The 128957-nt window shown below is 41.2% G+C and overlaps 7 protein-coding genes across 18 annotated transcripts; 4 read left to right on the top strand and 3 right to left on the bottom strand.

Annotated features, from left to right (window-relative positions):
- Positions 1 to 6662: 6662 nt before the first annotated feature.
- LOC113011806 (SLIT and NTRK-like protein 3) lies at positions 6663 to 26085 on the bottom strand. 3 transcript variants are annotated; one of them, XM_026151575.1, is made up of 7 exons: positions 25935 to 26085; positions 17814 to 18094; positions 17373 to 17624; positions 17020 to 17135; positions 15836 to 16759; positions 14425 to 14644; positions 6663 to 8998 (listed from the first exon to the last, which is right to left on the bottom strand). In XM_026151575.1, the coding sequence occupies exons 2-7, from the start codon at positions 18027 to 18029 to the stop codon at positions 7874 to 7876; spliced, it is 2853 nt and encodes a 950-aa protein (XP_026007360.1). In that variant the 5' UTR covers positions 18030 to 18094; positions 25935 to 26085; the 3' UTR covers positions 6663 to 7873. The 3 variants fall into 3 exon arrangements, with proteins under 3 accessions (XP_026007360.1, XP_026007359.1, XP_026007358.1); XM_026151574.1 differs by lacking the exon at positions 25935 to 26085 and adding an exon at positions 20893 to 21023; XM_026151573.1 differs by lacking the exon at positions 25935 to 26085 and adding an exon at positions 20763 to 21023.
- Positions 26086 to 26182: 97 nt separating this feature from the next.
- LOC113011805 (nardilysin-like) lies at positions 26183 to 58115 on the top strand. 4 transcript variants are annotated; one of them, XM_026151572.1, is made up of 32 exons: positions 26183 to 26239; positions 26836 to 27073; positions 27613 to 27841; positions 29961 to 30042; positions 31242 to 31395; positions 32403 to 32476; positions 32614 to 32709; positions 32902 to 33024; positions 34841 to 34898; positions 35578 to 35651; positions 36695 to 36764; positions 37002 to 37079; positions 38153 to 38273; positions 46230 to 46288; positions 46730 to 46784; positions 46909 to 47013; positions 47459 to 47582; positions 47866 to 47952; positions 50329 to 50448; positions 50576 to 50627; positions 50941 to 51091; positions 52498 to 52625; positions 52775 to 52937; positions 53151 to 53182; positions 53385 to 53523; positions 53643 to 53690; positions 53790 to 53842; positions 54475 to 54558; positions 54789 to 54879; positions 55111 to 55227; positions 57139 to 57228; positions 57336 to 58115. In XM_026151572.1, the coding sequence occupies exons 2-32, from the start codon at positions 26871 to 26873 to the stop codon at positions 57555 to 57557; spliced, it is 3282 nt and encodes a 1093-aa protein (XP_026007357.1). In that variant the 5' UTR covers positions 26183 to 26239; positions 26836 to 26870; the 3' UTR covers positions 57558 to 58115. The 4 variants fall into 4 exon arrangements, with proteins under 4 accessions (XP_026007357.1, XP_026007355.1, XP_026007353.1 ...); XM_026151570.1 differs by having other exon boundaries at positions 26184 to 26239; positions 26750 to 27073; XM_026151568.1 differs by having other exon boundaries at positions 26186 to 26239; positions 26727 to 27073.
- Positions 58116 to 66178: 8063 nt separating this feature from the next.
- Positions 66179 to 80192, top strand: LOC113012691 (protein FAM163A-like). Of its 6 annotated transcripts, XM_026152986.1 has the most exons (5): positions 66179 to 66633; positions 67335 to 67388; positions 77466 to 77487; positions 77596 to 77710; positions 79221 to 80192. In XM_026152986.1, the coding sequence occupies exons 4-5, from the start codon at positions 77618 to 77620 to the stop codon at positions 79590 to 79592; spliced, it is 465 nt and encodes a 154-aa protein (XP_026008771.1). In that variant the 5' UTR covers positions 66179 to 66633; positions 67335 to 67388; positions 77466 to 77487; positions 77596 to 77617; the 3' UTR covers positions 79593 to 80192. The 6 variants fall into 6 exon arrangements, with proteins under 6 accessions (XP_026008771.1, XP_026008774.1, XP_026008772.1 ...); XM_026152989.1 differs by lacking the exon at positions 77466 to 77487 and having other exon boundaries at positions 66179 to 66907; XM_026152987.1 differs by lacking the exon at positions 77466 to 77487.
- A 5017-nt stretch (positions 80193 to 85209) lies between these two features.
- Positions 85210 to 91363, top strand: LOC113012628 (rab GTPase-activating protein 1-like). Its single transcript, XM_026152924.1, has 8 exons — positions 85210 to 86793; positions 87633 to 87713; positions 87867 to 87977; positions 88236 to 88340; positions 88439 to 88522; positions 88604 to 88675; positions 88903 to 89169; positions 90768 to 91363. The coding sequence occupies exons 1-8, from the start codon at positions 86683 to 86685 to the stop codon at positions 90996 to 90998; spliced, it is 1062 nt and encodes a 353-aa protein (XP_026008709.1). The 5' UTR covers positions 85210 to 86682; the 3' UTR covers positions 90999 to 91363.
- Positions 91364 to 91378: 15 nt separating this feature from the next.
- ebi3 (Epstein-Barr virus induced 3) lies at positions 91379 to 94240 on the top strand. The gene is made up of 6 exons (XM_026152926.1): positions 91379 to 91827; positions 92020 to 92134; positions 92277 to 92346; positions 92907 to 93024; positions 93147 to 93310; positions 93923 to 94240. The coding sequence occupies exons 1-6, from the start codon at positions 91722 to 91724 to the stop codon at positions 94076 to 94078; spliced, it is 729 nt and encodes a 242-aa protein (XP_026008711.1). The 5' UTR covers positions 91379 to 91721; the 3' UTR covers positions 94079 to 94240.
- Positions 94241 to 94338: 98 nt separating this feature from the next.
- odf3l2a (outer dense fiber of sperm tails 3-like 2a) lies at positions 94339 to 96437 on the bottom strand. The gene is made up of 5 exons (XM_026152925.1): positions 96389 to 96437; positions 95907 to 96017; positions 95632 to 95754; positions 95335 to 95476; positions 94339 to 94704 (listed from the first exon to the last, which is right to left on the bottom strand). Exons 1-5 carry the CDS (start codon positions 96435 to 96437, stop codon positions 94359 to 94361), a joined length of 771 nt encoding a protein of 256 aa, XP_026008710.1. The 3' UTR covers positions 94339 to 94358.
- Positions 96438 to 100076: 3639 nt separating this feature from the next.
- On the bottom strand, positions 100077 to 121441 carry crlf1a (cytokine receptor-like factor 1a). 2 transcript variants are annotated; one of them, XM_026152865.1, is made up of 9 exons: positions 121042 to 121441; positions 115225 to 115503; positions 112852 to 112981; positions 110967 to 111136; positions 104683 to 104840; positions 103489 to 103563; positions 103314 to 103407; positions 100997 to 101181; positions 100077 to 100883 (listed from the first exon to the last, which is right to left on the bottom strand). In XM_026152865.1, the coding sequence occupies exons 1-9, from the start codon at positions 121112 to 121114 to the stop codon at positions 100860 to 100862; spliced, it is 1188 nt and encodes a 395-aa protein (XP_026008650.1). In that variant the 5' UTR covers positions 121115 to 121441; the 3' UTR covers positions 100077 to 100859. The 2 variants fall into 2 exon arrangements, with proteins under 2 accessions (XP_026008650.1, XP_026008651.1); XM_026152866.1 differs by having other exon boundaries at positions 100993 to 101181.
- Positions 121442 to 128957: the final 7516 nt, after the last annotated feature.

A 128957-nucleotide genomic window follows, 5' to 3' on the forward strand; every position in this document is an offset into this window, starting at 1 on the left:
GAGCCTTAAAAATTGTCTGCCTCGGTTACATTTTGAAGACTAACTGTTCAAAGTATGAAGGATGTGCGCATGCTGTAATGCTATCCAGCACAAGAGCAACACCAACACTTGAATTGCAAAAGGAATTAACTGCAAGTTTGAGTTATGCACAGGTTTAACATTTAAGCGTAACTCTTAAACATTAAATGCTTGCATTAATTATTAAAGTGTTAAAATTTCAATGACAGCATATATAATGCATAAGAATGACCGTGTTCATCTCACACACATACGCATACAAATAAAAGAGAAAATTTGTTATGAATATTTTCTTTTTTTTCCTCGTCTTTTTTCCCGACAATCTTTTTAACCTTGCATTTTTTAGTCAAATTCTGTTTACTACATCAAATCAAGGCTAACTCATGAGTTTTTAATGATCTATTAAAATTCTCTATCACTTTCTTGCTTTGATCATTTCATAGTGAGTTTAATCAACAAGGTATTATCACCTGCAGAGCCGGGTGATAATTCTGTAAGTTCTTCACAACTACCAGCTCCTTTCACATTACTCGGGAGTCATTTGATCCATTGTTAATATAAAAATATTGACTTGCGTGGCTTCAAAGATTTGTTTTTCTCCGTGATGGTTTGCTAACTAATGCTTGGTGAGAGCGTCATAACTCTCACAGATGTCAATATTGGCCACTGATTCACTTGTTACTACATTATGATGGATAGGTGGATGAAACAGCAGCAGTCTAAACAATGTCCTTATTGCATCATCAGTCTACCTGGTGTGTGTGTGTCTGTCTGTGTTTGCATATCAAAGATTGAGACAAAAGCAGTGTTTGATATTAAAGTATTGCATTTGGGACTTCACAACATCCCTCTCTAACTGTATTTCCTGTCAGTCTCTCTGTTGTAATCCCATTTTAAAAAAAACTGGACTTGAGCTTAAATGAATTAAGGTAAGTTTGGTTTCCAGTGAAATTTAAAGCACCAAAAATGTTATAACCTTTACTAAAAGTAATATTATGGCATTTTCCACCATTCATCGGCATAAATTGCAACACTATTGATTTCTTTATGCATTTATGTGCACAGTAATAGTAATTGTTTATTCTCAAGTTTATTCTCGAGAGCTTAAGTTGTTTTCTCACCCACACTGCAGTCCTGAACTTTTGCAGACATGTACTGGCAGAGCTGAACGTAAGAACTAAATGTCCAAACCGAGTGTCATAATGGTGAAGAAAGGTGATTTATGTGACTTTGAATGCGGCATGGTTCTTAGTACCAGATGAGATGGTCTGAATATTTCAAAAGCCGTTAATCTACTGGGATTTTCCCACACGGCCATCTCTAGGGTTTACACAGAATGGTCCAAAAAAGAGAAAATATCCAGGGGAGCGGCAGTTCTCTTGGTAAAAATACAGTGCTGATGCCAGAGGTCAGAAGAGAATTGCCATAGAGCTTCAAGCTGATAGGAAAGCAACAGTGACTCAAATAACCCACTCCTTACAACAAAGTATACAGAAGATCAGGAAACTAAAGCTACAATTCGCAGCAACACTTGAGAATAGAAGATTAGAAAAATATCGCACGCCTGGTCTGTTGAGTCTTGATTTCTTGCAACATTTAGTAGGGTCAGAATGTGCCATAAAAACATGAAAGCTTGGGATCTATCAGGCTGGATGGATCATCCAGCCTGATAGAAACCATTTAGGATGGTTGTAATGGCGTAATATGGTTCTTAGCACCAGAGTGACTTAGTATCAACTGAACATCATTTACTTTTTTAGTATATTGTGGCATGTCACGAATGCAGATCAAACTGGTTTCTTGAACATGACAAGTACCCAAATAGTCCCCAGATCTCAATGCAGGAACACATCTGAAAAGGGAGATTTGTATCATGGATGTGCAGCCAACAAATCCACAGCAACTACATGATGCTGACATGTGAAAATAGACCAAAATCTCTGAGGAATGATTCCAGCAAGCTGTTAAATCTATGTAAGAAGAGGGTGTGCCCCAATACTAGCAAGATGCACCTAATGAATTGGTCAGTGAGCGCAGCATGTGACCATGGAAGCCACACCTACATGCTGTTCAAAACTTCTGTTTGCGAAGGGCAGCCAGTGAGAGAAAACCAAACTGAAATTAAAGGTGGCCTTAAAAGGAGTAGAGCTAAACCAGCTTGTTTCAAACAGAGGATGAACCGATGTGCACCAACAGCTCAGTATAAGATAAATAAGGATTATTCTGAACAGCGAATCAAACAAATCTATTTTAGTAGAGTCCAGTATTGAAATTATAGAGGTACAATTAAAGGGTAGATCCCCTTTAACAGTCTATAACTTCATTTTCTAGAATGAAGTTGGATAATGTCCAATTAAGCCCATGTGGGAATAGCACAGCTAACTATCTTGAGAGCAGGCAGGTGAGTGGGTATCATGTGTCCTGCCTGCTAAAAGCTCTGCCCAAGTAAAGTCATTGTTGAAACCATCAGAGAGTGCAGGCTTGACTCAAAAATCTTCGGTGTGCTACATGTGATAAACGGCGACTCCGGACAATATCCCCAGTCTGATTCTCCCAACACTGTTGGGGGTTCATGTGTGAAAACAGCTTTGAAGGCATCATTCCCCGAGGATTTTTCTGTAACCGATCGGGAGATCAAAGTGTGCGAACTTTATGTTGTGGCTGGTTGGATTTAGTTGTTTGATGCCATAACTGCAGTGATGAAAAAGTAAAGCCACGGTCCAGAACTCCCCTCTGTGCACAGGACCCATAAATCACTGTTACGGCCCTGCACACAGACACATAAACACAATCGCACTCCCAGTTTCAGAGCCTCACTTGGAGGGAGAGAAGACATTCTGGGTTATCTCTATGAACGGGTGCCTTCCCCTGGCTCCCACTCCACTCGCCTTCCCCGCCAGATAAACATGTTGTTCCAAACACTGGTTCAACACACGGCGACGAGCAGAGATTAAGACCGACTTAAGTTTATCATAAATGAAGTGCAAAGTCGACAGTTGTGTGGCCCACTGCCTCTCAAAACTAAAAACCACCAGCTGGGGTATTTAGGAAGCGTTGGGAGCTGTGCAGTAGCAGCCACCAGGCATTCCAGTGTTGAGGTAGGCTCTAATCCTCTGCTCCTGGCTCACTTCTGACTACGAAGGAAACAGCAGGGAGACACGTTCACAAATCAGAATTTATGGTGGCGTCAACACTGTTTCAGAGAGAGACAGTGATCCTCAGGCTTTGTAGTTTTTCTCCAAGTCTCAATCCAGCGAATAATTGGTATGTAGTCAATTTTTAAAAATGGAAAATTGGATTTAAAAAATCAATAATGCCAATCTCCAAGTGAAAATCAGACTTCAAAAATGCCATTTCGAGCATAATTACGTTTCTGTTCGCTTTCTATTAGTGGCAGCGTTCTCAGGGAGTTGCTAGGAACCCGAGGCAAGCGGTGTCTTCTTCCAGCAGGAAACTCAAAACCTTGTGGTTGCATGGGGACTTAAAATCCGGGTGCAAATCTGTTCAATGATACCAACTTCCCTTAAAATAGCTTTTCTGTGAAGATCACCCATATTCTCCTTCTTCTGTCTGTTCTTCATCTCTCGCACACAAAAACCTTAAAACTGACAAGACGCAGACCCTGCACGCACACACAAACTCTTCAAGACAAGGCCCTGTAAAGCCTGCGTGATGTTTTCAACGTCAACCGGGCCGGTCCCTGCCATCTTAGTGTCTCCATACCAGCTTAGCGCAACAGCAGAATGACACAGTAACAGACACATATCAGCTTACTATAATAACACCTAGCCACCACGCCGAGTAATCCGCCATTTTCCTTCACAGGCCTGTAAATAAGTATTGTCATTTTACACTAGAAGACTCAAAAATCTTCATCTTTTAACTGTTTGGCAGACTTGTAATTGAGCTCCAGGTCTTTGCAGAGATCACGTGGGTGGCGTCGCGTGCCAAGGAGCAGACACAAAGCAGAGGCAGCCAGAAATGTGTGCCCCCGTAATGGACAGATACATTATCTGAGTCTGTTTCGCACATCTACTCTAAGTTCCTCTTTCTTCTCACTGCCCTGCTGCCTACAGTAACTCTCCTCTTGCAAGCAAATGACAAGTCCTCCAGCAGCCTTAAGCCTGGAAACACCCGCTTGCTGATCTTTCTCGCCTTCTTTTCATCTTCCCCCATCTGCCCTTAAATCTCTCTGTCTTCTTTAGTCCATCTTTCCCTCCCTACCTTCTCATCATCCCCTTTCTTCCAGCATCCTCCTTACTCTCCCTTCACTGTCCCCCCCTTCTCTCTCTCTCTCTCTCTCCCCCTTGCACCCTCTCTCTATGTCTCTCGCACTCTTTGTAGGTATTTCCCTTGCTGATGTTGTCCATTGAGAGCCGGTGATTGTCTGTGGGTGAGAGCAGAGGAGAAGAGCGGAGCCGATTACTGCAATGCAGAGCAACCAAACAACATCACAGCGCTGCAGCAGACGCTGTGTTTGTATATGTGCTTGTATGTACAGTTTATGTGCATATATAAATGGACTTTGTTTACTCGTGCTTACTTGTATTTGTATGTAGAAAGTGTGCACACATTTGCAGCGCTGATATATTGATGTAAATGTTTATGAGTGTGTGTGTGGCGCGCGTGTGTTTGCGAGCGATGACCAGCTCAACCACAACTATTTGTCATGGCCAAACACCAAAGCTTGTGCAGCTATGCACCATGACTTTTAAATAGATCTCTTTTCAAACCATGCCTAACTGTGCATTTTTAATACTCCGCATGTTTATGCAGAGAAGAATATGTTTTCATGCTTTCGCACATACACACACTCTCACTCAGAAGGATCCGCCTATCGCAGCTCAGGCTAAATCTATTATGCAAAATGACAGTGTTTTAATCAGGCTAATTGTCCAGCTCCGCGCCACGTCTCTGCCATCTCTACTTAACCGATGCCACAGCCGCACTGGTTTTTTTTGTGTATTTTTTAAGGAATAAATGACACGGTGGTGGTGGAAGAGCGAGAGGCAATCTAAGCCACAGAGGCCCACAGGCGTTTGAAGTCTAAAGACTCTTTCATCCTCGACTCTGGGAAATGAATGATTTTTTTCACACAGTGACAGGACAGCTCTGACAGGACCCAAACACATGAACCATGGCAAAGCTGTCAGATAGTCAAACACACATACACAGACACATACACATACACGAGCATACAGGGAAACGCAAGAGCCAAACACACACACGTCGACACGCTCACACCCACACAAACACACACTCTCTGAAACGGGTCCAGAGCAGAGAGGGCTGCAAAAATTAGACATGCTCATGGTCGAGGAAGTGAGAAGGAAGCATTAAAAGTGAGGGAAAGCGAGCGAACAGGACGGAGAGAATGATGCTATAATTAGTCGTTTGTTGCTCTAACTGGCATTTAGTTTTAACTGGGCTTCTTTGTCTGTAGACACAATGGGGCTGATGTGGCATGAGTGAACTACACAGCTTAGAGGATTAAGGCTGGACTGAGGCTGTGCCGCTGCACTCACCCTCCCCGTCATGCACATGCCAACAGACGAGCCGCACAAACGCCCGGCTTCACACACTTTCTTAAACACACACACACCTACAAACAAAGGCACACCCCTCTGAATGCACAAAGTCGCGACTGTGCGCACACGCACACACAAACGCACCCACAGGGGGATTATCTGTGCAACAGAGTTCTGAACACTGAGAGTGAGGAGGCGTCTGAAGAACTGCACTCATCACCGAAGGATGGAAAGAGCACAGCAGAAAGAAACAAAACACACACACACACACACTTGAATGTGAGCTACCTGTGTGTTGAGCAGCATATTGAACAGCACCTCTCCGTGTCCGTCCTGCGAGGCTGAGCTGACAGCCAGAGCAATGAGAAGGAAGGGGAAATAGAGGAGAGAAGAAAGAACAAAAGGAAAAGGTGAGGAGGAGAGCAGAGGAATAAAGAGCAGAGGAAAAGGGGAGAAAGGAGCAAATCAGATGGAAAGATGAAAGCAGAAGAGAGAGGGAAGATCATTATGAAAGAAACACTAGCAATTCACGACCTTGGCCACAGGGCCCCCAGTTATGTCCTTATTTCACCCAATGGACTTGTATTTATTTTATACCGTTAATGTGGTAGATTTCACACTATTAGCTTCTATCTCCACCCTTTAGTGTGTGAGGAACCCTGCAGGCAGCCAGCTTTGCTCAACTCTCATCTGATCTCCGCAACACGCTGCATGGACAAGCTTAGAGGCTTAGCATACCTCAAGCCGTCTCTTTCATACACTATTAAAGCAACAGGGAGAGTGAGTGTGCATTTATGGGGGTCAGGGCAAGTGTATGTATGTGTGAAGCGGTTACACAGTAGTTTTTTTTTATGTAGCACCCTTTATTGTATTTCGTGGGTCGGCGGTAAGAAGGCTGAACCAGATGCAGAACCATCCTATACATTAATATAACATGATCCCTTACAGGAGAGCTTCAACACGCGAAAACTAAGAATAAATATATTCACAACTGCCTCTACTATTGGTAAGAGATGAAAGCATAAAAAGGTACCTCTGTAAAAGATAATAATCGATAGTTGATAGAAGTGTCTGTCTCTTTTGTTTTTTTTAGACAAAAAATGCCTTTTTTACATCCTGTTTTTTTTTTTTTTTTTTTGTCCATTGATCTTTTTTTGCCATTCAATTTTCCTCTGAGAAATACTTAAAAATCAATACAATAACCTCTGTGCCTGTGTCCGATGAAAATGAAAATGTGCAGCAGAGGTCCTCCTGGCCCCATTAAGTCTGGCTGATTAAGAAATCCAAGATGCATCCATTGCCTTAATGTCCTTCTGTAATTTCCTTTGTTTTTGTCTTTCAGTCAAACAAACCAAAGAAAAAAAAAATCTGTATCTTTTTTTTTTTTCTCCATAAAACCAGAACCTTTTTATAATTTCACACAGCAAACGACTATTCCTGGATATGTCCATCATCGTAGCCCTGTAAAAAAAATTCAACCGGTTAAGCAAATTAAGTTAACTGGATGAGATGATGAAAATGAACAGAACTGCATACAAACAACTCCAATATTGACTGGGTATATTATTATTTTTGGCTCATCCAGGGGAATGCAATTACTCGGCGGGTTTTTGATTAGTCTCAGTCGTCCATCAGCGTCCCATCCATTGGTAGTCAAACCTCTTTGTTTAGATAAATAGATCTGTATTCATAGAAAAATAAGCATTGACCACACTGCTGGCTGTTCATTGCTAAGGCACTTGGCTGTTTTCAGTTACTTCTCTTCTTCTTGCTTTTCTCTGTCTGGTCTCCATCCTAACGTGTCCACCCAGCTCGCTCTAAACTTCGAGGCTGTCACAGTTCACGACTCTGTGTTTGATGATGCTTTGAAGAGCTGGTGTGTTTCACCTCCACGCAGGTCTTTTGAGAGCAATATTATGAGCATCAACGCCCACTACCACCACCATCATGCCGTCTCCCGCTAATTGTGGCGCCGAGTAGAAAAGCCGAGCCTCAGTACTTTAAAAAGAAAAAGAAAAGGATACTGTAGTAGCTGCAGCTGAAGTTTTGCCTCCAGGCAGAGATCTGTGATCAGCTACTCCTTGCCAAAAAACCAACCTATATGCCAGTAGTGGGGAAAATACAAAAAGTGACCTCAGCTCGTTATCCAGGAATAAACATAGCGTGTAGTGTAGTCCCGCTCCCCCACAGGCTCCTCTCAAAGCCAACCTCTGTACAGAAGTCATTGTTACTGAATGATTCACCACCAGAGAGAGAGATGATGAAGAGACAAGAGAAGATGGGTAGCAGGAAGAGGAGGATGAGGAGGGGGAGAAAGAGGAGGCCCGTTAAAACTGGTAAGAGCGGTCTAACACCTCCATGTAGTCTGGTGTGGTCCTCAGTCTGGCTCTCTGCTCTCCAGCTCCCTGTTCGCTCTGACTGCTACCACCTGGAGTGGAGCTCGTGGTGGTGGTGACCACGAGCGTTTGGTCGGGTCTCGTGTCCTGTTTGGAGTCTTGGGGGTGAGGGTAGCGGGGCGGGGGCCTCACATACCTATCTGGCAAATCTCTGAACTCAGGAGTTGGGAGTCTGAAGAGACAGTCCACCAGCTCCACTTTAGGAGTGGGGCCCTGGCTGTCGATTACTGTGGGGCACAGGATGCCGTTCCCGTGGAGGCCAGCGAGTGGTCCCATGGCTCCTGTAACAGTGTTGATGGGTGACGAGGACACCTCCAGAGCCCACTCCCTCTCCTTCTCTGCTGCAGAGCAGTAACCCTCCTCGCACTCTTTCGAAGCTGCAAACGTCTGTTGCTGCTGCGGCCGCTGTTTCACCGCTGCGTCCTGCTCATCTTTGTAGATGGGGTTGCTACACATGTGCGATGCCGCCGCAGGGTTAGGGCCTTTGGCGGCGGCCTCTGGGGGCAGAATGGTGTCGTAGACGTGGTTGTGCTCAGGCGGAGGTAGAGGCGGCGTCTCCGGGAGGCCGTGGTGATGATGATGGTGGTGCGTCTGCTCGGTGAAGATCCCGCACTCCATCTGGATGCCGGCCAAATCCACCTCTCCCTGGCGGCGGAACGGCAGCTTGTCTCTCCTCCTCAGGGCGTAGGCGATTAGTGCTGCAGCCGCAAAGAAAGCAGAGACAAACAACACAAGCAGGCTGAGCACTAAGACCGACAGAGGGATTGAATTCTTCTCCGGAAGGGGATCGACGCCTGAGCCGGGGTAGTCAACCGACACGCCTCTGTCTGCAGCCGTGGAGGTGGCCGTCTGCTCCTCCTGGTCCTGGTCCTCTTGAGGCTCCAGCTCAGGGCATAGCAGCTCCATGGAGAGGGATCGCAGGTCTACACCTTTGGTCTTATCCGGGGAATGGCACACTACCTCTCCCATCACAACCACAGCGCTGAGCCCCTCCAGCCAACGCTTCAGTGGAGCAGCTTCACAGTTGCACTCCCATGGGTTCTGCTGCAGGTCCACCTGGAGAAATACATTAAAAATACAGTGTGTTGTCATTGTGTAGTTATAGTGTAATTACTGGTCTGCCGTGCAGTAGATAATTTCCCTGACTTTGTGCTGAAGAATGGGCCGATGGCTCCGACTCCTATTTAGATGACAACCAGAAAAATGATATCTCTAACCCTTTCCAAGTAATAAGGTTTGGAAAATGAGTTTTTCAGAATTGATATAATGGCTCTCCACACTGACCAGTAGCTCCAAATTATTTTTAAAATATGCATGTGATGAATGCACAGATTATGTAAATACTCTCATTATAGGGTCATCAAAACACTAAAGTGCTTGCATTTACCAGATGATGGTGCCCAGGCTGGATATATCCTCAATATTCAACTCTTCCCAGCAGCGAGGGCTCTCATAGAAAAAAGTTTTGAATAGACACCGCTCAGAGTTTCTATATTAGTGCTTGTTCATAAAACTCACCGGCAGCTTTTCTGTGACGAGCGTGCAAGAGTATCACAGCACTTTGTTTTTAACAGGATGTGATGCAACTCTCCCCTGTGCTATAATCCAATAGGTATGCGTGCAAATCCATTTTCTCATTGCCAGCTATTGATTGTGCGCCTTAAAACAAACTCAAATATTCACTTTGCCGCGCTCTGAAAAGCTTAAAGCAGATTATGCACGAAGGGAATCACTTACATCACGTTGTATTGTCTACAGAACTCATCTGTTCCATATCTTTAGCAATGACATTGGCAATGAAAGCTGATATTCTCTCTGTCACACTTCCAAGCAGCTCGCACAAATGTTGTCATGCTAATTCGGTTAGGCTATCTCCCTGGCTTGCAGGAATAGATGGATGCGTTCCGAGATGATTCAGCATTGCTGTTGTGGGAGCCATGATACAGCTACCTCCTCATGCCTCACACTGAACAACCGGATGCTCCTTCACTTTATTGAAGTTAGCCCACTGTGGGCTTTTTGTGTGGCTTTCATAATAGCGTAATTGCAACTGGAAGGTGAAGAGAAACTATGCTGCAGTTTTCACTCACTCATATTAAAAGTCCACTGAAAAGCATCCACCGCATTACTGTGACGCATCTAGCCTCTAACGCAGCGCGAATGAGCAAAGTGACATTTTAAAGAAACACTGCATGACCAAAGTGTCAGTTTGTTTTTGCTGTTTCATAACTTTCATAATGACAGTCTTACATCTGGTGGAAATTCTTGAAGCATTTTATTGTTTTCTTTCACGCAAATCCCAAAGGCTTTATCCCCTTCTCTTTTCAAAGCATCTGTCCAACACATCCAACACTGTTTACAATTTATACGCCTGGTCACCTAGTGTGCGATTTGCTGTCAACTTGTCAATCACAGCTTGTGTTGTGACAGGAAATTATAGACCCTCAGTTAGCCCGGCAGGTGCGGGGAAAATATGAGCGCATGATACCATTATGCACGTTCTGTGAACACAAAGGCTTGGAGTAAGTCACGTACACTAAATTGACAATAAAAAGTGGCACACTAACCAAACCAGCATTCATTGCTTTAATCCAGCCTGCGATGATATATTGGAAACCCTCTTTTGTCAGAAAATATATTCAGCCTGACTTAAATAAAAGACTGAAATGGCCCTGCTTTAACCGCAGAAGAGCATATTTGCTCTTGTGGGTTTTTATCATTATGACAGAGAGCAAAGATCAGGCAATAATCATCCAAACTTTATTTGAGAGCTACAAAAGAATTCACATCAGGGGAGAAATTCAGAACGTTCTTAGTGAGCTGTGTGCCTTCTAATTGATCACTTTGCCCAAACATCCTGTCAGTCATTAGAATTGCTCCAGTTAGTTCACAGAAATAGAGTCAATACAAGCAGGTTTTGGAAGTTCTGGCGCAGGGATTCTGCTGTAGTCTCTGGTGACGAGACGCCCCTGAGCTTCAGCTTGCCAAGCCTTCTCCATACTGATGAATGGGTTTCATTGTCTTTTGAATAACACACACACAGAGCGGACACGAAAAGACTGAAGAAGAACCTGCAGCATATGCAAAATTGTGTTTATTTTGAAAAACGTGTACATTTAAAATCTGTCTTTACAGCTACAGTGGTAGAGTGTGAGATGCTATGCACAGAAAGCCAAAGAATTATGTCAAAGCACTAACGTATCGATGCTCTCCACTTACACTTCTATATTTCATCAGATTGTGGTATTGAGTGCACTCACACAGATTTTGATTTTATTCTATTTTTTGAAGTGTTGTAATTTATTTTTCATGGTGTGCTCGTGCTCCCTTCATAGACTTCTACCTCAGATAGCGATTTCCTATATTTTCCCGAGCGACTTCAACAACCCCTCGAGAAGGGGCATGAACTTTCTCTATCCAGCTGTTTGTGTTTTATGTAGCTGGAGAGAGAGCGGTAGTAATAGCACAGAGCAAAGAGCAAGAGTTTCTGGTCCACTGAGGCTGGTGTCGGTGAAGAAATTGGCATCTCTGCCTCCGTGTGATTGCTGAACATCAGCGCAACATGGCGAGCCTGGAAAGAAGCCCTTGATCTTTTATTCGGAGGGAAAATAAACACTGTCTTTTAATGCAGCTGTATGAGATATCTTGATTTTGAAATGTGCCGCAAACTGTTATTATGGGGACATGAGGGTCTGAGGAAAAAATAAAATAAAATGAGAAAGAGCACCCAGCGATGGAAGCGGTTCTATCAGCTCTTCCAAACAGACTGTAGACCCTAGAAGAAGAATTTGCTTGTCACAGCTGCTAAAGATAGTTATGGCCATTTATTATATCTCCGTATGTGAACACATTATGGACAAAAATCCCAGTTTCAAGTGCACAGTCACAGCTTCTGTGTTTAAAAAGAATTATAATGGAATTCAGTTTGTTTCTTTTGAAAACTCTTTGACAAAGAACTTAACTTTTTACTACATTAAATCATTTTAATAGCTCTTTGGTAACACTGCCTATGTGTTTAGCTACCTACACATAATTTAATTTGAGTGGCTATTAACACGACATTACTCTTATCAATCCCACCTTTGTTCTATAAGAAATTTCACCTCACAGCGCACCTGCATGAGTTGGCATTTAATGCTAAATCAGAGTACTTAGCCAGTCAATGAGACCAAAGACGTCTTTTGTGCTGAAACAGAAAACACATCTTTTCAGAGCACCGTTTAAAATGATTACAGATGCTTTCACTTTTATTTAAAAAAAGAAAAAAAAATGCCTTTCATGTGCAATTTCAGTTGAAATGCTGGCTTGTATTGCAAGAAAATATAACTTGTTTTCACTTTCATAAACATTCTGACTGCTTGTTATTGTGTTGAGAAGATTCCATATTTACATCTGCAGAAGAAAAAACCCTCTAAATATGAAGCTACAGCTAGAAGAGGCCTGGAAGCAGCTAGCATAGCTCTGTCCAGATAAGCAAATCCACCTACCACCACCTCTAAATCTCTCTAACACTTCACATCTTGTTTCTGTAATCCACACAGAACCAAAGTGTAAAAGCAACAAATGGCCATTTTACAGCTGTTATCGCCGGACAGAGACAGACTTGCTGTTTGTGTTTATATAAGTGAAACATGGCCATGGGCAAGTTTCTTCATTACGGCTGGCAATGACAGGGAAGCGCTGCTCTGCTGCACAATACGTCCTTTGCATTTACTGAGAAAGACATATGTGTTTCTGAACTGTACATATATTATTTCTGGCATCCTCTCAGATACTGAGTCACCTAACTCGAGTTTCTTTTAAGGTTCATCTGCTGTTGAGCTGCTATTCGTTTTCTAGTTAAGAAATCATAAACACCAGAGTGATTTGAATTTTTCTCCCTGGTGTCACGCTAATATTGTTTTTTTGTTTTTTTTAATTACACTGACATCAGCAGGGTATTTTCATATCAGTGTATATAAGTGGGTGTAACTGTATAATCCTGCTCTTGATGGTGACAATGACTCTAAGCTATACATGCTGCTGTTTTATGATTAACAAAATGGACTGCTTTTTACTGCAGCTGCGAGCTAAACCCCGTTTCCATCTGCGTTACCCTTTGATTTTTTTTTTTTCTGTGCAAACTCTGGCTCCAAAAGCACACGCCAGCGCCCAGAAATCCCTCATCCCGAGCTTCAAACAGGCCAGCAGTAAGTCAACAGGTGATATCATTGTCACATTATTTTACGTGGTCTATGGGCAGCCTTAATGTGGCTTTGTCAGAGTAATAACAACCCTGGTAAATGAATGGATTCAATTACTGTGGCACAGATTTGAGGGACTACAATGGTCGTACCACTGAGCTTTATGAATACAGCCCACTGTGTGCTTCCATTTGGTCAATGCTTTAATGCTCTTGGACATCAGAGGTGTATAACAGTGCAAAAGAAAAACCCATAATACACTTTTACATGGCTCCTCCAGCTCCGTGAACTACTGTCGTCCCTTCCTCGAGCAAAGATTTAGAAACAGCCTCTGAACTGCCAGTCTCACCCACACTACCTAGGATCAGGAATTTTGCATGGAGCAAAGAAAAATGGAAATTCACAATGACATTCGGGCTAATCTACACCCACCTTACCTCATTCTACTCGGGCTGTCTAAGAAAAGCCTGGTACACTAAATTTGCTGAAGTGAGAGGAAGCAGGATAATTTAAAAAAAAATGTAACACCTCGCTTTCTGTCCTTATTGGTGCGCTGTGTATAGCAACCAGTCACATAAAGCTGCAGTCAAATGTGCGAGGTAAGCTCTCACAAAAAGCTGGATTTACCACATAACAGCAGTTTATACAGTCTATTTACTGAAAGGTACTTTAATTACAAGCATTCACAAAAACTTGAGAGGTTCAGCTTTCTCCAGTTTAGCTCCTGATTTATTAAGACCACTTATGCAAATCAAGTCAATTGCAATTTTCCAATTAGAATACCTGAGGCGCAACCATAGTCCCACAAGCCACAGCAGAGCCTGCAAAACAACAGACGCTACAGATGACAGAGAAAACTGCAGCTGTGCCAGAGGCCAGGAGACCAGGGGCTGCCAGAAGTTTTTAAACGTGGCCATGGCTTGATCCAAGATTTCAGGTTGTTTTGTTTATTTCATCAAGCTGTGATAATATAATGTGTCTTGGCAATCTATTAGTTCTTTTAATCTCATCGGCTGACATTTGAAATAAATACGCTCTGTATAATTATGCACATTTTTGTGTAGCAAATCAACAGGGGTGATCCAATTCAATAATCTCTATTTTTCCACCCGGCAACTGTCAGTCAGCAAAATACATGTTATTTGGCCTAAATTAGCTGAAAGCCTCATGCCAGGTATCTGACTCATTTGCACACACAGAGGTTAGCAGACCAGAATTGTGTTCTCAAGCATCCACCTGCATCCACACCGCCACAGCCATTCAGTAAATACGGTTAGTAATGTAGTAATTTACACTAACCTGTACCAGTCCGGTGAGGTGTTCAAGCACGCCCTCCATCGGAAGCTGTAGCAGGTGATTGTTTCGAAGGTTTAGGCGGGCTAGATTGACTCTGGAGAATACACCAAGAGGGAGACTCCGCAGCAGGTTGGCATTAAGGAACAATAACTGGAGGGATGGCATGGAGTCGAAAGTGCCGGGATCGACTTCACGGATCTCATTGTACTCAAAATAAAGGTACCTATAGACAGGAGAGAAGATGGCAGTGTCACAGACTTTACAAGCAAAGAGACTATCGGTATGTTGTATCTAAGCTGTATCTCGTCATTTCGTGATGCACTAAGGTCATTTTCCTTTCTGCATAAATTAGTCATTCCTTTTGATGCCTTTTCATACATTTAACTTCCAAGTATGTCCCGCTTCCGTGCATGGCAAACACATCAATGAATATTCATGTCACAAAGTCACACCAGAAATTGGATTTCATCTTCTCATCCCCTGTTCGCAGCCATAAACTGATCACTATCAAATAAAATTGTGTAATTTTGCACTGATGACTACTAACACTGGCCTTTGCGTATCAGATTATCTTGTTAGATCAAATTAAAAGGACTCTTTTTTTTTTAAATAACAGAAATATGTGCAGAGTACAGCTGGAGAATTCTCTGTGCATGCTAGTCATCCAGTAGTGCAATTGCTAGAATAAGTGATGGATCTGGTTTAAATGACTTGTACAGCTCCCTCACCATTAAGTCGCTAACAAAGGCTAACAAGAGGTTAAGAGGTAGACATTTTGAAAAGTCCAGAGAGGATTTTTATTATTGATTAATAGTCAAATAAATGGCTATGGAGATTTTTTTTTCCTGAACCCTGTCTTTAAATATAAAATAGTGGAGCTGAAAGCCAAAAGGCTAAAAGAGGTCTTTGCAGTCTGCTCTGCTGTCTTCCTCACTGTTTAATGACTGACTTTGGATATAGGTTATTAACCAAGGAACTGTCTTATTCTGATGATGACATAAATATGCATCACTCTGACAGTGTGCTTTTATTTTAAGCTTTTCTTATTCTTCAAAAAAGAATCCTGGCAAAAAATCCAAATGTCTCACCGCCTTATCGACACCTCTGTATGCAAATACAACAAAAACCCATTAATTTTCACGTTGTCACTCACACCCAAACTGAAGCATGGCATCAGGCAGCGTGACTAACAAATGACACTTCTGGAAGAGACTGGGCACCTTCCATTTCAATCAAACTCCGGCATAATGGTAATCAAAATGTTCTGCTCTGTGCCGTTCCAGTATTACAGTGAAATTAATTTCCACATACTTATAAACAAATCTCTAAATACCTAAGCTGATGAGGTTTTAATTAATATGTATGTCTGAAGTGAATAGAAGTAAATGGTGTGACTGATCCAAAAGGTTCTTACCTTAGATTCTGCAATCCTAGAAACATGTGGGGGCTCAGCCTCTCCAGATTGTTTCCGTTCAGGTAGAGGCTCCTCAGGCTCGTCAGGCTGGAAAAAGCGCCCTCCTGAAGGTACGAGATGCGGTTGTTCCCCAGGTGAAGCATGTCGAGGCTGGAGAAGTTCCAGAAGTCTGTGCGGTAGATCCTCTGTATTAAATTTCCACTCAGGTAGAGCTTGCGGCCGTTGAGAGGCCGAGGTGTGAGCTGGGACACATTGAGGAAGCCATTCTCTTTGCAGTTGACGGTGAGACCCAGGTCAGTTATGTGCAGGTTGCAAGTACAGCCCAGGGGACAGATGATGGGAATAGGGGGCCGTGTTTGGTAACCAGCCACCGGGGGATTCTGGTTGGGCATCAGACTGCGTGGCGTGGGGGATGTTCTGGAGGGTCGAGGCCTTTTAGTCGGCCTTGGGTGCCTCTCCCTGTCTTTACGCTCTGCAGAGGAAGAGGATGACGAAGTGGAGGAAGTATGTGTGTTCTGGCGGGAGCCGTGCACCATAGAGGAGGGCTTAGTTGGTCTGACTCGCCCAGGTTGGTGTTTAGAGTTAGGGGGCAAATGCTGGGGTTGTGATCCTGCTGATGGACCACTCCCCACTGCTTGCAGCTCTTTATCTGGCAGGTCGGCACACAGTTCTTTGCGGGGGATTTCCCTCAGGTCTTTACCGTGAAGGTGGAAGGGATACTCGCATGTAACATCCCCAACTACCGCCGTGTAGGGAATCTGACCCAGCCACTGCTGTAACTGCACTGCCTCGCAGCCGCAGTTCCAGGGATTCTCCTCCAGCTGTATCTCCATCAGGGAGCGGCCAACGTACTCCAGGGTCCCAGCATATGCCAGGCTCTTCAGACGGTTTCCCCGCAGGTCCAGATGAGTCAGAGACACGGATCTGGTACAGGAGGAGGAGGGATATAGTTTGCTAGTTCACATGAAAGGACACTGTTATAGTAAAATAAAATTCACACATTCCATCACAGAGGAGCCAGCATTTTATCTGATGATTAATCCATCTCTGATGATATGAAATAGTATGCCACAGGAACATTAATTCAGCAGTACAGCGTGACTAATTGTGTCAGACACTGATATTTCTACAGATCAGTCCTGGCATAATTTAAAAGCTCTGCAGTAAAATAATCAGAATCCAACCTGAACAGATGAGGAGGCAAGTTAGGGATGAGGTTGTCATTCAGGATGAGAACACGAAGCTTGTAGAGGAACCTCAGAGCACCGCTATCAATTCGTTTGATCACGTTGTAGTCGGCCTGCAGGTAAGAAAGAAAAGATGTGACGAATGAGTAATTGCTCGAATTGGAAAGTAAACTCAACTGAGAGCTCTCCGTTTGCAAAAATGCACAGAGATTTTGAGGAGATCCTTTCACACAGGCCACCTGCTAGCCATTGATTATTTCTGTCACAGCTATCTATAGTAATCCTGGACAAATTTGTCAATAATTAAGTCAATCGTGGATAATCAACACGGATTAACTCTTCGGGACTACCTGGAGGTATTCCAGAGCCTCTAAGCCGGCGAAGGTGTCATTTCTGAAAACCTCCAGCTTGTTCTCGTGGAGGTACAGACGTCTCAGTTTGGCGAGCCCGTGGAATGCTCCCACTCGGATGTCCTGGAGAGCATTGTTGCCAAGGTTTATCGACACTGCGTTGCCAAGGTGCTGAAACCCGTTGCTATAGAGACGCCTTAGAGAGTTCCTCTGGAGGTTGAGTTTGAAAGGGCGGACCCATGACTGTGACACCTGAATGATTAATTAGAGGTCTGATTAGTTATCTTATTAATTACATAAATTTAGCAGTTAGAAACAGCCCTAAGCCACATTAGAGGCAGGATATTAGACTGGGAGATATATTAGATAATAAGATAAGTGACAGCGCAGTAAAGTGCAGCTCCACATGCGTGGCCAGACAAATGATGAAGAAAGCCATACCTGGCTGGCATTTGTGAAGCCCCGCCCATCGCAGTGCACGTGTAGCACACCTTCTTTGACCTCGCACGTGCACGGCTCGAAGCACGGCTCGTCCACTTCTTCCTCGGAGTTGTCCACGAGAGGGGTGTGTGTGGAGGTGGGGGTAGGGGTGGGGGTGTGCGACGCCTGGGAGAGACGCGCACACCCCAGGGCCACCGCCAGAGTGACCCACTGCATCCTCCTGCTTCTCCCTCTCAGCTCAACAGCCTGCGGCTACAGCCCGGCATCACGCCTTCACCGCACTGCACGGTGAGGCAAACGCACACACAATCGCACAAACGCATTGTTAACAGAGGGCAAACAGCCAGGGAGGCAGCAGCAAAAGTCAGTTCAGGATGAATCAGATGGATGATACATCAGAGGCATACTAAAGCAGTCAGAAAATAAATGTTAAATCACACAGAGTGTAGTGTCATGGGGACGGAACAGCATTATAGTGGAATGAAGCTGTACAGGAAGGCCACAGTATGATATGATAGCCGTCAACCATGTATGCATGTGCTTGTATTCATAACAGGAAAACAAGGCTTAGAGGGTTTACAAAACCAGGACAAACTGATTTCAACACAAAACAACAGGCTGAAGAATCTCTCAGCTGCTACAATGTCTCTTTTGAATTAAAAATTCAAATGTTGACATTGAAAATGCAAAACAAAGGCACGCACGTGGGCTAGTTCACCTGTGAATCACGTTTTATCCTTTTTCCGAGTGGCTTTCTGAGTGCTGGGGTAGGGGGTGGGCAAAGCTTGTGATGAATGTATTCATCTGTGTTTTCAAATGCCGGGTGAAGCCGAAATGTCACGCATGTGTTATTTTAATGTATGCAATATGAATATGGGTGAATGCAAATCAGACTCATAACGCTTCTGTCTAATGAACTGCTCCATTTAATAAGATGAATGGCAATCAAGAGAACAGAAGGATGAGGCACAAAATACCCCATATTATCAATCAGAAAAATACGTTGGGTTATCAACAGCCATCGAGTCCTGTCATAATCATTATTGTGATAATGACAGTGGAGTGAAAAGCTTTGCTGCAAAATCAAAACTCTTCAAAAAAAATTTCAAAAGGTGGGGGTGGTGTGAATCAGTGCGACGACAGGCAGGGACGTGAACTGACGGCGATAGCGATGATGGTCGTGACGATGATGAGAGCGGCGCGGTAATAACAAGAGAATGAGTTGCAGAACTCCTGGCACAACAACAAAGACAAGAAAAGCGAAAAACAGCTGAGATTGTGAGTGCTGCACGGGGATATTTCCTCTCGAGTCTTAATGAGATCTAAATTGGATAAAGCATCTCGATCTGCTCATACAGTGTTGAACACTGCCATGCGAAATGCAATAATGATCATGATGGTATGGTAGCTGTAATCATACAGCAATAATCTAGCATCAGCGAGTTAGACAAGGAGGCAGGAGTGAAAACATCACCGCCCGGGAGAGGAAGAGCAATCACGAAGATGATTATGACGGGGAAAAGATGAAGGGAGAGGTAGAAATGAGAAGAGGAGGAGGAGGAGGAGGAGGAAAAATGGGAACAAGGGGAAGGGAAGGAGTAAAGGAGAGGCAGACATATAAAGGAGGGGTAATGTGCAGAGAGTAGGTACAAAAGAAGAGGAAATGGGTGAGGTGGGAGAGAAGAGTGGGATTGCATAAGCAGCAAGAAGTCAGTCAAGGCTGCCACTCAGGATGAGAGCTCACAGTGAAACAGCTGAAATCTGATATTGATTACATCAAAGCCCTCCTCTTGCCCTGTACACAATGTACGCCCGCCTCACAGAGAAACTGTGCTGGAGCCAAGTTTCATGCGTGTGTGTTGCACACAATGTGAGAAAGGTCAAACCATATCCAAAAAGTAGGCTTTTATAGCCTGCCAAGTACAGAAACAGGTAGCTAGACACGTGTAGATGAGTGTGAGCTTTCATAACAAACCAGTGTAATGCTGCAATACTTGTTGGAAAACCTCACGATTTTAAAGGAAGAAAGCATAAGGAGAAGTGAAAAACAGTCATCAGTGTATGAAAGTGTTCAGAGCATCTGTGCTTCACAGGAGAAAACAGGCTTACATGCTCAACAGTTTTGGACAAATTGGAAAACAATACAAAATACTGCCCATTCAGAGTCCCACTGGGTCTTCAGTCTAGATATGTATTGTTTATTATTGGACCGTGGCCCCCCTGTATAGAGGAGATCAATACAGAGTCCAGATAGACCACTGGGATCCATCCTGTTAGGAGTCTGCTTTAGTGGATGGGCATCTCTACCTAATGAGAAGAAACACAGTCAAGCCTCTTTCTCCAATCAGCCGAGTGGACTAGTCAGCAGTCGGCATAGCTCTGCATCATTATGGTAACAAGAAACGAAAGGACTTAAGCACTGACTGGTGGCAGCCCAGAACTCTGCCTGTGCTTCTGCGTGCGTCTGTCTCTGTCCTTCTGTCTTCATGTCCATCTGAAAACCGTCCTGACACAGGTGTGGCTTCCCTCCCTGTCTTTCTTTAGTCTCTCTGAGTTTTTTTTTTTCTTCTCACTCTCCCCTCTCCTCCAGACCTGCACACTGACGCAAGCGAACCAGAGATGACAGTCACTGCTTATTCTTCACCATATTATTCATGTCACATAATTCCAGTCTCTATCTCTCTGTCCTCTCTGTCCGTCAGAATACACACTCACCAAGCTTCACACCGGCTTTTACATGGGCCCCTGCTCTCAGCACAGATCTGCACTATCAGGCAAGCAGCAGCATCACTGATCAAATGTATGGGGATATGAGCCTGGATAGCTCACAGCCTTTCAAGAAAATCAATTAGCCCCTAACATTACGCACACAAATTGTAATAGTTAGAATAATTAAGGCATGACCAATTAAACAGCCTAGTCATTAACAGAACCTATTAAGACATTTACCAGGCTATGTATGAAAATCCTTGGCAGAGCAACGCAATCCAATTGCATTCCTCATTGTCTGTCTCTCCTCACCAGCCTCTCTGATCCACACAGCGACGCTTAGCAGAGCAGGGATGCGGGTAATACTCACTCAGTCCGCCGCCAAAGAATTAGAGAACGACCGAGAAAACACTTTAGAGGCTGACTGTCGACATGTCGTTCACATTCAGCCGCACTCTTCTCCCTCTCTCTCTCGCTCCCTCTCTCCTCTCCTGTAGCGGCTGAGGCGGATGGGGAGGGAGGGGGGACCAGAGCGGGTGGGGGGGGAGAGACGTGATAAGACTGCAATGAGGTGGAGGATAAAAACCGGGAGAGAGAGAGAGCTAGAGAGAGAGAGGAAAAGAGGGGAAAAAAACGATTGGCTTTAGGATGCAGGTCCGCTTCTCCACAGTGCAGCCCGTGGGAGCTGCGGCACTGGTCTGCTGAACAGACGTGCAATGCGCGGAGTTGTAACCTGGGCGTAATAATGGAGAATCCTCTCCTCATCTCAAAGACAACTAGGTAATTCATAGAAGGGAGGGGAAAAGAGGGGGGCAGGCGCCGGAATTAATCATGCAATAAGGCGGCTGCCCTGCTAGTTTTTATATGAGGCCAAAGCGCGCAGGGTGGGTTCCTCCTCACCAGAGGAGCCAGTTCAGTTCCTCATCATAAACAGATTACAGGAGACACAACAGAGTCACAGACAATGGGCCCCATAAACTTTCTCCTCACGTTGCCCGGTTACGCATCCCGGTAAAAAAAAAAAAAAAAAAAAAAAATACCCCGACTGTTCAGCTATACCGACAATAATTTATAATCTCATTAGTTTATTCATCTCTCCTCTCTTGCCCTTAAGCACCGACGGATTTCGTGAAACCGGTGTGTGTTACCATGGCGACTCGTGCCAGCTGGCTTTCGTCGTGCGCGCGCGCGCGCTCGAGGACGCACACACGCGCACACAAACACGGTACCGGTCGGGAAAACTGTGGTGACTTCTATGAGGGGGGCCGCAGCGGAGATTACAGCGAGACCCAGAAGTTTGTGCGCGGCCTACATCAAAACACCTGTCCTGCCAAACGGGGGTGGTGGGCGCAACAGATGCCGCCCAGATCGAGAGCAATGAAGCCCCCCTACCAACGCTGAATTGAGCTCCCCACATCAGCTAATCACAGCCTGCTAGGTGGCTGATGCTCCATCGATACTTTCTCTAAGTGGCGGCTATGGAGCCCCCGTGAAGCCCGGCGTCTCCAGCGGACCAAGGGGAGGGTCTCAATAAAACACCCCATGGTGCCATGGTTTTGAAAACACGCATTCAAAAGCGTTCAACTATCAGTCAGCCGGTTTCATGGCTATAGGAAAAGATTTAATAACAACATGTCTTCCACATTACTGAGCTGAAAGTTCAATTTTCAGTTCAATTTCACATTGATTTCAGCGTGCATTAAGGTGAATAACCTTGAGGAAATGGAGAGGTGCATTTCTCCCTTAGTGCTCTCTTTCCTCTCTCTCTCTCTTTCTCTCTCTCCTTACAGGAGTAAAGATTGGGGGGGGGGGGGGGGGTCCTCTGGAGATTCCTATCAGAAACAGTAAGACGGTTCCAGTAATATCAGGGAGATGTAGATGATGGTTATAGATTTCAGGGCTCTCAGGTGCATTAGTCTGTATTACAGCTTCCCCACAAGGCTACTTAACGCTCACTCGCAATGGAAACAGGCTGGCTGATGCGGGGCATGTATGCACAGCCACATGAACACATGCATTCGTGGGGATTGCTTACTGAGGCATGCACACATTTAATTCGCCTACACCATGCAGGGATGCTTGTGTTTATAAATAAGCTTCAATCACGCATGGGGTTTTTGTCCTGAGATATTACTGTAATCTCTGTGACAGGGGTAATGTGATGCCAGACCTGGGGTTATTACTGTCCACCTCAGGGCAGAATGCTGCCCGTGATGGAGAATTTGGGAGAAAAACACTCTTTTCTCACAGAGGTGTTGTTGTTGAACCGTGGAGGCTCCCTAAATTAAGAAAACAAACGGAGAGGAACTGAGTGAAGATGGTTATCAGGCACCATCAGATACCTGTGTGTCTGTTCTCTGGGGGCAGGAGCCGCTCTGAGCACATAAAGTACTTTTTTAGAGTGTTGACGGGGCCTCTAAAGTAGGGGATCTATTTATACTGGCCTAGTGCTGTCTATGGAGCTGTCCAGTGTTGAAATGGATGGGGAGTCATGCTGTTTCATTTGAGCCACTTCTCCTTTCTTCCTCCTCCGCTTGCTCCTTCTCCAAAGGCTTTCCCTTCCTCTCATGTGAATTATTTTCTGTCAGAGCATACTTTTCCTTATTCCTTATTTAATACACATCTTTTCTTCCTTCCTTTCCTTCTCTCTCCCCTTCTTTCCTCGTTACTCTCTTACTTTGATTCTCCTGTGGGCTCTTGTCAATTCAGTCTGGTTTACTTGCTTTGATTTCTTCCTCCTTTGTTTTCCTCTCCCTGCTCACTCCATCTTTCTTTCCACCGAGGACACATCACACAAAGTGGTCATCCCAGTTTTTGCAGCTCTTTCCAATTATGCCTTTGCTCATGCGATCTCCGGCAGGACTGGCTTCCGTGCGTGAGGGCACACAAACTCAAGACTTAAGAACGAGCACCAACAAGAATAAGGACGCAGATTATTCCTTGGTCGAAAGAGCTCCTTAAAGCTACATCTTGCTCACATAGCGTTGAGTCGTCCCCAAACACGTGTTTGAGTTTCACTGGGGCCTGCACTGCCCCCTAGTCTCTGCTTACTCAATGCGATGAGGCAATCAGAGATGCAGGCAGAAGTATCATGCACTCTGTGGCAGGATGTGGAAAGCAAGTGAAAGAGAAGAGGGACAGAAGGAGCGAAAAAGGGAATAAAACAAGCTGAGTGTGGGAGGGAGACAGTGAGCATTTTGGGTAAGGTTGTGAGGGTTGGCTGAACATGTAAAGGGGGGAGTGCAAGAGGGAGCCAACAGATAGACGGAATAGGTATTTGGAAGGAGGGGGAGGATGGCCAGGAGGGCAGGTGGTTCTGTCATTAGCTCCAGATTAAAGCAGAGGGCAACTCCAAAGGCCTCACCTCTGATTCACACAGTAGTACTGCAGGCAAGGACAAGCCTCCCGGGAGACATAGCACACACACACACACACACACACACACGCATGCTGGAGACACGGCAGTGATTCAAAGGATTACTCACAGGCTCACGAACACACACATAAACACACACATAAACACACACGTATAGGCATATATAAAACCACCACCCCTCCCCATCCTCATTTACACACGAGATACACCGTGACTCACGAGAACATGCAGACTCCCACACACATGCAAACAGTCATGCCACACACACATTCTCACACACACACACACACACACACACACACACACACACACACACACACACACACACACACACACACACACACACACATCATTGAACTAATTAATCAAATCTCCTGTTTTAATTAGGATTCAAATCAGTTGCTATGGGAACCTTGCCCTCTCAGAGTCTTAAGGTAAAGGCTGCTGCTGCTGCTTCCCGTGACTCAAGGAAGGTGTCCGAGGGGGACACATTCATATTACCTATGTTGATTCAGCTGGCTGCATTCTACATTCCATTTTCACGCAGTCACATTTTGCGGGGGAGGCCTGAGGTGCCCGATGTGAACTTCAATTTGGGCTCAGTCATACAGAGGGACCAAAAAAAGGCGGAAAATTATGATGGCTCACGTTGCAGCCAAACGAATACAATATATTTTACCAGGAAAAGGCCATGTGTGTTAGCGTTAAAGGTGAGGTTCACAGTCTGTGGACGCCCGTCCAATCGATCACCAGCTCAAGCCTGCCATTTTTGCTCTGAAAGTTTTCGCATGGAGACACACATAAAGGCACTTTCACAGAGTTTCTAATACGGTGCTTATCCTTGCTATTACCACGGCCTTGCAATTTTGGGTGAGCAATCGCTTTGTGCTCACATGCCTTGTCCCAGTGACAGTGTTTTCACAGAGGCTCCATTAGTGATCAGTAGGATTTGTTTGTGAAAATCGCTGTCAGAAGAATCAATATTCCTGCATTTGCGTTAATACTATCCAGACAGAGGAAATATTTATTCAGTGACTAATTCCTGAGGTCTAATTAAAGCAGTGTGCATGCTTTAGTGTTAACACTGTTTCATCTCACAAGCTGATAGACTCTTATCTTAAAAGACTGGATGAGAGAGCTCAAAGTGTAGCGGAATCATGGCGCCTTCATCTGTCCAGAGAGCCTTAATATCAACTCAGGTGAAGGCCGGACCTGATGAATTAAAAGAGGAGAGGATGCCAAGTGAAGCCATTAGGATCCAGGAACTCAGGCGTGTGTCTGGCTCGCCGGTTGTCATGGTTGCGGTGTTTATCACCTCTTTCTGCCGACAGAAGCCCAGGGGCAAATCAGATTGGCTTCAGACAGGGAGGAAAAGAGAGAGTTGGTGAGTGAGGGGGAGGACATATTGGCACAGCGGAGGGGGGGGAAATGCCAACACGCTGCTGAGTGAAGGCCGAGGAGGAGCGCTGGACAAATGTCAACGTGGCTTATTCATAGGATGATGCTTTTAACTCTTTGACTGTGACATAACGTTTGAAGTAAAGGTATATTAGACCAATTCAGTAAACCCTCGCTTTAGGTCTTTTTGTTAACATACCCAAATGCTGTAATGTGGGGAAATAAAACTTTCTTTTTTCCCCCTCTTGTTATCTTCTCATCTGTTGTGGTAAGTATCTCCCTGCAAATGTGCTGAATGCATTAATGCACATCTTAAAAGCTCTTGGCATTTGATGAAAACAACACTAAAGGATAGTCCTCTAATGGAAGTCTTAAAGCTAGATAAACCTCAAGGATCTGGAGTAAATCCCCCCCCCCCCCCTGCCCCCCTATCCCCCGTGGCCTGTGCCTGCCACCTAGTGGTCCCTAACCCAATGATCCATATGTGAAGACTTCACAAGTGCAACCTGTGTGGTGAGGCAGTTTTTCTGAAGTACAGATACTATTATTATTATGTCACTAGCTGACAAGACAGCATTCACTTCAAAGAGCTCTGAGAGTTCATGTTGCATGAGGAGATGAGAAACTAAGACATTTACCTGTTATGACAAGCGGCCGGTAAGATATATTATCAATCTATTGGTCATAATCATAAACAGATGTCTGTTTGCATCCAGGTGGCTGCCTGTCGTTGCCCGTCCAGGGCCTGAAGCTTGTTACAACGTAACCGCTCCTGACTGCTCAGCGCACACGTGTTGACACCCAAACCACGCCTCCTTGTCTCTAGAGCCAATCATCGGCCGTCATAGTTCAGCGCGTCTTCCTCTCAACAAATCACAGCACTCGTTGTTGCTGTGGGGGACATTCGCAGGCACCGAGGCCCTTCTGCTGTCGGCAGAGAGAGGTATGGCTTCATTGTTTTTGACCGGCTTCGTGAAGTATTTCTAAAAAGAAAAAAAAAGAAGAAGTAGAAGTAGATTAAAAAATAAACACTCCGGCTCTATTTCGTTTGTGTCAAATACCATCTAACAGAACCAGACACGGCTTGTTAACATTAAATCCTTCCTCTCTCACTCGTGTTTCCTCTCAAATGTCCACTTGCTCTTGGTGGTCTGTGAGATGATAGGTTCAGGTTTCGCTGCGGGCTGGTGAGACAGGGTCGGATTTTAGCTGACATCCAGCTGAATAGAGCGAAACCACCAGACAGTTGTATGAATAGCTGTATTGTGGGCGCTGGCTAGCCGGTGTTGTGTGTGTCCATATGTGTGTGACAGGTCAGTTTCACATCTATAGGCCCACGCCACAGCGAGAGTCTTGGTTAATCTGTGTTGTTTTAGACGCAGAGCGCTGAACTTTAGCTTTGTTTTTTCTCCCCCACACTCGTATGTCAGGTCTTCATCATTGCTCTGTCCAGGCTTACACGGTGTGCTTCCGCGCTAAGGAGTAAATTGCCGTTGACAGCGACTTGTCCTGTTGTTTGTGGTCGCCCCTGGCTGTCAGCCTGCAGTGCCAGAGTCTCGTCATCTCTGTCGAGGATGCCGCAAACAAACAAGTCAAGAAACGCCCCGGCGGTTGACTCTCCGGGCTCGGTCCAAGTGGGAGCTTCAGCAGAAGCTACAGAGCCGGCGTCCCGGGAGGAAATTCAGGCTGCCGGGGACTCGGGAAGAGGGGGGGAAGCTGAGGATAATGTCGGTGACAGAGAGATCATCAAATCACCCAGTGATCCCAAACAGTACAGGTAAAAAAAACAAAAACTCTTCTACCGCACAGTCAAGCATTCCTACCAGATTCCCATGAGGATTTAAATAATTCATTATGCTGTTTAAAGAAAGGAAAAGTTGCATGATTTATCTGTTCTATTATGTATGTTATTCTCACTCGAAGGTATTAATAGGATTTCATGTGTAATGAAATACATCTTGCTAAAGTTCTGCATTCATGACTGTGAAAGTGCTGACAAAACGACCCAGATCCACTAACCCAGATCCAAAAATGATATTGAGCCTCCCATCCAGCTGGATCAGTGCAATATTATTGTAGTCTGATGGGATGATTTCATGCTTTAAGCACAGACCAGTGCCTCAGGCCTCTGTGGGGCATGGATGGAATATTTGCTGTGAAAAAGCACAGCACACGATGGGCTGAAAGGGTATAAGATACAATCTGCAAAGGGATAACTGTTAAGCTGTTAAGAAAAAGCAGTGAAGGCTCTAAAACTCAATTGATACCACAGTGCTTCTCCTTGTGTTATCTCACCTTTGACTTTACTCTCCTCAGGTACATTGTGTTAGAAAACGGGCTGCGAGCTCTGCTCATCTCAGATTACAGTGGACCGACAGAAGATGGAGAGTCAGATGAAGGTGAAGAAGAAGAGGAGGAGGAGGACGATGATGAATCTGAAGATGGATCAGAAGATGGGTCTGAGGAAGATGACGAAGATGAGGGCATCGATGATGAAGATGATTACAATGAGGGGAAAAAGAAGAAAGGAAATGCAGAGAAACAGGTACAGGAAACAAGAGAGCATTTCATATAGACTTTATTTATGTTTTGCAAAACTACACTGTTTGAAATAATGTAAAAAACAAATTGACACCATTACTCCACACACTATTTAAGGTGCATCTTTTATGCTCTTCTATATTTTCTGCAACATGTACAGTGGCTAATACTCTGATGAAATACAGCCAGAGTTTCAAACATTTAGAGTTCAGGGTATGTGCTCAGGCTTGAGACTGCACTAAATGCTTTGTTTCAGACAGCTGTTTTTATATATGATCAGTGGCAGATCTAGAAAATGTTCCATGGTGGGGTAACGCAAAAGAGGTGCAAGAGATCTAGCAGTGTGGCACATACCTCTTCAGTGAAGCTTGTGAAAATCCCCTATAGGTAAATAGAGTCAACAAAATACTTTAAAAAACACACTTTAGTTCTATCATTATCTCTTCTAAGAAAATAAAGACAAGTTTGATTTTTTACAAGCTTTAAAGTAGAAAGACTTTGCTCACGCCCTGCAGTACTCACTGTCAAAACAATGGCAATATTGCACATTTAAAAAGTATTTTAATAACATAAAAGTTGGAGTGGATATCTCAACGCTCAGAAGCTCCACCCACCTTTCCTCAAACCTCCTTTTGCAGATACGAACCAATGACGAGAAAGTTGGCTTAAAGCTACAATGTTTAAAATCTCACCACTAGATGTCAGTAGATTGCAATCTACAGAATTTTGTTTTCTTTCCACTCCCGATTCAAGTGTATACTCTTAGCTACAGTGGCCGCTGTAAGACAGACAACCCTTGCTGGGGTTCATCTGCAGTGAGTATAGGGTGTCGGTCTTCTGTTTACCTCAGCTGTCAATATGCCAGGTGTCTACATCTATTTACTCTGGAGGAGGCTGTAAAACTTCGTGAAAGGAGTCCGATACAAATCGATGAGTCAGTGAAGCTCCTGTTGGTCTCTGTTAGCTGCTATTAGCTGCTGTTAACTTTCTTTGAAGTGGCTCTAACTTTGTTGGATTGGGGCAGTTGACGAATAAACTGAGAATGTAATCAAAGTCTTTATCAAAGTGTGAGCTTTAGAAAACAAGACTAACGCTAGCTGGATGTTGTTGTTGACAGCATCTCTGTAGATGTGAGGTTCGCATGTCTAATCTGCTGATAATAAGTAATTGCGACAATATCGGAATGAATAAGCATGTTAATGCACTGTGTTAGGTTGGGTGTGTTAAATCCTTGACTTAATTTCAGGAGATGATCGAGGTGTTTCTTTGCTTTGTATTTTCACTTCTTGGTGAAGGCACGCCTTCTCAAATGATAAAAAATAGTTGTGATAGTTTAAATTTTGAGTCTGTAGGTGGAGAGATGAATGAATATTTGCCTTTATGACATGCAAATCCCTATGATTTCTCAATTCCTCTGCCTTTAGTAAACTACGTATGTGGCTGGTCTCTGAGCCATATACATATATGCGCTTATGCACCTCTCTGCATTTAATCATTAGTTATTATTATTATTAATCTCTGGCTCTCGTCTACAGCTTGTCGTTGTCTTGTCTTCCTCCCCTCATGCCAACCAGTCATGGCAGATGGCTGCTCTACCCTGAGCATGATTATGCTGGATGTTTCTTCCTGTTAAAATTGAGTTTTTCCTTCCCACTGTCGCTAAAGCGCTTGCTCATAGGGGGTCATGTGATTGTTGGGGTTTTCTGTTTTCTCTGCATTGTTGTTGCGTCTTTACCTTACCTTATGCATCAGAGGTGTTATATGGGCTTGTTTCAGATGGTGGATGATTGGAGGGTCTCCACTAATGCCTAGTATTAGATCAATCAGAACTACCCCAGTGCAGTAAGCATCGGGAGCTAACACTACTTTAAACATGTCTGTACCTGAAAGTTCTTTTCATATATTGCTTTTGGCATTTAAAAGATAAGATTAGTTTTTGATATTGTCAGCTAAGGCCATAAAACTATCAAACTCAACAATTTTGTTGCCTGCGTCTCAATACTTTATTACATTGGTTTCTGTCTTTATGGCCTTTTTTGGCAGCAAGATAAACAGAGTATCATTCAAGTTTTCCCTGAAGTGCAATGCCAGACTCAGATATGCCTCGATATCCTGTGTTTCAGTCTGCGGCAGCGTTGTGTGTTGGTGTGGGCAGCTTCAGTGACCCCAGCGATCTCCCCGGCCTAGCTCACTTTCTGGAACACAGTGAGTAATTAATCCAGTAGACAAGTATTGTCATCTTTTTTTTAAAAAAGTTTTCATTGTTCTTTAATTCAGTGGTTTCTCCGTCCCCAGATACATCCTCAGATATGTTTTCAATGTTTCCTATCACACATCCTAATTTTAAATGCATCCTTGTGTAGTTTGTTTTAATTATTTAGTGTGCCTCTTAGCCTTTTTTGTCTCGTTCAGTATCAGTTAACAATATGTGACATTTCCCAGAATATCCATCTCCAGAGGGACCAGATCTACCCACTGTGGGGCCACAGGGCAAAAAATTAGTTTTCAGGCTCTATTTGACCCACTTTTCTGCCTGCTCTCTGTGCATTATGCATCTAACTCATCACTTACAAATGCCCATTTACTACATAGAATGCATGATAATGTATCCCAAGATACAGTAAACAGCAAACAATCCAGCAAAGATTGTTGTATACCAGTTGCTTTTGAACATTTGCAGCTTTCTCCTACTGAATGTCCCTTTTTTTTAACTCCTATACATAATATAAGCAAAAATTAATGTATTCCTGCATAAGGAAAGTCTTAGAATGTGAGGTGCAAATAATTAATTTACTACCAACCAAGTGACGCTACACTGTTCGTGGGGTTTTGGGGCTCCTGGAAATCTGGGGCCTGTGGGTTAATGTCTGCCTTGCCTTGCTGGCAGATTAACTTTACATCACCTACAAGAACAAGGCAAGAAATCACTGCATTCACTATGAGGAAGCAAGCAAGATATTTTTCAGTTGGGGGAAAAAAAAAAAGCTAGGCTTGCACAAAATGCCACATAACTTCAGAATTGCAATCCAATCTATTGATGCTACTGTCAGCAGAGAAATTGCTATCTGTCTCCTCTACCAATTGTGATTGTTGAACATTGTTTCCAAATGATCTTTCTGAAAGGAAACCTTTTCTCATGCTGTCACCAAATATTCCCGGCACTATTTAGAGTTATGTACGCGGCTTCATCTGAGACAGAGTTATCAAAATTCTATTAAAGCTGAGCCAGAAATGTGATGTGTTATTGTCTGCAATTGTATCATTGTCCACATAAATAAGAAAACGACAAAAGACACATCGTGCAAGTAGCTTTAATAGATTATTTTCTTTGGATTCCTTTTTTTTTTGATGATTTGTAATCCCTTCTCTCTTTTCACCCTTACTGTGATTTCGTTGTCGCCTAGTGGTGTTCATGGGCAGTGAGAAGTATCCATCAGAAAACGGCTTTGATGCTTTCCTCAAGAAGCACGGTGGGAGCGACAATGCCTCCACGGACTGTGAGAGGACCATCTTCCAGTTTGACATTCAGAGGAAAAACTTCAAAGAGGCTCTTGACAGGTTAGGAGTCAGTTGGGCTTTTTCGTTTTTGGTTGTTATCTTATTTTTCGAGCAGTCATCCTTACGAGGTGGTGAGGATTTACAGGTAAACACAAGACAGAAACAAGAAAAAGGAGAATATAAACTCATATGAAGCAACGGAGACAAGTTAGAACAATTAACAATTAGTAACTAGACTGAAACCAAAGACTCATAGAGGCTATAAGGGAAAATCTATGGTCTAATCCAAACAGTAAGGCACTTAACATGCTAGAGCATAATTTACCAAAGGAAAGTTCTAGCAGACCTGATGATTATATTGTGAAAATGTGTGGCACGTTACAGGCATATTCCCTGTTAGCTCTCGCTTTTACTCTTCAGTCCTAATATTTTTGCTTTGTGGAAATAGCCACCGAGACATCATCCATGGGTTTGTGGACTCTACATTTTGAAACCTCACTATTGCAGTTTTGACTGCCGTTAAACCATTGTGTCCAAATATTGCCAGAAATGACCTTATTTTGATCAGAGGGTGGTTTGGCAAGTTATCAGCTAACCATATCAAATTTAGTTAGCAAGCTGAATTCATAAACTGAACGGGTGAATCAAAGAGACGCATTTACCTGGTAATTATAGTGGGAAGTAGGAGACGAAGGAAATGCTTTTGGACACTGCCAGTTTGAATTTAAATTATGTCTAAATCCTCTTTTAGTAATAACTTCAAACTTTAAAGTTACATTTAAACCACTGGTATGTCTGATGTCGCTCCATGTTTTAGTTAAATTATGGGTTTAGTTCAATCTAAACAGTGTGGATGTATAAAGTAAGTGATATGAAGTAAGAATAGTGAAACTTGGATGTCATATATTCAGATCTCAGAGGCCGATAGATGTAGTGTGGATCATGGTGTGCACTTGGATATATATTGGATGTTGTTTGTCATGTGCGTCCATCTACATCTAAATGTTTATGTCTGATCTGTGCTCTGTCTGCTTCTGAACATTACCACTTTGTCCTGTTGTTCTCAGGTGGGCACAGTTCTTCATCTGCCCCCTAATGATTCGGGATGCCATTGACAGGGAAGTGGAGGCTGTTGACAGTGGTGGGTCTTGGTGCCTATGTGCATCACTCCTGCATTCTGAGAAATTAATCCTGGTTCATATAAAGTGTTTTAGTGCATTTTCTGCATTTTTTTTGTCCCATCTTACCTTTTCCTGTGTCCCTCCGTCTGTCTATCAGAGTACCAGCTGGCTAAGCCATCTGACTCCCACAGGAAGGAGATGCTATTTGGCAGTCTGGCCAAACCTGGACACCCTATGGGCAAGTTCTGCTGGGGTGAGTTAGTAAAAACAACTGCTGGGACAAATAATACACGCAGGGCCTCCTTGGGGTATGTTCAGCAATAACAAACAGAAGAGCTGAAACCTGCACCAGTTTACCTGCCTTCTCATATCCCTGCATGTGTTAGGGCTCCTCTCTGTCATGTATTATGTTTGTCACTTGATTGTTAACTTGTCACAATACCAGGGAATGCGGAGACACTGAAGCAGGAGCCCAAAAGAATGAAGATCAATGTGTATAAGCGGCTGCGTGCCTTCTGGAAGAAATACTACTCTGCCCACTACATGACTCTGGCTGTGCAGTCAAAAGGTCAGGAAAATCATTCCCATTTATTATGCATCAAGAACTAGCCGATTAGTAGATTGACAGAAATGTAATTTGTTTCAATAATTTCATACACCAAATGAACCGATTCATTGAAAAAGCAATCTGTGGATTAATCAAAAATTCAGACGATCATTATCTCAAATGAGGATCCACTTCATCCATGTTCAGCCAACTGTAGATAATCATTCCCGAATCAGCTCGAATTGCTGTATTACTCAAAACAAAGTCACATACAAAGTATCTAATGTATTTTCTTGGTTTCACAGAAAATATCACTCAGCTAATTAACTACAGCATACAAGTAAAATGATGAAGTGTTGACATTTGGTGCTGAGAAATGCCATCCTCATGAAACACTTACTCGCCCTCAGTAAAATTCACTCTTGTTGCACCTCTTTTGTTGTCTAAGATTCTGCCAGTGTAGAGGGATGCAAAGGTGTTATAGTAGATCGCTAATTGGAGTAAAACAACCGGAAATATTTATAACCATCATTTCTGTTGGAAAATGATGAAGCATCAAACTGCTGATGATTGCAAACACCTTTCCTTGCAAGGTTTTATAATATAGGTTTTATAATATTCATAAAATTGCACCTTTTTTTCTCTTTGCTCGCTTCAATTTTTTGTTCACCTCTAGCGCTTTGACTTGCTTGGTGCAGTAATATATGTCTGCACCTGTGTGCATTAGGTCATTATGATGTCACTACATTGCACTAATCATTCTGGTTGTGTTCAGAGGTGAAATTAACCTCAGGCATCTGACCGGAGAGTGCGGTTAAACTTTTTCAACCTATAGGCCAAAGGATTTTTGCTTATAATATCGATCAGTGTTGCCTGAAAAAGCTGTTTTTAGGAGCTTCCATATCAGCAAGGGGAAACATCTGTTTTGAAGCCCAGCTGAACAATCCTACCTGGTTTTTACATCATGTTTCATTAAAGAGTCCATCCATGCATCTATTTTCTCGACTGCTTGTCTGGTTCAGAGTCACGGGGGAGTTGGTGCTCATCCTAGCTGTCATAGGGCGAGGTTGCCAGCCTGTTGCAGGGCCAACACAGAGAAACAGACGACCATCCATGCTCAAATTCAAACCTACAACCAATTTAGAATCACCAGTTAACAAGCATGTCTTTGGACTGTGTGAGGAAGCCAGAGTACCCGGAGAGAACTCATAGAAGCGTAGAGAGCACAGAAAGGCCCCAGCTGGCTGGCAAATTCGAACCAGTAACCATATTGCTGTGAGGCAACAGTGTGAACTGACTGTTGACTTGGCACAAAAGAAGGGATAAAGAATAAAGAAGAACATTGTAAACAATTGCTCCTTTGTTATTGAATTAAAATTATGTACTCTAGTCTTGAAAAACAACTTTGACTTCCATTTAGTAATTTGAAACATGCATAGGAAAAAGCTGTCACAATTAAATTAACCATGCTATACATTAAAATGTTTGTAAAAAAAAGGCTGCAATGCAAAATACAAAAGCTGCATCTCATTATACAATAATGTAAAAGCTCTAAATGTAGGCTTTTAGTTTGTTTGCATTAGCAATAATTAAAAAGGAAGAAGGCTCTACCTTATTTAGTTGGAAACACAGAAATTCGTGAATTTTCATTTACATTTTAGCATTAAATTAAAGCATGTAAAGCCACACTGTAACATAGTTTCTTTTAAAGCAAGCATTTTAGTATGTATCGTTACTGCACTGACTTCTCCCCAAATCTAAGTGGTTGTTTTCAGCCAGAATAATTGAAACGCACTCAAACTCTAATTTATCCTCCTTCACTCACTGCGTCCTTTAGAGAAGCTGGACACTCTGGAGGAGTGGGTCAGAGAGATCTTCAGCAAGGTGCCTAACAAGTGAGTATTCAAGAAGAGGCTCTCAGTTGCTGTGATGAGAAGCTGGCGCTATATAGATTGAGTCTCAATATCCTTTGCTCAAATGTAAATGTCAAGCCTTTTTACCATCTCTTTCTCCGCTTTCTTCATCTCAGATGCTTTTTTTCTTCTTCAAAATGATGCACCTGGAAGGGATCTCTTCTCCCTAAAGCGGAGCTGAGCTGAATTAGTGTTTTTTTTTTTTTTATGTTTGTGTTTTTTTGCTGCACCGCTTCCGTATGCTTTATGAGTCATTGCAGAACCTTTTTTTAGTGAATCAGAGTCACTGTTACACACATAAAAAGCACATAACCTCCAGTTTTTAAGGCTTTCATTTCAATTAAAGGATTACATTTCCACATGCTCACATCTATCCTTGTAAAATTGCCTGAAGTGACTTTAACTTCTTTAGATGAACTAAATTAATTTTCATCAAGCTTTAAATGAATGAAAGGATTTTATAGCTCTGCCTGACAGAAATAATGTGCTATTACTTCCCCGATTGTGTAAACAGTAATTGGAGACATCCATCCTCAATCTTATACTTGAAACCTTTTCCATTAACTGTTTTCTATGTTACTTAAAACATAAGGGTGGGTTGAAGTCGCTTTAATTACGTCTTGGAACTGTTTAAGTGATGGTATTGTTTTTGTGTTTGTAGTGGTTTGCCCAAGCCAGATTTCTCTGATATGGTGGATCCTTTTGACACAACGGCTTTCAGCAAGCTCTACAGAGGTACTGATACACCTTACCGGATATCTCTAAGCACATCTGGTGTACTGCAGGTTCCCACATATAAATAAGCCCTAACAGGTTATGTAAGTAGTGGTTCTCAAAGTTGGACCTTTGGGTCCTCCATAGATCAATGACTTGTAGCCCGGGGTCTCCAGAGTAGTTTGTCATCATTAATAAAAACATACTGTCTCATTTAAAATCTCATATCCAGTTTCAGACCATTTATTTAGAACAAGCACATTGGATCCATTACTGCCTTCTACATTTGGGCCAGTAGAAGCCCTGACATGATCGGGACACATCCTGTGAAATCCTTTGCTTCTCTGCTTATTAGCCAACTGGCTAGTTATTGAGCACAAAGAAATAATTCACTTCACATCTTGAAGTGACACTAATCCCAAAACAGCTTTCACTCAGTCCCTGTGATGATGCATATAAGACATTTATAATGAGTCCGGATGTATTCAAAAGAGCCACTGAGGACCAGAATGTGTAATATGTCAGCTGAGACGAGTTACTCGAGGCTGTCAAGCTGATTCAAATTGCAGTTTTAAAGGGGACTTGTTGTTCTCATTTCCAGCTCCATATTTTTATTCATGGACTCTGCTAAAGTAGTTTTTCACATAGTTAAAACTGAAAATGAGTAGAATGTACAAATATTTTTTATTGTGTACAGGGACTTGTTGCTGATGCTCAGTTTATCCACTTTCTTAGACAAGCAATTTTGATGACATTAATGGGGTTATCATTTATCACTGACATACAGACCCAAGAATAGTGGAAACGGAGTGTTCTAGATGGCTGAACAGTTGGGAGTAATTGGCAGAGTTTAATGTTAGCATACGAAAATAAGAGCATGCAAAATAGGCTGCCTTTATGCAGTTTTATTTAAAATATATGTAACAGAAAGAGGAAAGAGCTCTGAATCAAAAAATCAGTGGTTCCATTTGCTTTTTCTGTTGATGTCAGGTTTACTTCTCCAGGCCAAGTGTCCGTTTGATTCAGGTGCTTGATGGTGTTTCTCCACCTGTTTGCATTCACAGTTGTCCCCGTCGGGAAAGTTCATGCACTGAATATCACCTGGGCTCTTCCTCCTCAGGAGAAATACTACAGGTGAGCGCCATGCAGAACATATACAACAAATATAGAGTCACACAATGCTCTCCATCTCTTGAGAGAAATTTCATCAAATTCTTTTGTTTTGTTTTTTCCCCACGCATGCATTTGATTTGCATTGATGTCTCTTTATATAAATATAGAATTGGGTCAGTCAAAAGATACCATGCTTTTCCCCTGATTGTAGATGGATTGCATCAATGTTTTTTTGTTTCTACTTTTCATTTTCGTCAGAGTGAAGCCTCTCCACTACATCTCTTGGCTGATTGGCCATGAAGGCACAGGAAGCATCCTCTCAGTGCTTAGGAAGAAGTGAGTGTTATTGCTTCTGTCTGTTTGTTTTTCTGATTTGAGGGCACTCCAAAACCCAATTAAAAGCTCTTCAATTTGCTGGGTATACATGAGCTTTTTTCCCCGCTCTGCGCCAGCCCTGTGTGTTTGAGCCCAATCTTCATACTATACACTTTGCCATCCCACTTGACAATGTGATTCATACGTTCTCATCTCTGGATATGGCTGTACAAGTGCATTTCAGCCTCTTGTTGCTAAGTGGTGAAGTGATTTACCAAACCTTGTGTCATCCCACGTTACCAAGAGCCCATCCAATGCTCCCTTTACCATCAGCACCACTTGGATAGTGTAAAAGAATGCTCCTATTTAGTGTTTATAATCCTTTCAATTGTTGATAAATGACAACAGTGAAATTTGAGTGTACTTTGACTTAATTCCCAAACTGCAAAGGCAGTGGAGTGGTTGTTTTTATTGAATTCAGACAATCCTAGCAAAAAGGGCCAAGAGACGGGTTTGAAAATGGGAACATGTTGTCCTGCTCTGTCAGATTTGGAAATGATCTCTATGTCCGTCTGTAGAACATTACTGATCAGAGGCCTCAAATTATCATACCATGTTCTTGCTGATTATTTACCATTGATAAATCCATTAGAAATACGCCATGTAATAGTACATTTTTGTAAGTGCAGTATAAAGACTGCAGTATAGAAAGGTTTTAGATTCCTCCTAGTAGCCTATTCTGATACAGAGCAGACTTCTCAACCAAACTTGTCCTTTAAGTGCATCATCAGATGAATGAAAGATGTCTTTATACTCTTAAACAACTGAAGTGTTCACCTTGATTTATGGTCCAACAAGTCTCAAATGTGTGTAAGCTGTTCAAATGAATGATTTAATATTACATGTATTTTTGTGACTGTTCACTCACCCAGTAGAAAGTGAAGTGTTTGCAGCCAGGAGTCATCAAGTGACATGTCTTGAATGCCCTCTATTTATTGTTCATTCATTTTACCGCATACAACAGTGAGTAATTCTTTAGTTGAAGGCCTATTTGTGGTCATTTATTGTTATGTTTCTATGTTGCATTTTCAAAGGTGCTGGGCTGTGGCTTTGTTTGGAGGAAACAGTGAAACTGGCTTTGACCAAAACACCACCTACTCCATCTTTTCAATCTCCATCACCCTAACTGATGAGGGTTTCCAAAACTTCTACAAGGTAAAGAAAACTCTTAACATTTGTTATTTCCTCTGCATTTCTTTCAAAATAAAAAGGAAAAAAACCTTGGGACTGGGCAAATTAAATTAATCAGCGGTTTAAGCATCAATCTCCCACGCAAGGTTTATTATTAATTGTCATATCATAAAGAGTCAGGTTTTCTTCATTATTAAGATACTGGAAGTAGCTGGCATACAACAGTTAAGGTCAAGGAAGCACTGTGCGTCAGTTGCTATGGCAACTCTTGTATTTAACACAAAGGCAGTGCCTGATAATTTGACAAGAGGACCATTTCGTACTCTTAAGTATGCAATGGAAAAATATCCTGTTCACCGTTACTGAGGTAATTTCCGTATAAATACTTAAACAACCTCAAGAATATTGTTTATTTGGATCAATAGCAGAATAACCTCTCAATTCACTGACAAACTCACAAGAGTTTTATGGATAATAATATGAAATGAAGTGAAGTGTAAGAGTTAGTGATATATTTCTGGTGGTACACCTGAACAAGTCGATCAACTACACAATCCAGTCAGTTACTGAGGTTCAACAGAAGGTAGTAATGGAAGTACTACACACGACTTTTGTTTTTCCTTGCTGTCAGATTAGCATTTTAGTCTTCTGTTTTTTTTGTGGGAAGACTAACAATGGAATTAGGAATATGTAATACCAGTGTACTAAAGTATGTATATCGTTTTGTTAAGGGCCAGTAACTAAGTGCATAATCATGATGATCTGGATCTGGGAACACCTTCAGTTAGTTTGCCCTATGGCGACAAAAGCTTACTTTTGAGGGATATCCAGACAAGACTTTCCTGTTGACTTGTTGCTTATTATAAATGGTGAAAAGGCCAATATAAAGCTTTTGTGAAACAATAGTTAATGGTTTCAAGATTTCCTTTTCAGCAGATAAAGTCCTTTTGAACTTCATATGAACTGCTTATCTACAAAGGCTGCTTAAACATTGTTGGTCAATGGAATTTTAACTACAAAGGGAAACCTTACAACCTTCAAAAGTCTTATCACTCACTTGGTTATATACCTATGCGGACTTTGGCTTATATAGATTAGCTTTTTTTTCTCGTCTTTAAAAAATTGTTCTTTAAATAAAATGACTTGATTAGAGGGATCAGCAGACTCGAGGTGGATGACACTAAAGTGTGTCAAGCTTGACATCAAAATTACAGTGTGCCATTGGATTACCAGTGACATGTCTCCCACTTCTGAGTGTGGACGCTTCATCTCTTTGCTCTCTAAATGCTTTGCTTCTTTTATTGATTTTTACCGATTTTTATGCTGATTTTTTCCCTTTTTCCATATGAGCTTACCTGCGATAGCTTCTGGACACTTATAGATCATTAGGACTAAAGTGTTCTTAACAGAAACAGCAACATTTTTATAGTTACCTTATCCTCAGCGCTCCGTGTGTCTGTGGCCTAGACACAGCTGAAGCCTGATTACAGCGTCTGGGCACCGAGCAGCCTCGATAGCCTAGAAAGGTGCTAACCGCTAGGCTAACTAGCAACAAGATGCCTTCCCTCTCCACAGATGACTACCACAGCCTCCAGCAGAAGATTGCAGCACTGGAGACAAAAATTCATCGCTTAGAAGTAAACGTGGAGGTAAATGGACTGTGTGGAAATGAAACAACCTTGCCTTTGACTCAAAACAATAGCGATGAGCAAGCTAGCACACAGCTAAGGAGCACAGATAACATGACCAAGAAAGTAGACTTTGTGCACTATTATAAATCCTCAAGCGATAATCCCCCCTTGGACTGTCTTGGTGCAAAACCAAGACATAAATCATGTCTCCTGGAAGGGGGAGGACGTACCACAGGCAGGGCACAGTGAGCTGAAATCTCTGAAACCGACTGGCCTTCACTTCCTACGAGACAGAGAAGCTCTTCTACCCCTGTATACGAGAGGAAACAGGACTGGACAACCGTGAATAGGAAGGTTAACAACAAACCCAACTGAATGTGAAACTGCAGAACAGATTTGCTCCACTATCAAAGGACCCTGGATCTATATCGGACAACCATCCATCTAAAAGTAGCGAAGTAAGGCCTGAAAATCCACGGGGAAAGCTAAAGGCTAGGCCTGAAACGCTGATTGTGGGTGACTCTGCTGTAAAGGATGTACAAAGCATGTGCGGTAAGAACACTAAAGTCCTCTGCTTTCCTAACGATATGGTCAACATCCTGAAGGAGAGAATTCTTCAAATTGCAGATGAATATCCAACTGTGACAAACATTGTCCTGCATACAGGGTCAAACGATGTGTCCAAACAACAATCGGAGGTTCTGAAACTGGACTTTATTGGATTATTAAACACTGTAAACTCTCTGAATGCAGCTGTATTCATCAGTGGACCTGTACCGCCGGTCAGAGGAGGAGACGAGAGATTCAGCAGGCTGTTTACACTGAATAAATGGCTTATATCAGCATGTGCTGACCACTCAGTGCATTTTATCAACAACTTTAATATTTTTTGGGAACGCAGGCATCTGTTTAAAGCAAATGGATTTAATTTTAACAAGTCAGGGGTGAAACTGTTCACCTTCAACTTGTTTTATTCCATACGTCATCCATCTGTGCTTGGAGCCAAGGCTGAGATAAACGAGGAGTTATCTCATAAAGAAGAACAAACAGTACTCCAAGAACAGACAAAGCCCAGCAGAAACCTTGAGGAGGAGCTCCATCTGCCCCCACCCGGGAAGAGCCTCAGAAAGGAGAGACATCTGAGGCAAGAAGAGGCAAGAAGAGCGGTCCCTATTTGCCTCCAACTCTCTCAACAACACCAACGACCAGGACCAGGATCTTCCCCAGTCCCCCAAACCCCTGACAGGCCATCACCCCCATCACCCTCCTCCCCCTCCCTTTCTCCCTCCTCCCCACACCTGAAATTCACTGAAGAGATGATGGAGCGGGTCAATGCTGGGCTCAGATCTACCCCCCGGCCCAATCCCTCTTTGTCCCCCATAAACCCCCCACCAAAGCAGCCAAAGGTTCGCCACCGAGCCCCACCCTCAACAGAGCAATCGAAGTCACATTGCCCAGCCTCGCCCCCCTTAGTTCCTCCTTACCACCTTCATGCTTTGTCTCCGCAGTCTGATTTGTGATGTGTGGAGGGTCCGGGCTGCGAGGATTATGGCAGTGGTGACTTTTCCCAGGAGAAGCTGGGACCCTGTTTACTAGAAGGTTTTAAAATTTCTGTACTTTTAGGTGACAGAAGGAGACATGTGGCCTGGTCAAAACACAGAGAGCTGCACTCTAAAAGATCTTTAAACATAGTAAACATACCTTGTGTGCCACAGACTGCTCCCAAACACGAGGGGACAAGTAATGCCTCTAAAACACTTAAGTTGGCTTTATTAAACGTTAGATCTTTAGCTGGGAAAACATTTTTAATTAATGATTTAATCACTGAGCACAGCCTTGATTTTATGTTTTTAACTGAAACTTGGTTGGACCAAAATAACAGTGGAGCTGTTCTCATCGAGACGACCCCTCCTAACTACAGTTTTATCAGTGAGGCCAGGGTGAGCAGGAGAGGAGGAGGGGTTGCTGTCTTATTTAATGAATCATTTCAATGTAAGCAGCTATCTCCTGGAAGTTTTCAGTCTTTTGAATATGTGGCTTTACAGCTGAAGGCCCCATCCAAAGTTGTGTTTCTTAATGTTTACAGGCCTCCCAAATACTGCACAGACTTTTTTAATGACCTCAGTGAACTGCTGTCTGTGATCTGTGTTGATTTCGACTGTGTAATTATTGTTGGGGATTTTAACATCCATGTGGACAACCCTCAGGACAAAGGGACTAAAGACCTGAGTAACACTCTGGGCAACTTTGGGCTGACTCAGCATGTAACAGAGGCCACACATAATAGAGGACACACTCTCGACCTACTGATCTCCAAGAGCCTGAGCATTTCAAACATTACTGTGTCTGATGTGGGCTTATCTGATCACTACTGTGTTTTCTTTGAAAGTAAAATCTCAGCCCACACAAATATATCAACAGCAGTGATCACAAAACGGTGTATAACTGAAGACAGTAGTGAGATCTTTAACCAGGTCTTCCCATTAACACCTGACCTGTCCAAAGGTTCAGTCAATGAGCTCGTCAATAGCTTTAATGCAAAAATGTTAAATGTAATGGACACTATTGCCCCCATTAAGGTGAAGGTTATCTCTGGAAGGAAAAAGTCTCCATGGAGAAACTCCACACTGGTGAAAAATGAAAAAAGAGAGTGTAGGAAAGCTGAGCGCAGATGGAGAAAAACAAACCTCCAGGTTCATTATGACATCTATAAAGAGAAACTTCACAATTATAATTTACAACTGAGGAATGCAAGGAGGTCCTACTTCTCTGACATCATCACTAAAAACAGCCATAATGCTCGGGTCTTATTTTCTACAGTTGACAGGCTAACAAACCCTCCTGTGCCAGTGGCAGCTGAACTTCATTCAACCATGGCCTGCAATGACTTTGCCAAATTCTTCACAGACAAAACCCAAAAGATTAGACAAGCAGTTGGAACATCAACAGCAGATCCAGGATATGTACTGTGTCCACCGAAAAGCTGTTTAAACACCATCAAACAGTTTCACCCTATTAACAGCAAAGACCTGGAGGACATCTTAGGTCAACTGAACTCCTCCTCCTGCTGTTTAGATGTCCTGCCAACAAGTTTTTTCAAAAAGGTCTCAAAGACTTTAGAGTCAGACCTGTTACAGATCGTCAACTTTTCCTTAATGTCAGGTGTGTTTCCAGAACCACTAAAAACTGCTGTAATCAAACCTATACTGAAAAAGGACAATCTTGACAAGACACAAATGAACAACTACAGGCCGATCTCAAATCTCCCATTTTTAAGTAAGATCATTGAAAAAGCAGTTTCTCAACAGCTCAATTACTTCTTAACACAGAATAACTGCTACGATGCCTTCCAGTCAGGTTTTAGACAGAACCACAGCACTGAAACCGCTCTGACCAAAGTGTTTAATGACATATGTCTGAATACAGACAGTGGAAAAATGTCAGTCTTAGTTTTACTGGATCTCAGTGCAGCATTTGATACAGTTGACCACAACATATTACTCAAACGACTGGAGAACTGGGCAGGTCTTTCAGGAACTGTACTAAACTGGTTCAAAACATACATAGAAAACAGGAAATACTTTGTATCAATAGGTAACTTCACATCTGAGCAGACAAGTATCACATGTGGAGTTCCCCAAGGTTCCATCTTGGGACCCCCTCTGTTTAACATTTACATGCTCCCACTGGCACAGATTATAAAGAACAACAAAATAAACTACCACAGCTATGCAGATGACACACAAATATATATCACAATGTCACCAGGAGACCGAGGCCCTGTACAGGCTCTTGGTAAATGCATTGAGGAAATCAATGACTGGTTGTGCCACAATTTTCTCCAACTAAACAAAAACAAAACTGAAGTAATAGTCTTTGGCGCCAAAGAAAAACGATTACAGGTCACCAGAGAACTTCAATCTATACATCTAAAAACCACAAACCAGGCGAGAAATCTGGGTGTAGTGATGGATGCAGACCTAAACTTAGAAAAACACATTAAGACAATAACAAAGTCAGCTTACTATCACCTCAAGAATATTTCAAGGATAAAAGATCTGATGTCTCAACAGGACCTGGAAAAACTAGTCCATGCATTCATCTTTAGTAGGCTTGATTACTGTAACAGCATCTTTACAGGTCTACCTAAAAAATCAGTCAGACAACTACAGCTCATTCAGAACTCTGCTGCTCGAGTCCTCACTAAGACCAAAAAAGTGGACCACATCAGTCCAGCTCTGAGGTCTTTACACTGGCTACCTGTCCGTCAGAGGATAGACTTTAAAGTTCTGATGCTGGCCTATAAAGCTCTGAATGGTTTAGGACCAAAATACATCAGTGACCTGCTGACCCAGTATGAACCTTCCAGATCCCTCAGGTCATCTGGATCCGGTCTTTTATCAGTTCCCAGAGTCAGAACCAGACACGGAGAAGCTGCATTCAGCTTTTATGCTCCTTATATCTGGAACAAACTCCCAGAAAGCCTCAGATCAGCTGAAACACTCAGTTTATTTAAATCCAGGTTGAAGACTCACCTGTTCTCAGCTGCATTTGAATAAAGCACCAAATCCACACTTTTAAGCTTAAATTTCAAAACTTACACTAACTACTGATCTTATCTATTTCTAATTTTATCTGTTTTGGTTTTATATACTGTTTTGTTTGTTTGTTAAGCTTAAATTTCAAAACTTACATTAACTACTGATTTTATCTACTGTTCTGATTTTATCTGTTTTGATTTTATATACTGTTTTGTTTGTTTGTTTGTTAAGTGGGTTTAGAGCTCTTGGTAGCTCCCCAGCTGGGTCTAGACTGGGTCTAGAGAGTATTTTAAATTCAGGGAATTTAAAATAGAAAGTAGCTCGTCCACAGAAGGACTGGTAGCTCCCCTTACGATAAGGGTTCAGATCGCGCGAACAGGTGTGAAATGTGTGTGTTTAGTTAGTTAGTTTGTTTGCTTGTTTTAATTAATTTTAAATCATGCTTTTTATTTGTTTTTGTTTCTAATGTCTCTGTAAAGCACTTTGAATCACCTTGTTGTTGAATTGTGCTATACAAATAAATTTGCCTTGCCTTGCCTTGCCTTGCCTTCTCCTCCTGTTAGACACACAGCAAGCCAACTTAATATGAAACTGGTGCCGGCAATAAAAACCTCCTGCAGTTCAGAAAAGTGTTCCCTCACAGGTTTAAGGCTGTATTTGTACAAGGGGTTAACTTTGCTTGGAGCTTGCCTTAGGTAGCCCATAGAGTATTACAGAAAGCATACAGCTCTCATTTAAGTAAGTACAATTTATTTATATAGCACTTTTCACATATAAAAATCAAAAAGTAAAACATAATAGCAGGCAAAGAGCACCATAAATACAAAAAGGACAATTTCTTTTTGTATTTATTATGAGGCTACTGCTGGCTAACTTGACTAGCATAAAAATGGACACTGACAAACAGCTATTCTAGTGCTATTCAAAGATAACAGAATGCACCCCACCTGCATCTCATATGCTCATGAATAAGCATGCTGCTTCTTACTTGTACAGTCTTCACAAGGATTGGGGATTGTGCCACAAACTGTGTACAGACACTAGTGGAAAAAAGATCAGATTTTGCAACAAGACTGAGACCATAAAAATCTGCCTGCATTTTTAAAGTGTCTGCTTCGTAGCTGGTCTTGGCAAGAAACAGTCTGGTGCATAATTCCACTGTAATGAAGATATTATGTATTAATTAGCGAGACTATGAAACCAGTGGACTTTCCAGTCTTTGTGCTAGCTAAGCAAATCAGTTACTGGCAGTAGCTTCATACCTGGTGTACTGCTATGAGAGAGGCATCAATCTTTTTTATAACTCTGGGCAAGGAAGCAAATGCATATTTCAAAATATCAAAAGGCCCCTTTAAAATTGATGTCTGGAGTTAGAAAATACTAATTTTAAGTTATTGTAAGTGATTTTTTACTTTGTCACAACTGATGAACAATGGTTTTGTTCAATGGTAATAATTATTTTTTTACTCTTACTATTACTTTAACAGAGATTTGATATTTTCATTTACATGTCTGATTCTCTAAAAGTGGGATCAAGACATGTATTACTGAGCTGTTTAGTATTCTGAATGAAACCACTTTTTCCAACTCAGTTTTCAGAGCTGTTCTAATGACTATAATCAGGTAACCATAGTTAACATGATTGGCAACTTCTTTTTGGCATCACTGTAATTGTTATGGATCATAAAACTTAACAATACCTCCATATCGATTGATTGCAGAAAGGAAGGAATCATTTTTTGCTGGAATTCTACTAACAATAAATGTGGTTATACACTAATAATTTGCTTGTCTGTGGCTTTTAACAGGTGACTCGCCTCGTGTTCCAGTACCTGAAGATGTTGCAGACACTTGGACCACTGCAAAGGCACTTTCTTTCACTCACTTTCTCTCTCACTCACACACACACACCTTCAAATCAATCTTAACCCTTAAACAGTGCTTTAAATGGGGTCTATAAAAGTGAACACAGGTCCACCGGTCCTCATTTTTCCAAAAATATCCTCACTAAGATAGGTAGATATAAGATAGGTATATTTCTCAGTTTGAAATCAAATATACAACATGGATTTTCTGTCTGTTTGATTGTCTGACTCATTGTGTAGTTGTAGTAAATGCTGCTTTATTTGAGATAGTGACAACATAATATGTGTGGTTGGCTGTTATTTGTATATTTATGGTCTTATTATTTTTGTTATTATTATGTTCCTTATTCTGTCTTAGAGAGTGCTGGTGTTGTGGCGTCTAAGCAATTTTATGAGGTGAATAAAAGTTGTAATTCTTTGTTTCTGTCTGTCTGTGCACTCAGGATATATGAAGAGATTCAGAGGATTGAAGCAAATGAGTTTCATTATCAGGAGCAAGTAAGGCTAACAGCCTTCATTAGTCGCTGAGTTGCCGTGTTTTGGACATGTAGCAATGTATCATTGTTATTATCAATGAGATTGTGTGAGTAAAGCCTCTCGATTTTGATTTTCTCTTTGCCAGATTGATCCTATAGAGTACGTGGAGGACATTTGTGAAAACATGCAACTGTTCCCTAAAGAAGACTTCCTGACAGGAGATCAGTTGATGTTTGAGTTCAATCCAGAAGTAAGTAGTTCAGTAGTTCTGGGAGTGAACCACTTTCAGGGCTTTTATTCTAAAATGCAAAATGTCCTTTTTTTAGATAAAGATGTTAATGAAACAGGTCACTCAAAGGTAGAAAAATATAGATGTGTTTCTCATCGCTCCTTTAATGATTTTGTTTCTAATATATTTCTTAGAGCTGAGATCCTCTTTTCTGCTGGTGGATGTTATTTTGCATCAAAAGTTACAGTCTAATTGTGGCTTTGCATATTTTTTGTGTTAACGCCTGTTCTCTTTTTTTGTCTCATTGTTTTTGGCTGCTAAAACTGTCTCCCATTAATGTTGATGTTCTTTAGAAAGGGAGGAAATATGATCTCTCTCTGTGCTGCAAACATCTTTTGATTTGATTTTGTGTGTGTGTGTGTGTGTGTGTGTGTGTGTGCGTGTGTGTGTGTGTGTGTGTGTGTAGGTGATCAGTGCAGCTCTGTCTCTCCTCACCCCTGAGAAAGCCAACCTGATGCTGTTGTCACCAGAACATGAGGGCCAGTGTCCCCTCAGGGAGAAGTGGTTTGGCACACAATACAACGTGGAGGGTGTGTGTGTGTGTTTACTGTGACTGTAGCAGTTGCTTCGTACATTGTAAGCGTTCAGTGAATACATTGTCTTTTTTTCCCTTGTGTGGTGGTATTCAGCCACATATAAAGCAGAGCCAGCAGTAGAAATGCCAGCATTTATCTCTGTCTTTTATATGGCAAACAATGGCGTTGGAAAAGCATTTAAATTAAAATATAAAAGTAGAGAGTTCACTTTATTCAGCAGTTGAATCAAATTGGCAAGTATTTCTTATGTGTTAATAGATGTTTAACCTTCATACAGATATCCAGCAAGAGTGGATGGAGCAGTGGACAAGAAACCTGGAGCTTACTGCTGACCTCCACCTTCCTGCAGAGAATAAGTTCATTGGTAGGTGAAGAAACTTCTTTTTTGCATTATGGGCAAAAAAGTAGGTCTTTCTGGCCTAATCTGCTGCATGCTGTATCTGAAAAGTGTCCAATACGATGATCTGGACAAGATGTGCTCCAGCAGTTTGGACTTTAGCTCTCCATTAATCCATCCACGAAATACCGGTAATCAGATATATTGACCAAACCTGGAGGAACTGAGTGTTTTTGTCAGTGTATTTTGTCATTTCTAATGCTCCCTTGTTAGTCACTGATCTAGCTGAGGTGTATTAATTCAAGCTAAAATTTGTGAAGTCAGGATGGTATTTTTCACTCTGGGGGAGGTTGAGTGATTTGAAACCCCATTCGGAGCATTTGCAGTAAGTTTTCTCCCCCTTACCTCGGCAGTTATTAAAGCAGCAGTTAAATGTTGTTGCACAGCATGTTTATCCTCCTCCTATAATTTAAGTCCAGGGGAGAGAAACTTTGCTTTTTAGAAGTGGAGTGTTAAATTAGCTCAACCCATATTTTGACAACAGCGCAAGATGGAGAAAAATGTTTGAGAGATCACAATAGCTGTGTCGGAGGAAAGATGGTCCTGTTTTTGTTGGCTTACCCTTGTATAGCTTAACTGATTTCATGTGTGGTAAATTATGTATTTAATACTATTTTATTCCAGGCTTTTCTTGTTGTAGTCTAGCAGAAATTCTTTGTTTTTCTGTACAAATCAAGCCACAGCTTCTGTTGGAAAATGAAAAACTTAAAGTGCCACAAACTGTAGTTCCTCGAATGGCCACTTGAGGCTGGCTTCAAAAGCAAGTTAGTCCCCATAAACCAGGGTTAGAGAACTCCAGGCCTCGAGAGCCGGTGTCTTGCAGATCTTACCTTGGGTCAACACACCTGAATCAAATGATTAGCTCATTACTAGGCCTCCGGAGAACTTCAAGACATGTTTAGGAGGTAATTTAGCCATTTAAATCAGCTGTGTTGGACCAAGGACGCATCTAAAACCTGCAGGACATTGGCTCTCGAGGCCTGGAGTTCCATACCCCTGCCATAAACAGTGTTACCAGCTTTAGAGCACAAATACACTTGCTTTCAGCCTGGTACAGAACACCACATTGGTCTTTATCACTAATTTCCCTGTTCATGGCGGGAGTACAGGGAGTACATTTAGTTGAACTTCGATTTTAAGTTGTATTAAGGCTCAAAATATAAGAGGATGCTGTGTCATCCTGTGATTGGTTTTTATTAGAGGACACACTCTGAGAAGTTTCCTGCTTGTTTTGTTTTATAACCTTTTTTTCCCAGACATATTTAAATTCCATTTAATATCACATTGAATTATTGATGCATCTTGATAACCAGACTAGTTAAATATTGCTATCCATATCTGATCAAAAATCAGTCAAATCAGTCTGTAGACGCCTACGTTATCCATGATGCAACTCAACGCCTTGCAGCTTGGTCAGACATGTAAGGCTAATTTGACCATAAGCCTGTGGCTTGTGGTTATGGGGCAAGCATGGGAATTTTTTTTTTCGACCTGCAACAGCAAAATGCCCCCCAAAAAATACAGTTGTGGAAAAAAATAAGTATTCAAGATTGAGATTCAGTTTGGGGGATGTTATTAGTTTTACAAATAATTGAAGTTATTTCATTACAGATTACAAGGTAAACTGTATTTTAGAATCCACTAATAAATAAAGGTTATAATAATACAACACCTAACACCTTAAATATTGTAGCAGAACAAAATTATGGAAAAGTTACAAATCAGTTTTGAACAACTTGTCGTTATAGTTATAAAATTTCACTGTGAAATAGATTAAATCCATCACTGTCTGCATTTTCAAACGTACCACATATTTGGCTACAACAAAATGAACGAATTTTATTAAGTGAATTAATTTAAAAGTAGAACGAAAACACACAGGGCCAGCTCCTGTAATGTACCAATGGATAAAGTTTGGATTGTAAATTCAGACCGATCGGCACAAAAATGGTTACACAGCACCAGTTATATTTGCTGATTGCATGGATTGAACGGTGTATGTTAATTAAAGGTCAATATTTTAATTTAAACACAGAAAAACAAAACACCTCTGGCTCACTTCTGGCCAAATGCAAAGGTTGATTCATTCTGTCGTTGCAGTTTGCTTACAAACTTTGTAAAGTGACAGACCTACGCGGCCAGCTTTACTAAAAGCTGGCAGCTTCACTTTCTGGCCCAAGGGTTTCTGAATCATTTATTGTGGGGGTAACATCTTTCTCTGTGTTGACAAGCGACTACATGTTTATCCCTAAACTGTATATAATGAATTGTCGAAAGTCACGCATTATTTATGAGGCTGCACCGAGTGGAATGGTGATTTATTGTGTGTGTGCACTTGTTCAGCCACTGACTTCACCCTGAAGCCCTCTGACTGCCCAGACACCGAGTTCCCAGTCCGGATAGCCGACAGCGACAGGGGCTGCCTGTGGTACAAGAAAGATAACAAATTCAAAATCCCAAGAGGTAGACTGTGTGTTAGTGTGTGTGTACTTGTACTGTGTGCATCAATTAGCATGCAAGATGTTACTTTAAAGGTATTTAATGTCATTAGGGAATGGTTGACACCTGCTTGCTCTCTCTTCTTCTTTAGCCTACGTCAGATTCCACTTAATCTCTCCAGTAATCCAGCAATCCGCTAAGAAGTGAGTTTAAGCTCAGATAAGAGTTTGTGAAAATAAGTGTTTGTTTTTTGCTATGACCTTTGTTAATGTCTGCTTTTTAATCGTCTCTCTCTCTCCCACTGCCTCCACTTATGTCTTTTTGTCACTTTTACCCTCCCTCCCCCACGTTTCTCCTTCCTCTGTCCTTCCTCCTTCTTTTTCTATTTTGCCTGTTTTTTTCCCCTCTCTATCCTCCATCTCATCCTTCTTACCTCCTTCTGTACTATTCCCTGCCCTCTCTCTATTTCACTTTTCTCTTATTCTCTTTATTTGTCGCCTTCCTCTTGCGCTCCAGTGTGGTCTTGTTTGACCTTCTGGTAAACATTCTGGGCCACAACCTGGCAGAGCCAGCCTATGAGGCTGAAGTGGCCCAGTTGGAGTATAAACTGGTTGCTGGTGAGCACGGACTGGTCATCAAAGTTAAAGGATTTAACCACAAGCTTCCTGTGAGTAAGCATACATACACACATAGATAAACAGTTTGGATAGTGGCAGTTGCATTTTAGGCTCTGTACACCACCACAGGGGATTTTAAATCAAACATTCAATATACAGCTTTAATTCAAGGGGCTTTACAAAAATTTTGCTTAACTGTTTAGGAATTATATCAATTTTTATACATAGTCAACATTTTTAAAGGCTCGAAGTTAATTGGACAAGCCGATATAATTTTAAATTCATGCTTGGATAAAAATCCTTTGCAGTCAGTGAGTGCCTGAAATCTACTTGAGATGGTCTGCCAGGCTTTTACTGTACCCGCCTTTAGTTGGGACTCGCTGCCTTCTGTTTCGTCTTCAGTAACTGAAAACCATGCTGTGTTGGGTTGAGATCAGGTGACTTACTTGGCCATTGAAGTACATGCCTATGTCTTTGTCTTGAGAATCTCTTGGGTTGCTTTTGCAGTATGCTTTGGATCATTTTCCCATTTTAACTGTGAAACAGTATCCAATCACGTTTGAAGCTGTTGGCTAAATGTGAGCAGAGAGCATAGCCCTGTACACTTCAGTATCCTCCCTGCTACTTCTATCAGCAGTCACATCATCACTAAACACTACTGACCCAGTTTTACTGGCAGCCATACACGCCAAAACATTGCCGCCACCATGTTTGACAGATAGCGTGGTATGCTTCAGATTATGAGCCGTTCCTTTCATTCTCCATACTTTTGGCTCCCCACGATTCTGGTACAAGTCAAACTTGGGTTTATATGTCCAAGAAATTTGGCATATTTTCTGGATAAGTCGAATCTGGCTTTCCAGTTCTTATGTCTTTGTCACCTTGTCATAAACCCGCTATAATCACATTCACGAAGGTGTTTCTTGATTGTAGATTTTGTCAATGACATGTCTACGTCCTTGTGACTGTGAAAAGGTTTTTCTCAAACAAGGATTGACTTATTCGATGTAGTTGTTCCTGTGGTCTCATCAGTGCATTCCTTTTAAAGAATGTACCAGAGTGTTGATTTGGAAGCTCTGATAGGTTTATTGCAGTTTTTCAGTGTAATTATGGACTCCTTCACTTGAATCATCTCTTTGGAGCTCATGTTGACGATTCCAGAGAAAAGACACCAAATGCAAGTCCAACAATTGGAATAAGCTTCAGCTTTTGATCTGCTTAATTGTTATAAAATAACAGGAAATGGGCCTCAGCTGGCCATAAAAATGTCTGTCTGTGATACGTTTATTTTAAAATCCACTCTGTTGGTGTTTAAAGGCTAAATTTATTTTAATCTCAAAACAGTTACAAACACAACTGTACGTGTAATTGTTTTGCATACATTAAACCACAAACTGAATAAGAAAGAATCTTATGTAATGTATGTGTGACTTGTTGACCATGTTTTTGTCTGTAGTTGCTGTTTCACCTGATCATTGACCACCTGGCAGATTTCTCGGCCTCCTCTGACGTCTTCAGCATGTTCGCAGAGCAGCTGAAAAAAACCTACTTCAACATCCTCATTAAACCTGAGAAACTCAGCAAGTACGTTGCTTCCCCATTGCTATGTGAGATTATCGAGTGTATGTTGCCTTCTAGTGGTGAAATGTGTGACAGCCCTAAATAGAAGAGCCTCCGGTCGTCACCGTCCTCTTTTATCTTCTCGCTCTCATCCTTTTTTTTTCCTCCTCCAGGGACGTGCGCTTGTTAATCTTGGAGCACTCTCGCTGGTCCATGGTGGACAAATATCAGGCTCTAACAGCTGGTTTGACCACTGAAGAGCTGATTGAGTTCAGCCGGAGCTTCAGAGCTGAGCTCTTTGCAGAGGGACTGGTGCAAGGGAACTTTAGCAGTGCAGTGAGTGGACAGCAGACAGCACACAGACAAGCATACTGATTGACAATAATATTAGCTGATTAGAGTGAATCAGTCAACGTTCACGTCTACTCTTGCCTCAGTTGCTACTGGGTGTACTTGACATTGCCCTCGTGCTTGGCTGATTGCCTCTCCTCACTCTCTTTCTCTCTTATCTCTCACTATTCATTACTCTTTATTGTATTTCCTCCACAGGAGTCTGTGCAGTTTCTGCAATATGTCACAGAGTAAGTCAGTTATTACACTGAATGCACTCCCTAATGAGAACACCAATACTATACAATCAAATAGATTTGTTTGCTATAATACGCCATGATTCACATCAGCTTCAGTTGTTTAGTCCATGATTCGCCTTTGCTTTTTTTTTCCTCTCTCCTCTTTACCTTCTCACTTATTTTACTCCCTCTCTCCTCGTGTCTTGCCTGGCAGTAAGTTGCAGTTCTCCAAGCTGACAGCGGAGGTACCGGTGATGTTCAGAGTGGTCGAGCTTCCACAGAAGCACCACATCTGTAAGGTCAAATCACTCAATAAAGGAGACGCCAACTCGGAAGTCACTGTTTACTACCAGGTATACACACACAATGTACATGCACGTCTACAGGTCATCAAGTCGTTTTATCTCTGAAGGTTCATTTTTTTACGCACACAAATTCATTCCCATTTTCTTTCTGTTTGCGTTTTATTCAGTCTGGCCCCAAGGCTTTAAGGGAGCACACGCTGATGGAGCTGTTGGTGGTGAGCATTACAATATGTTGCTTCTCTGTTTCCACACACTCCCTCTTTGATGCCGTCATCCCTCCATTGTTGACTGAGTTGTTTTGGGGGGGGTTTCAGATGCACATGGAGGAGCCCTGCTTTGATTTCCTCAGGACCAAAGAGACTCTGGGGTGAGTTTCTGCTGCGTTCGATAATATTTTTCTGTTCATTTAAAACCAAATTTCTGAAACTAAGCGAAACAGTGAGTTTTTCCATTCAAATTAGCATTACACGCTAATATTTTTCTAAAACTAGAAAGCTGCAGTTAATTTGATTTATTTGCATTTGTCCTAAATGTGCTCCATATGGAAATACACAACTTTTCAAAGTAACTTTCTTAATATATCCAGTTCTCTTCCTCGTTTTTTTTTTTTTTTTGCCATTTTGAGGGTATTGAAGTTATTTTATGTGAAAATCAAAGGTATGCAGAGAAACTAACCTTCTGTTTCCACCTACACGTCTCTGTCTGTATTGTATTTCATTACTTTGCCTTCTAGAAGGAACAAGTCTGTGCCGACCTTGTTAAGAGACTGTCGGGTTTCTGTTTGGTGTGTCTGAAATGTGGGAGCTAGTAATATTTAAACCTTTGCCAAGCTGCTCTACTTCTACTGGGACAAATGCTTTTCACATTGAAATTCAGTTTTCATACTTGCCAGACTGGTTTTATTACAGAGTGCAAATCAGATGTAATGCAGTTTTTCATCAGCTTATTTCACCTGTATTTTCTCTAATCCTAAAGCGTTCTTTTTGTCTCCGTCTGCAGATACCATGTCTACCCCACCTGCAGAAACACCTCAGGCGTTCTAGGTTTCTCTGTCACAGTGGAGACACAGGCCACGAAGTTCAAGTGAGTCTGCAACACACAATGGAAACCTTTAATTTGCCCAAAGCAAGATACGATTTATCTTAACACTTTTCCCAAAACCAAGGTAAATCTATCTTGCTATTCATCCAAACCCAAGCTGCAATTTATCCATGTGGCCATGGAAAGTGAAGCAAGTGGAAGTGATAAATGACTAAAGGAATCCAATGCGTTCTATACCCTACAATATATCTCTTACCTCTCATCTCTCTCAGCACCGAGCTGGTGGAGTTAAAGATTGAAGAGTTCTTGACTTCATTCGGAGAGAAGCTCAATGCACTGACTGAGGAGGCCTTTAATACTCAGGTCTGCGTAAATGTGTTTTGTTTTTTCTTATTGTATTCATGAGTTTCCCATTCTTATGGGAAAAGATACAGAAAATGCTGCCTATCCAGAAATTTTCTAAATGTCAAAAGTTGTATCTCATTCCATTAATAACACATTTCTGAGTCATGTAAAACCCGGCTGAATGCCTAAATGTGAAGCTGCACTGTGGAAGAAGTGACTAGAAAGCCTGTGTGCTCGTGTTTTCTGCAGGTGACTGCTTTAGTGAAGCTCAAAGAGTGCGAGGACACACATCTTGGTGAGGAGGTGGACAGGAACTGGGCAGAGGTGGTTACGCAGCAGTATGTGTTCGATAGGCTCAATAGAGAGGTGAGGACAACACGATGTTTAAAATAACGGCTCTGATGTTGTTTAAGACGTGCTCGTGCTGCTAAAGTAGTTCTGAACCGTGACCTTGATGACCGTGGGACAAATCCTTTGGTTTTGAGGGTTGTGGGTTAGTGCCTTTTTGTTCTGGTGCATTACAGGGTTGCAAAACATTGTTAATATAATTAACAGAATGACGAATGCTATTCACTTCCTCTATGAATGTATTGCTGCTGAATGGGAGTATATTCTCACATAATTGCAGTTGCCTTACTCTTAACAGTTTGCCCCAACTTTGTCATCTAGACTCCACTATGGGCACATGTATGGTCCTACCACGGGTCCTCCAATTTAGTGGAAGTCTGGACTTTGTTTGGGACATTGCAACAGCGCATTCTTTTCTTTTTCAGCCATTCTGTTGAAGATTTGCTGCTGTTCTTGGGATCATTGTCCTGTGGCGTGAGCCCAGCTTTTGCTGTTAGCTGACAGATGGGCTCACGTTCGACTGTAGAATATTTTGGTATACAGTGGAGTTCATGGTTGACTCATTGCGGTCCTGTGGCTGCAAAACAATCCCAAATCATCACCTCACCACCAACGTACTTGACAGTTGCTACGAAGTGTTTGTGCTGATGTGCTGATTGGTTTTCACCGAGTGTGGTGCTGTGGATTATGACCAGATATCTCCACTTGGGCCGTGTCTGGACATTGTTCCAGAAGTTTTGTGGTTTGTTAAGATGCCGTTTTGCAAAGCTAAGGCTTGCAGCCATGTTTTTATTATTATTATTATTATTATTATTATTATATACAGAAAAGGCTTTCTCCTGGCAATCCTTCTAAACAATCCACACCTTTTCAGTCATTTTTAAATGGGACAGTCATACGTGTTAACATTTAATATTATAGCTGAGGCCAGTAGAGTCTGAGATGTAGCTCTTGGGGTTTTTTGCTGCTTTTTTTTTCTCTGAGCATTGTGGGATCCACTCTGGGGAAGATTGGCAGCTGTCTTGAGTCCACTGAATAATCTTTCTCACTGTAGAATTAATGGACTGCAAATTGTTTAGAAGTTGTTTTCTTAACATCATTGTCAATGTCTTCTTTCTTGGCACTCTGTTGCACACACCTGAATGCACCAGACCTACAACCTGCCAAAACATCTGCTTTTATAGAGGCGGTCACTCTTTCTGATGATCAGTTTTATCAAGTGCATTTTATCAACAGCACCTGGCTGCTACTTACGCTCTTAGTTCCTCTGGAAACATTAAGGATATTTTTAGTTTTTAACACGCTGATTTTACATTTATGCTTTTTTTGTTTTTGATAAGAAAATGACGGTGAAATGTTTGGGTTTTTTTCTATCCCAGGTTATTTGAATCCACTTTTAAGATCTGCTAAAGACCATCTTTAATTATGGCCTCATACATAAAACCTTAAGTATAAATAGAGGGTGCGCTTCCTTTCTATGATGGCTATATATGTCTATATGTATATATTCTCAGCGCTCTACAAAATATGAACATAGTTAATGCAAAGTATACAGCAAGCAAGAGAGAAATAACAAGTATTAATGAGAATGTTCACACCACTTGCATTTTCAAAGTTCAGTAGCTGAAGTTTGTGTTTTTAGGTCCTCAGATAGACGTTGCCAAAGGAACAGATCACAGAAAACGTATTACAGAACCTGTTTTATTTGTGCTCTATGAAAGCACAACACTATCTCAAAACTAATTGACCCACTGGGGACAGATAAACTGGCTGTTTGGTACTGTCAACATTGTTACCTCTCTAATTCATAGGAAAAAAAATGTGGTTTATCCTTTTAAAACATGCTTGGTTCTGACACTGAGAATTAAGCTGTTACATTTCCAGTGAATGGTTCTGTCTTACCATTGGTCTGTGCCACTGTGTGTTCAGATCGAGGCTCTGAAACAGATGACGAGAGATGAACTCGTCTCTTGGTTCAAAGAACATCGTGGACAGAGCAGCAGGAAGCTCAGTGTGCATGTAAGCAATGCCTTTGTGTTTATGTTACACAGTTCTTCACTTTTCTTTGTGTTTTGGACATGATATACTTTATATCTGTAATAATTTCGTCTCTCTGTGTCCTTAAGGTGGTGGGATTTGGTGCTGAAGAGAATGATGAGGAGGGCAGTGGTGAAAAGCAGGAAGAAAAAGGCAAAGATGAGGATTTAAGGAGCTCAGCCTACGGTGAAGTGTCTAAGCTTAGTTTCCTTCCCGCCTCTCCCAAAGTGGAAGGTGCCATAGCCATCGTGGACATTCCTGCTTTCACTGAAGGCCTGCCCCTCTTTCCCTACCACAAGATACTTAAATAAACTTGTGCTCAGACTGTGAGACGGACTTACTCAGCCACATTCAGGGACTCTGCCTCATTAGAGATGCAGGCACTTAATATGAGGTGAAGGAAGGTTGAAGCAGCTTTGGCTCCTTTCTGGACCTGGATTTCGACTCTGGAGCCCAGCTGTAGGTTTTCCCCACGCTCTGCGCATAAGCAAAAAGACTGAGAGTGATGATAGAGTTTTCTTTTAGCTAACTGATAGTCTGTTCTGCTTTCTCACATTCAATTATTTTATATCCTCAGCAGCTGCGAGAAACTGAAATTCTTTGAATCAGATTCTCATTTATTTGGTTCTCCGAGCTGTAGTGCTGCTACAGAAGTTAAAATCTGTATTTTCCGCTGTCTGCGTCGCAGTCCAGACTGAGTATAATTCAATTTAAAAACACAAATCGACTGTGAAAACAGCAGAAATGCTTTGAACTCCATGCGTGTGAATTTGTGTGCTGGATTTCAGGCTCTGGTGTGTGCTGCGGTTATTGGGTGACCTGGATCGTGCTGTGCTGTGAAACTGCAAAGAAATAAATCATCATCAGTCGATGTTGAGTGAATGAATGAAGCCGTTTAAGCTGTCTTCACAGCAAAAATACACTGAAACTTCAAATCATTGTGACTCTTATGTGACTCATGTTAAATTTGAAAGGAGTTTTGATGTTCTGGGTGCAGTTTTCTTGGCATGCAGTCACATTAAATAACACAGATGGCACAGAGAGACGAGTAGTTGCTAGAATCAACTGCGTCACACACTGAGGTTATTTTAAAGTCAGAAATGTTTGCATGCCGGTGACTCAACGTGATGTCATTTCTACAACTTTAAATTATGTGAAAATTATACATTACTCACAGACGCTCTGCCCGAACCATGAAGAAGAGGCTGCCGCAGGTGATTTTGTCTTGGTCTTGTGCTTGGAGATACTTTGCATTATTGAATGTATTTAAAAAAAAAAAAAAATTAAGCCCAGCTCAGTAGAGCATGTTAACAGAATTGACTAATATGCCTCATACTGTAGAAAAGCCTTCACCTGCTGCAGCTCCACACGTGATGATAATTGTTACAGCTTTGTGATGGAAGGCAAAACAGCTCGTTGGCATAAGATTCACATGGTTCCTGTACCACACCACACATGGCTCTTCTTCAGGCTATGCAGAGGCAAATCCACGGCTCATACTCTTACTGCATTGGGAGTGTGTTTGACAATGTAGCTTTGCTAATCAGATGCTTTCCAGATGGTATTACATGATGGATCAAATTTTGATGGTACTTCTCTGTGTTCATAATTGCATACATTTTGACAAAATCCCCAACACTACTGGCTGAAATATAGCCCCAAACCATGACACCAAACACTGTTGTACCTCTCCCCTGACCTCCTCCTCACGTGTTGACAATAAACCTCAAATTTGGATTAGTCGTTCTAGAAGACCTGTTGACCTTTTTCATACCTCAGCCTTTTCTCTGAATTTCCCCTTGTAAAGATTTTCTCCTTGGCAGCCACACTTCCACTGAGACCATTTCTGATTAGTGAACAGTAGACGCATCAACTTAAAGGATCAGGATGCATCTCTTGGGTCCTGTTTCAGGTCTTTGCTGGATATCTTAAGGATATGACTATTAGATACTGTTCCTCTGCTCCACTTCTGTCCTCTACTTGTCCAATTTCCTAAGAATTTTTAAGAACACACTGCACTGCTGAGATATGCCAAGTTCACCTTGCTGGTACAAAAATACTCTTTTATTCCTGTCAAACTATGTTATCTTTGGCATTTTTCATAAAGTTAGATAAAAAGGCTAATTATGAAATAACTGATGTGTTTTTACAAGAGGTTGCTAGTAAAGTGCTTAAAGATAGAGTTTATAACTAGTTCTGTGCTAAGTTGTCTGTTATGATTCGTCACGACACTGCTTCATCCATGAGTTAGGTGCCGTTATAAGTTTGATTGATTCGTAGGGCAAACAAAAGAAAAAGTTTTTATTTTAATAATGATGGAAGTACAGTCCCGATCAAAAGTTTAAGACCACTTGAAAAATGGCAAAAAAAATTTTTTTGAATGGTTAGATCTTAACAAGGTTCCAAGTAGAGCTTCAATGTGCAACAAGAAGAAATGGCAGAGCGACAAAACATTCTTTTGAGCATGCAATTTATTGAAAACAACACTTAAACTGAAACATGCTGTTTTAGAGCTGATCAAAAGTTTGAGACCACATGCCTTTAAAAGGCCAAATCTGCAAAAATGTGGATTCGTTGTCATTTTCTGTCAGGTAGTCACACTGTCACAACGTTCTAATGAAAAAGGCAAAAAACTTTCCCTTTTTGAACGTGGTCGGGTTGTTGAACTGCATAAACCGGGGCTCTCGCAGCGCGCCATCGCAGCTGAGGTGGGATGCACTAAGACAGTCATTTGGAATTTCTTAAATGATCCTGAGAGTCATGGAACGAAAAAGTCAAGTGGAAGACCCAAAAAAAATTCACCAGCACTGAGCTAGTGGATTTAATTGGCTGTCCGTCAAGACACTGGATGATCTTCGACCCAAATCAAGGCTGTTACTGGTGCCGACTGCAGCCCCGTAACCATCAGACAGCAACTGAGACTGAAGTTGGGCATCAAAAACCAAACATGTCTTCAAAGGCCTCGTCCCCTTGAACGCCACAGAACTGACCATTTGGACTTTGCAAGAGAGCACCAAACATGGGACATTGAAGGGTGGAAGAAAGTTTTATTCTCTGATAAGAACAATTTAACCTTGATGGTCCTGATGGTTTCCAAGGTTACTGGCATGACAAGCCACCTGAGATGTTTTCTACGTGCCACAGTGGTCTGGGGTGCTTTTTTCCTTCAGTTGAACAATGGAGCTTCAGGAGGTGCAGGGGTGTCAAACAGCCACTGGCTATGTCCAGAGTCAGCGGCCAGAAGTTGCAACCCAGAAGTTGCAGAGAGCATCCCTCATGGCCCCCAGATTTGACCCATTTAGTCAATTTTTTACAGATTTGGATTATAATGCATATTGATACAAAATATAATCAACAAATCATAGATTATAATAGGGTGAGATAATAAAAACAACTGCTTCTTGGTAATACCACAAAATAAGGGGGGGGGGGGGATGAAGCCTGGTTAAAATTTAATCAATGCTACCTGTGGGAAGGATCATGTTTCTACACTCCTTTTAATGGTACAATGTGGAATTAATTTGATCGTTCTGGATGTATGGCAGCAAATATGTTCTACTCTACAGCACCGCAGAGCATTGCTGGTGGTGACAAACAGATCTAATTAGCTTTGACTATATTGGTCTAAGCATTGCCTCAGTGGTAGATCAGCTGCATAAATCTCCTCTGTGGAGAATACAGGATATTAAGAACTGGCTACTTGTCCTACATAACACTAAATTCAAGATACTGCAGCTTTGAAGAGGAAAGGGAGGGCATTTTGAATTTGAACTAATAAGAACAACCGCTAGCTTCAGGAAAGCTTCAGTCCTCTCTGTACTGCTGCTACAGGCCTGCCTCTCCCAAACTGTGTGTACTACACCCAAAAACATCTTTAAGGTTGAAGGAGTTGAAAATCTAGTTTCACACTCTACTTACTCACCCTCCAGGATTTCACATAAAGGTTTATTGATGCCTCAATCTGGTGAGCTCAGAGGCCACTGAAGGCACTTGAGTTTATTTAGGTGTAAAAAAAAAAAAAAACACTTGTGAAGGCTATTTGGCCTTTGGAAGAGTGGTGCATGTAAGCACTCATTTAAAGTGGGTGCAAGGGAACCAGACTTTCAGCTTAACGTATTCACTGAGGTTCTCTCAGAGTCTGGTCCCTTTCATGCAATGTTCCTGTTTTGTTATCCTGCTAGTAATGTACTGTATATAAGAGCAGGTCTATTAAAGGTTAATCAGCTTGTGCTTTTACTCGGATAATTTAAACTGTAGCTATATTCTCCTCTTTGACATAAATGGGTTGTGGGACATCAGGTTTTTTCTTTTTCTTTACTTGGCAAGTTTTCAGGCTTTGTCTGAAGTTTGAAGTGGTGTGTTTTTGATATGTTTTTATTTTAGACAAGGTTCATTGCAATTTCTTGGTTATATATTGTGTTTTCTGTGTCTACAGATATGTTAGTGACTCTGGTTTGGATAGAGAGCACACTCCGGTTAGACAAATGACATTTAAGTCTCATGATTTCTTATTTGACTGTTCAGACTGAGGAGAGGAAAGAAAGTATCTCTTTTGGGACCACATATAGAAGTGGCCCACTTCAGGACTAAGAAAAGACCAGATTCCATGTGATGTGTTTTGTTCACAGTTGTCATGAAAAACAACTACAACAACAAAAAAACACATCTTACCCTGCAGTGTAGCCTCTGAGACAAACAGCGCTTTGACTTAATATAGACGCTACAAAGCCAGTCTGCTCACAGGAGCAGTGCTAACGTTCTGAGGATAATTTTTACCATGTGCACAGCTTAATTTGCTCTACCAGCATGCAAAAATGACCTAATTAGAAATCAAATCAAAATTCAATTGAGGCTCACAGGAAAGTGTTTTTGGGGGTCTGGAGAAGTTTCTCGGATGAGAGGTGAAACGTCTTCAAGCAACTTAAAGAAGGCCAGACACTTAAAGTGGGTTTTTTTGGGTTTTTTTGTAAATATTAAACGGATTAGCCAAAATAATCTCATTTTGAACATTCTGTACTTTATAACAAACTAATAGTTCAATCAAATCAATCAATCAATCAAACCTTTATTTGTCACATGCAAGTTTGCACCTGCAGTGAAACACATACATATGGTTGCTGTCATATAATCACTGGGCACTTCATTGAGTACACCTTGCTAGTACTGGGTTGGTCCCTCTTTTGCCTTTAGAGCTTTCTTAATTCTTTTATGGTGCTGGAAACATTCCTCACAGCTTTTGGTCCATATTGACATGGCAGCATCACATAGTCGCTGCAGATTTGTTAGCTGCACATCCAGCATGCGAATCTCCCGTTCCACTACTTCCCAAATGTGCTCTATTGTATTTTGTTGAGATCTGGTGACTCTGGAAGCTATTTGGTTACACGGTTTCATGTGTAGGAAATCAGATTTGAGCTCTGTGACATGGTGTGTTAAAGAGCTGGGAGCAGCCAACAGGAGATGGGTGTACTGCGGTCAGCCGCAATACTCAGGTACGCTGTGGGACTTAAACGATGTTCAGCTGGTACTAAGGGACCCAAAATATGCCAAAGAAATATCTCACACACCATTACACCACCGCTAGCATTGTTTACACCACCAGTGTTTACACACCTGCCATCTAAATGTGTCACAATGACGCAACCTTCAGACAGATCAGACAAGCCAATGTTTTCCAGGCTTCTAGAGTCCAGTTTTGTTAAAGCCATTGAAACTGTAGCCTCAGTTTCCTGTAGCAGCACCCAGAGTTGTCCTCCGTTGCTATAGCTCATCTGCTCTAAGATTAGACTTGTTGTGCATTCATAGACACTCTTCTGCATACCTTGGTTGTTATAAATGATTATTTAAGCTACTGTTGCCTCCATTTCGGCTCAAAGCAGGCTGGCCATTCCTCTCTGACCCCTGACATAAACTGTTTTTTGTTTAAACCCTAGACAGGGTTGTTTGGAATTTTTCCAAACAACCATGACAGTTTCTGAAATATTCCGACCAGCCTGTCTTACACTAACAACCAAGTCCCTTAAATCCCCTTTCTTCCCCATTCTGGTGTCTTAATTTTACACTCAAAGGAGTCACCCTATGCTTCTGCACCGGCTTCACTTTTCAGGCCAGGAAAATGTATAAAGTACTGCAAATTTAGACCAAAGTCTAGAGTCTCAGTGATACAAAGTAGGCAAACAAATGACAGCCATTCAATACTGCTCGCCTGGGTAAAAATGTATTTGTCTTTATCTTTAAATGCTACACAAATAAAGGATGACATTTCTAACAACTTGTTTCTAGACCAACCATGAAGCTGGGGTAAAATTTGCAGCGGAAACAAGGCATATATGCAGCATCCAATCTGCTCATTCACTGCTAGTGTCTTTTGCTTTTGAGGAACTGGATAAGTAGCCTTTCCTTGGTGTCTAACCATGGAGACCAGCAGCTTCCCAGTGCTTCTTTGGTTAAGAAAGTTCTAAATCAGCCTTTGGGCTATGTAACTGTGTCACAAGTTGTACTACCAGCAAATAAACTCAGCCGGCACTGTCAAGAGTAGCTGGTGGTCCTGCTGAGAAAGGCTTTGCGACTTTGTCCCAGAGAGTTGTGCTCATGCTGTGCTCTCCTGTCAGAAGCCATTCTGTCTCATCCGCTCTCTGTCTCCATCTCCTAGCCTGGGTACATACGCAAAGAGGAAGTGTATCACAAATGCATGCAGACAAGCTTGCCCATGAATCGGGGACGATTAGATTAGATTTGTTTAACGTGCGCACACGCACACACTCTCTTTCGATTTCACCCTGTGTAAACTTTCCACTGCTACACTCTGTGTCATTCCTGTTGTCATTCTAATTTCATAGGAGGACTCCTGCCAAGGCAGTAATGAACTCAAGTCATGAGGCAGAGGCCACGGCGAGCGGTTATGAGCCGTGTGTGTGTAGCAGAGAGAAAATGAGAGAAGGTAAATGCAGGAAAAAATGGTGTTAAAGAGGGGGGCTGGCCAGGTTTATGCGCATGGCTTGTGGGCTTTGTGTTTATGTGTGTTTCTGTTTCCCGTGTATAACACTGGGCTTGTTTTGAGTTAATCAGTGCAGTGGGGTGTATCATCTAAGCTGCTGTAATGTGTCGACTCCTTTATTCAATTTGAGCAGTAATCTCAGCGCTCCCCACTGGCCTGCCTTCATCAGCCGCGTGCTACAAAGCTAGCTTAACTTAGCCAGGGAGACACAGAGAAGCAGAGAAATGCTGAAGAGCCATTTTCTGGATCAAGATTATACTTAGAAGAGTTTAGCCAGACTAAATCTCCTCATTATACTGCACACACAATTATTAGGCAAATTGTACTCCTCGGGATTAAATGTATTGTTGAATAAATGCAATGAGCTCGCTGTATCCAAAACTGAATATACACATGCGTAAGTATTAGGTGTTCAGTTATCAATATTAAAGCATCTGTGGAGTCGCTTTTTTCTCTCCATCTGTTTGTGATCAGATTTCACTGAAGCAGCAACCACAACCTTCCAAAGGCTGTTTATAAAACCTTTGACCAAAAATCTATCGTGAGGTATTCCTTGGTCAATAATGATGCCTCAACTTGTAAACATTCTCTCTCTTTTATGTACAATCCTGTTGAATATTTGCAGCAAAACATGGACTATCCACCGAGCATGCCTAAATAATTCAGCTATTTCAAGGGCATTGCATCTATATGAAAGACTTATTTTTATTTATTTATTTATTTTTTTACATTTTCTGACTTTTCAGTGTGAATTAAATCTATTTTTCATATGGAAACATGCCAAAGCTATACAAACCTTAATAGGATTTCAAAAATAACATAAAGAAAATACAGATTTTAATAAAATTAGATTAGGGGCGACAAATTATGCAGTGCTGGTGGAACAAGGCTAACATCATGGTTGTAAAAAGGTCACTCAGAGAGCTTGACTCTCTATGAAACACTGATGAGAAGAGTGTTCACTGCTTTGTTAAACACCGTGTGAGCCAATAGTTTAGAATAACATATTTGTGGATCTAACCTCCTATCGTACGTCTTTTAAAAGATTTTTTAAATCTCTCTGCGCAGGTGGTAAGACTAGAATACTCAATGCAGAACACTTTCCAAATATTTATGCACACAGTGTATGCTATGTGGATATTACTGTCAAGATGGACCTTGTTTGCTCAAGTCATTTGAGAGAGTTGTCTGCAGCTGCTTGAGGGACTTAAAAGGATGACGATGAGATTTATGGAACAGTCCTTTAGCTGCGTATCACCCTGCCCTCTGTTTTGCTTATAGTCGACTTCAGCACCAAGGACAGCACAAATAGTGGCTCGAGTTTTTTTTAGTAGCTGTTTTGTGTAGCCTGTAACCTACTTGTTGCATTTTGTAGTCCTTAACCAGAGAGGAAAGTAAAAGTGGAGCACTGAAGCAAGGTCACCGCTCACCCTTGAGTATGACCTCTATATTTGCTATATAGTTGCTGCACATTAATCAGATCCAGGGGCAGCTTCAATTCAGAAGAGATTTTTTTACAGTCTTAATGTGTGTGTGTGTGTGTGTGTGTGTGTGTGTGTGTGTGTGTGTGTGTGTGTGTGTGTGTGTGTGTGTCACTCAGCCTTTTAACCTCTTCTTTCCCCACAACTTTTCTTTTTTTACTGGGGAGATTTTCCTGTCAAAATATCTCCAATCCTGTGTAGACATGATATGGCGGGTTGGTTTTCTGGATTCTTTCAAGCTTATGACTTACTGAGACAAGTGGCATGACATGTTTTGGATGTCCTTTGGATTCCGCAGAGTCCGTGTGTACCTCTCCCACTGCAGCCGAGTATATCATGCACCCGTTTTACGCTTTCATGTCATACTGGTGACGACCCTCTGCCCCCCACCACTACCATCACCACCCCTTCCACCGTCCTGTAAAATGATATCACACGGTACAGCTGACACAGTCTCACTCTTCCCACTGTTCTTTCTACCCCGCCCCACCGGGCACGGCGGTAGCAGGTGCCGAAACGCCCCCAGAGAACCTCGCTGAAAACGCGGCCATGCCGAGCGGTGACACTCTGCAGCCGGACTGCCGCCTGGTCTCATCCGTCTTTAGCGCTTCACAGAGCGGTCGGATGCCATGAGATTTCCCACAGGCCCTCACTGGCTCCATGCTGTGAGTAAAACCGTGGTCAAGAGGGGATAACCAACGGCGGATAATGACGTGATGATTCCGGTTGTAGAGCCAGCACAGGGGGGCTCCGGGCACCTTTAATGACCGGTGCTGGAGAGGAAATCACTGGACTTTATTGTCTGTGGAGCCGCGTAACACCGGACCGACAGCGGTGCAAATAAGAAGAAGGGAAGAAAAGAAAAGAAACGTCTCTCTAACAGGTTGCTGAGACATTCAGTCCGAAAAGGTAGGGCAAGACTGGATTTACAGTCATCCGCGCGCCACTTAACAGCTGTGCGCATTAATTTATCTGCTTAATTGAGTAAAATGAGGCTAATCAGTGATGTAACAGCTGTTAAATTGACCTCCAGCCGCCAATTCGGTTAAAGCATTAGATGTGTTTATATCGTAAAAGTAAGGATTTTCAATTTTATTTCGCCCCCAAAAAAAGAAAAAGAAAAATCGCCTCTACTGTAGTAGACGTAGTAGTAAACGTTACTTGAAATGATGTGGACAGTAAGGTGAGTAAAATCGATTTTTATTTTTAGAGGGTTTAACATCTATCTCACAGCTCTTTCTAGTAATTTTGCGCACAGTTGTCTGATTGCATTGGACTAGGATGAAAAAGATGTCAGAGGTTATTGTGGCGTGAATGACCAGAAAATGTGCTTTAATTTGCACGATTATGACAACTTCCATATGTCTTATGAGGTAATATGAGCACTGACAGGGGGCAAAATGTGTCAGTGATTGTGTGAGCGATTAATGATGTGAAAATTGATGGATGAGTGGATTTTTGATGGGAATGCAGACAGATCCATCCCCACTTTGAGACAAACTCGTTCATTTACTGTAGCCGCAGTGCTGACCACATCACTGCTGGGGCCCTGAGGCATCTCTTGAAATCATTGTTATAACTGATGTCAGGTCTTTTTTGGGGTTTTCCAGGGGGGATTTGCAGCACAGCAGAGAATGCTCTCCCCCAGATGCTGACTTCTAAAGGTAAGGGTGCTTTTGGTACAGCTATGTCTCTGGCACTGTTTGTTACAGGAAGCCAGCACTGTAAACCTTTGGCCACAAGTTCGTGCAGTGCCTCTGATCTCTATTCTGAACCTCTGGGCAAACTGTGCAAAGGAAAGTTGTGTTTCTGCTCTTGCTGTGGATCTTCAATTCTGATCTCAAGAGTGTACTTGGATTTCTGTATAACCCCCCTCCCTCCTTTTTTTGGCATACTCTGAAAGAAATTCATCCCCAGAACCCCTGAGATGCATTCAGTCATAAGTAATGCAAAAAATAATTGACAATGAGGTAATTAGGACATGCGGTAACCGCATCAAACGCAACAGGAGACCTGATTAAGTTCATGTGCCGTCAGTCATAAGGAAAAAAGTGTATTTCTGAGACTCATTTTCTGAGTATTTCATAATGAAATCTAGCACACACACACACACACACACACACACACACACACACACACACACACACACACACACACACACACACACACACACACACACACACCACCTTCCTCCCTCTGGCTGCCTTTGTTCCCTTCTGCACCCTTCTGATAGTGGGTGTTTCTGTCTTAGATGTGGATGTGTTCCTCTCCTCACACGCTGAGATGAGTGCTTTCAGAGGCAGACAAGGCAGAAAAGTCCCCGATTTTACTACCTGGCTAAATTGTCCTGTGATGGAAAAATATTGTTAAAGGAATGATACCTGAATAATTGAAGCCCCGGGGCTTTAAAATTGCAAGGACCTGCTGTGATTTGCGGCGCAAAGTTGAAGGCCACCTCAACGAAATATTCATATCATTATTTAAGAGTGGGTATATCATTCAGCCACTCAGGCACTGCCACCTTCTCCTGCTTCCCTACTCTCCCGTTTGATCCCTCCCTTTCCTTCTCTCTTTCTTCCTTTCTCCATTTGTAAACTCATCTCTTTATTTATAAAAAATTAACCACATGCTAACCCTTATCCATATCTTCTAGCTCTTATTAAATAAGAACTTAAAAGGCATATATTGAAAATCTTGCATACCGCCTTTCTGACATAGTAGTAGTAGTAGTAGCTTTAGTAGTTTTTCAATGATATGTATATAAGTTTTGAGCAGTTAGACATCCATTCATCCATCTTCTGATGCTGGATGCATCTCTGGCTCATCTGGAAGGACATCAGGGCGTTCCCAATCCAGTCGAGAGATATAATCTCTACATCATGTCCTGGGTTTGCCCCTGGGCTTCCTTCCAGTAAGACATGCCCGAAGCACCTCACTTGGGAGGGACCAAAGAAATGTCCTGGACAGATGCCCAAACCACCACATCTGGCTCCTTTTGATATTGAATAGTTGCAGCTCTTTGCTTTCAGGCTCAGGTCTTTGTTCACCACAAGAGAGTGACATAGTATTCATTCTTTCATGAAAAAGACCCCCTGATACTTAAACTCATCTAATTTGGGCAGTGCTACCCATGAACTAGCCTAACATTCAAGTCTGTCCTTTCAATGATACATAATTTATATTAATCTTTCACTAATCCACTCAAACAAGCAACCATAAATGGATAGGAGAAATCGACAGAAGTGGACAGATCACGATAGTTGTGTAGTAACATTTCTAGGGAAGTGCACTTCAAGTTTTAGCATACGTTTTCAGAGGTGTGGTTATGACACTTATACAGTATAGATTTAACACAAAGTCCCTGTTAAGCAGTCCTGGTAATACTGGTATGCAGGTTTTGTTATCTTCAAAATAACTAAGCCACATGCTTTACTCTCTCTCCTGTAGGTTGCCTTTTGTGCTCACGCCCACTCTGCCCCTCCCTGCACCTCGTTCTTCCTCTTAAAAGGGAGTTTTTCCTTCCCACTGTGGCCTACTGCTTGGCTACAGGGGGTTGTGTGATTGTTGGGCTTTCTATCTAATATTGCAGGGTCTTTACCTTACCACATAAAGCAATTGAAATAATGTATACAGTAAGGTGCTGTTGTGATTTGGAACTATATAAATAGACTGAATTGAACTGAACGAATTAAATTTCCTCCCCATTTCCAGCCTTTGCTGCAAACCTAAGCTAATTTTCCTTTTAGCTTCAGATTGACTGAACAGATACGGGATCACTTTTCATCTAATGATCTGCTGTCATCCACTGCTTTACTGTATAGCAGAGAGTTTTCTAATTAAAGTTTCCTGTCATAGCTTCTCTAATTTCCACAGTTCACTCAGGCATCACATGGGAGAAGAACCTCCCAGCTTCACAACACTAATCATCACCACATCGTCCCACATGAAAGTTCTGAGGGAAGCGGTGTTTTTTACCTCTTCAGCATTCGATCAGGGGTGTTTTTGGTTGTGGGTGCGTGCGTGTTCATTTGCATGCAGCTGTATGCGAGGATCGTTTCATTTCCCGCAGAGAAAACGAATTAAAATATGACACCTCTCTCTTCTGCCTCTCATCTCGTGCTTTTCACTGTGTTAAGAGATGGCAAAACTGCTAAATATAGTTCTGCAAGTGGAGTGTGAAACCTCTTCACCTCTCTCAGCGTTTCTAACATTGCGGAGGTCGAAATGAGAGGATTTTGTGGTAGCTTGAACAAAGGTTTAATCATCTTTCTAATGAACTCTTCATGTGCATGTTGTATGTGAACGAAAAAGGGAGGGAGAGGAGAAAAAAGCAGAACAAGAAGAAGAAGAGCCACTTTTCTTATCTGTGATACAGCAAGGCTAATGTGATTTTTATGTAATACTAATTATAAAGTATATCCTAGAGATGAATATAACATCAGGGTAAATATGGTGTAATGCAGTATAACAGATTTAGTTTTTCTTAGCATGTGTATTTGTGTTAAAGTTGATGATTTATTGTCTTTGCATGCAAGAATTCCCGTTTTCTTGGTCTTTAATGGCTTTTCACAAGTAGAGAAGAAGAGGAGGCCAGTCAGAGACTATAGCAACTCAATGCCTTGTATTTTCTATGAGGAAGGTTCCCAACCTGCGATTGTTGACTTTATCTGCTGTATCATTAACCCAGACTCCAAAATTCAGACAGTTGAGTCAACTTGCTGGCTGTTTCCATACAGATGCGTTCGCTCGAAATATAAGAATAACTTCCCAAAGGATCAATAAAGTTGTGGTATTGTGGTTGAATTTTTCTTTCTGAGTCTTTTTCTTTCAAAGTCAACTATCTGGTAAAGATTTTTTTTTTTTTTATGCTCACAGATTTTGATACTCGGATGTTCAATAAAGTCACCTCTCTATGTTCTTTCTGATTAATCAATTAATCAAATCGTCTACAAAAATGTCAGAGAATTCCCAGAAGATGGCAGAAATTTTAGAAAACCACCAAGGACAAATTCTTGATGCCTAAGATCATTCATAATAAATGAAATCTAACAGTGTGTCCAATATAAAGCAAAAAGCATGACCTGATTTAAATTTTGTCCCATCGAGGTTTCTCCTTGTGCACCTCTGAACCCTTCCAGCACTGCTGCTATGTTTAGATCATTAATTGGAAGTCCTGTTTTTACCTGTTGTATGTGCCTATTTGCGGCAGCACTATGAACCTCAAATCAAGCACAAACTTCTCTTTAAAACTCAGCCAACCTGTGAGCCAAGAATCATCACTGCTGATGAGAAGCAGGTGGTCGCCACAGTGAATTCTCTGCCTGTCCCTAGCATCCCCCACTGTCACACCAACCTACTCCGTGTCCTCCTTCACTTCTACACTTTGTGTCAGTCCCACCATCTCCAAACCATACCTCATAGCATGTCTCCGTACTGTTTTGTAAACCTTCCCTTTCACTCTTGCTGCTATCCCTCTGTCACAAATCATCCCTGACACTCATCTCCACACACTCCACCGTGCTTGCACTCTTTTCCCCTCTCCGTTACACTTTTCGCTGGATGGCGGACCCCCAGATATTTAAGCTCATCAACCTTCTCTACATCTACTGCTTGAAGATTCAGTCTTACACCTGTCTCCCTCTCAATCAGACATAATCTTTCATGCTTCTTCCGACTTTCAGTCCTCTTCTCTCCAGTGCATATCGTCACCTCCCCAGGTTTTCCTCCACCTGCTCTCTTCTCTCGGTACAAATTAATTGACAGTGAAAATAATAATGAGCTGAAGCCAAAATTGAATTTTTGCCCAACCCTGCTAGATGCTCAGTGTTTTGAGTCAAGAGTGACAATGTTGCTGACTGCTTAAGAGCCTCCCTGTCTCTCATTTGCACATATACTTTACATCATTTCTTGGCAACTCTCAAAATCCCTGCAAATCTCAGGGATTTACATTTCCTTCAGCGCTGCTTTTTGTACAGTGAGGAAGTGGATCCTTTCTTTCTGTGATTGAAGCTGACTTGACAGATACACCTTGTATAACTAGAGTGTGCAGGTCACCTGGGACTGGTACACATAATGACTTTATGTAGCTTCTGTGTTGTGGAAATCAGATGCCTGTTGGCTCCTCTGAGACAGCTTCATCCCCCTTCTTCAGTGTCACTTGTCCAAGTCAGCCACTGACAGGATTGTGGCAGATCCTTCTTTCAGACCACAGTTAAATCTAAGGGTTTTATGTGGTATTATGAGTGTGTGTGTGTGTGTGCTTCCCAGCTAAATCAGACAGCTCTGAACCCACTGGGAGTCGTACATGAATTGTGTTGGATAAGATGACAGCATTAAAGTTGAGTCTTCCAACCTCTGTCACTTGGCATGTTTGTCTCTCCAGTCTACTGGAAACTCTCTAATCTGAGGCTTTACCTCAGCGCTCCCTCTCTAGCATAATTTGGTCGCGTGTTAGTCAAAGTGACTTATTTTTCTTTCTAGAAAGATTCCATTGCTGCGCCTTTGTTGATATATTTCAGAGAAGGTTATGAATTTTGCATGCATGTGCCACAGTAGTTGCACACAGGTCTTAAATTTAAGTCGATAGCCTGAGCCCGGAATGATGTATGGCATGTTGGAAAAAGTAGGATATTCTTCAAAGAGTAAATGAGAGACAAAGAGAATGAAGAAAAGATAAGATGCACAAAGAGGAGTAAGGAGACATGAGATTGTGAGCTAGACGGGGAGGGGATGGAGAAATGGGGAGCAAAAGAGACTTCACATCGCTTTTAACGACATTATCGCGGTCCATGGTGTATATAATTTAGTACGATGACGCAATGGAAGATACTGCAGAAGGGCGCTCTCTGAGAGGGAGGCTCACATACTCATTTCAGGCCGCACATATAATGAAAGAGATCTAGTGCTTTATGTGATTGTACCATCTATTTAAAATAGAGATTCAAGTTTATTCATTGTTCAGGGTCATTAACCTCATTAATGATACATCGGACAAACAAAGGGACAGAGCAGCAAAACCGCTCGCTGGCAGCTGACCAAGCCACCCAATTATGAACTATTCTTTTTATTTAACCTTCCTGCTGAGATTTACCAGATGTCAAAATATCAAATCCCAGAACAGTTAAATCTATTAATTAGTCAATGAAATGTAAATTAACTGCAAATTACTGCTTTAGAAAGCTCACAGCTTTCACAAACGTGCATTAATATAAAGGGAAGTTGGGTTTTTTTGTTTGTTTGAATCCATTTAATTGGCATAATTAAATGCTGTTACTCCAGTGAGAAATATCTGGATGTTTTAGTTAATCAAGTTGAACGGTAGATAAATAGAGTCTTCTGGTGTTGTAATTACTATAATGGCAGTGCCTAAAATGAATATTTCTGCCCGAACGCAGCCATGCAAATTTGTCTAAATTAATGTCGAAATCATGAAATTTAAAAGCTGATATAAGAGGTCACTCTCTGAGCGGATTAATTTGGGTATTCTGCGCCGTGGTTGTTTGTTTATTTAGTATTTTGATGTCACTGCCAGTAAAATGAAATTAAGACATCAACACACACACACACACACACACGGGGTTCTTTATCGCTCGCACGCAGCTAATTTAGTGCTTTCTCTAGACAGGCTTGTTTAGAAGCAGATCTTTTTGAGGCGAGACAGTAAATTTGCTGTGCGCTTTGGAGATAAATATACGTGCATCTGCATTGATTTATTTCTTTTCTTTTATTTCTTTACACTGCTTTGGTTCTTTTGTGTCTCAGTGTCAATCAGATCGGTTTGCTTAAGGTTATTTACCTGCAAAGCAAAGAAAAGGGGAGAGGAATTGGGTTCATGTGACAGTATGCCCTGATAATATCCAGGAGATTTCATGGTGGCAGCTATCAGCGCAGCAGTGAGAGGTGATTTTGAAGCTGTCACAGTAAAAAAAGGACAAGCGACATATCGCTTGAATGTATTATTATTATTATTATCCTGAAACTGTGCTGCACATACTTGTATGAAATGCCACACATATTATTAGCATGCAGAGAATGTGCTGCTGCATTCAGCAGATTAATTCAACCACACGTTGAGTGTTATTTTTCAATTCAAAACAGCTCCCAGTTGTTTTAAGTATTCTGGAGTGAGCGTGATTCATTCCTTTGTATGCCTATTTATGGGTTATATAGAAAGAACAGATTCTTTGTCATGAAATAGCGGCTGTAATACAAACCCACCAGCCACTTCATTAGGTACATGTGGCTTTACTCCTTTTTGCATTCAGAGCTGACTTAATTCTTCATGGCATAGATTCAACTGGATGCTGGAAACATTCTTCAGAGGCTTTGGTTTGACGTGATAGCATTATGCATTTGCTGCAGAAATATTGCTTGCACATTCGTGATATCAATCTTCCATTCCACTCCATCCCAAAGTTGCTCTATTGAACTGAAATCAGGTGACTGTGGAGGCCATTTGAGAGCAGTGAACTTACTGTCATTTTCAAGAAAGTAGTTTGAGATGATTTGAGCTTTGTGACATGGCGTGCTATCCTGCTGGAAGCAACCATCAGAGGATGGGTACACTGTGGTCATACTAGGATGGACATAGTCAGGGACAACACTTGTGTATGGAGTGGTGTTTAAACAATGCTTGACTGGCACTAAGGGCCCCAAAGACTTCCAACCTTTTACATCACCAGCAGCAGCTGGAACTGTTGTGCTTTCATGTTGTTTATACCAAGTTCTCAACCTATTATTCTAATTACTTACAGAAATCAGCAGAGCAGGTAACATTTTCCAGTGTTTTATTAGCTAATTTTGGTGAATTGTAGCCTTAGTTTCCTGTTCTTTAGATGGCAGGAGTGGCAGTGGGTGTGGTCTACTGCTGCTACAACAGAAGACCACACACTCTGCTTCAAGGATTTGATGTATTATCCCTTCACAGATACTCATTTGCATACCTTTGTCGTTATAAATGTACTTTTCTAAGTTGCCTTCCTATCAATATGAAGCAGTCTGGCCATTCTCCTCTGAGCTCTGAAATCAACTAAGCACTTCTTCAGACTTGAGCTGCAATGCATTGGGCTGCTCCCACCTGAGTGGCTGATTTGTATTAACAAGCAGCTTAAAATGTGGCCTGGGGGTGTATTTTATAAACTACTTTTAGACATTTTAGGCAACCACGTGTGTTATTTAATTTTTAAAAGCCACACATTATATAACTACACTGTATTTATGGGCTAAACAGTTGCTTGGTTGAATATAAATTACATAATTACAGAATCATAGAAATTATCAGCGGCATAGTACAACAGCTGCTATGTAGCGTTTCTCATGCCAAACATTTCCTCCTGACAGAAGCCTCTTTTTCTACCTGCAGGAGTTCCAAAGAGAGGTGATTTTGAGAGTAACAGTCCTCAGGCCTGCTATGGTTTCCTACCTCCTTACATTCTCCCGCTGTCTTCTTATGTGTGTGTTCGGTTGGTTTGTTGGAATTCAGACCTGACGGTGCCTTGAAAAGATTATTTTTGCTCTGAGCACTTAACCTCTGAAAATTAAAAAAACAAAAAAACATTAGCCTGGAGGCTATAGCCTGCAGATGGGTTACAAATGAAAGAAATAGTTCAGTATTGCAGCTCAGCATTCCTCTCATGTTAGTTCACTGAGTGTTGAGCAGAAGCTGGGAGGGGATGAGCTCAGCATTAAGACAGCATGCAGTGCTAAACAGCTACCCTTCATGTGCCAATGTTTAAAAATACAACTACTCTCTTGTTTTATCCCTAAAAAGCAAATGTCAAAATTAGAATTTGTGATATCCTATTTATGCACAGTACCCTGCAAAAATACAGGGAGTGCAGAATTATTAGGCAAATGAGTATTTTGTCCACATCATCCTCTTCATGCATCTTGTCTTACTCCAAGCTGTATAGGCTCGAAAGCCTACTACCAATTAAGCATATTAGGTGATGTGCATCTCTGTAATGAGAAGGGGTGTGGTCTAATGACATCAACACCCTATATCAGGTGTGCATAATTATTAGGCAACGTCCTTTCCTTTGGCAAAATGGGTCAAAAGAAGGACTTGACAGGCTCAGAAAAATCAAAAATAGTGAGATATCTTGCAGAGGGATGCAGCAGTCTCAAAATTGCAAAGCTTCTGAAGCGTGATCATCGAACAATCAAGCGTTTCATTCAAAATAGTCAACAGGGTCGCAAGAAGCGTGTGGAAAAACCAAGGCGCAAAATAACTGCCCATGAACTGAGAAAAGTCAAGCGTGCAGCTGCCAAGATGCCACTTGCCACCAGTTTGGCCATATTTCAGAGCTGCAACATCACTGGAGTGCCCAAAAGCACAAGGTGTGCAATACTCAGAGACATGGCCAAGGTAAGAAAGGCTGAAAGACGACCACCACTGAACAAGACACACAAGCTGAAACGTCAAGACTGGGCCAAGAAATATCTCAAGACTGGTTTTTCTAAGGTTTTATGGACTGATGAAATGAGAGTGAGTCTTGATGGGCCAGATGGATGGGCCCGTGGCTGGATTGGTAAAGGGCAGAGAGCTCCAGTCCGACTCAGACGCCAGCAAGATGGAGGTGGAGTACTGGTTTGGGCTGGTAGCATCAAAGATGAGCTTGTGGGGCCTTTTCGGGTTGAGGATGGAGTCAAGCTCAACTCCCAGTCCTACTGCCAGTTTCTGGAAGACACCTTCTTCAAGCAGTGGTACAGGAAGAAGTCTGCATCCTTCAAGAAAAACATGATTTTCATGCAGGACAATGCTCCATCACACGCGTCCAAGTACTCCACAGCGTGGCTGGCAAGAAAGGGTATAAAAGAAGAAAAACTAATGACATGGCCACCTTGTTCACCTGATCTGAACCCCATTGAGAACCTGTGGTCCATCATCAAATGTGAGATTTACAAGGAGGGAAAACAGTACACCTCTCTGAACAGTGTCTGGGAGGCTGTGGTTGCTGCTGCACGCAATGTTGATGGTGAGCAGATCAAAACACTGACAGAATCCATGGATGGCAGGCTTTTGAGTGTCCTTGCAAAGAAAGGTGGCTATATTGGTCACTGATTTGTTTTTGTTTTGTTTTTGAATGTCAGAAATGTATATTTGTGAATGTGGAGATGTTATATTGGTTTCACTGGTAAAAATAAATAATTGAAATGGGTATATATTTGTTTTTTGTTAAGTTGCCTAATAATTATGCACAGTAATAGTCACCTGCACACACAGATATCCCCCTAAAATAGCTAAAACTAAAAACTACTTCCAAAAACATTCAGCTTTGATATTAATGAGTTTTTTGGGTTCATTGAGAACATGGTTGTTGTTCAATAATAACATTATTCCTCAAAAATACAACTTGCCTAATAATTCTGCACTCCCTGTATGGTGATAATCAACTGCAGCTCAGCGAAAATATGACAAAAAAAATCTCACTATTTGAACCCAATAACGATGTAAGTAGACCTAGTTTGGGGTATGGACAGACTTCTGGCAAATACAGTTTGTAAAGAGTAAATAGTCTTATAAATGTTTCCTGTTCCAGAGTTTGTCATTTGATTCAATCAGAAACAGAATCGTTTGAATCATATTTGCTCGAAGCAAAGCAGCTTTGCTTTTTTACATCATGAAAACCCAGAAGGACTTTTATTTTGGAAGAATGGCATTTGTGCATTTTTATCAGTTGCAATTGTATAATAATGGCATATAAATACACTAATCCAGCCTATTTTGGTTATTTTTTCAGGCATTAGAAACCTTTGCTGGACGTAAGTATGCTAAATATTCTGCGGAAGTTATTCTAACATTACTGAAATCCAAATGTAATTCTTGACTCATTTTCGCCTCTTTTCTGTCTTTGTTGATTCTGTGTGAAGGGTTTGATGGAGAGCTGGTCGGATGTCAGCGGGAACTATTGTCATAACCGGAGGAATACTTGCCGGAGTGATACTGCTGTGCATTGTAGCAGTTCTCTGTTACTGTAGACTCCAGGTATTACTGTGCACGTTCATGTTTCTTGGTCTTTTAGGCAGTTTGCTCTTCACCCAAAAGCTCTTTTTACATTACTGATGTTTACTGGCTTAACAAACTCAACTAACTAATCTAGTTTGTGACCGTGTGCAATGAACTTGCAGTCTTATTGTCTTTGAAATACTTGCTTCAAAGATGGGCACCACTCGCACTCAGCTGGCATCTTAAAAGCCAGTGAAAAAATGGCAAATTGACACAGTCTGCTATTAGTCTGCAATTAAGTAGGGTCAAGTTGGCAGTTACTTGCTATCTGTTTGATATAATACTGTGATAAATTACTGCAAATCTGTTGCCATCTACATGCACAGTAATTCACACTAATTGGAAATTCGCATTAAATTGCAATCAGAGTCCAGACTGAACTTCTCAGGCTTGAAACAGAAAGGTTTCCACACATAGTGTTGTGTCCAGGATTTTAATTTACTAGCAAAATATCATAGACGCTAGCCACTTGCTTTTATTAATAAATATAACCACAAGGCAGAGCTGGTTGCCAAACAAACAAGTTGGTAACCAGCTGGATGAAGTCACCTTATCCAAAGAGACCCATTGCAGACTAGTTGCACTTGTTGCCACATATTGATTTAGCTGATTGCAATCTGTGTGCGTTTAAAAATTAAGATATAAAATTCATTTCAATGCAATTTTATTTACATAGTGCCAATTTAAAGCAACAGTCAGCCAGTAAGGTAAAGACAGACAATTATAGAGTAAAAAAACAAGAAATTTAAATCACCAGACCACCAACCAAGTTGGCAGACTTCAAAAAGTAGTAACAGGGATGAGTACTCAGCTGTCTGACCGTCCAGCTGTCATTGTCCATGTCCACAACAGAGTAAATTCTAGGCTTCAGTCATATTGCAATAGTTAAAATAGAAACAATCAAACAAACAAGCAAAAGTGGTTGCTGTGAGATTGAGGTTGTCGAGCGCTCAACCTGGAGGCGACCTACTTCCAATCGTTCCCTAAATTTGCCAAAAATTCACTTCAGTCACCGGGCAACTCGAGGATGTTGCAGTCCTATTTTTAATCTAGTGAGACTGAGCCATAACCCAGTCTAATTGTCTGCCACCTTAACATGGTTTTCCACATTCTGTCTCATTTATGTAACATAGCACTCTAGTACCAAGTCACAGCTGGATCTGGTTACAATAAAAGCAGATGTGGTGGCCAGAGCAGTCAGTGGTTCAACATTTGCACAAAGCACAGTGCAGACTGCCCTTCCAAAGCCTAGTGACAGCTGTCTGAGTATACTGTCAGTCTTTTCACCTGCCTCTGAAAAAAAACTACTTCTAAGTATTCCCACCATGTTAAACTGAATTTTGTTTGTCACTGTTCATATTTTGATTTTGATATCACAACTTTATTTTGCTGTGATAAAGCAATCAGAATCACAGAATGTTTAAGAAGACATCCAAACCCTTGTTCTTCTTGCTCACACCCTGGTGCCTTCTTTGTCATCCTCCTGCAGTATTACTGCTGTAAGAAAAATGATTCTGAGGTGGACGTGGCCTCCATGGCAGGACCGGATCCTCTCGCTCACTTTCCATGCAACGCCTGCAACGCCCTCGCCATGGACGGCACTGCCATCACCCCCGTCTCTCTGGATCAGCTGGATTCGGGTTCTCACCACTGCCCCAGCTGTTCACCGTACACCCTGCGCTCGGGACTCACAGACGACATGCGTAACGGAGGGGAGCGTCTCGGCTTCCATACTTACTACGAGAACCCGTCTGTATCTCTTCCCCTGTCGGTTCACCCTCAGAGCTCCTCCCCTCTGAGCTACTGCAGTCCCTCGGACACGTTTCCTCCCCCGCCGCGCTCCTACAGCACTGACGTCTGACCTTTGCTTCACTGTACAGGCACACACACACACACACACCTACAGCGTCTAGCACATGCCCTTTTGTTTGAGACTAACTTCAGGTAATTGATTAGAGGACAGCACAATTATACACACATGCCCATATTACTGTACATGCCCACATAATTTGAAGGGAAGTGACCCATAAACTAAGCCTACTGATAGAGCCCCATGGTGGGTGACAAATCTGGGCATGATCTGCAGCAGGGAAATATTACATAAAATTGGCCACATTACTCTTTAATAAAACTCATATTTTAATCTTAGTACGACTTTTACTTAAACAAAAGCTATAAAATGTATAAGTACCATTACAGTTAGCATCTCATTGAGCCCGGTCACACATGATAGTGTTTTTAGTAAATGGCTCAAAGGTTGGAGCTAGTCTACACACTCTATAAATGCATCTGGGGCAATGAAGTCATTCAGGTTACATATGATCAGGGACACATAACAAAGCTTTTAGTACAGAGTAAGCTCAGACAGTCCCCAGGTAGAAAAACAGGCGAGGTTTTGGGGCGTTAAAGTCATTTAGGCTACGTTCACACTGCAGGTCTTAATGCTCAATTCCGATTTTTTGATCAAATCCGATTTTTTTTGTCTGCTCGTTCACACTACAAATAAAATGCGACAGCAAACGCGCTCTAGTGTGAACGCTCAAAGCGGCCCGCATGCGCAAAAGAAGATGTCACACACAACGCGCTCTGTTTAGACCCAGAGCAACAGTATTGTTTGACTGATGGCCCTTAATATAAAGACTTCGGACTTCACGTTTCCCAATTTTTGCTTTAAGTTATTTTGTTATTTACATAATAATGTAAATAACCTAATAATGATCCTTATTGCTGTTTAAGAGAGGAGCGGTGCTTCAAAGATAGCTGCAGATTTCTGTCAGAATCTGCAGATTATACAGTACAAATAAAATGTTTACATTGTCTTCCCAACAGTTTCACTGACATCTACACTGGATGGCCAGGAAGCGTTCGCGATGTCTTCTCGGGCGCTTCTCTGGCGCTGATAATTGGCTTCAGTCTTGTGTCGGTGACGTAAAAGGATTTAATGCGACTTGACCGTTCAAACAGCAGTCGCTTTCTAAAACATCGGATATGTATCGGATTCAGTACCACATACGAAAGTGACCCAGATCGGATTTGAAAATATCGGATTTGCGCCGTTCACACTGTCATAGCATGGTCGGATATGGGTCGCATAGGGTCAAAAAAATCGGATTTGATGCGCTTTCGCCTTCAGTGTGAACGTAGCCTAAGTCATTAAAAAATTGTGACATATAGAATTTGTTTTTTAATTTCTGTGAAGTTTTGTGAATGTAATTATGTAATTTATAGAGAAAAAATGCATTCAGTTAGACAAGAAAAGGCTTAGTACTAAATTACAAACATGTTTTATTAAACTCAGTGGAAAAGCAGGACATTATTTGCAAATTCTGCAACTATAAGTCATTCGGCAGTTATTTATGGCTCAGGACCTCAGTTGCATTAGATTAGATGAACACAGAGTTTATGATCTCATGTTCAGCTCATTCTCTGGCAAATGCATCCTGGATGCAGGGATCTAGTAAAAACCACCATTTTTCCGGCAACAGACAAATGTCAGCCTAATCTGAAGAATGACAAAGTTACATAAACACACATAGATATAGTGCTGCATCTATCATTCACCCTCAATGTGATTAAGATTAACCACATAAATACCTTTCTGTTAGGTGTGAGCACTTTGAATATATTTTTAGCAGCATTTTCCACTCAATAAATCAAAAGTGACTGCTGATGACGAGGAGACAGAGCTGAGACACACGAAGAAGGCATGCGCAACCCCATATTTGAGCATCACTTCAGTTATTCTTATTCTTTTCTCCAGTTTCTCCCTTTTTCCCTGTGTCACAAAGGATTAATGGTAGTGTGAACCTCTTACCACTGCAGCTTACACTACATGAGGGCTAACAGCTATATAACTAATGGAGCTTAACTGTTTTTATCCAGAAGAAAGACCTGACGAGCGAAGAAGGAACTACAACTTTTTAAGCCTTTTTTTGTTCTTCTTGCAGATTACCAGAAAGTCTGTGAGAAAAGTGTCAGTTTTGTCTGTTTCTGTTTTCACTTCTGACATGAAATTGCCATGAAACTGAAGAGAGTTTGTTCCGCAGTGTCTTCCATAGAAGCTGATGTATTTACCTTTTCTGTGCTTACAGATTGTGACGTGTGAAAGCAGATTTTTAGACGTGCGATAAGCAGAAAAGAGAGATGCTGTACCATATTTAATGATCTTAAAGCTTAGGTTTTATATCTATATATGAGCCATCATATCTGCTACAGTACAGTAATAAGATGCAGTGTTATTGCAGTATATGCCTGAATCTATATATTTTTTAAGGAGTATTGTCATTTTTTTGTGAGGGATGTTCGGGTTTAGATGTATTTCAGTACTTTTCTCTTCAGTTTTGGCTTCTTTCTGTGTTCCTGTGCACTCCTGACAGCTGCACAGGAACACAACTGTGGAAATGGCAACTCAGTTTAAACATAAATTGTGCTAGAGGTGTGAAAAACACAGGAAAATGTGTGAAACAGTGATGTTGAGTATTATTGAACATAGGCTATTATTTAAGATCTAAACTATATTTATTCACTCTAATGTCACATTGTTTTCACTGAGCTCTAAGCTTCATTATATTTCCTTATTTTCTTGATCTTACAGACTCGTTCAGACGTACGTCCTAAATTTTATGCAGTACTGTGGAAAAGTCTTGAGCCACATGTCATTTCTTTATAGGAAAATGGGAAATGGGTGCAGGGATGTCATGAAACATACACCGACATACACAGAAATATAGTTTATAAGGCAAAGAAAAAAGTTTGTAAAATTCTAGCAAGCCCAAAAGTGAATTTTTGGGTATGACCATTTTTACTCTTCAACACAGCCTGAATGCTCTTAGTCAGCTTTCTTGTAATTTCTTTGAGAAGTCTTCAGGAATAGTTCTCCAGGCTTCTTGAAGAACATTCAAAGCTCTTCTTTGGATGTTGGCTGTTTTTTATTTCATTCTCTGTAGGTATGATCCGTTATAGTAATAGCAGTAAGTCCAGGCTCTCGGTAGTCCAACCCATGACTGATGACCATAGGGTACTTTTCAGCGTTCATAATTCCATCAACTTTAACAAAATCCCCAACACCGTTCACTGAAATACAGCCCGAAACCATGACAGAGCCTTGCTGTGTTTTACAGATCGCTGTAGAAACTCCTGATGACCTGTTTCTGCTGATTTTCAGTCCAGTTCTTGTGTAATTTAGCATATCTCACCCTTTTCTGCCTGTTTGCCTTCCTTTAAAATGACTGTTCATCTGCTATTGAACTGCTACTTCTTCTTTTTGTCCTCTGCTTGTCCTCTTTCCTCTCATTTCTCAAAGACACACTGCACATCATGCTGAGGTATGTAGTTTTCAGGAAGTCGCCCTTTGGTAATCACCTTGTTTGTGCACAAATAGTATTTTAAGCCAGTCAAACTACCTTTGGCATTTTTTGTAGTTTCAATAAAATACATGAGAAAATAATTTTTTATGTTTTTGCAGCAGACTTCTAATAACAAAGTGCCTAAAGATACAATTTAATAATTGGTTCTTTGCTAATTTGTCTGGTGCGTATAGACATGACACTGGTTCATTGCTTGGGTTAGGTGCCTTTTTTATGCTTGTTTAATTTATAGGTCAGTGTTAAAAAACATTCCTCTGAATTTCTCATGATCCGGCGCAGGGAGTGGACTATTGCTCAAAACTGGTTTAAAAATACCAACAAGTCTGCCTCCTTAGAAGCTAAATCCAGATAATGGAGTGCTGACTTAAGACTTTTGCACAGTATTGTATGTAAACTGCTTTATTTTTATTTTTAAATGTCTTTGTCAGTTTAGATGTTCACTGAACACTGGCGTTCACTGCCACCTACCCAACAAATATCCCCTTAGTCTGATGACAGTGGCTCAGTGTTTGTGCTCACAGGTTTGTTGCACCATAATGAACACAACTGTTGTGTCAGAACTTAACTTTTATTTTCAGGTTACTGTTTCTGTATTTAAAAAAAATCACATTCTGCTATGACCTGAGGAAAATCCACAATGTTTCACATAATGTTCCTTTTTTTCAGGAGGAATAAATATGTAGATATCTGCATATTCTTATGGTCTGTCTTTTTCACACAGTGACTCAGACAGTAGATACACAGGATTATGAAATCGGTTTCTGTTCATAGAAGAAGAAAAAAACAGAAAAGAAAAGAAAACCACAGACGTACACATCAAGAGTCTGGACACAGCTTCTCATTTTTAGGTTTTTCTTTATTTTCATGACTATTTATATTGTAGATTCTGACTGAAGGCATCAAAACTATGAATGAACACATATGAAATTATGTAGTAAACAAAAAAAAGTGAAATAACTCAAAATATGTTTTACATTTTAGATTCTTCAAAGTAGCCACCCTTTGCCTTGATTACTGCTTTGCACACTCTTGGCCTTCTCTCGATGAGCTTCATGATGTAGTCAGCTGCAATGGTTTTCACTTCACAGGTGTGCCTTTTCAGGGTTTGTTTGTGGCATTTCTTGCCTTTAAATGGGGTTGGGACCATGTTGTGCAGGAATCAGGTTGGTACACAGCTGACAGGCTTATTTGACAACTGTTAGAATTCATATTAAGGCAAGAACCAATCAGCTACGTAAAGAGAAACGATAATCCACCATTACTTTAAGAACTGAAGGTCAGTCTGGAAACTTTGAAAGTCGCAAAATCCATTAAGCACTACGATGAAACTGGCTCTGACTGTGCAAATCAGGCCTTTATGGTCAAATAGCTGCTAAGAAAACATGACTAAGGAAAAGCAACAAGCAGAAGAAATTTGTTTGGGCCAAGAAACATAAGGAATGGACATTACACCAGCGGAAATCCAAGCTTTGTTCTGATGAGTCCAAATTTGAGCTCTTTGGTTCCACCTGCTGTGTCTTTTTGCGACGCAGAAAAGGTGAACGAATGGTCTCTACATGCATGGTTCCCACCGTGAGGAGGTGTGATGGTGTGGAGGAGCTTTGCTGGTGACACTGTTGGGCATTTATTCAAAACTGATGGCACACTGAACCAGCATGACTACCGCAAAATCCTGCCATCCCATCCGGTTTGTTTAGTTGGACCATCTTTTATTTTTCAACAGGACAGTGACCCCTACGGGCTGTGTAAGGGCTATTTGACCAAGAAGGAGAGTGATGGAGTGCTGCGCCAGATTGCCTGGCCTCCACAGTCACCTGACCTAAACCCAATCAAGGTGGTTTGAGATGAGACGGCAAAAGGGCCAACAAGTGCTCAGCATCTCTGGGAACTCTTCAACACTGTTGGAAAACCATTTCAGGTGACTACCCGATGAAGCTCATCGAGAGAATGCCAAGAGTGTGCAAAGCAGTAATCAAAGCAAAGGGTGGCTACTTTGAAGAATCTAAAATATACAAAATGTTTTGAGTTATTTCACACTGTTTTGTGTACTGCATAATTCCATATGTGTTCATTCATAGTTTTGATGTCTTCAGTGAGAATCTACAAGGTAAATAGTCATGAAAATGAAGAAAAAACAGAAAGTCCAAGCTTACTGGTAGTGTAGAGCAGGAAATGCTGATTGAAAAAAAGCCACAGAGGGGGAAACAAAAAAACGTAACTAAACATATGCAGTAGATATTGGCGTATATTTACATGGTTTGTTGGTCTGTCTTTTCCACATGGTGACTCAGACAGTAGATACAAGATGTTGAAATCAGTTTCTGGTCACAGAAGAGAAAAAAAAAACAGAAAACCACAGACGTACATTAGAGCGGGAATTGTTTTTGTTTTTTTTCTTTAAAGCCACAAAGGGGAAACAAATAAAAATTACAAAATTCAGATAAAGAAAGGTAGTGAAACACTGAAGTTTAAAGAAAGGGAAGTGAAACTTTAAAAAAGAAACCGGTCTGTCATCAAGAAAGAGAAGATAAAAACTGAGAGGTTTATAATGCAAGTTAGGAATTAAGAGAAACCATGCATCATTACATGAAAGTGACACCGAGACCGTGGGGAAAAAGAGGGCGTCGAACGCAGAATCATCTTTGTTATTCTTTGGTATTTGAGTGCTTTACCTGCTCGACCCGTTTCATACCCTGTCAGGCTGCTTCGCCCATGACAATAATAGAGCGACAGGTCTCTGTCACGCCAACACCTGCGGATGACAGATCGCAAATACGACATCATTTACTCTTTAAATACATAAGCAGGGTCTGGCAGCTTCACACAGCACCTCTACCTGGCAAAGAAAAGTGTAAAGGGGGAGAAAAAAGTAGAAGAAAAGATGACTGGAGTGAATTTTTAAAGAGGTTTGAAAGCCTGAAGTGTGAGAGAAAAAAAATTTATAGCGTGAGCTTATTTTCACCAGATAAATTAGAGTGAACTAGTTTGAAAAGTTCGGCTCCAAAAACACGTTTCTTTTTTTGTTCTTCTGTATATGTATACGTGTGTGTGAGAGAGAGCATGGACACGTGAGTTGCTAAGAAAGCAGAGCTCTGCTGTGGGTGTGTGTAAGATTGTCTTGTTGTCACACTCCCTCTCAGGTTGGTTGTAAACCCTGTTGAACCTGTTACCGCCCGAATACCTGTAACACTGTTTTTCCTGAAACAGTAGGCAGTTCTGACTGACTTCTAACAAGGATTTAAGCAGAGCTACATTTTACCTTTGGCGTATTATTCTGTTGCTCACCTTTGGACTATAAACAGACTTTCCTTATCCTCGAATGACTTGGACTTTAACCTGATATTTCCTGTTTATGCTCAAATACTGGACTTGCAACCATCATCACTGCAAGGAAAAAGAAGGTGACTGCATCGCTATGAACCCGCTTCTTTAATTCACTTAAGAGACAGATTGTCCTTCAGGCCTGACGGGATCCGCATTACTTCTCGTGGGTCTGTTTAAAATTGGAACCTCGACGTGCAAAAGCTCTGACTGTTTACATCTGATTGAGCGGAGGCAGCTCTCGTAGCTGCATATTTGGACAAGATGATGGAAGAGGTGTCCATGGTCAATGCTTACGATGCCCATGCAATCGAGCAGATGAGCGAGGAGGAGATTTTTGCCTGTCTAGAGTCTGAAACGGGACCTAAATTCACAGTAAGTTTCTTTTTCTTTCAGTTTGTGCACTTAGTGACAACAGCTGAGCTATTTTTCTTCATAATTCAGCAGTGAAGTAGTAGAACATGAGTCTACATTTACTCAAGTACTGTCCTTAAGCAGATTTGTACTGCCTGTGTGTATTTCAATTTTTAGATGTCTACATTTTAGAAGAAATATTACACATTTGGCTGATCTATCCAACAAGGCACTACTTTTATCCTCTACAGCAACAAAATTCTTCTTACTCGCATATTAACAACCTATTAATATAAATGATTATGTTAGTAGATTGTAACACTCACACACTCATTTCAAGTTGCAGATTATCCTTATTCGAATGTTGATTAGGAGCAAAGCATTAAATGGGTGTAGTGCTGCTCTTAGCTTGCCTCTACGGGCCTGTTTGGATTTGATCTTTACAATATTTCTACATCTATTACACGAGCAACTGGCTAAACGGTAGCTGCAAGTACAATCACAACACATAAAACATTCCTTTGGATGTTTTATGGATGGATTTTAATTTCAGAAAAAAAAGGGAATGATTTCTGGTTGTTCATTTTAGATATCTGAGATATGGAAATTGCCATTTCAGACTTCCCTCTACTATTATTCCCTCAGGCATTCTAATTTGATCATTTCCCCATGTGCTTATTTTATCTTATCTTGGTGCTATCTCCTTCTGGATCTCTTTCTTGGGCTCGTTCTTGATTTGTCATGCTCATCCCTCATCCGGCACAATATCTGTGTGGAGGAGATAGCTTTCTTCAGCTCACTCAAATATGACAGTTTTTCTGCGTTGTTATATTTAGTGCATTTTGACTCTCTGCCATTAGGTACCAACAAAGAAAGCTAAACTGAAGGAGTGCCGGCTTCAAATAATGGATGACGAGGAAGACACTTTGGACAAATATGTGGTGGGGGATCTTTGTCTCTAAAGTCAGTCCTAACATTCTTCTTTTGCTGTGATAAGTGCTCGGATCAGGTTCAAGTTATTTTCTTATTCTTTATCTAAAATGTCTTTTTTTTTAAATGCTGAGACTTTGATAGATTGTTTCTGTGGTTTGCAGAAGGAAAACCGTCAGCTTCAGCAGGCCAGCCTTCGTCTGGAGCAGGAAAATGACAATCTGGCCCACAAATTGATCACCAGCAAGGTGGCCCTGAGGAACACTCTAGACAAGGTACAATTAATTACTGCCCTTTTCAAAAGGGTAGCAAAACCCCACAGGAAATGAATAAAGTGTAACCGTAATAGAATAATATATTTGGCGTTCATTTTACATTTCATTAGAATAGCACAGTGATTTTTTCTTATTGTATTATTATTAACTTCTGGTATTGTGCATGGCCCTGCAGTTATATGCTACATCGATATAAAAGTTTCATTCACAATGAAAGCATAATATCCTGAGCTGACTGCTGCGATTGTCTCTTTGCAGGTGGAGGACAGAGTGGACGAACTAACCAAAGACCTTATGGAAACTAGACAGCAACTGCAGATCACAGAAGAGGAGAAAAGAGGGAAAGAGGAGGAAGCTGCCATGGTGAGATTTAAGTTATTCATGCTTCCTCATAATCATTAGAGATTTTGGTATTTAACTGCAGGCATAACTGAGCGAAGGAATGTTATCTTTCATTATAGCTGAAGGAAGTGTTTCGGAGAGAAATAGAAAAGGCCGAGCAGAAACTCAAAAGGTCGTCTGGTATCATTGCAGACTACAAACAGGTACAGAGAGTTTCTAAAATCGCTACATTTCTTCTGCTGATGTTTTGCTTAATTATGTTAAAGTCGTGATCTTTGGCTCAGATCTGTTCTCAGCTGACAAACCGCCTTGAAAGCCAGCAAGCCGCCCACAGAGAGGAGATGGATTCACTTAAGGTGAGGGTAGAACTCTTCCTTTGGAGCTTTGCTGTCATCTCTTCTTCTTTTATCTCACCTCTTGCCTCTGCCATGCTTCATCTCAAATCCTGTTGTTGTATAAAATGCTTTCAACCTTTCTATTAACTCATCAGTTACTCAGATTATCTATTACATATGTCACGTTTGAGAGAAAAAAAAAATCTGTATCATTTAATTTTTGCTACACTTTTTTTTTCACATCACAGAGTGCAATAAAAGCTTGCTCCCACTGTCAACACATCATGAATTCAGATGAAACGTCCGATATAGGTCGGGACTCAGAAACGGCTGCGCAGACGGAAGATCAGAAAGTGACTGAACAGGGCGTGGAGGAGAAGGATGAAGATCCCACGCTGGAGGAGCAGAGGAGGAGGGAGCAGGAAAAGGAGCTCCTCAGGGCTCAGATTGGGGAATTGGAAAAGGAGCTGGTCCAGACCAAACTCCAGATGGTGGAGGCCACGTGCAAAATCCAGGTAAGACCAGTGAATCAGACCGGACTGGACCATTCATAGATACATATCTTGATTAAATCTCTGACCTTCACAAATATCTACAAGCATGTAACCAAAACATGCACAAATTGTCAGTGTTTTGCAGATAAGAGGATATCTGGATATATGTCAGCCAATAAATGGCAACAAAATGCAGCAAAGAAATGTTTTTGTCATAACATGGGTTAGTAGTAGTTTTACACTATAAAATATCTCTCTGTTTGCTTCTTGGTCACAGTTAAGAAAAATCAAGGAAGATCTGGATAAATATTGGTTGCCACCCATCCAGCTGTCCATCCATTTATTTTCTTCCGCTTATCCAGAATTGGGGTGAAGTGCTAGCAGGCTAAATAGGGTTTTTCTTTTTTCCCATTTCCTGCTTGGGGATACTGAGCCAGTTACAAATATGATGAGATTCATAATCCTTCCACCATGTTCTGGGGTGTCTCCCTGGATAGATGGATAGACGTGGCCGGAAAACCTGATGGGAAAGTGCCCAGAAGGCATCCTGATTAGCTGCTCAAACGACCTCAACTGGTTTTTTGAGCATAGGGTGGAGAGAGATCAGTGGCATTCAATAAAAAAAAAAAAAAGATTATTTTATTTTAAAGTGGTCATTAGCATGACTGTGAGCTCTGCTACTCTAGTGCTGCATTAAATCTGGCTTTTTATAGGGAATATGTTGACACCTGACCTCTAATAAAGCTGATATGATATTTTTACTAAGCATAAGCCCCTGAAGACAGACAACAGGACCAGGTTCTAAGATATTGTCGCTGTTCCAGTAAAACAGGTTTGACAACACTGGAAACTGAAAGTTACAAAGGAACATTTTCAGGAAGAAGTAACAGAAAACAGAGACTTCAAAAGCTGACGGGAATTACCCCGGATCATTTTTGAAGTCATTTGCTTCATAAATAACACAGAAATAACATAATGGGATAATCCTGACGAATGCTTCAAGATTCATTACTTATTACTTTATTACTTTTAAGTATTAAAGTACTCTAATTACATATCTGGCATGCTTAAAATAGGCATATAAATAAATTGCATTACTTCCACAATACATTATCATAATTCTACCATATTTAATACGTGTGTTTTTGTGAGTTTTTGAGATTTCTAAATCATCTGTGCAACTTTTTTTCCTGAAAAATGTAACTAAATTGTGCAAAAAAAATGCTTAATGTAGCAAATATGATGCAAATTCAAACTCGCATGTACAAACTTTGGTCAGAAGGTTCGGTAAACACTGCAGTTCCAAAAAATTTTTTCTGACAATTGTTTCATGGTTCAGGATTTACAGGGTTGAAGTAATTCATAATGGTGTCCAGTTAGTGAATTATTTAAAACTAATCATTACAGTTAAATTCAGGTATAACTCTGACCCATAATAGATTAAAAACTTGAGTGTTAATTTGCCAATAATCATATGAATTGGCATTGTTATTTAAAACTATTAAAAGTATTTTGATAATGTAAATAAAAAAAACATAAGTGCATATTTAGTAAAAACATAGTAAAATTAATTGCACAATGCAGTATTTGCAGTCATACATCTGTGTATCCTCATGCAGGAGCTGGAGCACCAGAAGGGAATCCTGACCAGTGATCTGCAGGAAGCAAAGAACAGCTGGATCAGCAAGGCCTTCACCTCGCTGCGGACCTCCAGCGAGGGGCTTCACAGTCTTAACATACACAAAGCCGGGACTCACACAATGGGTTGGAACGTCCACAGTGCCTCCCTCTCTGGATGGAGCCCCAAGAAGCTATCGTGGCCTCACAGAGTCAATCGAGAAAATGTCTGAGAGCTTGGACTGTGAATGCGCAGTTGACATAAAACTGGACACTAGAGGGGGGTTATACCTCTGCTGAAGTATGACTTTATTGCCTGAGTGATAACCAAAGACTGTATATACAGAATGATTTAAACCTGTACCTGCTGATTCCTAATTTGTGCACTAGATGGCAGTCAAGACACCATGAGCTGAGGAGAGTACCAGAGAGCACTGACAGTTGATATGAAGTAGGGACTTTCTTGGCTTTGCTGATTTTGTCTTTACTGATAAGTTTCTTTGCATATTTGTAAATCTGTGTGAGTCTCCTGGAGACCAGTATTTTCGTTTGTGCCATAAATGCACCATTAAAGAAGTAACCACTTCAAAAAAAATTCTCTTTCATGACGTAAGGAAACCTTAATCAGCATGCAGTAATTCATAACTGTTCAGTTCTTATAAGGAATTTCCTGTGCTGTGACTTCTCTTCCTCTTTCGCAATGACCTCTTTGGCTTTTATACCGCGATCAGCTGCGAGGCGCTCAAATACACAGGGGAGGCGAGACTGTGAAGCAACTTGTTATTGCTGTACTTTGACACAAAGACAGGTGTAGATCTGCAAGGAAAAGGGCAAAGGACAAGGGAATAACAGAAGAGAGTAGTATTTAACTTGGGCCCGGGGTTGGGAGTTGACTGTAACATTTCTAAAACTACTTTGAAAAACTGCTCTTGGCGAATAATCCCTCCTTTGAAGCAATGAGGGCTGCAGTGTTTGGTGGTGGCTATGTCACTGTGATTCTACTAATTAGCATTGTTGAAAGTCAAGCACTGGACCTGCTGAGAGGAGCTGGAACATCACAGAGTGAGTGCTAGTCTGTGCTTGACTACATGTTTCCCACTTCCACTTATTCTTTCTTTCTTTCATGTTATGTTATAATATTATTCTCAAAGTGATACCGATACAGATATTAAATTTTGTATTTTTCTTTATTCTGTATTTCTGTCAGTGTTTATGTTTTGCACTCAGTGACTAAATCCAGTTTTTCCCTGCCAGATCCCCTCTCCGCTCCCAAGGTGCACTGCTGGTGTTCGAGCTATCCGAATGCGACGCTGTGCACCTGGCCTAAACCACCCCACTTCCCTACCACGCATTACATTGCTACATACAGGTAAGTCTGTGAATAGTTTTAGTGGGTGCTGACCCAAACCACTGACCCCTTTTTAGTAGAAGACACTCTACTTAACAAGTGTCATTAAATAGCCTTTTTTTTTTCTTAAATGTGTTTATGTGTAAATGTTTGTGTTTACCAGTGAGAGACATAATCAGGCAAGCACCAAGGAATGCCATCTCCTTCCACCCGGCTCTTCATCCTCTGAAAAGGTACCAGTTTATAACCTTAAGAGATCATCTGATATTGGCTGTGCATCTAGGAATTTTTGGATATATTCTTGTCTGTTATGAGCAAAAATCCCTGGATCCTGAGACTGAAATCATGCATCATGCATAGTGTGGAGGGAATTTTCAGTCATGGGGTGACGTTAACCCTTAGGTTTGCGAACAGCCAAGAGAAAGGAGAAGAGGTGGTTTCCAGAATTCATGCAACAAAATTTAACTTATTTAGATAAGTTGTACTATATATATATGTGTGTGTGTACACATATATATATGTACACACACACACACATACTGTACTGGAATGATCCACAAACCTGACGGGACAGGCTGAGTTTTGGAAAATCCCATTTCTTTTCTTTTCTTTTCTTTTTTGGAATCATTTCAAGTTTATCTTGTGAGTCTGAGGAAACCAGGGTCTCAGTAATTTGTGATCTGTGGTTGATTACTAATTCTGATCATCTCGAGTGCTCGTCATTTTGTGAATTCCCCAAAGTTTTCTTTCATCGTCTCTCTCTTTTTCTGTTTTTTTTTTTCTTTTTTTTCAGTTCTGGATCTGCCAGCTGCCCAACCTGAAGCTTCTTACTGACTACATCATCAACATCACAGCAGTTCATTCTGGGAGAAGCAGCTCCCATCTAACAAGCTTCATGCTGGAGGATATAGGTGAGAAATGAAATTACACAGAATGTGGTCAAACTTCACTTAGCTTCATAACCCAATTCCCGTTTTTATCTAAACAAACAAACAAAAAAACAATTAAAAAAAAATCTGTTCTATGTGTTCAGTGAAACCAGATCCTCCCGTTGATGTCCGGGTTTCCCCTACTAACAACAGAAAGTTGTTGGTTGAGTGGTCTCCTCCACCTACTTGGACCAACTTGGCAATATTCCCCCTAAAATACCAGATTATCTACCAGTGGGAAAACAAGGGGATCCGAAGGTCTGTTAATGTAAGTATGATTTTCATCACACCATATTTGCATAAAAGTGTTGCAACCACAAGTTTTGTAAGCAGCACATCACACTTAACGCTTACACGGATATCACATGTGCAAGTTCAAAATTACCCAAGCTTTTTTGAAGCAACCTCGAATTGCTTTTTTTTGTACTTGTTGTTTTCCTAAAAAAGTTCCCATCGTCTACAGGATCCAGTTTTTCATTTAATCATTTAATCATCAGTAGCTTTTCTGTTTCCTTTTAAATATTACAACACTCATTAACTTGACTTCAAGTGTTCAAAATTGTGTGAAAATATTTTCTCATAAACTGTTTTTAAGATGTTGGTCATGATTTACTAAAATTTAAAAAAAATGTGCATCAGCACATGCTGTAACTGATTTGAAAGTATGACTAATGATGGCAAACACATTTGCATTATTACTAAACTCTTCCATCCACTTTCATGAAACGGTTTATGATTCATCAACTATTTATAAGTCCTTTACTTCTATTTTAATATGTGACTTAAAGTAACCAGTATCTTTTCCCACTGGGCTGACTTGTAGCCTCCTGATGTTAACTATGTGTTTTTTTACACATGTATCCTATATTTTCTCCTCCAGCTGGGTCCTTATGAGAACACCACAGTTGAACTGAAGGCCCTGACCCCAGGGAGGCCATACCTGTTCCAAGTGTGTGCTAGGGAGCTGCTTGGTCTGGGCAAATGCAGTGACTGGAGTATGCCCGTGAAGATCACAATACCAAGAAAAAGACTGTAGGAAGTTCCACTGACTTCCTTTTTTTGTTTACCCATTTCCTGTTAAGCTTGCACTGAAGTAAACAATTTCATTTTCTGGTATTTTAACTGCACGAAAAATGCAAACACAAACTATTTATATTTTGTTTTATTTATTAAAGAGTATTGTAAATGGATATCATGCACACAGTTTACATTTCCAGTTTAAGTCAGTATTTTTTTTATTATTGTTATTTTGTAACAGTGTTGGTTTGTCAAGTCAAAAAGAATAAAAATAAGGTGTCTGAAGCAAATTCTCATTGTCAGTCAGTCACATTTACCACAAGTGGGGTGACAAACTCAGAGTGTCTGATGCCCAGAGTGAAGGATGGTGGTCTTGGAAGGTGCAAATGAAATCTCTCCGGGCTGTAGGCGCCAGGGCCAGGAATAGCAGAGGAATAATTGGGCCTTTTAGTCCTCCCCTGCATGGTGAAGGACGGATGGCGATGACGGTAAATGTCCGGGTTGGTGCTGTTGTATTTTCCTGGTCCGGGAGTTGTGGCGAGATCTTCAGAGGGAGCGCCGACCTTCCTCCGGGCTGAGAAACTGTAGCTGGCACTGGAGGGTTTGTGAGGAATATGATGTCCCAGAAGATTAGGAAGACTGTAACTGGAAGATTGACGAAAACAATATAAAGGTTAACAGGAGCACTGAGTGTGATGTAAGATGGTAAATCTGGTGTTATTCTCTGTTTGATTTCTAAATTCCTCATGCTGTCTTGGGCACCTACTCCCAAGCCCATTCTTCTTTCCTAAAAAACAAAGGAAACCATATTTATCAAAGACTGTGGACTTAGTAGGAAATGGCTGAGGTGGATATAGCAGGCTACCCCCTCTAAATTTAGGAAACAAAGGAGCTCAATCAGACGCTATTAAGCAACAACCTCTGAGGCTGGGAATGATATTCAAAGCAGAAGTGCTTAAAAAGTTGAGGTTCCTCAAATAGCCACTTAACCCTTACTCCGTATTAGAGGCAATCTTCCGTCTTGTACTGTCGAACTTTAGAGCAGAAATAAATATATTTAGAGCCTAGTAACAGTGGCTGCAGGTTTTAATACTCAAGAATGCTCAAGAAATCTGGGCACAATTTTAGATGAATTAAAGCCTAGATTAACACTAAACGCTAACTTGAACAGCGTTTATGGATACTAGAAGGCTTAAGCAAAGGGATCCACAAGCCAAAGGGTGATGTCACAGCACTTTCATTGACCTCTAATCTACCTCTCCTCCTCGCCTTTACCTGTTAGGTGAGGGTACAGCATCCACAGAGCGGTATCTGGTTCGAGCTCCAATGATGTGTGATGGAGGTCTGCGGTGGCCATTGAGGGGCGGAGCCTTCTCTGGACTGTAGGCTCCGGGCCCGGGAGTCTGGAATAGGTCACCTAACATAAAAGGAAACTAGTTTGAAATTATTCCTTTATTTTAGGGGGAAGATGGATGAATGTGTGGATGGACTGATAAATGGATGGATGACTAATGCTTGTCCAAATATCTGACATCAATCACACAGGTTGAATGGTTTTTCCTTCTTTTTTACCTTTACTTCCTGTGCGCCCTCCTCTGCCCAAAATAGAGTAAGATGGCGTTTCCATGCTGCCAAACCGCGTGACCTTTGATCCAACATGGTACCTTGGTCCTGGGCTGGAATCCACAGAGACCACTGCAAACAAGGCCAAAAACCATCAAAGTGCTATTCCTTTACTTTAACTGCTCCAGCTTAGCATTAAGTACTTCTTTGTAGCACTCCTTAGTCAACGATTGGTCCACTGAGGGCAAGTTTACCAGAACATACATAAATAATTGACAACTTACTGGCACTGCTCATACGACTGTGGAAGGTATATGCTGCACTTCTGGGCTTAGTGAAATCATGGTTGATGTATCCAACTGTAGGGGGCAGGCTGTAGCGTCCAGGGCCTGGGCCTGACAATGAGTAGGTGGAGGAGGAGGAGGATGGTGGTGAAAATGATGCAACAGATTGCACTCCAAGCAGCAGTATAGCACACCCACCGCTCTTTGGCTCCGGCTGCATCGTCTCTGATGATTTCCATATGGAGCTCTTTGACTTATTTTCTATGGTTATGCATTTTAACCTACTTCCTCTGCTTTTTGGGGAATGGATTCTAAACAAAGTAGAAATCTCAAACAAGTGTGGAGCAACGACTGTATAATGCTGTGCAAGATTTCATAGCAAAAACAGTTCAGCTATAATACAGTCCATGTGGATGCAAACACACACACACACACACACATACATAACCACACATGCAGGCATACACATTTCTCAAACTGACCTCTTTCTCGAGCAGAGATAATCGGCCGTTTCTTCTCCGCCTCCTCCATAGTCTACCGACCACTTTCTTCCCTCTCCTCGGCTTTTCTTTTTTGAGTCCACTGTTACTTCAGACACATCCTTTTCTTACTCCTTTTCTTGTGTGGCTCTGTCCAGGTAAGTCTCGCAGGCTGAATTATTCATTATCATGAGGTAAAGAAATCCTATCTTGACTGAGGCCCTGATCTGCACAAACTTGTTGTCAACCTTTTTTTCTCCAAGGTTCCTCAGGACAAATAGTTTCTACCAAATAGACACTTAAAGAGCTCAAATAATTGTTTAGCATGTAAATCTAAATGTGAAGTGCTCTGCTGAAACACGATCTTGAAGTGATGTATAATGATCATGTTGGTAACGTGTAATGTAGTTAATTTGTAACACTATTCCAAAGTATTTGGTTACTGTACTGCAGTATTTGTCTTCACTCATGTATGTATGCTCAAGTGACAGCGTCTCAGTGGACATGCTATTAAAGCGAAGGACCTTGAACATTCCTCTGCAGCATATTGATATCTGAACATTAAACACTAAGTTCTTTATTGAACTTGTAAGGATATTCATGTGAGTACAAATGCTTGCAAATTTTATGTCTGCACTTTTAAACAGGGGGTTCTTCTTATTGACGGGTGGACACAATTTTATTTGAAAAGCCTTACAGGCCCTCTGCAGTATTTACGTATATATTTAACAGCAAAAAAATGTGGGACTGACCAAAAACATTGTTCAGATTCAGATCATTCAGATTTCTTGATGTAATTTTTATTAGTACAATAAATTTCACAACGAATTAGGAATTTTTATCAGCAAAAGGTTAGAGGACCTTTTCTGATTCCCGTTTTCTGCTGCTGTTTTTGTCCTTAAAGTCCATTTTCCCCGATTATTTATGCACTTTAAACTAAGAGTTTTAGTTTTTCTGTCATCGTCCCAGGTTCTAGTGTTGCATTTGTTGAGTTTTCGGTTCCTGTTTTGATTTTGTGATTAATTCGGGTGTTTCTAATATTCTTTTTTTCTGATTTCCCTAAAGTTTCCCTGGCTTGTGTCCATATGTCTTGTACATTAGTGCCATTGTCCTTCTGTGTTTACCTGTCTTTTTGTTATTTCATCTATTCATCCATGAATAATGGAGCCCATCCCAGCTGTTACAGTGCCCTGAACAGGCTGTCAGTCGATCACAGGATTTTTTGCCCAAAAAGCACAAACAAAAACAATGGCATTAAGACTTAAAGTGTCACTGCATGAGTGGCTTCTTGTTTCAGCTTATCTCTTAATCTGGTTCCTGTCTTACTTTGATAAATCACATTCTCATGCGTCCTGATTTTATTTTCTTGCTTTTGTTCCCTTCCTTGGTGTTTGTCAGCCCCTCCATCATGGCAGATTGTGCCTACATGTGTCCTGTCTGTTGTGCTCGCTTGCTCATGCCCTTTGAATTTGCCTGATGATTTGGATCCCAAAAAGTCTTGCCTTGTGTCCAGTATTTGGTCCTCAGTACTGTGCAAGGAGAGCCACAGCACATCAGTATATTAATATTTATATTGAACTTATAAAAGGTTGTGTCAGTGCACATGAGAACAATGGATTTACAGCCACAATTCCCATATCACTGCGGGCCACTGTGGCTACTGAATTAGCACCTAGACACCATCTGAAAAGAGTCAGCTGCGGCAGAAGTTCGGAGTAGGATTTAGCATCTGGCATACACATAGAGCTCCCCATTGCTGACATTCAGGACCCTGGACACTGGATGCAGAGGTAACTAAAGGCTTGAGAGCAGAGCCATGACCAAGAAGAACTCCATAGTTAAATATTAAGCACTGCTGACTGACTGCTCACAGGCACAGTAACAAGATACTGCTTGTCAGACGAAGATGAATTCACAGCGTGACAGAAAACACAACCAGCGTCTCAAGTTTCCCAGATAAACACTGACACCATGTAACAAGCAGGGATCAAAGATGTTACTCGCTGTCGAGCTCTAACATGGATTCATTGATTCGATGGAGACATAAGCTTGTTATTGCTTGCTCTGCACTCTTTCACATGTGCTATTTGTAGATTATACAGCCAAGAATCAAAGGAAAAACAATAAGATGTAGTAAGAGACAGGTCCACTACATGCGTAGCACTTTTTGTTTTTACTCTCAATCATTGACTGCCATGCTCCATGTACGCCACACCTGTTTCTGCTTGTGAACATTTTTATTTTGTACACCTAGTCATTCTGACTCATTTAAGGTGTCTTTCTTTTGTGCTGCTCGACATACTTCATCATCATTCTTGAACACTTGGCGTTTACAGCCCAGCGTGGTTGATGCACATGTTTAATATGTGAAAAACCTTTATTTGTAATCTTTTTATACATGTACAGTGGTCCCTCGCTATAACGCGGTTTACCTTTCGCGGATTTTTTTGGTGCGATTTTGCGTGCTTTTTTTTTTTTTTTTCTTACAGCGCATTGAGTTCTGCGTCCTGATTGGCTGTAGATCATTGTCAGTCAGTCTCGTGCTGTGTCTCCTGTACAGTACAGAATGCGTTCAGCTTGTCAAGTTAACATAAATCTTCTATGCTAGCTGTGTGACTCTGAAGTGCTGTACTGTATGTTTGCAAGTTTTCTCCCCAACAAACACAACAATTTTGACGAAACGTTTTGCACCGTCAAAGGCAACCGCGGGCGCTTTTGGTTTCATTCTATAATACTGGACTTATTTTTCTACGAATGTTTTATCATTGAGAGTTTAAATAAGAGAGAAAAGTGTAAAAATGTTCGTGCCTGTCTGAGAAAAGTGTATAAAGTGTGTAGTGAGGGGTTTTACAGCCTTAAAACATCTATAATAATTGTAAAAAAAAATAATAATAATAATAAAGTTGGCTACTTCGCGGATTTCACCTATCGCGGGTTATTTTTGGAACGTATAATTCCCGCGATAAACAAGGGACCAGTATGCCCACTTTTAATTTATTTTTAATTAATTAAACACCTTTAATGGTTTTTTTCAGTCTGGTTTTGTTCTTACTTGCACCAGATTATATATTTTTTATATATTTTTTTTAATTGTGATTTTCTTTGTATAACTTTCCTAATACAATCCACCCATCCATTTTCTATCTAGGCCTGTGGGGGCTGGAGCCTATACCAGCAGGGCAGGAGGCAGGGTACACTCTGAATAGGTTGCAGGTTTGTAAAAGAGCACATAGAGAAAGTCCCACATTTATGCACTGCAGTGCATAAATTTAGACTCACCACTTCTAAAATGTATGTCTTTTGGACTCTGGGAGAAAGCTGAGACTAAACTGGAGAGCAGCCATACAGGCACTAGGAGAGCATGCAAAAACAGACAAGGGCCTGAGCTAGCTAGTGGATTAGAAACTAGGACCTTCGCACAAGGCAAAGATGACACTGAGCCGCTCTTGGCTAATATTCTGTATTCCCGTCAGTCCATCTGCCTCCGCTTTAAAGTACTTTGGGTCAGCTCCATTTTCACCTCTTATGCACTGTGGAGTCAACATGATATGTTATTAAGAATCCATATGATGTCTATTGCTTTGTTTTGTTTTTTATCCATTTAAATTTCCATTTGCATTTTGGTCATCTGATAAGGTGCAGAGTTGTGTTTTTCAGTGCTTGGCGACTCAGACAACTATTTTCCAAACCCTGGGTTTCTGACATCATTTTATAGAACAGCATCAGAGTGATAACAACTTCAGTCATTGTACAGTCTTTACTAACTAAACATAATTTAAGAATTAAAACATAGCTTTATACTTTAAATATGCTGGTACAATTTAGTACAAAAATAAAAGGCAGAGAAATGCTTCCGTACACAAACACCATCACGTCATCAGTCACTTACTGACACTCAGAAACAGAAGAATCCTGAGTGAACCAGTTTGGTATAGTATCCAGCTATATAACAAAGAAGAAATTAGAAATACTGTATGATAATTTACTTTTGCCTTTTACATGGGGGCCACGGTGAAGGCTGAGGTGGGAGTATCCATTGAAGCTGAACCGCCACTAGATGGTGCTTTGGATCCACAGGGGAAAAAAAGAAGTCCAAAATGTAACTGATCTGTTTGCCTTTTTGCACACAAATACAAAAGTCTTTACTATAATCCAGGTTATTCATGCAAATGTGTCATTTTTGAAAGAAGAAGGTAGTCCAAATGGTGCCTCTTGTGATACCAGCATGTCTGTGATGAGTTCACCTTCCTTGCGTTGACTCAAAAAGTTACATAAAGGAAGAATATCCCACTTTTTCTTCGGATGTCCTCTTGTGGCCACAGCTGGTAGCCGTACAAAAAATGTCCGGAGCAAACTGTCTTTATAATTCTGATATATGAATACACTCTCTTTATCTCATATACACACATAATAACGAATCACATTCACTCAGTTCTTTTCTTGATTTGTTTTCTGCTCGTAAAGACAGCGTGTGCTATGATTTATCCCCTTGGAGAACCTGCAAAAAAAATCAGCGTTTATAAAACAGTTTTAGATTTCCATGTATTTGTGTTAGCAGCATGTGTACGCGTGCATGTTTGTGATTTGATTGGAATGATGATGCTTACCTACCTGGTTGCGAACTTTGTGGGATTTCTGCATCAGCACTCTCCATTGATCATACAACTTCATGGACATGCTGCTACAACCGTAGGCGTGTTTCCGCACCCAGCCGAAGAACTGCTTCAGCTCCCTGCGCAAGGTGGAGTTGGAGTCTCCGCTGGATTTTGAGTCGCAGGAGCCTGACATCATTCTCTCTGCAGGGAGGAGAAACCAGTAAAAAGGTATTAGGCATAGAAAAGGAGTGTGTGTGTGAATGAAGCTTGTAATAAGAAAGTGCTTTGAGTATTCAAATTGAGTCGAAAAGCCCTATATTAAGTACCAGTCCATTTACCATCTGACAAAACTTTAGTATAGAGTCTATACTATAAACTCTTATCAGGACATTGCACATTGGATAAAAACCCCTTGGATGTCAAGAGACACTTTACACTCATTGGATAGCAGTTCCTCAGTCACAGGGTTGGCTTGCCCTAAAGTAAGGGATTAAAGTGGGTGGGATTGATCTGGAACAGCATTCTGGCACTTTTAATAAATGAGTAATCAAATCTGAAGATTAGGCTGATACATAATGCCGAGGGAGTTAAATGTCTGTGTTGCAGTCTGGCATTGCTTTCAGCTGCCAGCGTGGACACGAGATCCCACACCCCACTTCACCCTCAAATCAGTTTTTAATTCCTGTGTTATGTTCACCTGAGGTGTCAATGTTGCGTCTGCGGTACTTTAGCATCTAGCTAGCACTGCAGAAGGGGAGCTAGCATAAAGATGTAACTTTTCAGTCAGCGCAGGTGTTTCTGTGCAGCATCTCATGCATGGTGTCTTGGACGCTTAATGTATTTCCCAAGGAGAGGAAGATAAGGACTTTTCAGCAAGTATTATACTTTTAATGTCCTAATTCATTCTTTTTTCATGATGTGAAATCTATTTCTAAACAAAATGAAGCAGGATTTTGTGTTATTCAACATTTGCATTAAAAATATTACGTTAAGAAATTCAGTACAGTTTAATAGAGGCTAAACTGGTTAGTTTTCATGCTATGAAGTTACAGTAACGCAGGGTCAGTGTTAAGTTACATGAAGGGCAGCAGATAACAATTTGAATTCAAGCCGATGATGCTGATGAGACTCATTCACCAAATTTTTACTTTTATACTGGCTTTATCCCGTCTAGACGTCAGAAATCAGCCATACAGTTTATTTAACATCTCCTTATATCAATTTGAATTCAACTGGATGCACCTGGATAAATCAAAAAAGCAGCAGTGATTCAACTTCTCAAGAAGATGACTTATTTAAAAGGGCTTAACTGAACCTCAAATGATCAAAACACATGCAGAAAACATCAAACATGGAAAGGTCATACTGTGCGTGCAGCAAAGTAAGGAGCTGCTGCTGATTCTGTTATTGTAGCTGTGGTGCTGGTATGGTAAATGGTAAATGGTTTGCACAGTTTGAATTTTGAGGTTATACACTAACAGTTAGTGACTAACTGTATATTCTGGGCTTATGCCATGCAAAACACCAAGGCAGAATTTTCACCTGGCTCAAATTTGGGGCTGAAAGTTTAAAGTAGTTATAATGGCAAAGGGAAATAAGCAAGTAATGCTCCAGTATGTTAAGAATCTGCAGAGCAGTACTCAAGCAAATGCAATTTTTCACTGTCAAAGACTTTTAAAAAAAGACAGATGAGTGACTGAAAAGACTTTGAGGAGAGAAGGGGAGACAGGATTAAACCCCCCTCCCTGATTTGTGCTTTTTCAGCTTGCCCTTGCAGAAACCCTTCCAGAAAATGGAAAAAAAAAATCAAGGTTTTATGAACTGGGTTTTGTTTTCATAGTTGTGGTCTTTATTCCGATCAGTTATGATAACATTTTGCACAGCAGTTATGTCTGGGGAAGAAACAACCACAAGTGCTCACTACTTTGTGAACATGAGTAATGTTTTTTGAATTTTTTGTTGGTTCTGAAATTGTTTATTTTACAACCTATTGCAAGTAAAACATTATCAAAGTCTGGTTTGATTTTGTAATGTCAGGTTGGGCAAAGATTGCATTATGTTACATTGATGGTTAGGTTATTATTTTTTATTGTCTTTGACTGGATTTGTCTAACATAAGTAAAACTGCCAGTGCTATAAAAAACAACCTGGAAGACTGACCAAGAAGTGTATAAAACAGTACCACTGAGACATTGAGGCTGCCAGTTTTCAACAGCAGGAGCGATCTGTGGGATATGCACCCTATGATGCCTTAAAATGCTCTTAAAAACCTCAATAATGGACAAAAAATGACTTCTGAGTGCCCTTCTGACTGTGTACGAGTGTGTGCTCACCACTGTGGGGTGTGGAAGCAGCAGTCGGGTGGCTCCACTCACTCCAGATGCCAGCCTTGCGAGAACCGTAAATGCCCACGGGATTACATCGAACCTGGAGAAAATACATCATTAGAAAGGCTGAAAGCTACTCTGAAGTACTTAATCATTACACATCGAGACATATCCAACGTACCTGGACGAAATATACCGTTCCAGGTCTCAGTCCAGCCAGTCTACAAGAGGTCTGATTCCCAACATCCTCCATCACCTACATGACAAATCAAAGACACAAACACAAAAGCGCTGAGCGCTGGAGGTCTGACCACAGTATTAAATACCAATGGGCAAAAACTAAAACACAGGACCAAATCAAGATGCAGAAAACACAACCGCAAACCATGTACAGACCCAAACATGCATGAACCTCACATTGTTTGGTGGCTGCTGATCAGCATGTTTATGAAACTATTTTAATGTAACCGTGCCTGCTGGGTAAAATCTGTTCTCTATTATTTATTACAGAGCTGGATATGCTGGGACACACACACAGCAGCGCTTACAGGTACTCATGCAAACAGCATAACTGAAGACAGGCAAATAGAGAAGAAGAAAGGCACACATGCTGCAATTAATAATCTTGTCTAATAATCCTCACTTTCTCTCTGGCATCAGTCTATAAACACTTGTTAAAAAGGACTCAAACAAAAAACAGAACATGGAAATTACTGGCATCAAAAGTCTAATGATGTGATGTGGGGGAGCCAAACAGGCAGAAGTTACAGCTGAGCGTCTTACAGACATATTGAAGACATTAACAGCTGAGATGTATCCCTCCATTCCTCAGCATGACCTCATGATTAGGGCTGGTTCAGAGGGAAATGGTGCTTTGTTTTCACCATCGACCCTTTAAAACCACTCTGTGTCGAGTCTCCAGCTCTCCTCCTTCAAAATCATATCATCCCTCCTCCGCCTTGCTCCACTCCCCGCCTTTTCTTTTTCCACTTTGCGAGTCAAGACTTGCTTATATTACATCGGTGTAATTCCCCCTTAATTACAGGAGAATCTTCACTCTTACCCAGAGGAAAATGATTTCTGGGAAGCACCATCTGCGCGTCTTAAGGTTTTACACTGTGTTTTTCATTCATTAAAGGCTCGTGCGGAGTTACACATACAGTGGCTTTGGGCTGTAGCTTCTAGATTTATGACTAATGAAAATTTTTGACCAGCCCAACTATTAACTCATCTGGCAGAGGAGGCCTCAATCAGGCTACATCAGAGGTGATTACAGCACAAGGATGAGAAACAGCTGGGACAGTGCTGCTGTTATACAGAAAGAGACAAAGAGAACAGATTTGCATCCTTATAGCTATGGATTCTTGTCCTCTACCTTCCAGTCTTGGCTGTCCTCCAGCCTGTAGCGGATTTGGTATTTGGCCTGAAACAGGAAGTCTTTGAGAGCAGGCGGGGCCTCCCAGCGAACGCTCAGCTGGTCCTCCAACTGCCCGACGCGACTGACGGTCACACCCGATGGAGGGTCTGTGGTCACTGGAGAAGGAGGAATGGCATCAGGACATTAAGCATCACATGCAGAACTGATAATGAAAAACATAGTGAATATATTTAGGTCCTGTAGTGCAGGTGGAAACTGCTTCAACATCTGCACACAAAACGTCTGATCAGTGGCATGCCACATGATGTTTATCCGTTACTTTGATAGTGGCAAACATACAGAAAGTGCAGGAAGACAGAAACAGAACGCGTGGATGTAATGGTTCCATCTTTTTATGTCTTAACCAACAGTTAATAGCTGTTCATGAGAGATTACCCGACTCATACATTTGATTCCCTGCTGTAAGCTGTTGCCTGTATTACTAATGTATGTGTTATAAAGAAATCAAGATAGGAAATAGTCTGCTCTGCGAGAGAGGCAAATACTGCCTTGAATTTTATCAAATAGCTCTAACAGATGCTGTGGCTGACTAGAGGTTGATTTGAACCACTAATCTGAATTAAAACATTAATGTCACAAGCATTTTTTCTAGTAAAACAAAGCGTATTACAACAACAAAACTCTTTGCTTAGGGCCTTTTCTCTACTTCCTTATGTTTACACGACCAAGCAATCCATTCAATTTCAATTTTAAGCAGTAGGAGTGATGTCTTTATGTGTAACAACACATTGAAAGATTGCTCAGTGTTGCCGGAGGTTTGAGGTCTCTAGGCGCCTTTTAGTTTTGCAGAGTTGACTTGTGTGAGCTGGAAGAGGCATGTTCATCTGACAACAATTATCTTTTCAGCAAACAAACATGTGGTGACTGAGCATTATATTAACTTTTCTCGTTTTGGGGCTTTTGAGATCATTTCAGTATCTACTTCAGCTCCTTTTTTTCAGAATGCCATCATTGAATAGCTAGTAAATAAACAAGCTGATCAGAGGGAAGAAGAAGAAGATGGGAAAGATTCAGTGCAGGAAAAAATGGGAGTTGACACAAGAGGCTTTTTTCTTGAGAGAGATTATACAGTAAACCTAAGAGTAAAATAAGATTACTAATACTTTATTGGACACACATAGGGCTCAATGCAATTATAGCCAATGACATCTGCAGATGGAAACATAGGTTTTGTTAAAGTACACTGTAAAAAATACTTCCTTTTGTACAGGAAACTTTACTGTTAAAGTCTACCTTCTGTACTCTGCAACAACAGTTTCTTACTGTATATAATATTTTTAAACCTGTATTTCATATAAGCTTCACTGCTTTCTGGCTATCATTACACTGTAAATGTAACTGCATGTGCTACGGACACAAGTCCTGGGCACTTGATTTTATCCACCTTTGGCAAAGGGACTGAAAATACCTGCATGCAAAGATGGCCCAGTGCTTTTTTCCATATATCATTTTTCTTCTGGCTCATATGTCCACAACTATAAGAACGGTTTATAGGCGTATTCAAGACACTGAAGATGCACGCAGGCTATATGCAACTATAGGGGTCTTGACCAAACCATGAAACCACACAGAACATCCACAGCAGTCAGACTAATTGCAGCACAACGGAAATAAACACGAGAACATGTGTAAAATAATGATTTGAATGTAAACATTTATATTCCCATAAGTTCTTGCGCTTGCCAAAGAAAAATATTTCATTATGTGCAGTAGCTTGCTCTTAACTTCTTTTCCTCAAAGGCATCAGAAGTTACAGTATTCGTCCGCATTCACCAAAAAACGGTACATTGCTGTAATTTTACACCAATTTGTTGCAGTGTTTTAACTGAAATAATTGATTTTATGCCACGGTTGATAACAAATGTATCTCTTTCACAATGCAAAACCAACATTCGACATGGGTTTTTGTGTCATTTTCTTGAAATGTGAGATTTCTTTTTTCCAGTTACATAATAATAAGGACCAAGGAGATCATTTTCTTTCTTTTGAATCGTGTTCTTCTATCCACTAAGTCATTTCCTTTTGATTTACTCAATAAAGGTAACAACTTAAAAATCAACAGAGACAATTTCTTTGTCCCGTGTTAAACTTCTAGAAAAGAGTGTTCCTGTTTCCTCACACTGTGATTGTTAGGCATGTGGCAAAAAACAGGGCTCGCAGGACTCGAGGCTTTAAAATAACAGAATATATATTGAATATGTGAATATATATAATACAGCATCTTTGTTCAAGATGCTAGAATTGAGCATAATTTAAAGTTATGACAGTAAACTATTGTTAATTGAAAAACTCTTTTTAACATCTATTTAAAAAAGAAAGACAAATGTTCCAGTATTAACAGATAAAACACACTGGGGCAATAACAGAATGATAGAAAAGTGTCAAATTGTTAGAAGAAAATGCTTATATATATATATATATATATATATATATATATATATATATATATATATATATATATATATATATAAGGGCGTTGTTGGAATGCTACTACGCAAGTAACCCTGGCGGAAGGGGCTACATGAATAGGATGAGGGACCTATGGATTCTTCGATACCCAACATCCACAATGACGGCGAAACAACTAGTAGCTCAGTGTTCCAACATTCGAAAGAAGGGACTGCTCTCACAGCTAGAGATTGACGAGGTACAACACAAATGCTACGGCAAGGAGGAGTCAGGACGCCAGGGAAGGTAGTCAGAACTGAGGGGATTGAACTACCAGAAGGCAACATTGCAGACATAGAGGACAGTTACAAGTACCTGGGGATCCCGCAGGCAAATGGGAACCATGAAGAGGCCGCTAGAAAGGCTGCAACCACCAAGTACCTGCAGAGGGTCAGGCAAGTCCTGAGGAGTCAGCTGAATGGTAAGAACAAGATCCGGGCCATCAACACATACGCCCTGCCCGTGATCAGGTACCCTGCTGGGGTAATAGGCTGGCCAAAGGAGGAGATAGAAGCCACTGACATAAAGACAAGAAAGCTCCTGACCATGCATGGAGGGTTTCACCCCAAGTCCAGCACCCTGAGGCTGTACGCTAAGCGGAAGGAAGGGGGCCGGGGACTGGTGAGTGTCAGCACCACAGTCCAGGATGAGACAAGGAACATCCAAGAATACATTGGGAAGATGGCCCCAACTGACCGAGTGCTCAGTGAATACCTCAGGCAGCAGAAACCCAAGAAAGAGGAGGGAGACGAGGAACCATCATGGAAGGACAGGCCCCTGCACGGTATGTACCACCGGCAGATAGAGGAGGTGGCTGATATCCAGAAATCCTACCAGTGGCTGGACAAAGCTGGACTGAAAGACAGCACAGAGGCACTAATCATGGCAGCACAAGAACAAGCTCTGAGTACAAGATCCATAGAGGCTGGGGTCTATCACACCAGGCAAGACCCCAGGTGCAGGCTGTGTAAAGATGCCCCAGAGACAATCCAGCACATAACAGCAGGGTGCAAGATGCTAGCAGGCAAGGCATACATGGAACGCCATAACCAAGTGGCCGGCATAGTGTACAGGAACATCTGTGCCGAGTATAACCTAGAAGTCCCGAGGTCAAAATGGGAGATGCCCCCAAGGGTGGTGGAGAATGACCGAGCTAAGATCCTGTGGGACTTCCAGATACAGACGGACAAAATGGTGGTGGCTAACCAACCGGACATAGTGGTGGTAGACAAACAGAAGAAGACGGCCGTAGTGATCGATGTAGCGGTTCCGAATGACAGCAATATCAGGAAGAAGGAACACGAGAAGCTGGAGAAATACCAAGGGCTCAGAGAAGCGCTCGAGAGGATGTGGAGGGTGAAGGTAACGGTGGTCCCCGTGGTAATCGGAGCACTAGGTGCGGTGACTCCCAAGCTAGGCGAGTGGCTCCAGCAGATCCCGGGAATAACATCGGAGATCTCTGTCCAGAAGAGCGCAGTCCTGGGAACAGCTAAGATATTATATGGTAATGGTATTGTTCTCAGTCAACAGCAAATGTGTCACCCTGAGCATTATATGCATTTGGCAGTAAAAGTCAATGAGACGTGACAGATTACGGATGAATCATCGTTAACATATGCCTTTCCTCAACACGTCATCATTTCAGAGTCAGCGATGCAAGTTTCCTCTAGCCTCTCTGTTCAGAGGATTCCCTGTGAGTAAGAAATGCAAGGGAAACTGTAGGTGTTTCCGCCTCGCCTTCATAGCTGATCAGACATGACCATATACTCCAGTGAGTCACGGCACCCCGATGCAGGTGTGGTTGGTTGCTGTGTTTCATGACACGCTGCTGCTGTTGTGGTAACTACTTGAATAAAAAAGGGAGGCCAGTGCAGAAACCTCCCACTCTCTCTGCCTCTGTCTCTATACTGTTACCAGGACCTGCCCAGCCCTCAGGGTGTGTAAACAGGTGCGTGCATGCATACATTAGGAAGAAGAAAGGGATTACAACTTGATGGACACTTGTTTCCTTGCCAATGACGTGTTCACCTTCGAAACTCCATATGGGCTTCTTCCAGTATATTGTCAGGAACATGTCAGGAGTAAACCAGGTGAAGAGTTCTTAGCTAATCAGGTTGTATTATTTCCGGCCCATGTCATAAAGCCTCAAAGCCCAAACTTTTCAAGCCTCGGGCGTCTACGGCCGCCTCAGAAACAGGATTAGTCCCAAGGATCAGCCAGGAACATTCCTAGACTAGATAAAAGGGGGTTATAAGGTGGTGTGCATGTGTGTTTTTTCACATTTGTGTATGTGTGTGTGTCCAGTGAGCATGAGTAAAAAGAAAACAAGCTCATCAAAAGGGAGGGCGTTTCCAGTCATCACACAACTTTGCCTATCCAGGTGTCAGCATGCATGTGACTGAATGTGTGCATGTGTGTCTGTATGTGTGAGTGAGTGTTGAGGATAATGATGTATGCTCCGTTGGCTTAAACCGCACTAAGCTAGGCATAACAAAGCTTTAAAAGGAATTGCCTCTCAGTTTCTATCAGCGAGAAGCCGGATCAGTGCTTGTGAACAACTTTCTTTAAAAGGCAGAATTCACAGAAGTCAAGCCAATGACCTGTCGGTGGAAATAAAAGTTGTTTCAATCACAGGTACTGACTTGGGGGCCACAAGATAAATCGAAAAGGAGTCTTGAGATGATGAACCTGGCAAAGAATCAGCGGCTTAGTCTCACTGAGGAGCTTTAACGTTATTTAAAAATCCCCCCACCCCTCCAAAACCATCTGATAGTATCTTCTAATCTATACTATGTAGTGTGTATATTGTATAGAGTTGAACCGAGTATAGAATACTGTATATGATATTTACACTTTAAGAAATGCCTTAATAAAATGTGGCAAAGAAATTTGACATAATGGTAACAAATTAGAGTGAAAATCGCTCTTTACGAAAAATACAGCATTTTATTTTTTTACATCTTTTTTACCTTCCTGTTGGATTAGAAAGCACTCTCATATTCCTCAAATCAGTATGAAGCAACTGAGACTTTCAGCTTAGTTTAAGATAAGACTAGAAACAGACAAATTCATTAGGTATCCTGGCTTTGTGCAGACTTGAAGTAACTGCTGCTGGCTAAGAAAAGTTTTGGCAAATAACCTCCTGTAAAACCACAAATTGGTGTCGTTACACTATGTTTTAAACAAATGCGATGCATTTTAGTGGCACTTGAAGGTATGTTTTAGATTTAGCATTCTTAATGACAAGGGAAGCTAGCTGCACAGCAAAGAAGGTGGTCTAGATAGTTTCTTGTCACTCTCAGTAAGAAAGATAAAGGCTGTATTTCCATAACTGTGGGAGTGTGACTTTAAACTAGCCTGGACTGGACAAATTGGCGGTACTAGAATTGGCTAATTTTGTTAGAAAACATCATGGCGTCCTGCGTCAGGTACAGTGTTTTCTCAAAGTTTGCTGTTGGTCTTGTTCTATTTGTAAAAATTACAGTGTTTCATCTTTAATGTTTTGAATCAGTTATTTTCTCATGTTTAATCTTGGTTTTGCTGTGAATGTTCAAATAGTGAATTAGCACAAGGAAATTCACTCAGTGGTTGAACCTCTGGCAGATTGGATGAAAGATCAGGTAGACATTTTTTCCTTCTGAAGGCTAACAAGCCTGAAAGGTTGCTGCAAATCATCCTAGATTACAGCCAGAGGCCTCATCGACACTGAGATCAAGGCTCTCAGAGCAGCAGATGAAGCACAAGGGTCAAAGCGAACTTCTTCTCACACTCACCCACGTCTAGGATGTCAAGGGTGATGACATCAGAGGTAGCCCAGCCTAGCTGGTTTGAGGCCTCCACCCAGATCTCGTAAGGTGTGAAGAGGTGCAGGTCCTGGGTGATGCTGCAGGAGTACGGCTGTGTATGAGTGTAATCTGCACACTCTTTCTCTGTCCCATACCATCTGAAAGAAAAACAAAAAATACTGAACTCCACACAGCATTCAATAATGATCCTTCTAAAACACAATTTATTCCATGACGTGGTACAAGTTGCTAATTTATCCAGCTCTAGCATTTCTCTCAAATCTTTATACCAATTGAAATTGAATACAAACTATCTGTAGGTGCAGCATATAGACTTATTTTCCTTTTGGTGTTTTAAAACGGTTGATTCTTCTTATTATTTTTATTTAAAATCTATATATTTTATAGCGCTTATACCCCATATGAAAATCATTTTTAAATGTTTTGCTTCCACACTGAACCAACGTCTCATGACACTACTATTATTGAACAGCGTTCACTCTGGGTATCATGTGTGTTATTGTTCTTGAAAATAAATCCAGTGGTATTTGGATTTGTTTCCACCTCTACTTAGACTTCTTTCATGGGATTTTCTAAGGAATGTCAGTATTGTAAAAAAAACCCAAAAAAATCTTATGAAATATACTGATTTTAACTGAAAACATTTGCGGTGGGCTTACTCGTTTAAAACCTTGGCTGCATTTTCATGTTTTATTTTGTTTTTCACTTCATCCATTAAGTTAGGCTACTGAGAAATGTTACTAACTGGCCAAAAGCCCTCTGTGCCAACTGGACAGTCATAGCACAATAGTAGTAAGTAAGCATGAAAGGTCTCGATGCTTGCTTAACAATCCAGTTAAGGAAATCCCAGAGAGTTGATTGTGTTCATCTGGATGCAATGTTTTTAGTGGGATAAAGCTTTCATCACTCATCCAAGTGAATTCTTCAGTCTCTAAGACTAAAGAAATCACTTGGATGAGTGAAAATGCTGCATCCAGATGAAAAGAATCAACTTTCTGGGTGAAAGGCTTTCTTTTTTTCCCAGCATGGCGTTGATAGGTCCACTATAAGACCAACTGTACAACTACTGAAAGACTTTTTTTAAAAATGGTTTAGGTTTCTCGGACAATGTTGGAAGAATCTATTGCTGTGAAAGTTATTCCTTTTCTGCTTTTGCTTTGTGTGAAAAGTGAAGCTTTGGCTGTCTTGTTCAGGTTGTCTCATTCACACTCTGTGAGCATAACTCTGGTTTGGGGTGTTGCTGTTGTTGCTCTGAGGCTTAGAGGTTTGATGGTGGGTTTGCAGTGGTGGATTCCTGTTTTTCCATGAAGTAGTTTTGCTCTTTCTTGTCCCTTAGTTGATCATTGCCCCTTAGATCATTGATTTTTTCTATCCACGAATCGTGCAAACCAAAGTAAATATGTTGGTCAAGTCAAGACAAAACTGTCTGATTAGTAACTGCAACGTTTAGAACAGTGATGTAATGAACAGTAACTATCTGCTTGTCCAAAGCTGAACATTCTCACATATAGCACACAAGCAGAGATTATCTGTCACAGATGTGTTCTTACTAATGGAACTACTCCCTTTGGTTTAGGAAAATGGGTGTCGGCTTTCTAGAGTGACACATGATAGCCACCAGCTAACTGTTCTCACATGGGTTCATTTGGATACTACACAAACTGTGTATTAGGGAGCTGGCAGGATAAAGTGTGCTTAATTTGCAGTCCGAATGATTCAGATGTTTGCATTCTCGTGCAAAGCTGTGTGTGTGTAGGTAATGTGTAGATAGTAGTGTAATTGATTTAGATCATTTAAAAAACTGTGAATTGAGTCACTTGTAAAAGTTAAGCTGCAGTGCGTGTGTGCATACCTGAGTTTATACTTGAGCTTGTACTGCGTGCTGATATTAGTCTCTCCTTTTCCCCCCGGGGCCCAGCTACAAGTCAGGTCTTTGGTGTTCCTGGACCAACAGGTCAGATTGATTGGCTTCACTGGAGGCACTGGGAGACAATGGGGTGAAGATGGACAGAGAGTAGGACGAAGACAGAGGGTGGGGGAAATTTGTGAAGAGAAAAGAGAGGAGAAAAAACATGGCAAAGGAGAAATGATGAGTGAGGGTACAAAGTGATATTCCTCTGAAATAGCTGTTGTTTTGGGGTTTTTGTTACTGGTGTGTGTATGTGCATGTTCATCTCTCAGAACACAAGGTGCTCAGGTCTAGTGTCACACAGAGATGAAGATCTTGTTGATTGCATCTTTCTGTGTGTGTGTTAGAGAGAGCGTGTTTATGGTTTTGTGTTCTTGCAGTTCTAGTAAGCATTCTCATCACGGTTAATAATAGTAGTAAAAGCTCTTTAAACTTACTGTAATGAAAAAAGACCAAAGAATACAAAAGGTAATGAACACAGATCGCATTTTAAAGACTTAAATGATGTAGAACATTATTATCAACACCAAGTTAAGTGATTTATATAATTTGGTTTCTTCACTTATCTCTCACTATGTTTCTAAATCCAAACATAAAGTACACAGGCTATACTCACTGGACACTTTATTAGGTACACTTTGCTAGTACTGGCTAGGCCCCCTTTTACCTTCAGAACTGTCGTAATGCTTCATGGCACAGATTCAACAAAGTGCTGGAAACATTCCCCAGTTTTAGCCCCTGTGGACACGAGAGCTTCACCCAGTTGCTGCACATCCCCGATGTGAATCTCCTGTTTCTTTACATCCCAGAAGTGATCTATTGGGTTTAGATTTAGTGACTGTGGAGGTCATTGAAGTACATTATTTAGAGAGATTATTTGAGCTTTGTGACATGGTATGTTATCCTGCTGAGAACATCCATCATCAGAGGACGGTGGTCAGCAACTACACTCGGCGGGGGCTGTGATGTTTAAACGATCCTCGTTTGGTGCTTTGGGATCCGGAGTATTCTAAGAAAATATCCCCCACACAATTACACCACCACTGCCAGCAGACTGAACCACTGATACAAAGCAGGACGGATCCATGCTTTGATGTTCTGCTCCTACCATGTGAATCTTGCAGCAGAAACTCATCAGACCAGACAACATTTTTCCAGTTGTTTATGTCCAATTTTAGTGAGCCGTGTGAATTGTTGGTTCAGTTTTCTGTTCTTAGCTGACAAAAGTGGCGCCTGGTGCGGTCTTTTGCCACTGTAGCCCATCTGCTTTAATGTTGAACATGCTGTGCGATCCAAGATGCTCTTTTTCATACCTCGCTGCAATAAGTTGTTATTTGAGTTACATTGTTACAGTCTGGCCATTCTCCTCTGACATTTGACATCAACAAGGCTTTTTCACCCAGAGAAATGCCATTCATTTCTCTTTTTCAGACCATTCTCTGTAAACCTAGAGAAGCTTGTGTCCCAGTAGATTAGTAATTTTAAAATGCTCTGCAACCAACAGCCACGTCACATTTAAAGTCACCTTCTTCTCAGCAAGTTGTGCTGACCATGTCTGCATGCCTAATGAGTTGCTGCCATATGATTGGCTGATTAGATAAATGGGTATACCTAGCAAAGTGGCCAATGAGCGTATGTTTTTTTCCAGGACCCACACCTGCCAGTTCCCTGCCATAATAACATGGATGGCATTACTAAGTCTTGCCACCCTGTTAGTGAGATTATTGCTATTTAACTGTCACTATTCAAGTCCTTATATGTCTACTTGTATTCTGGCTACAAAAATAAGCACATTTTTCATAGTCTCATACTGTTTCAGAGCAAACAGGAATACGCCATATTAGAGTTGTCATAAGCCCCAAATCAGTAAGTTCTATGAAGTTTACTGTACCAATAAAAAAAAGAAAAACAGTACGTCTCAAAACTGTAGAAGTACAGACATGTGTGTTTGTGCGTGTGTAAAATGTCAGGCCCATACTTTATGAGTGATAGTGCGAGTAATGGACCACACAGGTGGTTAAAGCGTCGGGCAATAGAGGCCTCTCGCTGGGCCTGAAGGCAGGAACACTAAACATAAAATACAGCTACAAATGTGCAGGGACACTTAAAAATCTGCCCACTACCTGGTTGCTGTTTCCTTTTACTCCCATTTCCTTTTCATTCCATTCATCTCTTTGGTGTATTGCTCCTCTAAGTCCTCGCCTGCACTTATACATTTATGTAACATTTCCTCGTAGCGAAGCAGAGAAGCAGATGCAGAGAATCGTCAGAGGAATAAGATTATTTTAAAGTTATACATTTTATACTTCAACTTACTGCCAACATAGAGACAGGAGCCAGCCAGTATGTGTCCCTTGTGATTGTGACAGACAAGGTTGTCACCAGATGTTTGCTTGGAGGCATTGAGTCCTGCCAGCGTCACACTGAGGTTAGTCGCGCTAAGCACTCTGTAGAAGGAGCTGGGCAGCTGTTGACCATTCAGTGTCCAGAAAAGCGAGCTGGCGTGGACGCCAAGTTCGGGGTGGACCCAGCAGCTGGCTGTCAGGTTAGACCCAATGCGAAGTACAGGGTCCTGAGGGTAGATGATTGCTACATCTGGAGGAGGGTGGGAGGACATGGATATTAGAGGGAGTATGTCTTTCGAATGGTTTTAAAGTTTAGGCTAATATTTGAAAAAGTTACTGCCTGTGTTCAAGGGGCACTTCAGATGTACTAAAGTGTAGCTGAAGACAAAATATCCAATTATCTGCTGGAACCTTTATTAACAGTTTCAGAATTGTGCCCTACTTCCCTTTCATTTTTGGAGCCTAGTGACTTCGCTCTCGGCCCCTCAACTTTCTGATAATGCTCTGGTGCTTTTCACCACCTCCAGCTGGATAATGTTGCTCTATTTCAAATTCCTGTTCCCTGCTTTCCAGAACCACTCAGTCCTGCACCGTGCTCTCAGGTTTAGTGTTTCTTGGCTCTAGTGGAGCTTTGTTAGCAGGGCAGTGCTTATCTTGTAAGCTGAAGGCATGCTGTTTCTGGTCATAACATGGACATGTCCTAACATATTAGTCAACGTGTTTTTATCATCTTGAGACACTGCTCTGGTTCTTTTACTCGGAATCTGTTTCCAGCATAAAGTCCCTCACCCACAGATGGGTTCTGACTCGTCAGACTCCATCGACAGCTAAACTGGTCCTGCTGCAATGTGGATATGAGGGGCTGCCAGGCATGTTAGCAGAATCCCTGGCAATTTTATTTCACAGCTCCACTCCAACAGCTTCCTGAGCCTCTTACTACAAAGCCACACTGTACACCCTACAAGCCTTTTCCCCCCTCACTGAAACCCCTAACAGAATGCTACACAGTGCCACCATCAATATATGCTTGATGCCATGCCTGTGCAGGGTTTTACACTCTGTGCTCCCTGAGCTCATGAGCACAGGAGTTCAAGAGTAGCAAAGATAAGTTTCAGTATTTATGGAATGCAATGGCTGAGCGTGAATCAACTTATTGTGAACAGTGAGACCACTGAGGCACACACAAATCCATATGGAATCTCATCAATGGTGGAGTTAGACACTCCCATGGTTGTAGCTTGGTTGATTTTGCATGCCTGTCTCAGCATATGCATTCATGTTTGGCCACCACATGTAGCTGCGGGCCAATGTCTTCATTCTTGAAACCCCTGAAATGGCCTCATGAAGTTGTACTTGTGCTGGAATTATCAAAAGGCTTTCCCACAGTATGAAGCCCTCATCCACACATCTTCTACCTCCAACTCACGTTGTCGCCTTACGTAGCACTGCATGTAAACTCTACAGGGCACCACATCACAGTCAGCCCAGTCCTATGTCTGATTCACCTGTAAAGGTTTGCTGTGCCTGGTTTGCAGTGGAAATCTACTGAGTTGTCAAATTTAAGCCTTCCTTATATTCCATGACGTAAACACAGGCTGCCCAGCATTTTAGCTGCTGTAAGTTGTGTGATGCCCTATTTTCCTCTAAAAGTCAGATCAGCTCTTTTTGGTATGTCACTATCACCCTGTGTTTTGGCAATTAGGTATTAATTCTTTTGTTCTTATTTTACGTGTAAGCAGAAAACGATGGGCAAAGCCTCATTCCACAGCCTCAATCCTTAGTTTGTGTTCCAACAGTGCTGCCCTGCCCAGCGCATCACATTTGAAACATCACTGTCATGAAGGTGGTTTGCTGCCCCCTTGCTGTACCGCGACAGTGGGTTTGCTCACTGTCTGCTGCATGGTTGGCTAGCTCAACTCCCTGCTCCAATCTGATTTTGTCCTCTGCTTGTGGTGGCTGATTTCTGCACACCATCCTCAGTGAAGCCACATTTCAAATTCCCGCACTGAGAAGAAATGGCTTTTTTTGTACATTACTTGAAATTTGTTGAAGAAAATTCAGAAGAAAATGAACTCTGAGTCAGTTTTTCTTGTTTTTCTGTAAATCCACCAAATGAAAACAATCCAAATGTTAAAGCATTAATGGGACAACTGGCATTGCACTGATTAGTTAGTGCTATTTGTGAAGAAATGTAGTTAATGTTTGGGATTCACAGGTTTGCCAGCCTGTTATATAACAATTTACCAGTGAGCAAAAGATAACTGCTTATTTGTGCCATATTTGTTGCCCGTTAAGGAACCTCGTCCTGTTGTAGATTATAGCTTTGGTACCTGTTTAGGACTGTTTGTTTTATATAATAGCCTCGCCTCTGTCAGTGCGCCCCAGGGCAGCTGTGGCTACAATGTAGCTTGCCATCACCAGTGTGTGAATGTGTGTGCGAATGGGTGAATGACTGAATGTAGTGTGAAGCGCTTTGGGGTCCTTAGGGACTAGAAAAGCGCTATACAAATGCAGGACATTTACCATTTACCATAATTGTTGAAGGTTGCGAGACCCACTTCTGCTGAAATATAAGTTTTAATATAGAAAAAGCACAGCCAACATAGCATGACACTGATTACTTTTGTTTTGCCCTCATTTAGACCCCTAACAGAACGTTAGAGTAGCAATAATTAAAATCTTACTGAGAAAAAACCCTCCAAAGTTTTTCTTTTTTCCAGTGTCCTGTCTAAACCATCTGCTTCATGATTCTGTGACAAAAATCTGCAACTAATAAGGGATGAAATGTCTGAATTGGATTATCTCTCACAATCAAGCAAATGTGCATGCTTGTGCATGCTGAGCTTCATGCTGTAGTATGTAGTGCAAATGCTTCTATGTAAAATTATTTGGGCAATGCAGAGTTTGCGCTATTTTGCGATAAAACATCTGACAGAAAGAGCACAGACATGCGCTAATGCAGTTTCGTTAGATCTCTTAACCCTCCCTCTCTCACTTGCATTAGCTAACACTGACGCAGTTCAGTTTCGTTGCGTTTTTGTATTTTTAGTTGTTTTAGCAAAGAAGCTGCTAAATGGTCAGAGAAAGAGTTTAGCTGTTTATCTCTTTATCTTATCTGACAACTGAAAGTCAAACAGTGGAGCTTTGATCTCACTACACGTGAACAAAATGATAAAGGAACAAAAAAAGATGGGGATATGGAAGAGAAGAGAGGAGACAAGAGGAGACGAGAGTTGAAAAAAATGACGCTAAGTCCAACGTATTGAAAAGCGCGGAACTGTGGAAAACCTTTTATGAAGGAATGAGCGAGGAACACTGACTGAGAGCATCAATACTTTGTTAGACCTCTGTAAATCTGTGCCCGGGGCCACATCTATTCAGCTGCCAGCCACCTTGCGCTTACAGACAATGTTGTGGGTCTTTTATGGAGGAGTCGCCTTTGAACAAGCGAAATCAACTGTAACTCCGCTCCAATATTAATATGGTAACCCCATCTTGAGCTCTGACACAACACTTGCACACATTTATGCACACACAAATGAACACAAACAAACACTTGCACAGAGGCTGGGTTGTCTTTGTCACCGGATACAGTGAACTGCGATCCATCTGAATAACAATCAGTGTTTATGTATTCCAGGCACTGAGGACATTGCCCCTGAGCAGGGTGCGAAGCCCCTTTAACACTCCTTCAAACACGGCGGTTCTAGACGAAATTACTGCTGTTTATTGCCTCTTGGACACACTCACTGGAGGAAATGGTTTGTAAAATATTATTTGTTTGGAGAGGTTGAGGCAACTCGAAACACAGCTCTCATTGGGGCAGGAGACGAGCTTAAGCCTGCGATGGAGATGGATGAAGTTACGGGGCGAGTTCAGCCGAGGAAAAGTTTTGAACTTTTGTTTGAGAGTGAAAGGTCTCCAGTGGACTTAAGCGGTATTGAGGCTGTCAGTCTTCAAAGGTACATGCCACCTCCTCTTTGTATTAAAAAGCTCCTCTCACTCATTCATGCAACGCTTGAAAGGCAGCCAATACTTTTCTCTGTCTGCTTAATAGAAGTACATGTGGAACTTTTTGAGGGGCCGCTTGGACAAGCCAAGTGAAAGAAGTCACGCAACATTTAGTGACAATGAGCCATGCAACGTCGTTGGTAAAGAGACCGAGGAAACAGCAACGGATGTTATTTGTTTCTCTTGAGTTTTTTTGTTTTTTTACAGGTTTACATTTGAGTTATTTAACTGATGGTCTTATCGAGAGAGATTAAATTAGCTTATCTTAGTTTAAATAGGGCGCACAAAAGGAAAATATAGGATAGAATAAGTTTGTTTCTGATTAAAAGTCTGTTTTGTTTTTAAAAAAAAGTTTTAAAAAAATATGATAATATCCTACATAAACGTCTCATTGTTTGTTCACAGAAAACTAAAAATGTAAAAGTTTATGAGCTGCAATGAAAACTAATTATATGTTAGTGCAAAAAAAATCCACATTTAAACTGTTTTACTATGGTGGCATTCGTAAACCGCAGCATAGTCAGTGAAAGGGAAGCAAAGTCCATTATTACAATGAATAACATGGTAATGACCGATTATGTCGTATAATAAACAGCAGGGTGGCTTATGATCAGGGCCCATTGTCTCCTTTAAGCCCTTAAAACTGTAGTTTCTTTTATTAGTGCCTTTGAAACAGGATGAATAGCAGGAGATCCTCACAGTGGAGCTGCTGTTTGCCAGCAAGCTCGCCATAAAAACTAATCCAACCACTTAAAGAGTGAAATGGACATAACTTTGATTTATTTAGATTATTGTGCATTAAGCTGGTGGTTAACATTCTCCACAACCCCAGCAGATGATGTCATTGTGTTGATGCGGTTCGTAAAGCCCCCATGCTCTCCATGTGTTTAACGAGTTATGGCCTGACTTGTTGAAAATCAGCCTCATGGGAGATGAGTTCTCTCTGCAGGGAAACGACCAGTTTACTACAGCAGGAGCCCATCTATAACATGAGCTGTCAAGTGGACAAAGTGGCCGTTTTCTTTTTTCGTTTTTTTAAATGTATCCAGAAAGCCAGCAAAGTGGATCCAGTATGTGTCCCAAGGAAGTGACCTGCTGTTATGTAAGGCAACTTAGGAAAGAATCCGTGGAATTGGTGTTATTTTAGATTGGAAACACATTGTAAAACAGTATTATTAAAAAAAAAAAAAAGACCCCTGCAATTCCTGCATGTTCTTATATGGGGTTCATACAATATTTCTTGTATGGAAACTATTTGTGGTCAACTATTTTTACTCTACTTGATATGAGCATAATATTTATTAGATTTATCCTTCTGTGTGTTTTTTCCAATGACTAATATTTCTTCTTAAGTAATTGTGTCCCACGTGGTATCACTAAAACACTGTTGTGCAAAAAAAAAACTGCATTTCCCCCTTCAAAATCGTATTACTACAGCGTAATAATCCAATATTAACTTGCCTAATACATTTCTAAAACGTTTTACTGTAGTAGCAGCAAAAGTCTATTTTTACAACATATTTATCGCCAGAATCAAACATACCGGAGCAGGACTTACACTGTCACATGGTGCTGGTGTTTACATTGGGATATTAGGGTGACACTTGGTTTGCATTGATTTCTTCCGAAAACTACATGAATATTAAATTAAAAAATAAAATTAAAAATTAGAATAAAATAAAATAAAACATAACAAACATATATAGCCAAACCCCCCAAAGCCTTCCCCAGCACTATCGTAACTTTGCGCATCGATGGACATCTGTGTGCAACTTACGTGTGGACAAGGACACCACGCCGGGAATGTGCAGCGTGAGGAAAATCAAGCAGAAATCCAAGACGCCTTTCATTTTCCACCAATTACTTTTCTTTATGTCTTGACTTCTCGTCCTCGTGTTGTTGCTCTGTCGCCTTTTTTTCCCGATCGATCCTGGATACAAATTACGCACAGCAGAAAGAGGAAAAACACCACGGGTTCCAGGACCGGATTTTATTAACTCTCGGGACTGAAGAAGCGCACTAGAAAAAGTGTGACCAAGTGTGGAGGCAAAAAAATCACCCTCTGATAAGTCTTGGAGTAACTTGTCCTCATTAAAGCCAAAAAAAAAAGCGTGGGCATTACCACGTCCTGTTTGCAGTCTTCTCCCTTCTTAATGCTTCCTGCAGCTAAATCATACACAAGTTCATACTTTTTAAGCCCCTCCCCTCTCTCTCGCTCTCTCTTGCTCTCTGTCTCTCTTCCCACACAGTCGCCAGTCATTTCCCCCTCTTTCCGTCCTTTCCCTGCTTTTTTTCTTTCTCTCTCTCTAAGGCTCTCCCCCCTTGAGTGATGGTTAGAGCCATTCACTTTCACTGAATCACTCTGTCTCTGTTACTTTCCATGCCTCGGGTCTGTGCTTTACAATTTTTCACCATATGAGGCTATTGAGTTAGTGAGTGCTACAGGAAAGGTTGCCAAAGCTAAATCTTGTCTCTCCATTTTAATCCTTGTGTCAATGAGGAGATTCTTTTTCTTCCTAACAGACTCCCAAGTGAATTATGACATTTCCTCATTAATTCTTGCCGAGTTCTGCTCAGATATTTAACAGTGTTATATTATGACGTAATGATAACTGTATCCCTTAATCCTTTTAAATAAATTCCTAAGATCTTTTAATGTGCAATTTTTGTTTTCTTTTGTTTGGTTTGTTGCAGGGATGTTACCATTGAAACGTGTATCTTTGTTCAGCCTGTGGATAGGGAATATTTTCATTTTATTGTTATTTTTTAATCTGCATTGATCGGTCTTGGAGCAAACATCTAGCCTACAGCTGTTCCACTTTTTGGGCACACTGGCATCAAAAATTAAATTGTTTAGCATTAAAAGGGAAATTAGCTTTAGAGACTCTTTTATGTTGGCCACCAGGGTTTATTCAACGGGAATGCACGTGACGGAAATATGAAAAACTCGTTCCTTAACATTAACAGTTCCAGCTCTATTGTAGTGAAACTGCCAGCCACTATGGCTAGACACTGAATAAGCAATAGTCAAAACACAGAGCTGCCAAACACCCACAGACTGCTTCACTCACTGCTGATTTATTTCATCTTTATTCAGTGTGACCTTTCAGTCTAGATTATCATCATCAAATATGTAAACACAAGAGCCAACAGACTCATAGATGCTGGGAAGATTAACCAGTCTCCTGACCACAAAAATAACAGGCCTTTTTCTCGGCAGTCATTTTGTCTTGTCATAGTCTGGGTCGTTAACGTTAACAGTCTCGCCGTTCCCCCTAAATGTCCCACCGAATCAGTGGCTCCCTAAAATACATTTGCACCTGTGCTTTTACTTTAACAAGTTGAAATTTCACACACAACGTTTCTGAAAATGAAGCAGCTAAATGGAATTGGACCATTATTCATTTGAAGTTGTTCTTTGACAAGTCCAAATATCTCCAGTATAAAGGTCAGCTAGGCAAGGAAACGCCTCAAGGAAACTCATGAGTGATTCAGGGAAAAGGCAGTGGTCATAAACATCATGTTGTCATACATCACCGTTCATGTAACTTCAGCTTTCAGAAGACATGCAAGCAATGTAAAATATATGAATATATATAACTGAATATACCAGCAAAAAGCTGCAGACTAATCCAAGCAATAGAAATTCTACTTTTTGTCTTTATGGAAGAATGGATAAAATAAACAAAGTGCAGTCCTGTGGATGCCAGTAACATAATGTGCATAATTTTGAAAATAGGAGCAGACAATGAAGATCTCAAGGCTGATATTAACTGGAAACGTTTCAGAAATATGTTCATGCACGACTGTGCACACATGAAAAACCAGTGCCTGCTTATTTTGGCCAATCAGCATCTAATTTATACTGAAGATAAAATTCCTCAGAAGAAGAAGACAAGGGTGACTTTTGTTTCCAGAGAAGAAACTCCAATTCCACAGAGGAAAAGTTGCCCTCCAGCGGAGGTGTGGTATCAGCTCAGTTTAAATTCATCAGGATCTGAGTGGGAGTCCTCTGACACAGGAATCCGGCAACTCATTGGCTGCTTCAACAGACGCTAGAGGAAATGCAGTGACATGGGTCACACTGCGATTGAGAACAGTGAGACATGTGGGGCCCAGAGTTTGTCTGGAGAACAGGAACATTTTCATGTTCATGGTTTAAATGGGCGCTGTGACTAATATTTGACTAACATGAGTTAGTCTTGCTTGTCCTTTCCTGGTTGAGTCAGCAGGAGTGCGCCCACAGTGCCAGCCTAACAGCCACGATGACCTTTAGGTCCTGGCCTACAGGGTCCGCCATTATCCTCCCTCAGAGAGGGCTCTTGTTTGTGGGACAGTTCCCGCTCGTGCTCTATAGTTATTTTCCAGGAAGCGTGAAAAGAACTGTGACACTGACGTGACTGTTTGTGTCACTTTTCCGAACATTTCGCTCATTCGCCTATTCGCAGTGTTAGAACAGTTAATTCATGGCAGACCTTTGTCACCATCTTGGCCCTGTGAGTGAAATTGATGTGTCAGTGTCTTGGCTTGTGGGTTTTATGCTGCTATTGTCTCCCATTTTTATTGGCACGCACACATGCACGCCTCTCTCACACTCAACATCCACGAGCTCCCTCTTCCTTCTCTGTTACATGTCGGAAAACACATGCATACAAAGGCAAACACTGCCATCGCAGTGTGGCATAAACAGTCACAGTGCCATGCAAATAAAACCTCTTACAGCCCAGCTGTCCTTAATCCAAAACCCCACGGGCACAGAACGGAAGTGTTGAGAAAGTCAGCGCTGATAGTTACGTGAAGTAAGACACGGAGAATCGGAAAGATCGCGAAAGCAGCAAAGTCAATGGTGAACATGACGGGGAAGCCTCCTCTGTAGTAACACCAGTCATATAAGGACCACAAGATGAGAGTGCAGGCTCGGTGTAAACAAATGGCAAATGTCTGTCAGTGTCGTGGCATTTCTTATTGTCCTGCCCTGTACAAGAAGACTGGTTTCACATTTATCTGCAAAGTGCTTACCTTAATTCTGAGTACATTGAAGCTTTTGTAACATCACTAGGTTGAAAATCATTCCGCCTTAATTAGAGTTACAAGTGAGACATGGAAGCATTTTAAATGGGCTTTCAAGCAGATCAAGATATGCATGTTGTGCAAAGTCATCTAATTAGTTCAGTGAAACATTTCTAAAAAGAAAACATACAATTGTAACTCAGCTTTATCTTTTTATAAAGACAGTCAAACTGATTGTCAAGGGGGCAAAGACACACAGACAAACAGACACACAGACGGAGTGGGAGTAATCAAGGAGAATCAGGACATTTCCCCAATCAGGACTGTTGGAATACCAAATTCTTCAAAAAAAAAAAAAGTAAGCAAAACGTCTAAAATGATTTATTCCAGCCCTCTTTAACCTCTCTGAGACATCTTTCATCAGAGAGATGAGAAATGAAAGATAAATAAAGAAGGATATAAGCAGATATCATCGTCATTTGACAAAATACGGAGCAACAATGTTTACGCAGAGCAGCAGAGGAAAGCAGTAGCTCTGCAGAGCTGAATACACACGCGCCGTTTGTTGCCTTTTCTTTCCTACGCTGAGTGAAAAAATGATTAAGAAAATGATGGGATTATCCATCATATCAAATTTATAAAAAAACTTGCCAACTAAAGCCGCTGTTATTTCCACAGCTCAGGAGTGCCATTGCAATCAATGGCACTCCAAATCCACCAAAAGCTGCTAAGCTCCAAGAAGTTAAAGAAAAAAAACTACTTAAGTCACTAGATAGCATGCATTGCACTGCTTGGATTAATTAGGAACTGGAATTACAAGTAATATTTTCTTCTTTTCATAGTTTAATGTGGATAAAAGAGGGTGGGGACATTTAAACATGTATATACATGTATTTATGTAAATATGTAGCACATGAGTCGATAGAAATAGTGGTGTAAAAATATTTAAAACATTAGATTACATAATTGTGATTGAACTTTTTAACTTGAGCTAATAGATGCAATCCTTTATCTGTGTAAACTAAAAACAGAACCAAAGGAAAAAAACTTTACACTTTGCAGCCTCTTTTTTTTTTTTTTTTTTTAACAATGCTGCCAGACTTTTTTTTTCCCAGCTTTTGAAGCCAGGATGGAACAAAGTGTCTTAGGTTCCTGGAACAAGTGTTAAAACTATACCAAAAGGCTTTTCCTTCATTTAAGCATTTTAAATTAAAAATAAAAGGGAAAAAAATATTTAATGTAACAATCATGACAAAAACATGAAGTAGTAAATAAAAACAGATATACATTATTAAAACTGAAAAATACATTACATAAATACAACATTAATTGGGGTTTTTTTTTAAGTGGAAATAGAATAAAAGTTAAAGATTTTAGGATATAAACAAAATCCTGTGGAAATTGACAGATTTACATCTTGCTTGGCAGTCATTAACAGTCAAATACTGTAAGAAGTTCAAAACAATAGTCAGTGGCTCCAGATAATTATATCCTTCAATGAGCGTTAAGTTGCCTTTAGAAATCTTACAAGTCATGCACTAATCTAAACAGACCCATTAAAGTCTTAACTAAAGGATTTGTTGACTTTGTTGTACTCTGCTGAAAAAAAAAAAAAAAACGAAAGAAAAGAAAACACAGAGTAAACAATTCATTACCAGGAAACTGGAAAGGCTCTGAAAAGCAAACCAGGGACTAATCAAAGGAATAGAAGCAGAAGAGAAGAGAAGGAAAACACAGTGAGCAGACGGAGACAGCAAAGAAAAGTTCGAGATTGGGTTAAAGACAACAGAAAAAAGAGCAGCCACTGAGACAGACATATTTGAAGAGAGAGCAGGGGCAGGAGTGTGTGTGTGTGTGTGTGTGTGTGTGTGTGTGTGTGTGTGTGTGTGTGTGTGTGTGTGTGTCAAGGGGGCAAAGACAGACAGACAGACACACACACAGACAGACAGACGGAGTGGGAGTAATCAAGGAGAATCAGGACGTTTCCTCTGTAATACCCACAGGCCCCGGCTGAGCCCCAGCTCCGCAATCCTCGCTGATTGGAGGGAAGGGTTTGTTTGAAGAGGAGGTCAAGACCATCAGTACCTTGTTAAGGAAAAGTTTGTGTCCAGAGGAATGAAGAAGGCTGACTCCTTCCTGAGGAATTCATAGGGGGATAGTGAGCGGTATGTGTATGTGCGTTTGTGTGCGCATGTCAGAGGAAGGCAAAAAGAAAGCACTGATTTTTGAGACTGCGCGTATGTAAGTATTTGTGTGTGTGTTTGTGCATGTATGTGTGGATGCAGTCACTTAAAAGGAGCGACGCAGAGGAGGAGGAATCAGATTGTGATTTAAGGAGGACCCATCAGCCCCCCCCCCCACACACACACACACGCACACACACGCCCCACATAGTTTCTAAAGCCAGGATAGCAGCACTGGCATTTGCGGCAATAATGCATGACAGATGTACATCAACTCTCTCTCTGTCTTTCTGTCTCTGTGTCTCCCTCTTTGTCCTTCTTCTTCTGCCTCCTCTCATCTGGGGCCAATGTGTTGTTGATGGTGGGCATCGTGCATCAAAGCATAAGCGGCTTTTAAATTGAAAAAGGAGGATTACAATCTCGCCTGAGTACTCCTCCGCGTCAGATGGCTAATTACCGACTTGATAATGAACCGAAGGCGAGACTTTTGGCTCCAATATGTCTTTTTGCTTTCATTTTTTTTAACCTCGAGTTTTATCATTTACATCATTACCTTTGAGGTCTTCGTTGAAAATGAAATCACCCGTAGTTTGTTACTTTGTAGTTAGTAAAAATGTCAGTTTGGTCTCAAATAATCACAGAGGTCACAAGAGTTTAAACTCTACTTAAATTCAAATTAGAGTGTAGTATTTTCTTTCTTCAGTTTGACGGCTGGATTCAGAATGCATTTCAGGTACATAAAATATATTTATTTCCTCATCCAAGCATTTGGATGCATACGATTGCAGAAAAACCTTTGTGTTTTCTGTATTCCTGTCTAAATAAAACTTTATCCAAGTCCTAAAAGTGGATCCAGATAACACAATTAAACAAATGAAATGAAGATTTGATAGTTGTTTATTTAATTATTGAAAAATATGCTCTGTTAATAAGCTACATTTCTCTGAGGGGCAAAAGTATGTTAACTTTAGGGATAAGCGGTTAATTTGAAGGTGTAATCAGTATCAGGAGTTTTATGACAATTAGTCGTGAGTGGATCTTTTTTTACAGTCAAGGAAGAGCGATCTATTAAAGCTTCACAACATATGTTCGAGGAAGTTAACTGAGGCGCAAACAAAGGAGATTTATGGCGTCTTTAGAAAAAGTTGTTGATGCTCATCAGGGCTGGAAAAAATTACAAAACTATCTCTGAAGAGGTTGGACTTCAGACTGTGTACAAATGAAAGGAGTTCAAAAGAGCTGTTACCCTCGAAAGTAGAATTGCAGGTAGAATTGCAGGTTTCTCCAAAACTGGCTATTTTTCATGAGTCCATCAAGAGATCACTGAACAACACTGATGTTCCTGGCATGGCTGCAAGAAGAAAGCACAGCTCTCCAAGAAGTACACTTTTGCCCGTCTGCACTTTGCTAAAAATCACACGAAGACGAAGACAATGATAGAAAATATCAGAATTCCTGTCCCATAAAACAGTGCTGCATTAAATGTTACACTGTACAGATGAGGACTATTTACTGTACACCAGCAAAAACAAGCACAGTCCTCCTGTGATATCTTTGAGCCAATAGAAACTCTGATATAGATGGTTACCCATCATATCAGTCTGTCTTTGATCATGCGTCCTTTCTCTCAACGTTAAATAAACCTGCATAACATGGATTATTATCCAGCTAGCCAGCTGGCAAGCTTAGAGAGAAATATTTGAGTTAGACTGCATCATTAGGTGATGCTGAGGCCAGAACAGCTAAATTGGTGTTTTGGTAGATTATGAGGGAGTCCTTGGGAAATTCTTTATTCTTTCATTTTATTGTTTTTTGAAAATAAATGTTTAGAAAAATGAGGAAATGTGAATTACTACAACCCAGGATTGCAATAAAGCAGAACTGATTTTTAAAAATACTTTAAAGTGCATTTTTATAAGAGAGTATTAAACAACTGGGTTGGTTAGTTTTATAATATTCAAAGCAGAATGTTAATGTTTCAGTGTAGCCACAGTAGAACAAGAAACCTTCAACCTTTAAACCATCATAAGTTATTTGTTTACTCACTTTCCCTGTAATATATATAAAGACTTCTGTAAGTATGCAGGCTTTCTAATCATTCTTTTTTACTTCATGTTTTTACGTAAAGAACTGCAATAATGTAAAATACTTTCATGCAAAAACAACAATGATTGTAACTAGGCCTTAATTTATCTTCTATAATTTCTATTTATTTTCATATATCTGTCTTCTTGTGCTTCAAGTTGCTCACCATGAGTCAGGGGGAAATGACATTTCCACCCTGTTTGTCCTGCACATATTGCAGAACTGAAAATAAAGATGACTTTGAAAATAATCAAGCCCTCAGAACTGTTCTGATGTGTAATGTACATATAAGCATATATAGCAGCACTACACCATGTGTTATGTTGCATTGGAAAATGTTAACATGACGTAAAGTAAGAAGAGGAAGATCAAAGAGAAGCTTGTGAGAGAAGAAGATGTTTAGGATACGGTGAGA

The sequence above is a fragment of the Astatotilapia calliptera genome, chromosome 19 (genome assembly GCF_900246225.1).
Source record: "Astatotilapia calliptera chromosome 19, fAstCal1.2, whole genome shotgun sequence".
Lineage (NCBI taxonomy): Eukaryota > Metazoa > Chordata > Actinopteri > Cichliformes > Cichlidae > Astatotilapia > Astatotilapia calliptera.

Bases quoted from the DNA above. Each gene is read 5' to 3' on its own strand.
- LOC113012628 (XM_026152924.1), top strand. From the start codon at position 86,683: ATGATGGAAGAGGTGTCCATGGTCAATGCTTACGATGCCCATGCAATC. The intron at 87,978-88,235 runs GTACAATTAATT...GTCTCTTTGCAG, and splicing joins TGAGGAACACTCTAGACAAG to GTGGAGGACAGAGTGGACGA. The intron at 88,523-88,603 runs GTACAGAGAGTT...TCTTTGGCTCAG, and splicing joins TCATTGCAGACTACAAACAG to ATCTGTTCTCAGCTGACAAA.
- odf3l2a (XM_026152925.1), bottom strand. From the start codon at position 96,437: ATGGAGGAGGCGGAGAAGAAACGGCCGATTATCTCTGCTCGAGAAAGA. The intron at 95,477-95,631 runs GTAAAAAAGAAG...CTTTTATGTTAG, and splicing joins AGGGCGCACAGGAAGTAAAG to GTGACCTATTCCAGACTCCC. The intron at 94,705-95,334 runs GTAAAGGCGAGG...TCAATCTTCCAG, and splicing joins GCTGTACCCTCACCTAACAG to TTACAGTCTTCCTAATCTTC.
- crlf1a (XM_026152865.1), bottom strand. From the start codon at position 121,114: ATGAAAGGCGTCTTGGATTTCTGCTTGATTTTCCTCACGCTGCACATT. The intron at 111,137-112,851 runs GTATGCACACAC...TTTTTCTTTCAG, and splicing joins AAGCTCAAGTATAAACTCAG to ATGGTATGGGACAGAGAAAG. The intron at 103,408-103,488 runs GTACGTTGGATA...TATTTTCTCCAG, and splicing joins GAACGGTATATTTCGTCCAG to GTTCGATGTAATCCCGTGGG.
- LOC113011805 (XM_026151572.1), top strand. From the start codon at position 26,871: ATGCCGCAAACAAACAAGTCAAGAAACGCCCCGGCGGTTGACTCTCCG. The intron at 54,559-54,788 runs GTGAGTCTGCAA...CATCTCTCTCAG, and splicing joins ACACAGGCCACGAAGTTCAA to CACCGAGCTGGTGGAGTTAA. The intron at 57,229-57,335 runs GTAAGCAATGCC...TGTGTCCTTAAG, and splicing joins GCAGGAAGCTCAGTGTGCAT to GTGGTGGGATTTGGTGCTGA.
- LOC113011806 (XM_026151575.1), bottom strand. From the start codon at position 18,029: ATGCAGTGGGTCACTCTGGCGGTGGCCCTGGGGTGTGCGCGTCTCTCC. The intron at 16,760-17,019 runs GTTGGATTCTGA...CTCCTGTACCAG, and splicing joins TTGCCTCCTCATCTGTTCAG to ATCCGTGTCTCTGACTCATC. The intron at 14,645-15,835 runs GTAAGAACCTTT...TCCTGTCTATAG, and splicing joins CTAGGATTGCAGAATCTAAG to GTACCTTTATTTTGAGTACA.
- LOC113012691 (XM_026152989.1), top strand. From the start codon at position 77,618: ATGTCAGCGGGAACTATTGTCATAACCGGAGGAATACTTGCCGGAGTG. The intron at 77,711-79,220 runs GTATTACTGTGC...ATCCTCCTGCAG, and splicing joins TCTGTTACTGTAGACTCCAG to TATTACTGCTGTAAGAAAAA.
- ebi3 (XM_026152926.1), top strand. From the start codon at position 91,722: ATGAGGGCTGCAGTGTTTGGTGGTGGCTATGTCACTGTGATTCTACTA. The intron at 92,135-92,276 runs GTAAGTCTGTGA...TGTGTTTACCAG, and splicing joins CATTACATTGCTACATACAG to TGAGAGACATAATCAGGCAA. The intron at 93,025-93,146 runs GTGAGAAATGAA...CTATGTGTTCAG, and splicing joins CTTCATGCTGGAGGATATAG to TGAAACCAGATCCTCCCGTT.